The following is a 144,179-nucleotide window of genomic DNA, read 5'->3' as shown; positions in this document are numbered from 1 at the left end:
AAACCTTGTAATTTCTGGGATAAACTTAGAAAGTTCCTATTATCATATAACATTTTTGTTTTAAATGGGCTAAATAACACAGGCATATGAACCTTAAGCACATAAATCCATTCCTTTAAAAAGTTGGAGAACATAATTCTAAGATATTGTGAAATGTGTTAAAAATAGCTTAATGCACTGAGATTGCAATCACACATGTTATCCTTTGCATAATGTAAGTACATGGCATCATATATAAAACAACCTCAGCTGAACAACAATTCATGACATATTACACGGTGTCATGATTTATTCAACAAAAATAAAGCCTAAATGGAGAAGCCATGTGTGAAAAACTAAGTACACCTTATGATTCAATAGCTTGTAGACCCATCTTTAGCAGCAATAACTTGAAGTAATTGTTTTCTGCATGACTTTATCAGTCTTTCACATTGTTGTGAAATAATTTTGGCCAACTCTTTTTTACAATATTGCTTAACCAATTTGTCTAAAAATTTATTTAAGCCAAAATATATATTCATGCGCATTCCAAAATATCAATAAACTTTGTTAAAATAGTATTGTATTGCAGACAGTAATTTGTTGAGAACAGGTTAGCTAAAAGAAATAAAAGCATATAATTTAATTTAAGTATGCGTTTGTACTGAGATTTGAACTTGTTTCCTGTGAATTCTGATGGATTTACATTTTTGCTTTTTTTACAGTCATATGTCATAGTAGGGAGGAACCAGTTTGATATATTGGCTTTTTGTATGTTTTCCGTGATTTTGCAAAATATTCCAGGAATGATCTGTCATTGCTAATTATTACTTTTTTAAGCTTTTCTAATTAAATTTGCAATGAATTCATATAGCTATTCAACTTTTTTTATAATATTGCTTGCCTGGCAATTCTATAATTTCCAATACATGTTAGCTACTGTTTCTTTAGTACTATTAACCTTTTAATTAAGCACAATCTGAAACAGTATTTTTATAATGCCTGAGATGGCTTGCTCCTCTGGCAAGTAATGGTTAAACAGCAATTTAATTAATTAATTTAAATAAAGATTAACTTTAAACAAAATATGAAATATGAAATTGTATTAAGATAATAAAAGAATTTTGTGGCCCATTCATTACAAACCTTATTTGGCTTAACCAGATAGAACAAAGTGGTCTTATAAAACAGTTCTGCAGGCTGCGACGTGGTTAAGAAATATATCCACAGAAACTACCTTTTGTCCTACTCGATGTCCCAATAGAGGCAATGTATATGTCCAGTAGCCATCAGTAAAGAAAATAATTGCCTCTAATGTTTATTTCTAAGTATACATACAAACCTTAACTTAGTTTATTTACGGTACAATAAGCGGAAGCAGGAAGAGTTGGTTACAATAGTCTTTACAATAATCTTTCCACTTTGCTTTTATTTTTCATGCTTTGTAGTTCTTTTTTTTCTTCTTTGCTTATGTCCTTCACAATCCGTTAAATTTGACGTATTATCCCTCACGTAAGAACACTGCAGTTATTGTTGCTCTTGTTAGAGCCCTTATCTATAGAACTCACTGTGACAAAACACATTTGTTTTTCAGAAAGACAGCTGTGGCTACACTATCAAGAGCGACTTAAACAGCACAAAGTGAACTGTTGGAAGGAAAAGTCCTGAACAGAAGAACATTCTGGACTCGCTGAAAGAACAGGGTGAAAAATCGGCACATAAACTAGACCTGTTCATAGAAAGCCTGTGATAAGCAAAGTAATTCCCAGCTCTGTTTTGTGACAGTGTGGCTACCAGCATCCATACCCTTTAGTGAAGTGGTGAGCAGAAATATTGTCTTGTTTTGCTGAATAAGAGACAGTTCCCAGTACCAAAAGAGTTTCAGAGACCACAAGACTTGGTGGATGAATAAAGCCCTGTCGCAAAGCTGTACCATGGATCTTTTATAGGGGGAAATGCCTGTCATGCATACCATGGGAAGCCCAGAATGTGGCTTGTCCCGTTCTGCTTTACAAACCCTCTCAAGAAGCCACTGCAAAAACATCAAACAGAAGATCTCCCAGTGGGAGGGGAGAAGCATCACTGGATCATGTGGAGACCTACTGAGCGAAAAGCCATTAAGAACCTTCAGTAATACATTTGCAAGGTCAACTGCAGAGGGATTGGACAACAGGAAACATGGATTAAATCATACTAAACATTTGGGTTTGGATTTTAGGGAAGAAACAAGGGGAGATCTATACGATGGTGAAAATAACAGGTTGGTCAATGAAGAGGCAGACAGCCCTTCTATTTATGACCAACAGTTTTCAGACGCAGAGATGGACCTTCCTCCTGGAAACTTTTACACTTCTGCAGGGATGTTTAAGAAAAGCAACTATATTTCAGAAGAAGATTTAACAGCAATGGTAATGGAATTTAAAAGGAAAAGGGGGAAAAACATTTCAAAAGAGAAGGAACTTAATTTGAGAGGCCTTGCAAATCAGATCACTGTTATGAAGAGCATGGAAAATATTTATTGTGATTCCGGTCATTTAAACGATGCTCCATCTATAAACCCAGTCCCTAAACCCCGAAGGACATTTCGCTATTCCACAGAGCATCGCCACGATGAGCGCAAGGACAATCACCATCATCGAAGGAGACGGTCCATAGACGAGAGTGATACAGAATCTTCTGATCCTTCGGCTCCTCCTTCTGAGCCTAAAAAGCCTGGAAACAGGAAATTAAGACCGAGATCAAAAAGGTCAGCAAACCAACTTTACAAATAGAATGTGTTTTCTGAATAACAATGCTGTGAAATGCAGAAATACCTATAAATATATTGTATGTAAGTAGTTTAAAAATAGTTCTTAGTAGGCATGTTTTAGCTCTCTATTCTAAAATATCCCATTATCCTTTTACTGCTGCTTCATTTGTCTAATTAGAAAAATGAAATTTGTGGCAAAGTTTAAATAGTAGTCTTATCACCATAGTAACCAAAAGATTAGCTCAAAGAGCACGAATGGAATAATGAGAAGCCTTCATTTCTTAAAAATTAAACCCATTTTTTTCCGATGTAATACAAAGTTCCATATGGACGAAAAGGGATATCTTTCTGTGTCTAAAAGAGTAGAGTTGGTATGATTGATAGGTCCTTTCAGGCTTTAAAAAAACTCACAAAGTACATTATACTTATTTGGGATTGTACTCGTGTTTACATTGCATGGATTATAGGTTGAATTACTAAAAATAATCTTTCCTCTCTAGGAAATCCTTTGAATTTGAAGACGTCCAGACTTACAGGCGTTTCCTACAAAATTCAAACCACCCTCAGATCTCTGAGGAATCTACAGACCATTCAAGGCCTGCTGTGTACCATACTGTGTCTGAGGAAAACATCTACGAGGATATTATGTGTAAGTTGTTAACTAAAATCCTCTATATTATAGAATCCGCTTGTGCATCCTACTTCTTATTTTTCCTTCTTTCGAGGACGTGAATGTTAATTTTAAATACAAAAGCTGAAAAAAATGGCCCATCCTTCTCCAGGGAAATATTTGTGGGTCAGTGATCCAGAGTTTACCTAGATTGGGAGTGGAAGAAAGATGGATAATGTGCAGAATGTGGCGGGGTAATTTAACATCCCAAAGAACAAACACTCCAGAGAACCACAGTGTTCTACAGAATTGTATTAAGATAATAAGGTTTTGTCATAGGCCATCCCCTGCTCCTTTTAACACAAAAACGTATCTGGCTTCCCGAAAGTCCGTATCATATGCCTTTTTGTCTTTTACTACATCTGGTATCAAAATATCCTGTTTTATTCCCAGATCCAGTCAAAGAACACCCTTATGAAGACATCAAAATCTCCCCCCTACCTTTGTGGAGGGCACCATCTATATGGAAGTTGCCACCTCCAAGATGTACTATCAAAGCCCCAAAGGTAAATAGTGATACATGCCCTGTATATACAGTAATAAAATATTCATATACGTATGTTTATCAAATGTATGCATGTATCAGGCGTCAAATGTAACTTTCTTATGTGTTTCTTTTAGATCCCATCTAAACCAAACTTTTTGAAAAGGCAAACACTGGAACTCAAAAGCACAAAATTATACCTTCACAAGAAGACACCAAAGGATTCCACCCTGCCAGTCACACTGATGGAATGGAAGATTTTCAGAAGTGGAGGAGATACAGCTAAGAAGAGAAAGAAGTTCCCTAGGGTATGCCAATGTTTTAGAGAGGTCACCGCTCCTACCTTCTCCTTCTTTTCAGAGAAAATAGGTGTGCTTTCTGGCCTCCAGTCCAAATGAAGCTGTATATGTTAAATCTTTCAAACCCGTTAAATTTAAAAACTTAGAACTTCCACTCAAAGGCTAGTGAGTTTGTAATCAGGCCTTAACTATAGTCCAGGTTTCAAATATCAGTTCAGTAAATTATTGAACATTTTTGTGTGTACAAAGAACGCACCATGAGCTTTTGGAACAGTGGATAGGAGGATAGACTATAGAGGTGTTTTAGCTTGTACTGTAAACAACCAGCATTGCTAAGTGCTAACTAAAGAACTGTTGATGTTTTAAATTATTATTATTATTTATTGTTTTATATAGCGCCATCAAATTCCATAGCGCTGTACAATGGACAGGACAGAACAAGTAGTATGTAACATAACAATTTGAGAGGGTTAGGTTTATCTTTAAGCTAAGCTTTATCTATATGAAATGTGGAACAGCATTTCATACAAAATTCTAAATACAAACATGATTCATATTTTCCTATCACTAGCCATAGATCATCGGAATGCTTTGGGGTAACCTCATTTTAATTATTTGGGGAGGGAAACCCATCGTGTGTTTTTGGTTCATACTGATGAAACCACCTACAAAAGCAAGGTAACAGGATGTAATTATATCAAACAAGCAAACCAAAAAAGGTCTTCCTTCCTCCAGAGCTCGTATTAGTCATGCATCTCTGTTTATGCACTACATATATTTCCAGTATGGAAAAGGGCTCTCTTGTGACCTCTGCTGGGAGCGAGTTAGTATTTTGTTGCTTACATGTGTGTGTATATATATATGTGTTTTCTTAAATTCAAAAAAAGATTTGATACTGGGTAATAGAAAATAAAAAAAATAACAGCAACAGATACCTGACTTATTAAAACAACTAAAATGTCATCTAGAATGTCCTGTTACCGTATGCATCTAATATATTTTACACTATGTTTTATTTTCATGAATGCTCAAGAAGAGCTTGACACCCTGCCCTTACCACTACATACTTGCAGATTATAAAGTTTTTAAATAACAAAGCTGTGTATGCAATATACTGTGTTTTATTAATTTTAGTTTCTAAGACCATTATGTTTTCTTTGCAGTTGGTGATGAAAATACAGGACATCTTTGAGGCTAAACGAGGGAAGAAGAGGGTTAAAGTTCAGACCTATGTGGGTCAATTCACGCCTTCCTCAAAAGGTACATGTAGTTTAGGTTAGCAGTGATGATCTCTTGGTTAGAAAACCAGCTAATCAGGCTGTCGGTTGTAGGGTATATAGTATAAATGTCTCCAATTTCAGCAAATTATATATTTACATAGTGTTAGAAAAAAGTGTCAGTTCATTGCAGATGCTACCCTGAATTTGGGATAAAAAAAGGTTAATGGGTCTTGCAAAAATCATGTTAAGAATAGGTTCTCCTACTTTCTCTATCTATAATCAAAATAGTGCATTATACCTATTTGTATATATGTTACTCCAATATTAATATTGTAATATAATACTCAAGGCAACATTCACCCTCATGTTTTTTTTTTAATTATTATTATTTAGGAGAAGCTAGTGAATCTGAAAGTGAAACAGAAGATCGCCAGAGAAGTAAGCAAACAATTTCAACTATATTGTGATATATTACAACATGTACTTCCCATTATGTGATGCACCAGAAAGTAAAGTGAATTTCCAGTGATCACATGGAGATGTATGATCGCCTTTTATACAACCCATGCTAACTAATGAGACGCCTCTGCCCAAACCTTCCCACCATGACTGGTAGTAGTCAACTGAGGATCTTATTTTTTTCATCTTTAAGTTCAAGTGATATCAAGACAATAGGTTATGAAATCTGGGAAACCTGGTTTTTCTGGGAGGGCCTGCTGAGTTATCATAGATGTAGAATATTAACATGTGCTCACCTGAAGGTTGGGTGGGTCCTTCCTAATCCTATGACGCCTATAACAACAAATGTTTCTCAATCCTTAAATTACAAGGAGAGCATGGCACCAGAATTTCTTTAACATCTTTGGGTTCTAAGCCTCCTGATCAAAGTCAGCGATGCAAGCAGTAGATCTAAAGCTAGCAGGAGACATCATTGAATTATGTATGCTGTGGTCCAGATGAATCCAAGGAGGAAACTTGAATTTGTTCTTCAGAGTATACCTACCTGTAGTTCACATTTACAAGAGTCTTTTGTGAATTGTAGAGATGTTTAACATATTGTGTTGCCTGTTTTAAAACACCAATTTTTTTATAATTTACCCCCTTAAGGACAATGGGTGGTCCCTAAACCCATTGAAAACAATGCATTTTGAGCCTGTACATTTATGGGCTTTGTCATTAAGGGGTTACTGTATATTATTAATGTTTTCTAGCTCTGTTATCTTAATCTACTACCCCGTAAATCCTTATTTTACTGCCTTGTGGTAAACAATAAGAATATTTAGTGTTAATCACCCACATCAAATGACAGTCTATGGAGGAAAGGATTTCATTGAACAAGCATGGCTTTATTACAATTGCCATAAACAGTCGGCTCGGTGTGGATTTTGAGCGGTCATCCAAAATATGATGTCTCTAGATAAATAAAACATGCTTTTCTCCAATCGTAAATAACATTACTTTACACAGTACTGTATGTGATGCTTAAAGAATAATAATAATAACAATGTATCCATGGTGCTTATGAGTTTATTAAGTAATACATTAGTTTATACTGTAAACCTAATAAGTTCCATTTTGTGCTCCTGTAGGACACAAGCGTTTGACTCACGTGCAGAGCTCATTAAAAAGGAACCCTCATTATCAGACCCTGGAGAGGGACCTCATTGAGTTCCAGGAACAGCAGCTGTTTGAGCTCTTTGTGGTAGTCTCTTTACAGAAAAAGCCATCAGGAGATGGTTACATTCCATATATAACCCAACAATATCCCAATAAGGTAACATTCCATCAAAGTTCTATGTAACCAAAACCTTATCTCTTCAATCTAAAGAAGCTGAGGCTTCCCGTGTACCATGTTTCTCCTACGTTTGTTAATGTAATGTCCAGTTCTCTTATAGCTCAATCTGCATTTATTATTATTATTGAATTCTGTAGAAAATTGTTAATGTTAATTGGCATTTTTTCTACCTAATGTAAATATAGGTACACATTTTTGGGGTTGTGTTCTAATAAGTGATGTATGTTTCTTCAGTGGAATGCATCATTTTTATTTATTTTCACTTATATGTTATAACAGAATGATCAGCCACTTAGGCAATCCAAAGACACAGAGGAAAGACTTAAAGTCATCCCACAATTTTGTTTCCCTGATTCCAAAGACTGGGCTCCCACCTCAGATTTGAAAAGGTAAATACTGAACAGGTTGTGACATGCGAGATGTTTCTTGTAACGTTCAATATACAAATCAGCCCCCCCCATTTGTCTTAGTTTTTTTTATAATTGTCAATATAATAAGCCATTTTGTATGTAGATATTTAGCATTAACAGATGTACACTGTGCTTTATATGATAATAAAGTAGATGCACAATAAATGACATTGTAGGGTATGTGCAGAAGTCATACAGGAGAACAGTAGGTAAGACTACATTAGGAAATAAGTCCCTGTCTCGTAGAGCTTACAGTCAAATTAATAGGAATCTATTAAAACTGTTTAAACATTCTTTTCTTTCAGTGAAACATTTTCTTTTGTCCTCACTGGAGAAGATGGAAGCAGATGGTTTGGCTATTGTAAAAAGCTTTTGGTGAGCACACATTTATTTTTTATAGCTTTGGTTACAAACAGTAATTTTACTTAATGAATGCATAACATCTCAAATATAGAGATAAAAAAACAGGCACAAAATAGAATTATTATATATGCCAAAAGTGATTATGTGTGTACTATTTGCCTGTGTATCCGCTTTTGTAAATAAATATCTTTCTTCATGCATAATCGTATAAGGTATAAGCACCGAATGAAATGTTGTGACTGTTGATACTGCAAAATCATTGCTTTTTTGGCAAGAAAGGGTGTTTAGGGTAAACATGAGAAGTTATTGATCCAAGTTCCTGATGCTTCTAGTTAATATAACCCTTACAGTTTGCTGTTACTTCAATGTAATAATTGTTATTTTTTTTCATTGTAGCCACAGGGCAAAGGGAAGCGGCTGCCTGAGGTCTATTGCATGGTTAGCCGATTAGGCTGTTTCAACCTCTTTTCTAAGGTAAGCTTATTCCAGTTACCATAACTATACCACAGATACTACTTCTGCAGCTTTTACTAAGACATTGCTGTTTTGTTTCTTTAAAAATAATATGGGAATTGTTTTAATTGAATAGTATTTTTTATTTTTATTTTTGTTTCAAGATATTGGATGAAGTAGAAAAAAGACGAGAGATGTCGCCAGCTCTGGTGTCTCCTTTCATGCGCAGTGTCATGGAGGCTCCCTTTCCGGCTCCCGGACGTACAATAACTGTGAAAAGTTTCCTGCCGGGTTCAGGAAATGAGGTATTTAAGCTGCAATTTTATAGTATTTTTGTAATATGTAATTACATTCATGTAATTATTACATGTACGTGAATGAAACAACGATGGGTAGATTTCAAGTAGATAGTTCAGATGTAAAACATAAGGTTCGGATCATAGACTATAATATTTTTGTGTATTTCTAATTAATCCTGTATTCTGACACATTTTTTTCTTTTCAGGTCATAGAGCTTTGCAGGCCCATGGACTCGCGTCTCGAGCATGTGGATTTTGACTGTTTGTTTAACTGCCTAAGTGTGTCTCATCTTATCAAGGTGTTTGCCTCACTGCTTCTTGAGAGACGAGTTATCTTTGTAGCTGATAATCTCAGGTGAGGTCAGGGGCAAGAAACCAGTGATCATGAGGAATCCCGATCCTCCCGCATGCAGAAAATTTGCAGAAAGTACAAAATGGCTCAATCTGTGAGATGTAATGAACGGAAACATAATCTTGTTCTTTCTCTCTCATTCTAGCACCTTATCAAAGTGTGCACATGCAGTGGTGGCCCTGCTCTACCCATTTACTTGGCAACACACCTACATTCCTGTCCTGCCAGCTTCCATGATTGATATTGTCTGCTCGCCCACTCCTTTCCTTATTGGCATACTCTCCTGCTCATTACCTCTGCTAAGCGACCTTCCCATCGAAGAGGTGAGTGCCCTTGTGACATTCTTATTTAGGACAGTTACCAAAGTGTAACTCTTGTCACCATCAGCCATGTAAGATTCCTGATAAGAGGACTTCTACCAGAACTCCAGGCTACTGGGAATTATTGTATGCCTTAGGATACACCAGAAAAGATAAACACATTTTAAATATGTACACTTTTTGCTGCTAAATTTGGCTTGTAAAAGAATCTTGTTTAAAGTGTAACTTTCATCAATAAATAACACAGCATCACTTTAATTTAAAATAAAATAGGACATAGGGATATAGGCTAGGATATAGGTCTTGAGGACCTGTGGGCATGTTAATCTGCACACATAGCCCAGTCAGCAGCCCAGTGTGTGACAACTTTGGCTAAATATAATTTTGTTTTTATATATATATGTATTACTGTATATGTTTATATTTTATTTGCAGTTAGTAACACATTTTGCTATACAAAGGTCCACTAAAAGATTCCTTCTGTAATACATTTTTGTAAATTGGCTATAATGAGATTATAGCTAATGAGTGAAATTCACAATTATAATAGATGTTTTAATTTAATGTTTAACATTTCATTTAATAAACGTTTAATTTAATTAACATTTAACAGAGAATGTGGCAATCTGTTAATGTGTCCCAAATTGATCTTCCTCCTCCAGGTACTAATAGTTGATCTCTGTGCAAACAAATTTCTTCAACAGGTGAGTCGCTTTTCTTCTCATCTCCTGATATCATTACAATTAAAAATGCATTAAACTACCTGCTTCCAGAAAAGTTAAATTAATACAGATCATTTCCGTATTAATGTAGAATATTTATAAATGGGCTAAAGGACTTAATATCACTAGTAATATGTCAGATATTTTGGTCATTTAAGCAGATAGGGCAGTGGCCGTCTTGGCAGCTGAAACACCAGGAAATCTTAGAAGGTTTCATTCAGAAGCAGGCACAGTGTTGGAACACAGAGCACGGTGTCTGACATGAGACCTTTTGCGGCTTGTGTCTAAATCAGATAACCCAAATAAACAATGAAGCTAACTACTGAGGAGGACATCCTCAACTGTTTTCTGTTCCCATGATATACAGAGTAATATGGGTGTGCTAGACTCAGTAGGTGTATCAAGTCTGGTCATTATGGAGAAATAGGTCAGTTGTTTCTGGTTTGGCTTTGCAGGATATATGTTCCTACCCTGTAATTATATCCCAGGCCTTTGTATATTGGCTAAAGATTTAACTCCCATTTGACAGCTCTATTTGGTACCCAGAGCATTCTGCCAGAATTTGGGTGTTGACCGTAACAATTTCTCACCATTCCAGTTTAATCCACCCTTATGTATAGCGCACAGAGCACGTATTCTGTGTTCCTCCGGGCATGACCATCCCATATGAGCATTGTTTTCTTGGCACCAGGTTCACGTGTAACAACTAAAAAATAAAATATATATTACACATATTCATCTGCAATTCAAGTTCAAGGGTTCTGTTCCACAAAATACTCTAGTATGCGAAGCAGGTCTACTTAGTTACTATTTCTTTCATCACATAAAACTTTTAAGAAGCTTCCTCAGATTGTATGGCATCAGTTTATCTATGTCTACTTTTGTAGAGCTAGGACTGGTATTTCTAAAGTTTTCATTAAGAAAACTGCTAACTGATAACATCCCATCCACAGCTATCAGATGAAGATGACATATTACCTCACAAGCTTCAAGCTGCATTAGTCCAGATCTTGGAGCAGAGAAATGACATCATATATCATGAACAGCATTTCACTGAAGGTAAGTAGGACCTATACATTTTAACAGGGTGGTATTTATATCCCATGTGATTCCACGCTCCGTTTCATGAAATAAAATAAAAATAAGTGTAGCTTGGGTAAAATGAAGTTGAAGGGTTGGCAAGAATGAGCTCCCTTGTAACGATGCTCTAGTCAAATGCCCAGAAAATTCTACTTCTGTGTTGTAATATGAGATTACAACCTATATGTGTACTATATGAACAGTACATAAATGCATAATAGCCTAAAGAAATAACCCAATTTTTTGACCACTCTTTGTTCCCACAGAAGATGTGACCTTGAACTCTCTGGTAACAGAAGCCTTTGTGTGGTTCTCTGTGGAGATTATGGGACACTACTCCTTACACATGTATGTGAATGAAAAGGGCGAAAGGGTCTTCCAGAGAGATCCCTTCCGAAAATCACACACTTCCCGGAGCATACGTCAGTTTCTTGATCTTTTTATGGAAACGCAGATGTTTGCTGGATTCACTCAGGATCGGGAGCTGCGGAAGAGCGGAGTTAAAGGTAGAGAGAATTGCATGTGGAGTTTGAAAACCAAACTACTATAAAGGATCAGTTCTTTATGTTGTACACACACAAGCATTAAAAATTACTCGTACTATCGATCTATTTTGACCTCTGCATAATTCATACGCTTAAACTTCACTTAAGGAAAATGTCAGAAGTATAAAAAAAAAATGTAGATTGCATCTGTGATTTACATGCTTCAAGCAGATTAATCTCATTGGGGTTTATTAACTAAAGTTGTAGTTTACACGAGAGTTTGTCTCAACTCACCAAAACTGGCCCTGCATAATGAATTAAAACAATAGTAAGTATGAGTTAATAATCCCACATTCAACTACACAGACATTTTTTTATGTGTATACTTTGATATGTCATTTTTGTATAATACTTATTTCCATTAAAAAATTCTCTTTTTAAATGCTGTTTTCCTTTGAATTTAACAGGTGTTTTTGAGGTGCGAGCCATTGAATATTTAAAGACCCTTCCTGAGACAGAGCCTAGCAGTGTCAATAAATTTTTAAAAGGCCTGAGTAAGTTCAATTCAATCATTTATGATTCTTTTTGTTTCCAACATCTTTCCTTAAACCAATATAAAAATGATCAGATTCACATTTTGATATATATATTCATAAACAGAAATAGTTATTTGTGATATGTCCATCAATGGTAAACAGTACTCAATCAAAATTACAGTTTGTAGTCTATTTAATTGTAATTGTAATTTTTGATGGGGTCTTTCTTTTGTTTTCTGTTCTGTTCTTTTTTTCTTTTAACTAATTTATATTCAGTATGTTAATGATGTAATTGTTGATAGTACTCGTTTAAACTTAAATGCCAAATGTTTTTCTTTAGCCGCAGATTAGAGACACTTAAATTATTGCAGTGTTAAAAAATTTATGTTTTCTTTTTTATTCCTAACACAAAATATAATTTCCACTGTCAGATGGATATATAACATTTATAAATGAGTAAAAAGTCCCTAAACCTCAATAGCAATAAATCTTCATTAGTAGATGACATCAACATGACTAATTTTATATATTCTAGTATTCTAAAAATCAGGTTATAAAGTATTTTGGTGTTTCCTCTTCCTGTTTAAACTTCTGGCATGCTTTTATTTTACTTACAGGTAGCAAAATGAAGTTTCTTCAGAAGAAATGAGCATGTGTATTGTTACACCATAACTAGAATATAGTGACTCCGAAAAATATGTCGGAGCTGAAATGTTGTCTAGAGTATCTGCAGAATCATCATAAGGTTCCTGCTTCTGGAGTAAATTTTCCTAGGTAATGCTGAAAATTCCTGGAGGAGATCTTTAACTTCCGTGGACCTTCGCTGGGATCAAGAGACAGAGAGAAACATGCATTTTCTTGTTTGTTCCCAGATTGCAAGACACGGAAATATTTACTTCTAGTACAATTACGGGATAGATTTTCTCTAAACAAGTGGATTATTATTTTGTATCACTGTAATGGATAAAGCATGAAGTTACGCAAACATGGAGTATAAAGGAGAAACATGAAATCATTACAGGGATTTCCCTAATGTTTCCAAATGTTTTATATTTAGTAGCCTCTACCTTTGCAATTTCACCTGTGGCTACAGAAGATGTATTATGGCAACCCTGTCTGTATAGACTCACTGTGAAATTGGGAAGCGCAAACGTGTTGATCCGGACACTGACATCGCTCCTTCAGATCCTAATAAAGTACCCTGTGACTTTTAAACCAACAGAAGATGTGAAGCCACATTTACAGACATGCTGCTTAGAAATCTTAGAAATTATTGAGAGATGCACAGTTGAAGGTGGTCTTACGTCTCACGTTGCCACTTTTACTATTGGTCTCGCTGACTGTTGTGACACTTTTATTAACTTTTATAGACTGTGACAGTGCATAGGCTACAATCTACGGTTTCACTGGAGGCCATGGTACAAGGTGGTTCTAATCTCTGAAAACAGCACAACCATATACTTGCCACAATTCAATCAGTATTTTTGAGCCACAAAGATGGATCATCGTTAAAGCACTTGCTCAACTAAACACAGCTGTCTTCTTAACCTGCTTTCTTTTCTTTTTACAAACTGTCACTTTTTAGCTGTATGCAATAGTTAAATTTTGTTGATGCTATATAATTTACTCTGTAGCGTCTGTTGTAACGAGATATTGTTTGGACTCAATATAGTCCATATAGAAATGTATCTAAGACGACAAAGGTTTGAACTGCCAGAATCTGACTCTATTCACATAGTTAGGATTTGGAGATCCAGACCGGAGGTTATTTGCCAAAACACTGAACTGTAGCAGTAAATGGTGTGATTTGATTAAATTAGAAAGTTTTGTTCACTGCTATTTTGGCTATAGGTCACTTACCTGATTATACAGCATCATTATAATTTTAAATGAATATCTTAATGTAAACATAGAAACACACTTTAGTATATGGAGAAGTACTGTTTTTATTTGTTTTTACGTGATATTCTTTAAGTATGTTGCAGTAGGAAGAAGTTGATTTGTAAGTGTGATGCAAAAGTTGTAGATGCTTCTAAAGTTAAACCTTTTAAAGTTGGAGGTGCATTTTATTTCAAATTTGCTAATAGAATGCAGCTGAAGTCATGTTGCTTTATAGGATTATTATCGGCCACTAACTCCAAATCTGCTGGCTCTATGACAAACCTAATTCAGATGTGTGGTTAGACTAAAAAGTATGATGTTTTCATGTGTGTATGATTTCTTCGACTGGAAAGAAACTCTCTTCCGCTTTGGTCCAATGCTTGGTGCGTATTATACTCTAACAAAAAATAATTTGTACTTACATTTTTCATATTGCTTTGTGTCTCTTGCACATATAAGTGAGAGTTTACATTATTATATGGGACATTTTACAGTAATTACGTTACATGTATTTATATAGCGCCAGTAGATTCCATAGCGCTGTTAGGTTAGGGGACATTAAAATATTTTACAAAGACAATCTAAAATTGACAGTAACATTAACACCTGTTAAGACATATGGGTACAGAATGAGAAGAAGGCCTTGGTCTTGTAAGCTTATAATTTAGATCTCTTACCAAAGGGATTCTGATGGGAGATATTAAAAGCAACTACAGTTTTTTTTTTTTTTTTATTGTTAGCCAGTGAGGAAGGTTAATGCTTGTTGAAGGTGCAAAGTCTATAGATACATTAGTCATATTTGTGCATAGTTTACAAAAGTTGAGTAGGAATAAGATGTAAAAGTGAATAAAAAAATTTACATTTGGTACAATTAGGTTGAGTCTACAGAAAAATAAGTTATATGCATAGCATGGTCTACAGGTCTAGTTGGCATTCAGTAAAATAAGCAGATATACATTCTACAGATTTTATATTTATCTTAATGTAAAATCCATATGGAGGTGGAAGATTTTTCAACTTTAATATTTTGCATTTAATTGGGAATAAAAATAATGTTATTATGCATAATGATGTTGTGTCAATGATGTTGAAGTCCCTAGGTTTTGTAAAAATGAAGGTCGGACTAATAGAGGATGCTGATGAAATGAATGTGTCCCTTTTAAGGACAATCTTTTTGTTTTTAGGTCAGTAACAGAAAGATGCTTGGGTGTGGCTGACTCCTAGCCCCTAAAATCAAATACATTGCATTGCTTATAACAAAGTGAGCTTAATTTCTTATTTCTCAATGATCATTCGCTTCCGGTGCATAGTATTTAACTTGTTCTAGTTCCTGCCATTCAGTTGAATCTGAATGCTTTAAGTAGGAGCGTATAAAATTTTATGTTGGCATTGGACTACCGCTCCCGTTGTTCTGAACCAGCCACTACTACTTACAAATACTTGGGCACAACGTACACTTTGGCAAGTGTATTAATTTAGCTTTATAATAGATCAATATGTTGTCAGGGAGTATGTTGGTTCTCTGAAGCCTGTTGACTCATATTGAGTTTATATGTATATAAATCCAAATGTTTTATTTCTTTTTATTTAAATGTTATCTTTTGTAATACTCTGTCAACCCACTCCAATGTTGTCACTATTCTCCCTGCATAATAAAGCGTTACATAAAATACCTTGGCTATGTTGGAAAATTTTATTGGATGTGGAAAATCAAATCTGTGTAGGACGTGTTTTCTAGATTTGATGGAGCGACCTGTACCCTGACTGGGTACACCGACCAAATCAGACTGGGTACACCCAACAAATCGGACTGCCTTCGTTCCAAGACTTTGCGGGGCACGGGAAATGGTGATCCAACTGGTTGGTAACAGAAGATAAACAGTCCTCTACAGCCCTAGTTCTGTGACACTAGATTTTAGATTCACTTTTACATACCTTATTTATTTGCATAGTGCATTTTTTTCTTTTTCCTCTTCACATTGGTTTATATACATGTACTGCTCTGAAAAAAATTCTGAAAACATGAACTTGCCTGCAAGGCTATTCATAAGAAACTCTGGATTGTATGATCCTCAAACTGAACACAGATTGAAACCTCAGACTTTGTCTTTTGGGTGAAACCAAGGGGCTGCAAAAATCAAAATCATCACAGCTGACCAAGAGAAAGCCAAAAGACTATTTAACCAATATTTCGCTACCTAATTGTAAATTCAATATTACATTAAGAGCGCACAGAAAATTAATAAAACATTATATATATATATATCTCCCAAGTAGGACGTGGGGTAGAATGACCAGATAGAAAAATTCTAACTTGAAAAATACACTCCTCCCAAATGTGGCCTTTTAGCCCCCAAACAACCCGACAAACCCAATGCATGTGTGGTATTACTGTACTCTGGGTATGTTGCTGGGGTGTTGTTTGACAGTGAAATATACCAGGAGTTGTACATTTATACCTGAAGTACAATATGTGTTTAAACACATTACAATAGTAGCATTTGAAATACTCTGTGTAGTCTAGTTTTCAAACATGCATGGTGTGATAGGGTAAATTGAATTAGCCATCATCAAAGATGTCCCAAATAAGACATAGGGGCAGAAGGCGTCAAAGTTACAATTTAAAAAACTGAATTCCGCATGTCCCAAATGTGACCTTTTAGCAAACCAATGCATGCGTGGTGTCGCTGTCACTGAGATGTTGCTGAACACATATTGAGGTGTTGTTTTGAAGTGACAAGGAGGAGCAGGATGACATGCTGATGCACACACTGTGAGACAGGGGTCACAAGCCTGGCGGACTGAGAAGCAGAGAATGGAGAGAGTATCTTGAATGCTGTAGGTGCCTGCTGAACTCTGACATCCTGCTGCCTTGTAAAAAGAGTTAATAAACTATAATTTGAAATACCCTGGGGTGTCCAGTTTTCAAACATATATGGTTTGATGGGGTATGTTGAATTGACTGGCTTCAAAGATGTCCCAAATAAGACATGGGGACAGGATTACCACATTTTGGAAAAAAAGGTTTTGAAATTGCAAAATGCTATTTGTACTTTTTGTGCTATAACTTGCAAAAACAAATAAAAAAATAAAACAGTGGGCATTTCTAAACTCAGGACAAAATGGGGGTTGTAATCCACAAAGCCATCAGCCTATTTCTAAAAAATATATATTTTATACACTGGTCAAAATAATAAAGGGAACACTTAAACAACACAATGTAACTCGAAGTCAGTCACACTTCTGTGAAATCACACTGTCCACTCAGGAAGCAACACCGATGGACAATCAGTTTCACATGCTGTTGTGCAAATGGAACAGACAACAGGTGGAAATTGTAGGCAATTAGCAAGACACCCCCAATAAAGGAGTGGTTCTGCAGATGGTGACCACAGACCACTTCTCAGTTCCTATGCTTCCTGGCTGATGGTTTGGTCACATTTTAATGCTGGCGGTAGCATGAGACGGAGTCTACAACACACACAAGTGGCTCAGGAAGCGCAGCTCATCCAGGATGGCACATCAATGCGAGCTGTGGCAAGAAGGTTTGCTGTGTCTGTCAGCGTAGTATCCAGAGCATGGAGGCGCTACCAGGAGACAGGCCAGTACATCAGGAGATGTGGAGGAGGCCATAGGAGGGCAACAACCCAGCAGCAGGACCGCTACCTCCGTCTTTGTGCAAGGAGCACTGCCAGAGCCCTGCAAAATGACCTCCAGCAGGCCACAAATGTGCATGTGTCCACTCAAACGGTCAGAAACAAACTCTATGAGGGCCCGACGTCCACAGGTGGGGGTTGTGCTTACAGCCCAACACCGTGCAGGGCGTTTAGCATTTGCCAGAGAACACCAGGATTGGCATATTCGCCACTGGCACCCTGTGCTCTTCACAGATGAAAGCAGGTTCACACTGAGCACATGTGACAGACGTGACAGAGTCTGGAGATGCCGTGGAGAACGTTCTGCTGCCTGCAACATCCTCCGGTATGACCGGTTTGGCGGTGGGTCAGTAATGGTGTGGGGTGGCATTTCTTTGGGGGGGCCGCACAGCCCTCCATGTGCTTGCTAGAGGTAGCCTGACTGCCATTAGGTACTGAGATGAGATCCTCAGACCCCTTGTGAGACCATATGCTGGTGCGGTTGGCCCTGGGTTCCTCCTAATGCAAGACAATGCTAGACCTCATGTGGCTGGGGTGTGTCAGCAGTTCCTGCAAGAGGATGGTATTGATGCTATGGACTGGCCCACCCATTCCCCAGACCTGAATCCGATTGAGCACATCTGGGACATCATGTCTCGCTCCATCCACCAACACCACGTTGCACCACAGACTGTCCAGGAGTTGGCGGATGCTTTAGTCCAGGTCTGGGAGGACATCCCTCAGGAGACCATCCGCAACCTCATCAGGAGCATGCCCAGGTGTTGTAGGGAGGTCATACGGGCATGTGGAGGCCACACACACTACTGAGCCTCATTGTGACTTGTTTTAAGGACATTACATCAAAGTTGGATCAGCCTGTAGTGTGGTTTTCCATTTTGATTTTGAGTGTGACTCCATATCCAGACCTCCATGGGTTGATAAATTTGATTTCCATTGAGAATTTTTGTGTGATTTTGTTGTCAGCACATTCAACTATGTAAAGACGAAAGTATGTCATACGATTAGTTCATTCATTCAGATCTAGGATGTGTAATCTTAGTGTTCCCTTTATTATATTGAGCAGTGTATATATATAAAATGTCAGTGTGTTTTTTTTTTTTTTGTTTTTTTTTCCTCATTTCTGTTTTATGCTTTATTTTATTTGTAGGCGGGCGGGCTGTGCCTTAATGGCTCATCTGCAGAACAGCACGGATCAGACAGTTTTTCACTGTGCCAGCCAGCTGATCTGAGTTAAATCCTCACTCATTAATTTATACGTTATGCAGGGCCTGTTTAGCCCCTCCTGCTGGAGAAACCTGGGAGCTCCAGCTCTTCATAACGAATAGGTAAGTGAGGCTGTTTAAAAAAAAAAAAAACCTCTAGCAAACTCTCCCTTAAAGGAATAAACTCTCTTATGCAGCACGTAACACAGAAATAAACGCAACGAAAACCGCACACCGGCATCTCAAAGCCAAATGTTCAGTTACAACTTTATTTGGTGAAACAATAGCTTTGTTTATATGTTTATTTGCTCTTCCAGCTAACTCGACTATAAATACTTGTATGGTTATTAACAAAAATAACCACTTGCAGTCCGTTTTCTGTGTTCTTAAAATTGTGCTTTTCACAGAATCCATAGTAAAAATGAAACGGAATATCCTAAGCTATTACTAATGCCTTATGAAATAAGAACCAATCAAAACAGCGCCCCCGCCAAGGCACCAATCACGGCGGCGAAACTAACCCGGAAGTTAGTGAAAACATTAATTGGGTCAATCAGAAGTCGCTGCGGCTGACGTCACGCCAGAAACCGAGTGCGCGTGTCTGTGGAGTTTTGCTTGAATCCAAGATGGCGGGTACCAGTCTGGTGGCTGGGGATGTGGTGGTAGATGCATTGCCGTACTTTGATCAGGGGTATGATGCCCAGGGAGTGCGGGAAGCGGTAAGTCCGCGGACCGTGTTACACGCTGGTTGTGTTACGTGAGTTGCATATGGGTTTATAGAGGAGAACAAGCATCACGTGGAATATAATTACCTTCCTCATTGGAATATTTGCCCCTCTGGCTTTTACACTAAGATTATATATCTTTATTTTATATAAAGTGCTATTCATAGATATAGCAGGTTCTGTTGACGTTACTGCTAAGGCTGGTGCGTTTATTTAAATACAGAAAGCATATATAATGCTACAGTTGCATGCATAATCTGTATGATGCTTTATACATTTTTAACCAGATGTGCAATGATAGGCTAGAAGGGAATTACCGGTGCCTGTACGCACTTCCATTATGATACTACCCCTTAAATACTGTGGGGGAGGGGGGGACATAAAAAGATGTGCAACTTTTTTTTGGTGTGATTGGCGCAGTGTTAGTCCCCCTTTTTGTTATCTCGTTTGTGGCTTTTGAACTTGTTTACGTTTTAGGCAGCCGCTTTGGTGGAAGAAGAAACCAGACGGTACCGTCCTACCAAAAATTACCTGAGTTATCTACCGACACCAGATTACTCTGCGTTTGAGGTTAGTGAAAAATAATTATGGCGCGATCCAGAAACACGCACTTGGTTTGGTTTTGTTTTTTTTATGGCAACATCCTTTAGTCCATAAACACAGAACAAAATTATAAAACATTATATGCATTTATTTTGATGACAATGTAGCAAAGGTTAGCAGTTATAACATCGTTTTCCGGGATCTATCCTGGATGAGGTCTCTGTGCCGTAGCTACGTGTCGGCTATGTTCAGACATACCGTCATGATTGATACTTGCTGTCACAAATGCCTGTAGAGGGGCAACTGCCTGCTGGTTGTCGCAATGACAACAAGGGGACATGGGGTTAATATGTATTTTTCAGAACGTTAAAAAAAAACAAAAAAAAAACTTACCAGAACTTTATATAACTTGGTAATACATTTTATATTTGGTGGAATTATAATTATTTTTTTCTCCTTTTTTGTCTGTAGACAGAGATAATGAGAAATGAGTTTGAAAGACTGTCCGCACGACAGCCAATTGAGCTTCTTAGCATGAAAAGGTACGTCAAAGTTGTTAATTACCGTATTGGCTCGGATATAGGCCGCTTTAAAAAAGCACCAAAAAAAACATGCTGACACTCTGTCTCCCCCCCCCCCGAGATATGCTGCTACTGTCCATCTCCCCCCCCCCCCGAGATATGCTGCCACTCTGCCCCCCCCCCCCCAGAGCAGACTGCCGGGTGTCTTGCGGGGCTGGCGGGGGACATCTACGCAATAAGTTGTCCCCCGCCGGCCCCGCAAGACACCCGGGAGTCTGCTCTGGTAAGTCTTGGGGACAGAGGTCTTGGGGGTGCGGATGGTCACGATGCGCTTAGACAACCTCCCTTGCCGTGGAAAGTGCTGGCAGGGGAGGCTGTCTGAGCGTATCGGAGAGTAGGATGCAGGTCCCCTGCACCGCTGTGGGGGATCTGTATCCTAACCCCGCTGCCTGCCCGGCGTCGGGCGCTAGACCCCGAATATAGGCCGCACCCCCACTTTAAAGACTTAAAGTGGGGGAGAAAAGTGCGGCCTATATTCGAGCCAATACGGTATAATTATTTATTGCCTTATATATAGTGCCATCATATTCCAAAGCACTGTACAATAGGTAAACAGGACATAAGTAGTATATAATAAAATAATTTGATAGAACCAAGAGGTAAGCATAAATAAGGATTATTTTTTTTTTCATCTAGAAGAATGTTTGCAGAACAATTTCATCTGAAAAAATTAAATAAGTAAATAAAAATCTCACGGTGAACATGAAAGCCTAGCTTTTTCCACAACAGTGTTTTGGTAATGTAGTGGCATTATTACATTATTAAAACACTTTAGTTTCAGAAAATTGCCTTTGGGCATTTTCTGGTTTCATGGTTGCGTTATGAATTGTACTGTATTTTCATTGTGAGGGATTGCCAAGGAGTTAGGAAGATGCAGTATGGTTTTTATTCATTTAAAAGTGTTTGTTTTTTTTTCTCATAATTTATTAATATTGGATAAAGACTAAGTTGTTAATGTCTACCAGTTCAAGGCAATTTATATCCAATTTATTTCTGTTGATATGTTCATCGCTATAAAATAATTTAAGGTGACGATGGCAGATTTACTAGTGAATAAAAATTTCTTCTAGCATAAAAGTACTGAATGCAGTGCGCTATGAAAGGGCCTGCATTTCAAATCTGGGGTTATGTCAGGTTCGAGAGATGTTATTGTAAAGAGCTGAAATTGCAAGAAAACCCAACAACTCATCAGGAGGATTAAAGGAAAACTTTTTATAATTTTTACATTCCACCTCTATTGAACCCATCCTTTTCTAAATAGGATAACTAAGAACCTATATGGCACAAAAATGCCAAGTAGTATATATAAAATAAAGTAACTTGTCAAGCCTTCTCTGCAATGCTGTCTCTAGTATGGGGTTGTTAATGGGACCATGGAAATAGGTAGCACACATCCCATCGCTAAATACCGTAATACGGTAATATTAATCTCTTGTATGCGGAAAGAGTGTTAATAAAATCATCATTATGCTGGATCAGACGGGTATAACATACAAAGAGTGACCTAAAAATGATCATCCTACTGGTTCCATCTTCTGCTGGCTCCATTCTCAGTGAGAATGAAAATACGTTTTACATCATTAAACTGATCTGCATCGGTGTTCTGGCCTTGACTCTTTTCAAACCTACTTCTTAAATCCTCATCCATGTATCTCTGACACAAATCTCTAGACCAGAGCTTTAAGAAACCAGCAGACTTCATATCTAAAGTGGGCTTGATGTATGTGTCCGTATAAAGTGGAAATTCTAAAGGCAAGGTTAGAGAGATCATCTCTAGATGCTATACTAAGATGACACATTTTACCCTTTCTCACTGGTTAATGGACCTGTTTGCTGTAAAATGATATCATTGTTTTAGGTTAGTACCTTTCAAAAGACTTGTGCAGTAAGGTTAATATTATTAATCCAAATATATTTTTTGAGGAAATGGCTTATAATGGCTAGTTTTTGTTTGACTCGAATTTGTATTCCTTGTGTGAATCTGTCTCCATTTGATTTTAATTTTAATACAGTAGTTTCTGTGAAATATGCAGAACATCAAAATATTTAATTCTGTACGTGTCTTGCCCCCACAAGATATGAGTTGCCTGCCCCTTCTGCTGGGCAGAGGAACGACATCACCGCATGGCAGGAGTGTGTCAACAACTCCATGGCACAACTAGAGCACCAGGCAGTTCGTATTGAGAACCTTGAGATCATGTCTCAGCATGGCTGCAACGCATGGAAAGTTTATAACGAGTAAGTTCAGCACACCAAGTTAAGACTCCGTCTGTACACATGGGTTCCTGCGCTGTGCCTTCAGACAAGGGGTAGAAGCAGTTTAGCCGTCTCTACCTGGCTCGCACTTCTATTCCCTAACCCAGTTAAGGCATGCGTTGGGCTACAGCCCAGTCGGCAATTTTTGCTTTCCTATACCGTGCTCTTTTTCTCTACTATATGCATTGAACCTATTGGAATATGTGCTTTGTTTTAGAAACCTGGTGCATATGATTGAATCTGCCCAAAAAGATCTCCAAAAGTTAAGGTAAGCTAAATGGTTACATTTTTTACATATTCTCCTAAATAATTGGAATTTCGGTTGGGTAAAGAATGCATTTTAAAGAACTTACTAAGTGGTTTAATGTGCAGTCATCATTGGTTAACCAGTTTGGGACAGTGGGCTATCCATTTATAATGTTTCCTTAATCAAATTACCTTATAGTTTCTGTTAACAGCATTAATCAATGTCTAAACCAGGGACGTAACTAAGGTTGCTTACGTTAACCTACACTCACTCATACTCATTCGTATGTATACAAGCAAACACTCACTAGCTCATCCCTTCCTCTTGTATCCCCTTCCCTTACCTGCAGCTTTCTCTCTGAGTTTCACATACTATGAGAGCAGCCTCGCTTTTACCCCAGGGTCACGTCGAGTTTTCTGCCTCCCTGTTCCAGTCCAAAATTGTTCACAAAGGGCCATGGTGGTTACGCCCCTGGTTATAGCATCCAGAGATAAGATAATATGGGTGATTTTGAGTTCTAAAATCTCTTCTGCATTCAAGAATTATTGGCTGCATTGCAGGAAACGCATTCAAGACTTGAATTGGCAAAGGAAAAACTCCCAACTTTTATCTGGTGCAAAACTGAGAGAGATGGAGTCAACGTGAGTGACTTTTTTTTTCTTGTTTATACTCTTTATTGTAGTCATACTATTTATTAATTATGTTTCGGTCAGTAAAGCAAATGGTATGTCCTTAAGCTCACAAAAGTTCTGTATTTATAAAAAAAAAAAAAAAGCTATTACAGCAACTATAATACTAATACTATAATAACTATTAAAAACATGTCATAGTTACTATAAATTTATATCATGTGCAGATTTCATTTTAGAATCTTAGTCTGTCTAATTTTAAGGATTTACAACTAACCAGTTACCACCTAGTGCAGTTATTGGATACAGGTTACAAGGCCCTGTTATTTAAGAAAGCAATGCCCTGCAAATTCATTACTAGCCAAGAAGAATCAGGTTGGTTCTGTTGAGTTCTGGCAACTATGCTCTGTGTGAAATTGTTGGTTCAGTTTTGCCAATAATGTTTAAGCTCCCAATGAGGATTCTGGAATATCTACGTATCCTCTTAACTTCCCAAGTATGTCCATACAGTAAATCTACTGAGATAACAATGTACTTATTCTTTAATTCTAGGTGGGTATCCCTTGTAAGTAAGAACTATGAGATAGAGCGTGCAATTGTGCAGTTGGAGAATGAAATCCATCAGCTCAAGCAGAGGGACGGAGAGAACAAAGAAAATATTCAAGATTATTCACAATGATTCCCAGGACTGTTTCTGGAGTGTCTAGCACAACCGATCCAATTTGTACTTTGTCATTAGGTCATAATCTGCAGCAGAAAACATGCTCTTATAGCGCAGTCGACAGCTGGGTGAACTTTTCCTTTAACCTATTTTATGTCACCCATGCTATTTCTGTTTTCAGACTTTTGCAGTGAATAATTAAATGGAGAGCCGTAAACGTCTTTTGATACGAGCCAAAAGGGGGCCTTTGTAATATACATCTGTAATGTTGATTACACCTTGTTAGTACAAATAGTACTTAATGAGCTGAAATTTTGTTTTAATTAAAACTTTTCAAGAGTTTTGTTAGATTTCAATTTATGTGAATAAATGTCATTTGTTTTTTTTGCAAATGTACTCTTAAATTAGCTTGGACATAGTTAGCTAGTGTGAATAGATGCTGGATACTTTTATTTTCGTTTCAAATCCTGCATTTTAAAATTCTATACATTAAATAAATCTATGAATACCACTAACAAAACTTATGGTGGGTAAAGGTGATGGGAAAACCCTTCCACTTAAAATTAAGGGGGTAGTAGAAGTATTATTAAACACTCATCTACAGACACCAGACAAGCCAGAAGGCTTGTTTTTCTCTCATGGTGCTGCCACAACCACAAGGGATTCTGGGTAGGCGCATGCAAAGAAGGTCAACAATGATCACCTTTTGCCTCTATATCCACTTTAACCCCTTGATGACAATTGCCAGTCCGGGCACGTCACGGAAAATCAAGTCGTTAACGACAATTGACGTGCCAGGACCGGCACGTCTTTAAACGGGTGGAGAAAGCGATCTACTTTCTGCACCCAAACGGCGCTGCTGTAATGCCTCGACCTCGAGGCATTCAGCAACGCCTTGATCGGCACTAGGGGCCATCTCTGGCCCCTCCCCGGGGCGTCAACATCCCCGTTTTAAAAGCGTTTAGGAGGCGATCAACGATGACCTCTATACCAAACCAGCTATACCAAACACTTATCTCTGGATGGACTGTGACCGCTCCGGAGAGCGGTCACAGCTGCCGGTGATCTTCACCATCAGCAAGATGGCGGCGGCCCGGGAAAAAAAACAGACGAAAAAGTTCGCTAGAGGGTCTCCAGACCCTCTAGAGAACTCTGGCTCCACTTGCAGGTTGAATACAGGTACTGCATTCAACCATGCAAGTCAATGGAGCCCAGCTTTCTAATCACAGTGTGATTAGTAAAAATAAATTATAAAATAAAATTTATAATTAGAAAAAAATTGTAAAAAAACTGTAAAATGTTAAAATTTCCCTTCAAGTTGAAAAAAAATGTTAATTTTTTTTAAAAAAGGCAAAAAAATAAAATATATATATAAAAAATATATTTTTGTGAGCAAGTCCTAAAATTAGCATATTATCTTAAAACAATTCTCGCATGGAAAGAGTTAAAATACTGGCATATTAAAAAAAAATGTATGATCTGATGGGGTAAATTGAATTGGCCGGGTTCAACAATGTCCCAAATAACACGGGGGGAAGGATGGCAACACAGCGGCATAAACCAGGAGCTGTAAATTCACACAAAGTAGGTGTGTGGGGGAAAAATACACACAAAAAAATACTACTGAAAACTTTGAAAAAATCTGGTGGTAAAATGTGTGCATGCAAAGAGTTAAAATACCAGCATTTAAAATACCCTGGGGTGTCTAGTTTTCAAAAATATATGGTTTTGTTGGGCACACTGAAATGGCCCGGCTCAAAGATGTACCAAATAGGGCATGGGCAGTGGATCCCCAAATGCCAAAGTTCAACATTGAAAAATGCGCATGCCCCAAATGTGGCCCTTTTGCCCCCAAACAACGAGGCAAAATCATTCATGTGAGGTATCGCTGTACTCAGGAGATGTTGCTAAACACATATTGAGGTGTTTTATGATTGTGACATATACCAGAACCTGTTTATTCATACCTGAAGTAAAATGTGTGTGAAAAAACAAATGCAAAAAAAATTACTACCATAAAGTTTGACAAAGGCTGATGGTAGAATTAGTGCTTGGAAAGGGTTAAACTACTAGCATTTGGAATACCCTGGGCTGTCTAGTTTTCAAAAATATATGATTTGATGGGGTAAATTCCGTGGGCCGGCTTCAAAGATACCCGAAATGGCACATGGGGGGAAGAATTACCAGATTTGGAAAAAATGGCTTTGAAATAGCAAAACGCTACCTGTACTTGTGCCCCATAATGTGTAGAAAAAAGCAAAAAAACATAAAAACACTGGGTATTTCTAAACTCAGGACAAATAGTAGAATCTATTAAGCAGGTTTTTTTATTACCTTTTATAGATGAGTAAAAGATTAGAAACAGTAATTTTTTTCTACATTTTTTACCATATTTTATACTTTTTTTAGTAGTAAATAATAAGATACAATCAAAACAAAGTCATCTAAAGAAAGCCATTCTTGTCCTGAAAAAACAATATCTAATGTGTGTGGGTTCAGTAAACGGGAAAGAAGAAAATTACAGCTAAACACGAGCAGCGCAGAAATGTTAAAATGGCCATTGTCACGAAGGGTACAAAAAGTAAAATCAGCCTTTGTCACGAAGGGGGTTAAATAAATCTATGTAACTGTGTTTACACAAGAAGTCCCTGAAAAATCCCTGAAACAAAATATATAGTACTGTAGAAACAGGCAGGTGTGGAAAGTACTGTAAAGTTTTAGAGTAAACACGTTAATAGTACATGTCTATAATTTAACAAAACGCAAAGCGAAACAGAAGAATTGATGCTGTTTTGAAGGCAAAGGGTGGTCACGCCAAATATTGATTTGATTTTAGACAATATCCGAGGGATTATAGTACCTGTGACCAGCCTGCAGGGTGCATCAGCAGAGTCTGGAAACTATTTTTAAGATATTTGTTTCTGCCAGTGTCAGCACTCAATAGAAGTTTGGGCATTCTCCATTATTTAAGTGTAATAGGTGCTGATAAAATCTGTCAGCCCAGTCTGCTGATAAATGAGACTCCAGGCTCCAGATTTTATAATCTCGTATATAGGGAAACATCCCCACTGGTGCAAAGACGATAGGACATATTTGTACATCCTCATGTCACCAACACATAACCATCGGGTCGTAATATTACATCCTATAGTTATGGTTAAATAATAACCAACCATCATATCTGCTTAGGGCAATGTTTACAAAAACCACTGACTCCACATTTTAGGTGGCCAGGACAGAAACACTTTCGCATTATTCAAGCTGAAAAAAGAAGTCTGCAGTGTGTTCCCAAATGTATCCCATGATTCATTTAGTCTTATGTAACAGTTAAATGTGCTACTGTACAAAGAGATATTTTGAAGGGGGGGAGCAGAGGGGGTCATTGCCGCCGTACATAATATCCTGCCCCTCATGTGCCTCCCCAACTGAAATGGTTGGCATTTTAGTTTATTTATACCTGACGCAAGGGAGCACTGATCTATCAACAAGCGCTCCCTTGCGGTGCCTATCTACATCAGCATGCAATGTTTTTATGATGCGTGGCTGGTACAAGGATGCAGTGTGACTTTCCAGCTTTTTTTTTTACTCTGTCCAAAGTCACCAGCCACATATAAGAGACTCTGTGCACTTTGCCTACGCGGGAAAGTTAGTTGAGGATAGGCAGTTGGCCTCAGTAGAGCATCATTGTAGAGTCGGTGGAAGGCAGCCAGCCAAGCAGGTGAGCAGAGAGCGGTAAATAATTAGTGGAGGGAAGCTGAGCCTGAGCAGCAGTATGGTGTGCCCTCTCTTCTGTTCAATGTTAATAAAAATGTCTTTTACATATACATGCCGCGTGTTATTGACAGGGGAGATGAGATTTATTTTGTTGTTTATTTAATACACACACAAAGTCACAATAGCATTATTTCCCATCCACATCAATAGTCTAGAGTAAAGACTAGATGACTTGGAGAGTTAAAAAATGGAGATGAGATTTATGAGCGATGAGAGTGCCCTTCATCCATTGTTTTTAAAACTCTCCATGTCATTCATTCACATTAGCATTATGCTAAGAGACAGCTTGCCAGTGCCATCTCTGTCCCCAAACAGCTTGCCTGTGCCACCACTTCAAAGAGATTGGTAGATATTATATTGTTAAAATGTCTACAGCAGATAGACTTGGTTGCTGATAATAAGTCAGAATTTTGTTAATTTATAAATGTTTTGCAAATATTTGTGTGTTTGTGTATATGCACATATACATATGCATATATAAATATATATATATATATATATATACATACATATAATACAGTGTTTTTTAACTGCCTCCCTACTTTTGTCCCTGCCCCCTCCCCCCCATATGCTTCCTTAATATGATTGCTGGAGATGCCACTGAGTTTGTGCCTTTAGGCCCCCCCCCATAAAATCAGCCAAGCAGCACATAAGGAAAAGGTAATGCATGAGTGAAAATACATAGAAGCTGAATTAAAGTGGTTTGTGTATAGGGGGACTTGGCAAGACATTTGCATGATTGGTACGGATATATACGAGCAGTGTTCCCTCTAAGCTGTGCGCTTGTGCGCGCGCACTTAGCTTTTTTAGAGAGCGCACATGTAAAAAAATTGTGCGCACAACAGTTTTTCCCCAAAAAAGAAAAAAATTATAATTTTTTTTAACCTATATGCGGCGCAGATATTGTGCGCACAAACTTTTTGCTCTGTGAAACTTTTTACACAAGAGAAATTTTCTGAGCACGCCAACTAAGAAAAATTAGATGGAACATTGTATACGAGCCCCCCCCCCGAACCATATGCTCTTTAGAATAATGGATGATTTCACACGTGTCTAATCTACTTCAACCTAGAGAGTTTTTCCTACTATGAAACATCAAGTGCTCTGTTGCTGCTTAAAAAATTAGAATAATCACTTTTTTAAAATCTTTTTTTAATACACCTGGCTAGTTTTCTGGTTGTGATCAACTATCCTTGATCTATGCTTAATTTCCTGAATTTGGGATTTCATTTGCGTTTACTAACAATTTGACTGTAGACTGTATATGCTTATTCTTTCAATAATTATCAAACAATTCTTTGCAGGTCGCAGAGGGTTAGCATATAATAATGCTGCTTTATGTGTAGATATGGCAGTTAATTGTTGCCCTATGCCTTTTTTCCTCTGCCCCCTGCCTTTTTGAAGGAGATAATGCTATGTTATTCCTACCAAGACCTATAATTTTATCCCTCAACTTATTATAGCTTCAGTGCTCTCTGAAAGTGATCTCCACTGGGATATTAAATCCATCACTTAAAAACAATAATTCAGCAATTGCTAGCTCTGGATATCATATGTTAAATAAGCAGGTCCTTCTGGAATTAAAGGAAAATTATGTACAAAAACAAAATGACGAACAATTATCTTTATGAAATATGTAATTTCTGTAGAAGCTATTATACTCCATGCAATTCTGTGGTATTTTTTCCAGTCCAACCCCAAAATTAGCTTGAAAATAGAGAAATTGACGATTTTGAAAGCCTTAGATAGCATGGAATTATAGCCTCAGTAATAATAACAGGCGATGGCAGCTACGTAGGATTGGAATAAAGCACATGATAACAACAATTCCCCTGCCCATAAATCCACTTATGTATCACCAATTATCCCATAGCACATAATCAATACATCACTGAGTTAGATATATGAAATAGTGAAATGTGTACTGCACGCTATTCTCAATAATCAACTTATCTTGGGGAAAACAAGTTTGTGTCAAAACCTCTGAACATAAAATGGCTGTTTTTTTCAAAATAGCTGCTCCTACTTGTAATCCTTATGAGTTCTATTCATCATGCATCTCATAGAAGTATGGATGAATGGAGCAACTTTGGGTATAACTTATCAGCAAGTCGAGGGAATAAGAAACAGTATCTATTTTTTATTCATGGAGTGACCTCATATATATTAACAAGTTTGCTCATAACTTAACTTAACCAATTTAAATAGTAAAAATAATATATTAATACATATTCTATACAATTCCAAATCCCAAAAACAAAAAATGCTACATATGCCTCTTTATTTTTTTCATGCTTGCGTTGCAGAGTATGTACCACCCTGTAAATGTGCTCTTTTCTTGTGGTGACCTCAGTGTTTTTAGGATACCAAGTACCGTATTTTCCAGCGTATAAGACGACTGGGCGTATAAGACGACCCCCAACTTTTCCAGTTAAAATATAGAGTTTAGGCTATACTCGCCGTATAAGACTACCCAGTATACAACAACCAGCCGATCACGGCAAGCGATGTACCTTACCGGTGATTGGCTGGTTGTTGTATACAAAGCCTGCTTGGATTGAGTGGGTCAGCTCTCCCTAACATATGCCTGTCCACACACACACGCATATACACATACACTGCCCTTACACACACCTGTCCATACACATACACTGCCCATACACAGACATATACATACATACACACACTGCCCTTACACACATATATATATATATCTACACATACTAACATACGCCTGTCCATACATACACATTTATACACTGCCCTCACCACACACCCCTGCTTTTACACACACACATATATATATTAGGGCTGCAACTAACGATTATTTTAATAATCGATTAGTTGGCCGATTATTTTTTCGATTAATCGATTAATCGGATAAAAAAATGCAATTTTTTTAAAAATTTAAAATAATGTAATAAAAAATGTACAATTTACACTTTCATCTCTTTATTGTAATGGCCTCTCTCTCTCTATTCACCTTCTTATTTTACTGACATAATAAAAGCTACAAGAACCCAAACACAGTGTTTCTCAAACTAGGTTTTAATACAAAGTTATTAGTAAATATGAATTCATATGTTAACTATTTTTCATATTTAATAAAAACTATGAGAAAAAAGCCTTGTTTATATTTTCTTTTATTTACCAAACTGCCCCCAGTTATGCACATCTGACCCCCAGCTTGCCACTCTTCCCCCCTTATATGCCTTATACCTCCTTTATGCCAGAGATTCCACTGTGCCCCCGATATGCCTTATACTCCTTATATGCCAGTGATATGCAACTGAGCCCCCTGATATGCCTAATATCAATATGCCTTATACCCCCTAAATGCCACTGTGCCCCCTGATATGCCTCATAACTTCCAGTATGCCATTAGCCCCCATTTATGCCTTATACCTCCCTATATGCCACTGTGCACCCTGATATGCCACTCTGCCCCCCCATAAATGCCCTGCACCACCCTGAAATTCATTATACTCCCTGATTCACCACTCTGCCTCCCCCAGATATGCCACTCTGAAATTCATTATACCCCCCATACACCACTCTACCTCCCCCTATACACCACTCTAACTCCCCCAGATATACCATTCTGCCTCCCTGAAATTCATTACACCCCCATACACCACTCTGCTACCCTGAAATTCATTATACCCCCCATACAACACTATAACTCACCCATATACCACTCTGCCTCCTCCCCCATCCCATACTCCACTCTGTCTCCTCCCCCTCCCATACACCACTCTGCCTCCTCCCCCTCCCATACACCACTCTGGCTCCTCTCCCCTCCCATACACCATTCTGCCTCCTCCCCCCTCCCATACACCACTCTGCCTCCTCCCCCTCCCATACACCACTCTGCCTCCACCCCCTCCCATACACCACTCTGCCTCCCCCCCCTCCCATACTCCACTCTGCCTCCTCCCCCCTCCTATACTCCACTCTGCCTCCTCCTACTCTGCCTCCTGTCAGCAACGGAGGTTCACAAGACACCAGGGAGCCGGGTAGAGAGGCAGAGTGGCGTATGGGAGGGGGAGGAGCCAGAGTTGTGTATGGGAGGGTGGCTCCCATACACCCCTCTGATTCCTCCCCCCTCCCATACCCCGCTCTGCCTCTCTCCCGACTCCCTGGTATTTTGTGAACCTCCGTTGCTGACAGGCACTTTCACTGCAGCTTCATAGAAGCCTCAGCGTAAGTAAAGGGCAGTAACGGAGGCTGTCTGTGCGATGCAGACCCCCACCGGCTGACAGAGAGGATGATCCTCTGCAGGAGACCTCAATTCTCTGTCAGCCGGTGGGGGTCTGCACGATGCGCACGGACAGCCTCCGTTACTGCCCTATACTTAGTCTGAGGCTTCTATGAAGCTGCAGTGAAAGTGCCTGTCAGCAACGGAGGTTCACAAAATACCAGGGAGTCGGGAGAGAGGCAGAGCGGTGTATGGGAGGGGGAGGAGTCAGAGGGGTGTATAGAAGTGGAGGGGAGAGGCGGAAGTTGTCTGTGCGCATCGCACGGACACCCACCGGCCGACAGTGAGGGGAATCCTCCAGGTCCCCTGCAGCGTTGCGGGGGATCTGGATTCTAGTGTTATAATCTGATCTCTGTTTGAGGTCGGATTATATAAGGAGAGGAGTTTTTCAGAGCATTTGCTCTGAAAAAAACCTCTTTTTATAATCGATAAAAATCTATTCGACTAATCGATAATGAAAATCGTTGACAACGATTTTAGTTATCGATTATTATTGATTTTATCAATTAGTTGTTTCAGCCCTAATATATATATATATATATATATATATATATATATACACACCAGCTTACAAACACACAAATGCCTACACTGCTCTTACACACACCTGACCATACACATACACTGACCTTACACACACATATATATACACATACACTGCACTTACACCCCTTTCTCCCCATCTCTTACCTTTCTCATATTCTATCTTCCATCCAGTTGTGGGAGCGTGAGGTCTGTCATTTCAGACCTCTGCTTTACTGGTCCCTCATCACTACGCGCCAGCAATTGATGCTGAGCGCCGGGATATGATGCCATCCCCGTGCTCGGCATCAATAGCCGGCACGTAGTTATTTGGGAGCACGGAAGCCGAGGTCTGAAGTGCCAGACCTCGAGCTCCCTAATGTTGGGCTAGTTAGAGGGAGGTCTTGATCTCCCCAACCAGCCCTGCTCATTGGGCGCCCGCTGATCAGGGCTAGTTGGGGAGATCACTATCTTGCACCTACCTCGGGCACGGCCCTGAAGACCGGCCCAGGGGAGGCAGCTTCTCTGCTCACCCCTCCCCTAGAGATACGCTACAGTTTTAGGGGCTTCGTGGGGAATCGTGATTCTCCAGTCCGGCTCGGTTATTTTGAGCACCCGGCATATAAGATGACCCCCAACTTTTGAGAAGGTTTTCATGGGTTAAAAAGTCGTCTTATATGCCGGAAAATACGGTAAGTGGAATTTGGCATGGCCATTATAATCAGTTTTATGCTTCTGTGGGCCAGTAGTAGCGTTGCCACATTGGCCATTTTTCCATGCAGCATGTAGGATGTATAAAGTCAAAGCACTCAGTTATACACCCCACACAATACAGAGGAGCACTCCATGTGCTGGTCAGCAAGCAGGGGCGGACTGAAACCATCCAGGGTCCCGAATAACAAAAAGTCATGGGCCCCCTGTGGTGATTCCCCTCCCTTAGCCACATCCTATCATTACGACAGCTCTTCTTGGTTAAGCCCCTCCTTTGTGGTTACACCCCCTTATATCTATTTTTCAGTATTTGTAGTAATAAAAAGATAACTTTTAAAAAGTCTCCCTTTTTTTCTTGGAGCACAGATTCATAATGTTTTACAGACTTAAAAGTCACTATACTTTTTCTTTCTTTCTATATTATACATTTTCTGTGCATAAACTTTGACTATAGTGTGGTTTAACTATGTAAGAGAGCGCAAATTGTGATTTAAAACAACATAACAAAAGTGCTAAAAATCCTTTAATACTTGTGAAAAAGGAAAAAAAGACTTGGCCCTAAAGGAGATACGTTATGTATAGGTGTAATAACCGGTGTCGGGACTGAGAGGTTATTGTAGTCCATTATTACTATTTGTCCCTGGTGATGTCCATACCTGGGAACTTTCTAGCTCCAGTTACTGGAGCCCCCCTTGCGGGATGTGGTTAGGAGGTCCCGCTGAGGTCGTTGGGTGGTCTCGCTGACATCAGTGGGCGGTCCTGCTGATGTTAGGGGAAACACGCTATTGTTGAAGAGGAAGGGGGCGGGGAGTATAGTGTCCCACAATGCCACTCGTGTGACCTGGAGTGTCCTGGGTAGTGACCTGGAGAAGTGGCATTTCACCCAGAGTCTCCAGGCGAAACCCGGAAAGTTCCCAGGTATGGTAATGTCCTGTAAAGTCCCCTTAAGCCTAAAGGAAAATTATATTTCTGAGCCAACATGGTCTTTTTTTTCATAGCATGCCATTAAAATTATTAAGTATAATGTGTGTTATGAACATAAGCCCCATACAATTTGTTAAATAACCTTAAATAATACGTTCCTAAGACTGAAATGTAGATTGCTCTGTTTCATTTTATCCCAGACAAAACAAGACTATTTCTGTTCATTTATACTTGATATATATTTTTAATTAATATTTAACAATAATTGTTCTCATGTCCTTACATTTCATTGCAAAAACAGGGTAGCTTAAAAAAAATTGTTGTCTCATTTTCCTGCTCCCTATTGCTCTCTCTCTACTTAAACTAGGAATCTTCCTGCAAATGTGTTATAGTGCTCCTATTGGAATTAATGAGAACTGCACTCTTGGGGAGATCAGGCTGTAAGAAGAACTCCCTGCAGCTCTGCAGTAGTGCAGGATGTAAATGTACATCCTGTGACCTGAAGTAACAGTCTTTCATGATGTAATATTACATTTTGCATCCCCAATAGAAGTTTCACATCCAATAGATTGTCCACTTGCAAGTACGGCCATTTTTCTTTATGTATCTGTCTCAAACCCTATGCTGTGTAAAACACTGGGTAAATTCTTGATGCTTAGATAAATAAATATAATTTTAATAATACAACATCATTGACAAATGGTTGGACCTACATTTATTTGATCTGTTGTGCCACTGGGTCTCACACAGCCATATCTAGTAAGATGTCAAATATACTCCTATGTCATGTGGATGCTAAGATAAAGGTCTGTCCAATATCTTTTACTTACAGACTTCCCTCCCAATGTTTTATCTTATCTTTCTGCTTCCTTTCACCCATCTGTCCAAATTCAGATCATGTGTATGTGAGATAATCTATTAGCACTGCATGGCCCAGTAAACTTGGCAGGCGACCCTAACACTAATCACTTTAGGTTTTGATGCAATTACCATGTGACTGGATCTATGTGATCTTTAATTATGATTCTATGTGCCCTTAGTAAGTACTGCTGTGGTGCTTTATGCATGTTCAACAGTTAAAATACTAGAAGCACATGGAAATACAAATTTGACAATGGCTTGTGTAAAATTTCCAGGGCTGAATTAAGAATGAGGCAAAATTTGCTTCAGGGCCACTGGTGACAAGGGCTACTTACTTTGTCAGGATCCCTTGTCCAGCAGCCTGTAGCCACAGAAGAAGAGATACTCTTTGCAGACCGGGCTTGGATCCATGTGTATTGAGATCAGTCTGCTTGCATGAATGTATGTATTCATGTGGGTTTGTCATGTTTTACATGATGGTACCCCAAACTCTTTGGGGTACACATGTTCCCGTGATATGATTCCTGGAGAAGCAACTGACTAGGGCTTTCCAGTCTCTGGCTGAATTGCACTATGAATACCTTACTTTAAAATGTTCTATCAAACAGTTATCAAACTGAGCAATTTTTTTTTTCTCAAAATCCAATGTTTATTTATGTTTATTTGATTTTTCAGTTTTGTAATAGGGGAAAATGGGTTCAGAAGGGAAGAAGGAAGGGAGGGGGGAAAGCAAAAATAGGGGAATCAGCACACTAAAGCCAAGATGACACGGAAATAAGTCACAGTACACCATAGGTAAGTACGCAATACATGGAAATGCAAGGGTGTACAGGCATAAATGCACTTGATAACACAAATGGTACATCGACAACACGGATCAGCATAAGGCATGGAAGCATGAAACAACGTATAAATGCCCCAAACGGAAAAACAACCGAGGCACCTACGAAGAGTGATCACCCACATACATAAGCCAGTGAAACCAGGTAGCAGTGTAGGCGTCCCTTTGCTTTATAGAGGTAGCCGAGAGGTCCTCGATCACCCTGATTTCCTCTATCTCAGATATCCATGCCTGCAATGTCAGAGCAAACTGAGCAATTTAATATGTATTATAAGGTGTCCCTTGTGCCAGTGCTCCCCCAGCAACCCCCCGCTCTTAATCCACCCTTGATCCTTTCAAGTATATAGGATGTAGCTACACATGGCAAGCCCTACCTCCCTAATGCATCCGCACCTACTCCTACCTCTCATGAGGAGCAAGAGAGAGAAAGCCCTGGAGGACCAGTCCAGGGAAGTTCCCAGAAATGACCATAAGACCAACATTTCCCTGTTCCCCTTTCTTCTATGGACTTTTCTAGGAGTTCAGTGGGGTTTCAGTATATCACAGTGCTCTGCAGTACTAAAAGCCACAATACTATGTGCAAAAAAAGCAGAAAGTTAATTTATAAATGAAATGTTACATTGCTCTTCATCTATAAGCCTTACCCAATGCATCAAAAATGTCTCAGTAACATACCGAGCTAGAATAAAAGCATTCCTGTGGCCGTATAAAATACCGGGGGGGAATATGCTGGATATACACTAACTGGTCACCTTATCAGGTACACCTGTTCAATTGCTTGTTAACACAAATAGCTAATCAGCCAATCACATGGCAGCATTTAGGCATCAGAATGGGAAAGAAAGGGGATTTAAGAGACTTTGAACGTGGCATGGTTGTTGGTATCAGATGGGCTAGTCTGAGTATTTTGAAAACTGCTGATCTGGGATTTTCACTCACAACCATCTCTAGGGTTTACAGAGAATGGTCTGAAAAAGAGAAATATCAAGTGAGCGGCAGTTGTGTGGACGAAAAATGCCTTGGTGATGTCAGAGGTCAGAGGAGAATGGGCGGACTGGTTCAAGATGACAGAAAGGCAACAGTAACTCAAACAACCACTCGTTACAACCAAGGTATGCAGAATACCATCTCTGAACATACAACACGTCAAACCTTGAAGCAGATGGGCAGTCACCAACAACTGCGTGATCCCATCATGTCCATATGGACCAAAATCTCTGAGGAATGTTTCCAGCAGCTTGTAGAAAGTATGCCACAAAGAATGAAGGCAGTTCTGAAGGCAAAAGAGGGGTCCAACCCGGTACTAGCAAGGTGGCCAGTGAGTCTTGTTTTCAGTATAGTCACAACCAAATCAGCACAGTTGCGGAATATGCTGTATAATTATCAAAACTGTGTGTGGTGCAAATGGCAGCACAGAATTTTGCAAAAAACGGCATTCATCATGGACAGGATCCATGTATTAACAAGATCAGAATGTTACTATCTAGCACAATAGGTATTTCCCATGAAGATTTTGTTCATAGTTACCAAAAATACTTCTAGTATGCATGCACTTTTGATTTAACTGTATTAGTATCGCACACACTTTGGTGCACAGTATAATTTGTGAATAAAACAATAAAACAGTTAAACAATACCATGCAAAATGATTAATTTTAAAATCGATTTATCTAATCTGAAAATGTTCTGAATTATTGCCCACTGATAATATAAATAGTTCCTCTATTTGAAAAAGGAGCAGTAGACAAATGGTTAAAAATTAATCAACTAAAATTCACTTGATACTTCAATAAATGTGTGTTAGCTGGATTTATTGGTAGAGATATAGGGCAGCTAGCTAGGATATGCAGCCTAAAAATCCAATGAAATATATAAAGCCACCCAAAACTTATTTCATGCATCTGTAGCTCAGTGGAAGATTAAAGGATTTGCTGCCTGAATCTTCAAAGGGTATGGAGAATGTGAGACATTTACTAGTGAAGTATGGATGATCTCCAGAATATCAAGGAACCTGTGGTCCTGAGTCTAGAACAGACTACTAATCATGTAGAAATGTAGTTAGAATTTTCCAAATCTATACTGTCCACCTCCTGTTCTCAAGGCCAAAAGCAAGATCACATTTTCAGGAAATAACTTAACATATGTATAGCCCCGAGTACAGCAGTGTAGTATTTTAAAAAAGTACTTATTTCCCCTCTTGCGTATGTTATATTCTACTTATTCAGCACTGATCATTTAATGTGACAGAACGTGTTTTATTTTGCAAACTGCTATTTGTGCTCATTGAAAATAACACAAATTTAAGGCTACAATTAAAGCTGAAATGGGGATTTTTGACAAAGCTCTTTTAACATTCATGATTTGATTGGTTAAATGTCATGGGTGTTGATTTTTTCATACCTCCCAAATGTCCTGCTTTCAGCAGGATATTCATTTTTTTTCCTGTCCTGCTGTGCAGCCCCCACTGTTCCACTACTGCAGACAGTGGGGATCATTTGGCTGTTTAGGGAGATCCTCTGATCTCCACTAACTTGCTCCCGGCTGTAAAACTGATAGAAATCTTTGCTGTTGCAGCAAAAACCTCAATCAGAACTTTCATGTGGCTACCTTGTGACTAGCAGGTCACTGGGCTATGATGTCCTGGCGTTTAGGTTCACTACATCACTTGGGTGCTCCTGCCCTTTGTAAAGAATTTTGGACTGACCCAGAGAGGCAGGAACACAGCGGGGTCACCTAATATAATGGTACACAACCCTGTGATAAAACCAAGGCTGTTTGCACATTGTGTGAGCAGCCAGAAAGAAAACTTCAGATGGTGAGGTAAGAGGGTAAGAGAAGATAGAGTGAGATGGTAAGGTAGTGAGTGAGGACGTGTGTGTTAGCATGAATGTGTATGTATGTGTGAGCATGAATGTGTACGAGAATGAATGTGTATATGGGAGTGATTGTGAGCATGTGTAAATGTGCACATGAATGTGTAAGTGTGTGTTACCATGAATTTGTATGTGTAATTGTGTGTGTAGGGAGTGTGTGTAAGCATTAGTGTGTAAATGTGTGTGCTAAGTATATGTTAGTATATACAGTATGTGTGTTATAGTGTGTGTATGTATGTGAGTATAAGATTGTGTATACATATGTGTACTAGTGCGTGAGTTACTGGTGGGGGGGCACAAGGGTTTGATGGGGCCACTTGACTTAATCTGCCCCCGGGCTAGAAAGTGCCCAGCCCTTCGTTCCAGTTTTGCTATTGACTTGAAAAAGTTAGCGTGTTACCCCAGGAGTCATGTAGCTTTGATGCCTACAATTTGACTACCGGTGCCTATTCTTTGTCCTCTCCTGGGGGCTGGCCAGTGGCAGTTCACAAGCCAAGAGCCTAACCAGTTTCTGGCTCAGTGTGTGTCGCAAGAAAGAAGAGAGTCTGGTTTTCACTGGTTTCTCCTAAGCGTGGCTACCTTCAACTAATGCAGGCTGGCCCTACATTCACAGCTGATTAGCGTCACCTTCCATTAAGCCCAGAAAAGAGAGGGCTCCAGGTAGTCTATAGGATAATACATCATAAAATGTAAAAATATACATATTTTTTTATTTTGTCCACCAGAAGGAAGTCACTGTACTCTTGTTCCCATAAAGTGAAATAAATAGTTAGCACAAGCAAATGTGGGAAGCAAAGTGTAACCCGATTAAAATATAATAAAGAAACTCCAAACCCTGTCAAGCCGAAACATACTCCCTGCAGCAAAGATATTAAAAATAGTCCCCTGGGTATCATGAATATATTATAAATGAATTTGAAATCTGCACAGCAGGGAAAGGGAGAACATTGTGGAATATTACTACTGATTATGATATGAAATGTTCCATAAAATTAAGTTAATTATACATAGGAAATCATATATATAGCAAACTTCCATAATGGCAAAATTAAGCTGTTTTCTTATAGTATGCTTTAGTATGCTAAGCAAATACAGATACATGTATATTTTCCTCTGAGGGGTTAATCATTAAAAAAACAGCGTAAAGTTTGCAAAGCCCAGATTCTGTGCACAAAATTATGATGGAACCAACATTTTACATGATTAAAGAATTATTTCAGGGAAAGGTTTGGGAATTCAAAAATATTAGGAATGGTGTTTCCATGGTCCATTCAGTTGCAAAAGACTAAAAGAGGAACTCCCATCATACCTCTAAATCCTTTGTGTGACATAATCCCATAAATATTAAAGACATATATATCAAAGAGGCACATCTGGACCATTTTATAATTTGTGAACTTCTGGCTTCAAAAGTGTTCTGCTGTAGTATTTCTTTTTGAGGATCTAACATAGATGGTGCCAACATAGATGGTGCCACAGGGAGACTATTTGTGCATGCTGCATACTTATTTCAATGAAAGCTGTATTAGTTTACTGAGAATCTACCATAGGACTGCACCCCTCAGAAAATGTGTTTAATTTATGTCAAAACATTGAGTGGATGGGCTACTGGCCACATTGCCCCAGCTATCTCCTTAACTTAGTACACTCACCTCACTATATGAATACATTGCTGTAGCCAAATTAGAGGGGAACAGACTTAATTTGAGCATATCTGAAATTTTGCTACAGTATTCTGCTCACTATAGATACAAATATACTATTTTTACTTGTCTGCCCCCCATATTGCTACAATACTGTGATCACAGACATCTGGGTCTATCCTCTATTTTGCTGTAATGCTCCCTTCATTATGGGAATAAGAAACGATAGCGAAATGGATGATAGACACACTATTGTCGTGTATCTGTCCTCAATTTTGCTCTTCTTACTATGGGAGTAAAGTACTTTAGCAAAGTGGATGATATACACACAATACTGTTGCATATCAGTACTCCATTGTTGTACCATATTGGACTCACTATGGGAGTAGGGCAAAGGAGAGGTATACTATTGTCACATGCCAGCCCTCCATTTGTACCTCCTCTTTTGTTGCATTAAGAAATTAGCCTTTGTCAAACTTGGATAAAAACAGATCTTGTAAAAGTAGCTGACAATTTAGATGGAAAGTAAACAGACCTATATCCAGGTGGAATATATTATTGGGTCTTCCAAACACAGTGGTAGGCTGGAATTCCAGAATAGACTTGTTGAGCTCAGAAATCACTGTGGTCCACTAAACATCTGGAATTCCAGCCTACCACTGTGTTTGGAATAGCCAAAGCAGTCAGATGGGAAAATGCGTCTGCCATCCACTTTTCTTGGGGGGTTGTGGAACTTACCTGGAAAGGATATGGAACGAACAGCAAATCTGAAGGTCTTGATTTCCATGAGTTTCCACAGGGTGAAAAAAATTGGGTGTAAAACGAAAGTACTCACATATTTGTCTAATTATTTAACAAATTACATGTCAAAAGAAAGCAACCTGGATGGAGAGACCAGACTTTGATTTAGACATTTCTGTCAATTGGTGTAATCTCAGGAGGATTGAGTGCCTCCTTTCAGCGGTTAAGGCTGCATTAGCATAACTCCATTACTACATTAGTACTTTGAACCCATCCTTGCAATACATTAAAATCAAAAGTGTCTTTTTTAAGCTTGACGTGGGACAAATGACATCTAGTAGTTTACTAGTAGTATACTAGTCTAGTATACTTTAGGTCTTTCACTACCCCTAGATTAATTTTTAGCCGGCATAATAATCACTCCCATTGCATATCATTGATAGAACTTCACTACAAAATAATCTATCGCTGGCACTATGTTCCCTCTAAGCTAAATAAAATAAATAGTAAAAATTCTGATCTTTGTTGGTGATGCCTTAAAGAAAAATGTAGCTATTTTCATATTTGGTGGGAATGTAGAAAACTAGATTCAATGAAAATAATCCTGACAAATTTACTTAACTAAGTATTTTCTTTGGATATAGAAATAACACCAACTCTGTTTTTGTCTTCCTATTAAAAACAAACTATCTCAGAAATTACTAATTCAAATCTTAATGGTGGTAAAAATCACAATATCCAGAAACTTGGAAATAACAATATCAATTCCATGGTCAGAAGTAATAAATCAAATTAAATATCAATATAAAATGGAATTTTGCTTTTTTGCTTCCACTAGCCAAATAAAGACCTACTACTGTATTTGGCAACCCTGGATAAAATACTTAAGCCAAAGTATAGACAGCTTCCCCTTACCTTAATCAGGCCCGGACTGGGACAAAAAATAGGCCCAGGCATTTAAGACTGAGCAGCCCATTTTTATTTATTTATTTATTGTTAAAGCCCACCCTTCATGTACCATCTTTCCCTTTCCCCAAATCACTTAAACATTCATGATAAACAGAAACACTTGCTCACTCATTCACACAAATCATTAACACATTCATTAATGCAGTCTCACAAATCATTCAAGAAATTCGTCCACACATGAATTCATTCATTCTCATACGCATTCACACAATTCATCCACACATTTTTTCATTCATTCTTGTACGCATTCACACTGCCCCCTCTGCCCATCCCCTTCTTATCTGCCCCTTATCACTATGTACCCCCTTCCCCATTTCTCAATATGTACTCAATATCTATCCCCTCTACCCCTTTCTATCTAACCCCTCTCCCCCTTCTCACTGCACCCCCCTCCCTTACCCTACTTACCTTGTTCCCGGAGTAAGCAGCAACTGCGACCGGGTCCGCCACTCTAGGGCGCCGGGCAGCCCCCACCAGGGCCATCCTTAGGGGTCTGCGGCCGCACAGGGCTTAAATTAAAACATCTGGGTTTTTTTGTTGTTTTTTTTAAACTTTATTTAACATCCTCCATGTTAAATAAAGTTAAACAAACTTTATTTAACATGAAGGATGTTAAATAAAGTAAACAAAAAAACCCCCCCGATGTTTTAAATTAAGCCCTGTGCGGCCGCGCACCCCTAAGGCCGGCCCTGGTGGGGGCTGCCCGGCCCCCTAGAGTGGCGGACCCGGTCGCAGTTGCTGCGGGTTTAAGGGGCAGGTGCCCCTTATGTCCTGTGTTAATGCGGCCGCATAGGCCCAGTCAGTCCAGTCCTGACTGAGCCTATTTTAAGGTAGGGGCCTGGAGCTGCAGCTCCATCAGCCCCTACGTCAATCCGGCCCTGGGCCGCCCGGCCCACCGGGAAAATGCCCAGTGTGCCCGATGGCCAGTCCGGGCCTGACCTTAATCCACCAAACGGGAAGGTCCTCTGGGCATGTTCAGTTGATTTTGCACTTAATAAAATATCTAGAAAAGGGCTAATAGTACTAACAAATATTGAAGATCATAAATACATTTCTAAATTCCGAAACTTTTACAATGTCTGTTGAATTTTCCTTTGTTTTATTTATTTATGCATTTACATATATTTATTTAATTATTTAGTAACTTACATAATTTTTATTCATTCATTCCTTTTTTTCTTCTTTTGAATTCTGAAAATGTTACAGGGCTTCTTGAATGTTCTTTTGTATTATATATTTATGTATATTTATTTATTTACTTATATATTATCCTTTTCCCCCTACCTAATAATGACCTTTTTTCTGTACATTACCCCCCCAAAAAGTGGAAAGTCAAGGTCAGGTAAACCAATTGCCAGAAGAATTGTTCACCTTGAAATGCCTCACAGCTTCTGGTACACTGTAATTTGGATGGACGAGACCAAAATAGAGCTTTATGGTCACAACCATAAGCGCTATGTTTGGAGAGGGGTCAACAAGGCCTATAGCGAAAAGAATACCATCCCCACTGTGAAGCATGGTGGTGGCTCACTGGAAGGGTCCCGGTTCGCATCACCTACCAGGACGCCGGCTCGTCTGTGACAGCATGTCCCGTGTCGCGTCCGGCGCCCCCTCCACTCTTGACAAGCCGTATGCCTCCTCCTCTACTCACGGCACGCCGTCTACTAGACGCGCACGCCCTCTGGCATAACTTTATGCGTTTCCCCGATGGGCGGGCAATTCAAAAACTGAGCACTGAGACTCATTCAGTGCTCAGTTATTGTGCTGTGTGGACCTTTGTGCCTTGCTCCTTTATTCTTAAGATTCACCCTTTGTGTACCAGACCCGGCTATTCCTGAGATTGACCCTTTGTGTACCAGACCCAGCTATTCCTGAGATTGACCCTTTGTGTACCAGACCTGGCTAGTCCTGAGATTGACCCTTTGTGTTCCAGACCCGGCTATTCCTGAGATTGACCCTTTGTGTACTAGATCTGGCTTCAGTACTTCTGTCTGCTACCTGCTTTCCGGTCTCCACCTGTATTTACCTGGCACTCTTCCTAGGGCTTCCTACACTCACTGACGTTTTTCGGGTGTCCTCTAAAGCTCTAAAGGCACAGGGAATCTTGTGGTAATTGATGGCAAGATAAATGCAGCATGTTATCAGAAAATACTGGCAGACAATTTGCATTCTTCCACACGAAAGCTGTTCATGGAACGCTCTTGGAATTTCCAGCATGACAATGACCCTAAGCACAATGCCAAGTTGTGGTTACAGCAGAAAAAGGTGAAGGTTCTGGAGTGGCCAACACAGTCTCCTGACCATAATATCATCAAGCTACTCTGGGAAGATCTCAAACGTGCGGTACATTCAAGAAAACCAAATACTTTGCATGACCTGGAGGCATTTTGCCAAGACAAATGGACAGCTATACCACCTGCAAGAATTTGGGTCCTCATAGAGAACTATTACAAAAGACTGCACACTGTCATTGATGCTAAAGGGGGCAATACTTTAAGAAATAAGGGTATGCAAGCTTTTGAACAGGGGCCATTTTTAATAAAAGAAATGTGTTTTTCCTGCTCACTCATGGTGTCTTTAAAAATGATACATATATTACCAAAGAGTATGCAAACTTTTGATCACAACTGTATTATACCACAACAATAGGTTCTCAAGATAGAATCTTTTTGCAAAACAATAATCTATAAAATATTTATATGATATGTGCAGTACAACATACAAAACAGAAAAATTATCTTCAAAACATGTAAAAATATATTATGACACTTAAAACATGGGTATCAGTAATCAGGTATAAATTACTGGCTTGTGGATATAATACACAATGATGCATCAAGTGAAACATAGCATATTAGATAATCATCCCATATTCATTAAAATGATATCACCTTAGATAAACAGCAAGTGTTCCCGCGGGTTATGTCTGCAGAGATGCGGGTGAAAATAAAAGGTAGAAGATGAAGAAGATGCAGAAGTGTTCGGCAGAAGGGGAAGCGGTCAGCAGAGAAGGTAGGGAAACATTCAGAGAGTGAGTGAGAGTGAATGTGGGCACCAGGCAATGATTTTGGTTCCTGAATTAAAAATGCCCCTGAATTAGCGGCCCAACCGGATGGGCAGGGAACGAAATTTGTGGCCTGAAAATGAATGTGCCAAAAATTAACCCAGAATGTGTCAGAATAGTTTTGGCCCATTGACACATGTCTGGTGTAAACCCTCAAAATTTTTTGGTGGAATTGTTCAGACATTCTGGCACCAAAATATTTTTCTTCAACAGATTTGATCATTAAACAAACTTATTCTCCTTGAAAATAATTGGGTATTTCTTAGAATTTTCTTAACTCCCTAGGATATAATTGGGTATACTATACCATATTAGTCTTATTCAAAATTGATTGGAAAAACGAAGATTATAACTTGCTTTTAAAATATAATACCTTCTTAATTATTCATTAATTTCAGATGTGTAGTTGATAACAAGTCTCCCAAATTAACATTCCACATTTGCTGAGATAAGCACTGGCTCTACTTAAATTCCTGGGCCATACATTTAATTGAGACATACTTAATGAGGCTTCTAGTTTTAACAAGACTTAATTGTTTTGTGTTATGTATATTATGCTAAAATATAATGTATGTATTTTCTGGACTGAAATATCTGACAATAATCACACACGCTAGCACACACTTGCACTCTCATACTAACCCATATGCCCTTTCAGACACACACACAGTACACATTCATGCTTACACACTTAAACATACACATTCATAATCACACACAAACGCACATTCATGCTAACACACACATACATATTCATGCTAACACATACATACTCACACACAAAGACACATTAATGCTAACACACACTTAGACATACACATTCATGCTCACACACAAACCCTTACAAAGGCACAGTCATGCTCATATACGTATACATACACTCTACCTCTAACATACACACATGCTCCCTCCCTCCTTAGACACTCACTGCCAGGAATATATATACTTTTATATAAGGTAAATGTGGTGTGGCCAGTGGTGTATTTATCTTCTGTGCTGCTCCACCAGCCGTCCCTCTATGCTACTATCCATACTGCTGACTGCCAGCATATCCTTTTAACCCCATAAGGACATTTGATTACTTTTGCAACATGGAACAATTTTATTATGTATTCTATTTAGGATTCTTTGCCACCACCAGTGACCAAATTACTGTTTGTTATGTCGGTAAATTTATATTCTAAAAATATATTCTGTTATGTCAACAAACAGCATAACCCTTAAATTGGAAATATATTGAATGCATTTTTATGATATAAGACACTACACTAAAAATATCAATTCAAAGACTTTATTTTACTTCGTTACACATTCTTGATATTATTTAGTAGAGCATTAAGCTGGAGACTAAGGACTACCTACAGTCCCCTATTTATACATTATACTATTTTCCTAACATTTTATGGAATCCCTATTTTGGAAATCTAAAAAAAGAACTAATAAGCTTCAAAATTTTAGTATTTTATCATCATTGAAATATACATTAGTTCTCTTTGATCCAAAAATAGAACAAGTGATGATTATACCCCTGCAGTCACCATCTGTTGTAAGATGGCAGGGATAGGGTCAGACAGTCCTGGATTTATGTCTTCAGTCTCATGAAGCTTTCTCAAGGGAAATCAAAGATTCTGTGATGTGGACAGTGGAGGATTGTCTAGCCGTCTTCTGCATTTAAGTAGCATGCTACAGCTGTGAAAATGAGAGGTGAAAGGACCTGACCGTGATAGCGCCAGCAGAAGCAGGGATCAAAAAAGAAAAAAAGCACAAGGGACTTTAGGAAAGAAAAATGAAAAGAAATCAGCAGGGATTGGGGTCGGCTGACAGATGACAGACAAAATGAAAGGCAAGCAGTCATTTTATGAAACTGAGAAATCTTTGGAGAATGCTTTGCATTTAAAGGTTCATATAATTGACAGGCCAGGGATATGGTCAAGCTCTGATACCAAAGTGACTGCCTTTTCTGTATTCTGCAAGTGCAACGGCTTTGCCTGATAAAATGTTTGAACTCATGTCAAGAATGACAAACCAAGCTCCACATATATGTTCGCTTACTAAACATAAAATTTAAAAACTCGGTGTTTAAAACAGCAAAAAATCAGGCATTAATTCGGCTTATAATAGTAGCTTACAGTAGTAGGGAAAACATGCATCTGTTATGACTTGTGAATCAGTATATATCTGCTCTTATTAGTTCAGGGATTGCAAGCCCCACATTTTATGTGTCTAAACACTGTCAGCTTTGTGTCACTGAAGGTGAGCGGGAGCAGAGTCAGATCCTGGAGATATGGGGCTATATGTGGGGGCTAGGGGTCGGTACTGCCCTACCTGTGATTCAGGTCTATCCTGTAATAGCCATACCTGGGAGCTCTGCTTCTCCGGTTCTCCAGGTCAAGACCCGAATCCTCTGGGTCGAAGGGACTTGACACGCCCCACTCCCCGCCCATTTTTCGTTTAAAAGGGGGTGTTTCCCGCTGCCGTCAATGAGGCCGCTCCAATGTCAGTGGGACCGCCCCTGATGTCAGTGGGAACTCCCATCAACGTCACGGGACCGCCCGCTGACGTCAGTCGGCAGTCCTGGCCACGTCCCGCAAGGGAAGTCTCCGGGTAACCGGAGACCAGAAGTTCCCTGGTATGGTAATCGCGCAGTCCTCAATAAATGTTTCTGATCCCTGGGCTGGTCAGGGGAGATCAGAGCAAAAGAAAGTCTTTTTACCCTAGCTGGAAAGGTAAAGAGTGGCATATTGGGGGGTACAAGGCATATTTAATAAAAACTATGATTGAGAAAAATGCATTTTTTGTTTTTATTTGCCAACCTGCCCCCCAGTTATGCACATCTGCCCCCAGGCTTGCCACTCTGCCCCCCCAGATATGCCTTATACCCCCTTTTATGCCACTCTGCCTCCCTGATATGCCACTCTGCCTCCCAGATAACCCTTATACCACCCCAATTTTCCACTCTTCCCCCAGATATGCCTTGTACCCCCCAATATGCCACTCTGCCCCCAGATATGCCTTATGCTCCTCTATATGCCACTCTGCCTCCCAGGTAAGCCTTATACCCCCTTTATGCCACTATACCCCACCAGATATGCCTTATAACCGCCTATTTGTCTCTCTGCCTCCCTGATATGCCACTCTGCCCCAGAAATGACCTTATACCCCCGAAATGCCGCTCTGCCACCCAGATATGCCTTATAACCCTCCATATGCCACTCTGCCCTCCCCAGACTTACGGGATGCTCTGTACCCCACCAAATGTTGCTTCCTTCAGCGCCAGACAGAACCAGCGTTGTAGAGAAAAGGAAGGAACGTCGCTGCACCATAGCTGTGTTGGCACTGTGGCTAGCCGAAGCTTAGCCACACAGTGTGGTTATTGTCCTGAAAAGGACAATAAAGGATCATAGCAGCCCACCCCAAGCATCAGACAACACTCATGTTAAGATAAAAACAGGACTCAGTTTATTTGGAAACACAGGGGCATTTAAACAGTACAAGGGGTAATTTACATACAATAGACACAACAAGCCACACAACGTTCTCTATCAGGTCCTCCTTTGCACACGGCTCAGTATTTGCACTCAGCCCACCTCAGCCCAGTAGGGGGTCACTATTGTGGTCTGTGGGGACGATGGTAACCACGGCCGGTTCTCTGACTTCTGGCCGAAACCTGCTGTTTATCAGATCCAGGTACATATACTGGTCATAGACGTCTCTGTCCTGTAAGTCCTGACCCTAAGGAGAGTAAAACACCCATAAACCCCTTCCCAAAATGCAGGAACCCCAAATCAGTCCAAGCTCCACAGTCTTTAGAGTCTCTTGTACTTTGGGAAACGTGGCACTCAGTACCAGGGCCCGTAGTCTGTAGGAAGGAGGTTGGCACTCTGTCCCCTCCAGGAGCCTATGGCACGGATGCTTCTGTGACACCAATGCATCCCCAAACTTGTCCCTTCTGCGGGGCTTTTATGACAGAGCACCGGAAGTCATGCTACGCCGGTGGTCTTGGAAGACTTGTGGCCAATAAGTCATACCTCTAATGTGGAAACAAGGTCAAGCAATCAACTATTCACAAAAACATAAAAACTGGGATGCAGAGAAATGGCAGCAGGTTCTCTGGACTGATGAGTAAAAATTTATAATATATGGCTATAGCAGGAGGACTGGAGAGACATAGAAGAATGAGTGTTTGCAGGCAACAGTGGAGCATGGTGGAGACTCCTTGTACGTTTGGGGCTGTATTTCTGCTAATGAAGTTTGGTATATGGTCAGAATTAATGGTCTCCTCAATGCTGAGAAGTACAGGCGGATACCTATTCATCATGCAATCAGGGATGCATCTGATTGGCCCCAAATGTATTCTGTAGCATGCCAATGACCCCAAACATAGAGCCAAAGTCATTAAGAACTATCTTCAGAGTAAAGAAGAACTCCTTCCTGGAAGTGATGGTATGGCCCTACAGAGCTCTGACCTCAACATAATCAAGCCTATCTGGGATTACATGGAGGGAAGCAAATGAGGCTCCCTTTATCTACAAAAGAATGGTTGTTTGTGTACAAGATGGTTGGAGCAACCTACCTGCCAAGTTCCTTAATATATTGTGTGTGTGTGAACCTACAAGTATTGATTTAATTTTTAAAAAATGTTCACTCACTTTGCATTTTGTTAAATGATAAAAATATATTTGTAACATGTCTATATTTCAAAGCATTCTTACTTACTTACTTATAGAATTGTTTAACCTGCCTAAAACTTTTGTATAGACACAGTACTGTATATATAGCGATATTTGATTATAGATTATATTGATGCTAAGATCCTAACCATATATGCCAAGTTGTTATTACATTGCTAGGTGACTGGACAGGTATGATAGCTGGATATCCTAACCCTAGCCCTAGATCCCCCACAAAGGTGTCACCTGACATGTTAAGGATATGGATGTCTCTATATATACTTAATTAAAAAGACAATTGTATAGTGCATTTTCTAAACAAAGATGTCCACATGTCCTATGTTGTGAAAGATTTTTTATGTCCTAGTACATCTCCCTTATTATTACTTATTGTTTTATATTGCGCCATCATAATTGGCAACGCTGTACAATGGCATTCTGTACATGTTAACTAAGCACCTGATCTCTTCCTGATTGACTGCTTAATGAATGTGTTGGTCAGTCTGTGTGGCTTAAGGGGGCAAGCTGTAGGCTGTAAAATCATACCTGGGAACTTTCCGGGTTTGACCAGGGAGATTGCCGGGTGTGCGCTGCTCCTCTGGTTCTACGGGTCAAGACCTGAATCCTCCGGGTCGCGGGAGCGGGGTCTTAACACGCCCCTCTCCCCGCCCATTTTCCCTTAAATGGGGGTGTTTCCCACTGCCAGAGTGTCAGAGTGCAGTCCTGGCTGTGTCCCGCAAGGGTAAAATACATCTGGCTAGGTTAACCCTTCCAATGCCAAACCCCTGCATTAGCCCAACACCGGCTCTTCATAACAATAACATTATGACCATTGACAGGTGAAGTAACACTGATAATCTTGTTATCGTGGCACCTGTCAGTGGTGGGATATATTAGGCAGCAAGTGAACATTTTGTCCTCAAATTTGATGTGTTAGAATCAGGGAAAATGGGCAAGCGTAAGAATACGAGCGACTTTGACAAGAGTGCGGGGTAAAGGCCCATGTGGTCAAATTCAACAGACAAAATACTGTAGCTCAAAGTGAATGCTAGTTCTGATAGAAAGGTGTCAGAACACACGGTGCGTCGCAGTTTGTTGTGTATGGGGATGTGTAGCCGCAGACCAGTCAGGGTGCCCATGCTGACCCTTGTACACTGCAGAAAGTGCCTACAATGAGCACCTGAGCATAAGAACTGGACCACAGAGCAATGGAAGAAGGTGGCCTGGTCTGATGAATCATCTTATACATCACGTGGATGGCTGGCTGCGTGTGCATCGCTTACCAGGAGAACACATGGCACCAGGGGGCATCCATGCAGACCCCACCTGCCAATTTAAAGGACTTACAGGATCTGCTGCTAACGTCTTGGTGCCTGACACCACAGCAACTCTTCAGATGTCTAATGTCCATGGCTTGACGGGTCAGGGCTGTTTTGGTGCCAAAAGGGGGACCTACACAATCTTAGACAGTTGGTCATAATCTTATGACTGGTCGGTGTATGTGCCTTAATCACTTTTCATCTTGGCTATTGTGACCCTCTCTTATCTGGATACGTTATTTCCTGAATTCCACACTTGAGGAATTTCATTTTGCATACATCTGCCATGTTATCCTTTCATATCCATCACTGATCCAATACCATGTCTCTCTGCCATGCTGTATATTGTAACGGGTTCACTAAGAGAGCTGTAGTAACTCCCAGAGATCACCCACATGTATCCTCCTGTTGTCCCCGGAATCACTTCCAGCACCAGCCAGCATGCGCACCTTGGAACCCTCCTATGTGTACCCAATAAGTAGACACAACTACCTTGAACTGAGTACAGCAGGAATGAACAGTTTATTGATGTAAAACATAGACTCATATAGCCACAGAACTTAATTAACATAAATTAACATTGATAAACAGGTACATGTAAACAACCCAACCTTTAATCCCCTTTAGCTACTGAATCTCCCCCTGGTAGCAATCCTGTTATGGGATTAGTTTACACAATAGAGTTCCTGCTTGTTTGGCAGCCAGGCTGGAGCCATCTCTGAGTACCTTGGGGCCCTGTATGACAGGTCATTCTGTCACATATATTAATTATTATTTCCCAAGAATAAAATTTTAAATCCTCACACTAAGATACAAAAGTGTAGTTTTGCCAAATCTGCACAATACCATATATAGGAAGAACAAAATGGGCTAGACTTAACACTTCTTAAGATAGATAAATATATAGATAGATAGAGAGATAGATCGGTCGATGGAAAATAGGAAGCATTTCATATCAAATTAAACTTTCAAGATAACTTAGTTTATTACTAATTTGTATAAACATGACATACAATGCCATTTTGTTCTTGTCATTTTCACCTTTAATGAGAGCCTAAAAGATTTACCGGGGCAGGTAACCACTAATTTATTAACTGCATATTCCATCACTGATTCATATATGCCAGAGACTGGGATCATCAGACACCAATTCTCCATATGTTTTTTGACTTAATATTTTTTTGTAATCTCAGCTATTCTGTTACCACATTCTAAAGCTTTCATTTGCACACCAAAGATCCACAAAAACACATTACCTCATTCTTCGGTTCATATTTCCAACATATAATGCCGCTTTTGTTGCCTCTAATGTGAAATGATAAAATACCCTCCCTTCCAAACCTTTTTTTTCCTCTCAAAAAAAGTATTTTGCAAGAATATCGGCTCATGTCCTGCCAAAGCAGGCATAAAGTGTCTCAAATTATCAGCATTAGGTGTTTGTTATGCATGTTGGTAATCAAGGCATCTTGCTTGCAACATGCAAGAATATTAGCCAGTAGTCATTGTGCATGCTGGATTATGTGCCAAAATTTCACCCATGTTATGCCAAACCAGGCATAATTTGTCTCAAACTATTATCAGCACTAGATGGGTATTATGCTTGCAGGTTACAATTATCTCACAATTATTATATAGGACGTCAGTGGGCATTTTATTTCAATTATTTTCAGTGCACAGGTTTTCCTAGTTGTTTTCAAAAAATTATACGCTTGCTTCCTTTTTATTTTTATTTTGTTTTACTTATTGTCACTTGCTACAGCCACACACAAAGACAGATGAAGAGACATACTATACAGGATTAACTTTAGAAATTTGTAGATTAGATTTGTGGCCTGTAAGTTATTTTTGCATGTATGCTCCCTCAATTCTGTACCAGATGTATCTAGAACATAGAAACACTTTGAATTTGGCATATTACCATCTGATAACGTCTCTCTTTTATTAATGATCCCCACGGGGGGCAAAATGAGCTGGTGTGGGCCTTCACTGGGCTAGGCCTGATGGTATTTCTTGAGTTTTAGGGGGTGGAGCTAGGGGAGGTTATTTAGTGTCATTAGGTTAGGTGCCATTTTGTGTGTCAGCCTACCTTGTGTAGTTTGTCCCACCCTCCTTCCCTATTGTCTGTGGTGTTGGGTGGGCAGTCCTGGGGGTGAATGCTCTGGTGGAGAGTATTTGGTGGTATTTCGGTTAGAGGTTCCTGGCTGGTTGTGCTTGGAACCTCGGGTCAGGGGTTGGGCATCCGAGTATGTCCTCCCCTGTGTTGGTGGTACCTGGATAGCCTGGTAAGCTTAGGGGTGTTTTTGGTTTTGTTATTTATTCGTGCTAATTATTTATGTTATTTATTTGTGTTCAGTTTTTGGTAGTTATTGCCCTGTCAACGCACCTAGTTTTGGTTTCAGTTTGCGTGGCAATGGCTTGGTTAAATAAATAAATTGGCCGTGGCCTTTTTAATCCCACTCTTGACGTTGTGTCAATTATTGCGTAGTTAAATTGGTTGGGGATCCGGCCCGTTCATTGAGGGGACATCAGTCATGTCAGAAGCAAAGGCTTGTCTGTACATTACATTACATTACATTTATTTATAAAGAGCCGGCCGATTACGCAGTGCTGTTACATTCATTAGAGCAATTTATAAACACATACAATAACACATACAATAACAAACTGGTGCAAAGGAGAAGAGGGCCCTGCTCTTGCAAGTTTACAATCTAGTCGGTGTTTGAGGGGAGTGAGACAATAGGACAGGACTGCTGGGATGGGGATGAGTTTATCTGGTTGCGATGATGTGTTGAAGCTGTTTGTTCAGATGACTTTGATTAGGATGATGGTTGGGAGCACTGTAAAGGAATGTTGTATGCTTCCCTGAACAGGTGGGTTTTCAGAGAGGTTTTGAAAGTCACGTACGAGGCAGAAAGTCTGACGGAACGTGGAAGGGAATTCCACAGGAGGGGAGCGGCGCAGGTGAAATCCTGAATACGGGAGTGGGAAGAGGTAACAACAGTAGAAGAAAGCCGCAGGAGCGAAGAGGGCGGGTAGGGGTGTACTTGGATAGGAGGATAGAGATGTAAGGGGGTCTGTAAGGTAAGAGTCTGTAGCCTCTCATGAATTTAAAAGGGAGCAGTGGTGGCTGGCTGTTTCATAGGCTTTTCTTTTCAAATATTCCAGATAGCGTCTGTTTAAAACATTCCCAACCACTGCAGATGTTGTGTTTAATCTAGCCAAAATCCCAGCCCTCAGGCATTTAATTCCAAGTCATGTTGGGGCTATGTATAAAACTTCGTACCAAATCTTATAAATTAGAGCCTGGTACAACCATGTCTTTGTATATAAATTCCCTCTTGTCACACCAGCCTACAACGTGTTTGGAATGTTACATTTTATTCAACAACAATTCAGAATTTTCCCTATAGGGGTCATATATTTTATAAAAACCTCCACAATTAGAATGTCTAAAGCAGCAGATATTGCACCTATCTGAATATATGTATGAGGTTGTGGTCTGGTGGGGGATTCGCCAGCCGGTGTTAAGTGTGTCAAGCACACTGTCAGGAACCGCAAACCAGATGGAAACAGAAATGCAGTGCAATCACCTTTATTTATATACAAAAAATAATAAATAAGTGCAGAGAAATAATGTCCATATAACGTAGTCAAAAGTCCAAGCCAGGAGTTGAGAGCCAAATCAAGTCCAACAAGCCGAGGTCAGGATACCAGAGGCCAAACGGAGTCAGTGATGTAAACAGGATTCAGGATCCGGAAAGGAAATCAGCCAAGCCAGGAGTCATACACAGGAAACTGCAGGAACAATGGAGAATGCACTTGGCATCAACAGAGGACCAACATTTTGGGTCTCCCTCTTTCAGAGTCATGTCCGTGATGGGCTTCACTATAGAGGAAAAGTTTTTAATAAAATTCCTATAGTAGTTGGCGAAGCCCAGTAAACGCTGAATGGAACGCAACCCTAGTGGACGTGGCCATTCCAACACTGCGGACAACTTTTGTGGCAAACCCTTCCTCTGAAATCACATATCCCAAAAAGGTTACTTGCTTCCTGTGGAATTCACATTTTTCCAGTTTGCAATATAACACGTTCTCCCTGAGTTTCTGTAAGACTCTAGCAACATCTGAGTAATGAGTCTTAAGAGAAGGAGAATGAATCAGGATATCGTCCAAATACACCACCACGGACTGTTGCAAAAAATCTTGTATCATTAATCAGTTCCTGGAAAATTGTCGGGGCATTGCATAGCCCAAAGGCCGTTTTCCACTCGTGACCCTCCTTAATCCTAACGAGATTCTAGACCCCTTGTAAATCCAACTTGGTAAAGACCGTAGCTCCTCTGAGGTGGTCAAATAGTTTGGTGATTAATGGAATGGGGTACGCATTCTTCACCATAAGATGGTTACGTTTTTTCTTCACAAAGAAGAAACCAGCAACCCGCAGGAGAAGTGGTTCTGGGGATGAGGAAAGTCCACCCAAGGTCTGTCCCCGGCAGGACCCTAGGCCCTGCTTGCCGCAATATACGCATAGCCCTTCCCTCCTCCGATAGGCCCTCTCCTCGACCGAGAGACGGGTGAACCCTATCTGCATTGGTTCACCCTCAGAAGAGACTAGACCAGGAGGCATGGGGGAGAGAGAGGCATGGGTGGGCAACAAAGGTTTGACGCAACCGGACCAGGATGCCTCTGCAGGCACTCCCGAACAGAGGGTCTCTGTTGGAGCCTAGTGTTAATCAATATGGTGTAGTACACTAGCCCCTCGAGGGTAGCGGGTAAGTCCCTGGTGGCAATCTTGTCCTTGACATGGTCTGCCAAACCATGGGAGCGCCTCATTGTTCCATCCCACCTCTGCTGCTACGGAACGAAATTTGTATTCGGCCACAGATCTGGTACCCTGTCGGATAGACATTAACTGAATAGCAGCAGAGGTGGACGAGTTGGCAAATCGAAGATCTGCTTGAAGGAGGCTACAAACTTGGCATAGTTGTTAACTATGGGTTTAATGGTCTCCTATATCGGATTGGCCCGAGACAGAGCTTTGTCGGAAAGCAAGGATATAATGAATCGACCTTGCTCCTGTCACTGTGAAAAGCCTGTGGAACCATCTCCAGAAAAATACCAACCTGGATCGCCCCCATAGCGCTGAGGAAGCGGGGCAGATCCAGATAGACTACAGATGGCTAGTGTTCCGAGTACAACAGGTTTCTCTGAGGGTACTGAAACAGGCTCTGCGAGGAGTATTGGCTGGACATCCAAATGAGCCGAACGGTTCAGGAGGGTCTACATGTCCATAGCCAATTGTTAAATTCTCTGATCCTGTATATCCATCCTAGAAAAAATATTCTGGCCAGGTGGAGCACCTGCACCATCGGAATTCATGGCCATTATGTTTTGTCAGGAATCACCTTTATTTATGTACAAAAAATAATAAAGTGCAGAGAAATAATGTCCATATAATGTAGTCAAAAGTCCAAGTTATGTTAAGATCAACCCACGGTTGTATATCTTTTTTTTTTCATCATCTTCATCAGAGTCTTTTACAGTCAATTTTACAGTCATCTATAGGCAGTGTGAAGCGCGTCAAGCACACCTTCTCTATTTAGCGTGGTGACAGAGATATTTTCACTTTAACTTTAATGTTGAGCGTTAATTTGCATATGGCTGTGACTAAATCACAAAACACTGAACATAAAAACTGCTGAATGCTAAACAAAAAACTTTATTTTTAGAGGTTTGCTTTTTATAGGTGTATGTCTGGTGACCTAACTGTATGCATCTGGTGTTACAGATTTTATACCAGCAAATAGCTATTTGGCATACAGGTAGGATCTTCAAAATCTTCTAGTAAAGTATGTGATTTTGAGTGATTCTAAATACAACGTGGAGCTGATTTGAAACTATTGGGGTCATCGAAAAGGACCATATATTTTTGGTTTACATTTATAGTACTTTTTACCTTGAAAGAACATTTTGTACCAGATATTCAGGTTCCTGTGATGCACATCCTTAGTAAATATTTTTTCAATTTCACCATTCTCACCAGCAGCCTCCATCAAGTCACCAACAACTTTACGCTGCTACGGGAAAACAACTCATCATTAAATGATGCGGCAACCCCTCTAAAAAAAAATAGATATGTGGCATTGTATGTAACAAATTATTGTAAAGCTCCATAAAACCAAACATTGTTAGGTATTTGCAACAATAAATTGATGGCATTTTGTAAAATCTGTTTAACAAAACCTTTTTCCGGAATTAGATGGACCAGCTAAAATACATGAAAATGGGCGCCGACACCTTGTATTGGTTCTAATTATTCAGTAACCAAATGGTAATGAGGTAAAGTCTTTGGATAACAGTCTCTTTTACATATTTCACAATATGCTTCTGTTCTTCATGGTCATGATGTAAGGGTAATCAAGTACAGGTCTTTCTAACTGTCAAAGTGAATAAGCTGTACATTGCTGGCTAATTCAGGCTAATCACTACAAACTCTGTAATGTGAGTGTCGTCAGGAATTCAGTAGTCAGTTCAGATGCAGATCACAGACGCCCTCTTTGCTGACAAATATAATCATTAGACAGATACCTCTCTTTCAGGCCATCTAAAACCTTATGCAACTTGAATAATGCATAAGATGTATAATAAATATATTTGCTTGACAAAGTTTGACAACCCTTGGTGTATATGTAGCTGAGTATAGCTGTTTCCTCATTTATGAAGACACCATTTATGCAGGTAAAGATACAGTACTAAAAGCTCAGGCACAAGACTGGTGCTCTGCAAATTTGACATTTGGCCAAAAGTATCTCACAAAGAATATATAAGTAATTTAGCAATTTCAAAGATATTTTCCTATCCTGTAGCCCAATGCACACTGTGTTTAAACAATGGACCAAGAGCGTAACTAGAAACCACAGGGCCCTGGTGCGAAAATTGCCCCGGGGCCCCCAACTTCACCAAGCAACATGTCCCACAGTGCCACCTTTGCCTTAAACAGCTTGTGAGTGCCTTTTCCCCAAGCAGCTTACCAGTTCCATCCTAACCCCCGAACAGCCTGTTTGTGCCATATTTACCTCAGCTTGTCAGTGCCCCAAACAGCTTATCTGTGCCATCTTAGCCCCAAAAAGCTGTTCTGTGCATGAATTGCCCTCGGTTTTACTGCGGGGTCATGTGACGTAACGTAACCCTGATACATTCCTGTCTCACCGTGCCGGTTCAGAATAGTTTAGAAAAGGCCCTTCTGACCTCGACCAGTGCAGTCCAGGTTGGAAGGGCCCTTTCTCAAAAAAATATTTTTATCGTTATGAAACAGGGCAGATAAAGCTCTGGGAGATTTACCTTTATTTTAGCAATTCCAATGTACTGATCAATTGACTTAACCTATTTGGTATTTTCTTGTTTTTTCGTATATGAGTACAGACTCATAAAATCGAGGCAAATGAGGCAACCATGGTAAAAGCAACCCTAGAATTCAAATGCTGGTGGTATAAAATCAAGCAATGCATTGTTGTACAAAACATAGTTATCAATAGTCTTTTCACTGCCTTGTAAAGAGTGCTCATTGTGTGAAACATACAGTAGCCACTGTATGGATAGTGTACAAAAACACTTCTGATGTTTATGGTAATTATTGCTCAACTGTTCTGTGGCAAAAATGTTAATTTGTACATGGCCATGCACACAGTCCGTTTGAATCATAGGCGTTCTCATGATTTCTTACAAGGGGCCAAAATATCCTCTCAACTTTTTGCTTCTCCCACCCTTACCGCACCACCATTGCCTTTGTTAGCTCAGGAAAGGGGTTTTCTGGTGGGAGGCAAATGTAAGTTACTCATTAATAGGAACAATTATATGACCAAGTAGTAGCTAACAGACCATCGTGAACCTGTGCAACATGAAACATTTAGTTTACAATAGCTGGGGTGGTAAAGACTAGCCATACTCCACAGTCTACAATTCTTCTGGTGTTCATATCATGGAAGCTGCAGTTCAACCCCAGTCTATAACTACAATCTCCTTTCACTTTATCTCTCCCATTTGTCCACGTTTCTCCTCCTTCTCATTTTGTTGTTTATCATAATACTCTAATTATACTAATTATCTTATCATTATGATATCATAAAGGGGTCTATTGATTGTGAAATCATAATGATATCATTGTCTTATCATTATGACATCATAAAGGGGTGTTTTGATTGTGACATCATATTACTTTAATTGTATTATTATGACATCATAAAGGGATGTTCTAATTGTGACAATATAATGCTTTAATTGTCTTATTATTATGAGATCATAAAGCGGTGTTTTGATTGTGACATCATAATACTATCATTGTCTTATTATGACATCGCAAAGGGTTGTTTTGATTGCGACATTATAATACTTTAGTAAAAAATAACAACACAGTGCTCTACCCTGTTATCCAGCTGCAGTGTGAACCTGTTTAACCACCACTTACACCTTCAGAACAAACAACAAAAGTTATTATCATTACTACATTTTTATTAATAGAGTGCCAACAGATTTAGTAGCACTGTTACAACCTGGGAAAAGAGAGCAATTCCAATAACATTAAAAATTCACAATATATGATATACTGGATCAGAAGAAGAATGTATCAGATATTTCCTTTTCAAATCTGTTAAAATCCACAAAATTCATTTACACTAATGTTCACATATTTCTGCGGTATAGTTTTCTTCTGCTGATTTCCTTTCCTGGTTATTTAATATATTGTATTTTCAGTACTTTATGAAATTCCTAAAATTTTGTGGTATCATTTGTCTCTATTCTTCCCATTCCTTTCTCAGATATGTAATATGTTGTTCTATATAAATAATTCTAAGCTCCCTCCCATATACTTTCTGTACATGGAAATTTAGTGTTCATATTAAAGCCCATATTTGTAACGAACTACAATCATCTATAAATCCATCAAGGTCACACAAAGGGCATTGCTAGCAGTCACCTTGCAATTAATAGGCACTGGGGTATGCTAACTAACCAGGGATAATAGCAGGTGTGTGAGTGTTCACAGGTGCACTCTTGCTCTTCATTACTAGGATCAAGTTCTTAATCCCTGCTGCTGAGCTGATGAAATGTTATTTCTTCCTGAATTACAATTATTTTGCTTATTCTATTGTGTTGTCAGAGTAATTTTAGTAGTCATGATGACCATAAAACATAGTCTAAAAGACAGCTGGTGTCAGTAAGAGTGCCTGGAAATACATACATTAACCACAAGGCTTTGCTGCTGTATTTTGGCCCCAAAACACAAATTTTAAATGGTGTTTTTAAGAATGGAGTATCTTGCAATAATTCTATATTGGCTGTGCAAAATACAGCAGCTGATGGTTTTTGCCATAATCACAGATTAGTAACTAGATAGATTTTCAGGTAGATTGGATATGGATTCAATATTTCAGTGCAAGGGTGATTTGTTCAAAGAAACAAAAAATAGCTTTTGGTAGGATTCCACAGGCCTTAAAGAAAAAGTTCTATGGATTTGTTTTCTCATTGACCATTAAATACAGTGCTGTATAGAATAAACTATGTAAGCATTGGTCTTACCTAATTTTTTTCCAATAAACTCCCTTTGTTTGCAGTCCTGGGGGCTGCCATTTTTTGACAAATATGTCATATTTTTAACTTTAACTTGCCAAACATCACACTGAGCAGATTCCTATCAATTAGAGGAGGGCAGGCACATTATGGCCTGGGGGTAAATACAACTACACACATACAAACACTTACACATACACACTTGTTTTAAAACACACATGCATACCGTACAGTTACGGTAATTATGGCACAGATACTGTATCTGTATGTTCAAGTAATATAAGTTATGGTGGGGAAAAAAGTGTGATGGAAAACCCCCCTACTCAGAATTAAGAAACATTTTTTGTTCGTTTTTTGGCCCATTCATTTTCTGACAACAAATTTAGTTCCCTGCCGCTTCGGTTCAGATGAAAATTCGGGGGGCATTTTTAATTAAGAAACAAAAAATGGCGATCCTTCCAGTGACAACCACTCCCCTGATCCTCCAATCTGGGGTTAGTACCTGAAAAGGAGATCTGGAAATTTCGTGTCATTCACCACCTGTCCTTCCCTAACGGCAAGACAATGTCAGGTTTTATACAGATCGTTCAACTGGGCGATTCACTGGCTGTGCATGTTTGGTAGTGGGTGCTTATGGCTAAAACTGATGTGGAGTCTGCCTTCCGTTTGCTCCCCATCAATCCCTCATGCTTCCACTTGTTGGAATGTAGGTGGGGGGGTGATTTTTATGTATTTTATGGGTTGCTTGGTCTTATGTTCTTCAGCTCATTCCTGGAGTTGTTCAGGATGAGGTGGGCTTTGGGTCTGCCATTTACTTTTTGGACGACTTTCTCTGCTTGGGTTGGCTAATGTAATGTATCTAGGTAAGCATGCCCGTTGGGTTTTATGCAGACTTCATTTTCTGATGATATAGATTACAAAAGGCTCCTGGGGGAGTGACCTACTCAATGACTGTACTGTTTCATTGGTGTTGCAGAAATGAAATATCTCCTGTATTGTATTCTCACAACTACTTAGAGGTGGGGTTAGATAGGATTCTTGAAATATATATATATATATATTAATTAAAAAAATAATACTAATTTATGCTAAGAGCTGCAGCAGGTAAGGTTCCTCTTTAACAAAATATTTTTTGTCTAAGATAAAATTAAACATTTTGGGTAGTCAGTTTTAATGATTTTATTTCTTCCTGGATCAACAAATACAAGAACTGAGAAAAAAAATGATGGACTTTTTGTTACTAAATGAATGTGTATTATAGTATATTATTGTGTATACTGTCCAACTAAATATAATTCTATTCTATAAAAAGAAAGGGAAAAGCAAATCATCTTGAAAAGTATAGACAAGTTAGGAAAATAGGAACAACTGACTAACAAATGAAGAGTCTCTCTTTTATGGGAGACAGAATGTGGGTTTTCAGAATATAGAGGAACCATGAACAAAATGAAAGAACCGTATAAGAGGAACATGAGTTATGGAATTGAGTTAAAGTGGAAGTTATTTTTTAAATGTATTAGTACTTTGACGTGAGGGAGAATGAACCAGTTTCTGTTAAAAAGTTTACATGTATGATGAGCACAGATTTTGAAGGTATTCCATTTTTTTTTCTAGTTTCCTGGAATGGTTGAATGTTTCATCCTGCATTTTTGAGAGTTGTTATAAGTATATATTGTGCAATGTTTCAATGTATAATGAGCTAATAGAGATTTTACAAAAATCCACTATTAGTGTTCAGGTGGGTTACACAAAATATCGAAGTTCCTTTGCAAACTGTTTTGAGTTTCCCACTCCCTCTGCTGAGGACCTATATCGGCTATCTTTGGTTATCATGACTGATTACATTGTATTACAGTAAAACCCAAAGGGCTTTTTTATACATTGATAATTAATAATTTCATTATTATTATAATTTCAGTACATTAATATTAACATATTCAAATATTATTTTTTTAAACTATTGACAAATTGAGCATCAGAAGATCCTTTTGCGGACAAAAAGGGCCCTTCGTCCATAGGAGTCTAATACTAGTCTATCCTCCATCACAGGGGCTGCGGTGCCCCATATCATTCTCCTTTTAGTAGGAAACTCAACTGGAGTTTATTAAAACAGGATAGAGGACTAGATTCAGAAATATATTTAAAAGAGTTTATTTTGTTACGTGTACACACACAATAAATGCATGTGTATTTTATTGTGTTTCTTACTACAAAATAACAGTTCCACAAAAATCCTGCAATTTACATAAGATTGGTTTATAAAAATAAATATAACTAATAAAATTAATCATTTTAATTTTTGCAATTAATTTCTTTTAAAACGTCACTGAAACTAATGCTTTATGCAGAGACTCTTTTCAAATCTATGGTTGGATGCATCTAACTGCACCTGGAGAGAGGATGACATTGATTTGACATTACAAAGGGGCCTGTGCTGATCTGTCAACTATATATCTATATGTATATATATACAGTGGGGCAAAAAAGTATTTAGTCAGCCACCAATTGTGCAAGTTCTCCCACTTGAGATGAGAGAGGCCTGTAATTTTCACCATAGGTAAACTTCAACTATGAGAGACAGAATGGGGGAAAGAATACAGGAAATCACATTGTAGGATTTCTAATGAATTCATTGGTAAATTCCTCAGTAAAATAAGTATTTGGTCACCTACAAACAAGCAAGTAACATCTTCTTTAAGAGTCTCCTCCGTCCTCCACTCGTTACCTGTATTAATGGCACCTGTTGGAACTTGTTATCAGTATAAAAGACACCTGTCCACAACCTCAAACAGTCACACTCCAAACCCCACTATGGCCAAGACCAAAGAGCTCTCGAAGGACACCAGAAACAAAATTGTAGACCTGCACCAGGCTGGGAAGACTGAATCTGCAATAGGCAAGCAGCTTGGTGTGAAGAAATCAACTGTGGGAGCAATTATTCAGAAATGGAAGACATACAGGACCACTGATAATCTCCCTCGATCTGGGTCTCCACGCAAGATCTCACCCTGTGGCGTCAAAATGATCACAAGAACGGTGAGCAAAAATCCCAGAACCACACGGGGGGACCTAGTGAATGACCTGCAGAGAGCTGGGACCAAAGTAACAAAGGCTACCATCAGTAACACACTACGCCGCCAGGGACTCAAATCATGCAGTGCCGGACGAGTCCCCCTGCTTAAGCCAGTACCTGTCCGGGCCTGTCTGAAGTTTGCTAGAGAGCATTTGGATGATCCAGAAGAGGACTGGGCGAATGTCATATGGTCAGATGAAACCAAGGTAGAACTTTTTGGTAGAAACTAAACTCGTCGTGTTTGGAGGAGAAAGAATGCTGAGTTGCATCCAAAGAACACCATACCTACAGTGAAGCATGGGGGTGGAAACATCATGCTTTGGGGCTGTTTTTCTGCAAAGGGACCAGGACAACTGATCCGTGTAAAGGAAAGAATGAATGGGGCCATGTATCGTGAGATTTTGAGTGAAAACCTCCTTCCATCAGCAAGGGCATTGAAGATGAAACGTGGCTGGGTCTTTCAGCATGACAATGATCCCAAACACACCGCCCGGGCAACGAAGGAGTGGCTTCGTAAGGTCCTGGAGTGGTCTAGATCTCAGATCTCAACCCCATAGAAAACCTTTGGCGGGAGTTTAAAGTCCGTGTTGCCTAGCGACAGCCCCAAAACATCACTGCTCTAGAGGAGATCTGCATGGAGGAATGGTCCAAAATACCAGAAACAGTGTGTGAAAACCTTGTGAAGACTTACAGAAAACGTTTGACCTCTGTCATTGCCAACAAAGGGTATATAACGAAGTATTGATATGAACTTTTGTTATTGACCAAATACTTATTTTCCACCATAATTTGCAAATTAATTCTTTAAAAATCAGACAATGTGATTTATGGACTTTGTTGTCTCATTCTGTCTCTCATAGTTGAAGTGTACCTATGGTGAAAATTACAGGCCTCTCTCATCTTTGTAAGTGGGAGAACTTGCACAATTGGTGGCTGACTAAATTATTTTTTGCCCCACAAATTGTTTCAAAGTTTTGGGTCACTTAAAAATGTCCTTGTTTTTGACAGAAAATTAAGTTAAGTGACCCCAAACTTTTGAATGGTAGGGTGAGTATACTCAAGTACAGTATAATTACTTGAAATACGCAAAGGTCTGGAAGGGAGCCAGAGACAGTCCTATAAGTAGGTAGGATTGGTCTCAGAAGTGTGTGGGGTGTTGTGGCGCCTTACCAGAATAACCATCATGCAACACAAGTGTCGGGAGGGGGCATGCAGGAGCTGCAATGTAGGTCTGTGTTGCAACTATTTTTTCCCACTTCCCTGGGCCAGACAGGGGAGATTAGAGGATCTTTCCATCCAGCCTGGGTTCCACCACCACAAGCCAACATGGGCTAGTGGGGCAGCTACCCAAAACAGGGGCACACTGTCTGAAAATTAAGACTGTTTGTCAGGACTCGGGTGATCAGGTCAGATAGGAGCCCATGCTTAAGGGGAGACCACAAGCAGAAATCCAGGTAATGCAGTGTATTTTATGTATATAACAGGACCAGCGAATAAGGGTAATACAGTCTAAGCAAGAAATCGGATGTATGGCAAAATAAAATACCGGTAATAAGTCTTTTGGCAGGGAGCCCGCTTGGAAGGGCATGAAAGGCACACAGCCCGCTTGGAAGGGTACAAAAGGCACACAGCCCGCTTGGAAGGACACAAAGCAGGGAATCCACTTGATCAGGACACAAAGCAGGGAACCAGGAACGGTACAGGTGCAGAGCCACAGCAGAAAGGTCCATAGACTTCAATACAAAGGCCCTGAGTGAAGGGCAGGTTCATCAAGGCAGGGTAATCCAGATAACAAGGCCCAGCTGGATGTATGGACTAGGGCTCAACCCAGGTAACAAGGCACACCTGATCCTAGTAATTGAGTTCTGAGTGCTCCAGAGGGCAGAGGGTGGCCACTAGTGGTAGCAGATTTAAATGCCACAGGTATGAAAAAGCCATGGTTCAGGCAGCGAAAAAGTGGTTCCTGACACTGTTCTACAAAAACCATGACTGTTAAAAGGTATGATCATTAGTATTCCTGACAGTTGACTTATTCCCTTAATTAATTACCCTCCAACTCCCCTGTTTTTGTTCAGGACAGTCCTGATATTTTTATGGCACTGTACCACTGAGCTGCCCCCGTCACCTTTTAGCGGGCAGTGGGGCTTAAGGGCCAGTTACGGAGATTCCCTGATATGTCCTGATTAGCCAAGGGAGCATGAACATTGATGGAAGTCTGTGCTATTGCTTTTCATTTTAACAAAAGACTTTAACCCCTTAACGACCTTTGCCGGTTCAGGACTGTCATGGAAAAACGGTCGCTTAACGACCTTTGACGGTCCTGAACCGTAAAAAAATTAAATAACCTTAGAAAGTGATCAACGATCACTTTCTTCGCTTAAACGGCGTTACTGTAATGCCTCGATGTCGAGGCATTCGGCAAGGCCGAGATCGGCATCGGGGGCCATGTCTGGCCCCTCCCTGGGGCGTCAACGGGTGGACGCCCGTTTTAAAAATCGTTGATCGCCTCCTAAACTTAAATGGTGTCGCTGGAATGCCTCGATCAGGAGGCATCCAGTGACACCAAACACTTACCCTGGGGTGTCTAGTTGAAATACCCTGGGGTGTCTAGTTTTTAAAAATATATGGTTTGAATGGGTTAAATTGAGCTAACCGGCTTCAAAGATGTTCCAAAGAGGAGATGGAGGCAGACTGACCAGATTTTTTAAAAAAGGTTTGGAAATCATAAAACGCTGCTTGTACTTATTGCCCTATAACTTACAAAAAACAGCAAAAAAACATAAAAACATTGGGTATTTCTAAACTCAGGACAAGTAGTAGAATCTATTTAGCTAGTTTTTTTACTTGCTTTTTTAGGTGAGTAAAAGATTTTTCAAATAAAAGTCATGAAATGTGTTTTTTTTTTCAATTTTTCACCATGTTTTTCTTATTTTTTTTATAGTAAATAAGATGATAATAATGGTATCTGAAGAAAGCCCATCTTGTCCTGAAAAAAACAATATATAACTTATGTGGGTACACTAAATGGGTGAGGAGAAAATTACAGCTGAACACAAGCACCACAAAAGTATTAAAACAGCCTCGGTCCCACAGGGTACAAAAAGAAAAAACGAGCCCGGTCCTTAAGGGGTTAATATTTTAAAGTCTATTTATAGACAAGTGTATAATTTTTTTCTTAAGGTTTTAGGTTAGATGTATTGATGTACTTAAATGTCACAAATAAGTGGCATGGTAATGGGAGGTGAAAATAGAGTAGGAGTGCTGGTTACCAACAGGAGAAGTGGCATCCCAGGATTGGCATTGGGCGGCTACAATCCCATTCCCCATTGAATAACACAGAGAAGGCAATCACTTCTCTGATTGCTCCCCTTTCTCAGCAAAGAGGAGGTGATTCTTCCATGAGCCACCTTATGCCTACCCTGGGGGTGTTCACTTATCTGCCACTCCTTATTGTTGGAAATGCTTCTCTTTGTTGTTTTATCACTAGGCCATTGTTCTGCACTGTATAAAGATCCAATTTTTTCCCAATAAATTAGTACTTGTTTAGCTACATTCAAATATGAGTAGTCTACAGTGACAGTTGTGTCAAGTCCCTGAAAAGTAATTATATTATCTTCTCCACTACTTACCAGAATATGTCTGCTTACACCCCTTGAAAGTTGGTGGTTCTGCCTGGGTGCTTTATCGGATTGTTGCCAAAGGATGTAAAAAGGACATGAGCAACAACAGTCAGGTATCCCCATTAAGGACCCCTAGTCTCTGTGACATTGAGTAGCAACTTTAAACATTCCCCTGTTGTTCTTTGTGCAAACTTCTTATAAACAGCCATCATGAGGTTACAACAGCATGACAAAAAGATAAAGCCCTATTTTCTAGCCAGGTACTATGTAAATAAAATGTGCAAGATGCTAAACGTACAACATTACAAGGCGACAGACCTTATTGGTTTCTTGCTGTCACTTTGAAGTTTAATGCATGCACACATTTTGCCTACTCTGAATATCTGTGAGATCTCTCAAATAATCTTATCTAGTTTACAAATAGCCAGAGAGCTAATCTCGTTGTTTCTTTCTTTGTTTTTATCTGCAAACCAAAAACATTGACCTTACCGAACCTTTGTTTTACTGTCTCTGTCTCAAAAGAAGATGTCTAGCCTTAATTCAGGGCCAACTATAATATTGATTGGACCCTGGGCAATCATGCTCCCTAAACACCAACAACATAAACAGATACACATAGAACGCAAAAACATAAACATGTAAACATTAAGTGAATGTAAACACAAACAAATGGTTAGCAAACAAGGTTCTATAACAGGACCTACTTGCCACCTATTGCCTCTTTTAGTCTCTGTCTCATGTTACAAGCATGCTAATATATCAATAACTTTCAGCAGCAAAGTGCAAATCAATTATTTTTCACGTGTAAAACAAATAGCTAAATTGGCTAGTGATAACACAAAAATAAATATTCATAAATAAAGTAGAACAATTCACAACATAACAATCAAATAAACAATATTCAACCTTACAATCTGTAGAATCTAATATCAAACAGTAATGTGTGGTGAGATGAGTATCACAAACCTCCACTGTAATACAACTCACAGAAACATGCAGTGGGCATGAGTATCACAGAGATCCACACCAATACAGCTTGCAGTAATGTGTGGTGTGATGAGAATCACAGAGCTCCACACCAATACAACTCGCAGTATTGTGTGGTGTGATGAGTATGATAGAGCTCCGCACCAATACAACTCGCAGTAATGTGTGGTGTGATGAGTATCACAGAGGTCCACACAAATACAACTCGCAGCTTTGTGCGGTTGTATATGGATGTGTATGTTTTAGTATTTGTGTGTGTTAGTAAATGTGTAAGTATGTGGAGATGTAAGCATGTGTGTGTAAAAATGTGTGCCAGTGCATATGTGAGTTACTGGAGGAGAGGCAACGGAAAGATGGCGGTAACAAATATAATAATGAATAAGAGGAGGGATAAGGAGAAACAAGAAATATAATGAAATAGAGGAGAGATGGAGACAAAAGAGAGAGCTAAAGAGGAGAGAGATAATGAGAGATGAGGGAAAAGGAAAGAGATAGATAGAGATAATGAGGAGGAGGGATAATGAGAAGGGGGAGAGATAATGAGATGTTGGGGAGATAGGGGTAAAAGGTATAAAGTGAAATAGGATGAGAGATAAAGATAAATGGAAGAGATGAGATGAAAGCAAAAGAGGAGATATAATGAGAAAGAGGGGATCAAACAAAAGGAGATAATAGAGAAAAGGCAGAGGTAGGGAGAATAAGGGGAGAGAAAACAAGGGAGAGTGATAAAGAGGAGGAGAGATAATGAGAAACCGGAGGGAAGATATACCAAAAGGGGAGAAAAGAGAGAGATAAAGAGGAATGGGAGAGAAAAACGATTGGAGATGAAGAGAATAGTTGGAAGATTTAGAGAATAAAGAGAGAAAAACAGAAAGGGAAGAGATAAACAGAAATTTGATAGAAAGATTTGATTAAAAGAAAGAGGAGGAGAGCAAAGATAAAGAGAAATGGAAGAAATAATGAGAGATTATGAGATAGGGGAGAAATGATGGGAAAGAGGAAAGAATGTATTTGTGTTGTGAAAATGTTTGTATGTTAAAGCAAGCGTGTGCATGCAAGGGCAAGTGTAAGGCAAGATGTTTATGTGTAAGGGCAAGTGTGAATGTGCATGTGTTTATGGACAGGCATTTGTAACAGTATATATGTGCATTTTGACAGTCTATCCATCACTGTTTTGGGCCTAAAGGATATAGAATGAATAAAGGGTGCGCTTGAGCCAGGCTGAGCGGAGCCCTAAGAGAAGACCTGAGACTCAGAGAGGGACCACTGTGGGTACAATCTGGCTGCAGGCTTAATCCTGTGGGGGAAATTTGGCTGCTCTGGCAAGTCCTTATATATATAAGTCTTCTGGCTATTAAACCATCTCCTTAGTCAACAATTCTAACATCTCAATCAGAGTTGAGAATTCCACATTCTACTGATCAGATCATATTTGTTGCCTAGGTGTTACCAACAACTCCCCTTCAACCTTCATATGAAGTTACTCACCAAACCCTGCCCCTTCATCTGAGAAACATTTCTCAAATTTGTCTTTTCGTCCTATATGGGGCAATCAAAATACAAATCCATTCCTGCCTTTGACCACCCCAATCCATCCCGAGCATCTGAACTAATTTTCCTTGCAATATAACGAAAATAAAATATAAGTTGTGTAGCACAAATGGAAATGGTAAACTTAATATTGGGTTTGTACAGCTCTATATACCGTATTTACTCGATTATAAGACAAAGTTTTTTCAGAGCAAATGCTCTGAAAAATAAACCTTGTCTTATAATCAAGGTCGTCTTATAATCAGACCTCAAATAGCGGTCTGACTTTGAGACTAAGATCCAGAAGCCCCCCCCCGAAGTGCCGGTAGCAGCGGAGGTTGTCTACTCGCATTGCGCATACCTTCCCAGGCTCCCAGAGTAGAATTCATGGGGGGGGTATAAGACATCTGGGGGCAGATGTGCATAACTGGGGGGCAGGTTGGCAAATAAAAGGAAATAAAAACAAAAAAAAATTCTCAATCATAGCTTTTATTAAATATGAAAAAATAGTTTACATGAATTAATATTTACTAGTAAAACTTTTTCCCTATAGGGTCGTCTTATATTCAGGCTTTTTCTTTTTTCCCCTAAATTAATATTCAGATTTTGGGGGGCCGTCTTATAATTGATCGGGTTTGTCAGGCAGTGACTACATTTAGCAGGTTATTATACACCAGAGTTAGATAATAGTGACCCTGTGACCCTACTGTAAGTGCTAAGAAGCCTCCCATCGCTATATAAATAAATGTAATATAACCCTAGCCTTTAGAATATTTACATAAAGGAGTAATAACTTTGTAAGCAAACATTTTTCAATCAATGAAAAGCTGGTCTTGTTCATCCCGCATTAAAAAATGACAGGTTCCGTACGTGTCATAATTACATACAACAGCGCATGCGCACAGGTACAGGTCAAGTTCGTCAGCACGCGTCGAGCGTCGCGCATGAGTACTGAGAGCTTTCCAGTGCGCATGCACTCTCTACACTGTCTGTTACGTACTGCTCGACGTCACCCCGCCGTGGCCGTTACGGTCGAGGAAGGGGTAGAGAGAGGGGCGGTATAGATTGCGGCGGCGTACTGTACGTGCGCTGGTGGCGTCGCGAAGCGGTCAGTTCAGGGGTTCAAAGAGGAAAACATGGCGGATAACAAAGGAGGCGGTGGCGGGGAGACGGAGGCATCGGTGACTAGTAACAACAACAATAATGGCGCCGGGGAAAATGGGAGTCCTGCAGAAACCGAGGCCCAAGCGATGGAGGAGGCGGAGACGGGTGAGAAGGCCCCTGCGGCCGCCGTACCTGTAGCGGCACCGGCAGAAGAGAGTCCAGCTCCTTCGTCTTCAGCGGCCTCCTCGTCAGCTCCCGGACCCACTTCGTCCTCCTCGTCTGCTGTGGTGAATCTACTTGATACATGTGCGGTTTGCAAACAGAGCCTGCAGAGCCGGGACTCGGAGCCCAAGCTGTTGCCCTGTCTGCACTCCTTCTGCCGCCGCTGTCTGCCTGAGCCGGAGAGACAGCTCAGTGTCCCGCTCCCCGGGGCCAGCAACGGAGACATTCAGCAAGGTAATAGCGGGCTGCCCGTCCGGACCACATGGGGCATGAGGCGTGATGTGAGCACGGGAACGGTAGCAGGATGCGGGCTGCTCTACCTTGGCTTATGAGACCTGCTGCTGGTGGACAGCTAAGAGTATTGCTTAACAAAGTTTTATTATATATGTGATATATATGTGATTGTTTTGTGTATGGTCAGTGCCCATGTTCTCTTGTTTGGGGATGATGGGGTTTGTTTACACAATCAGCGATGCGAAGTTTCTGGCGAAGGTTAGCAAACTGGTCTTCTGTTTTGACGCACAAGTTGCGAAGGTATTTACGAGGCTTGCGTGTGTTGGAGCTGGGATGCTCTGTACAGAGATGAATGGTACATGGTCCGCTGCATAGGCTTATGCCTTTCATACCGTATTATGAATGGTGTTTTATGTAGGGACTGATAGATTTGAGATCTGCTTTGTACCGTTTCCATCTCCCATGTGACTTATGTATTGATTTATAGAGTGCTGTCATAATCCATAGCCCTGTACGACGACTTGAAATAACTTGGTTATCGTACTTAGGATTGGTCATACCTGTGGAATGTGTGTTTAATGTTCTTGCATTAATTGGTACTTTAGCAGCTCGCCCTTTTACAAGATAACCTATAGTTTTTTGACTATGGTATGTGACATACTATTCGCCATTAAAATAAATCCGGGTCGTTGCGTATAAGGGCCCTTTGAGCACTTGTTGGAGGATAAATTTTGTATAGTAAATGAAATCCGGGATGTGAGTATTTTTGGAGCATCATTCTATATATCGGTGGTGTTCCAAAATGATATGGTGGCTTGTACCTCGATACAGTGTATATGTGTGTGTGTGTATATATATATATATATATATATTGATGGCACTATATAAAACAAATTCTATTGCGTTGTACAGTAGGTGGACAGGACATAACAAGTAGTATGTAACAGAACAATTAGGTTTTGTTTTTTTGTCTAATACGTACCTTAATTAAACTTCTTCTATGCTGTACTGATTCTTTAGTTGGGCTGATTTATTTTAATATTTTTTTTTCATTGTAATGCAACGTTGTTTCTGTCAGTAACCGAAACGTGGATCATTGTTTTTTTTTTTTGTTTTTTTTTTTTGCTTTGGCTGCTGATTAAAGTAGGTGGCATTTTTAGTTAAAAATGTATTTCAACACCATTACTCCCCCCCCCCCGATTGTCCTTTTATCAAGTCACATAATTTGAAACAATTGAGCCTATAGTCTAGATACTTGATGCTATATCATTATATACGGATTGCTACAGTGAGGGTTTATTTGCATTCCTTCAGCCATTTCGTCTTATTTTTTCTTTTTCAATCCTTGCATAGCAATTCATTCATGTAAAAGCACTGTTACATCCTTTTTATTGTCTCTCACTAGACATGTTTGAGAACCCAAAAATATATATAGTTTATATATAGGTTATACTTTGAGAAATCCAAAGAAACATTCCATTGGTTCCTGTCCTAGTATTTGTCCGTCTTATCCCGTTCCATGGGTGGCGTTATCCTCCAAGACGAAATCTGTTTCATTTTTTACCTTAGTGGGCAACTTTTCGCATGTGATGTTATCTGTAGCAACAATTGGCCGATTTAACCACAGAAAGTACTAATGGTTTAAGTGAGTGATTTCTTTTTCTCATGACTGCTCTTTTACTGCCATTTTAAGAAACGCGCTGTGTATAAATCTTAACATCTGAAATTAACATTTATATTGGGTGTGAGAGCACAACCCCAAATGTGAGTGCGTTCATTGGATTGCTGAACTAACTAAAAATACTGATATTGGGGACACCAGCTATGAAAATGTCACTGCCTACAGACTTTGTAGTGACGGGTAGTGTCTGCATGTCCTATGTATTTTTCCTCTGTGGGAAAGATGATGGTGAAGGACTACTTCACTACTCCCCTGCATAGCACAAATGGAATTGGTATACTTAATTCCAATAAGCAACCAATTTGACTTATTGGATCAGCACGGCCGTATATATTCAAATTGATCAAATTTGCCAAATGATTACATTTAGCTAGCTTTTATATACCAAATAGAAAATCAGGGAAAAGTTCTACAGTATCTAAAAGTGAAGTTTGTTTTTACCAAACTACTCTACAAGCTGCCTTGATTTTGATGTCTTCTTGGATATTTTTAATTTGGTGATGGTGAGCTGCTGTTACCTTAAACTTGCCTGTCGTCGCTTTTCCGAAAGATTACTTTTGGCAGTGCAGTACCTTTTTTATACCTGTGTAATGGTGCTTGCACATTATAAAGCATCAAAATCTAAATGTAGCACCCTTTAGGCGTGTGCATTTGGATTTGTATGAACTTAATTTTGCATTTGTGCAAATCTTTGGAAACAAGGAGGGAGTCCCAACAAATCAACCTCCTCTTAGTATCCATTGTCTGTTTTGACTCCATTACCACATACTCTTGATATTCTCCTTAAGCACTTAGAACTTGCCCCACGTTTTCTTGGATGTCATCCAGGAAAGTCAATATACTCTCATACTTTTGTTACGTTTTATGTCATCCAACGGTCCAAGGCTATGAAAATTGTCTTTATTGTTTAACCTTTTGATTTTTTTCTTAAAAAAACAAAACACATATATGAAACAATTGCAAACACAGGTTTATCGAAAAAATAAAAATATTGGCACCCTTTTAGTCAATATTTTGTGCTGCCTCCCTTTGCCAACAAAGGAGCTCTCTGTCATCTACTATAATGCATGATGATGTTTAGGGCTGCAACTAACGATTATTTTCATAATCGATTAGTTGGCCGATTTATTTTTTCGATTAAACGATTAATCGGATAAAAAAATGAATGTACATTATTAAATTATTTTAAATAAATGAAAAAACAAATTATGTTAAATACAAACAGCAGAATAAAAAAAAACTTTGATAAAATGCAATTTATGCACATTTGAGCCCAGGCTTCCCACGCTGCCTCCCACATATGCCACGCTGCTCTACCCCCACATATGCCACGCTGCTCTACCCCCACATATGCCACGCTGCTCTACCCCCACATATGCCACGCTGCTCTACCCCCACATATGCCACGCTGCTCTACCCCCACATATGCCACGCTGCTCTACCCCCACATATGCCACGCTGCTCTACCCCCACATATGCCACGCTGCTCTACCCCCACATATGCCACGCCGCTCTACCCCCACATATGCCACTGTGCCTGATATGCCTTATACCCCCTGATACACCACTCCATCCTCCCCAGACATGCCACGCTGCCCTCCAACATATGCCTTATATACCGTATATGCCTTATACCCCCAGATATGTCACTCCATCCTCCCCAGGTATGCCGTATACCCCCCCCCAGATACCTCATAGTCCCCTCATAGAGTCACAGACCTGTTCACAGCACACTGACACCATACTTTTATAAATAAGTACTGGGTTAATCTTCACTGCCCCCAGGATTTAGATTCCCCTTAGTTTGCCCCCCTTTATCTCTAACTGCGCCTTAAGTTAACTTTATTAAATTAAATTAACCCTCAGTCCTCATCATTAAATTAACCCTAAACACCCCATTAACCATAACTACCCCTAAATTAACTCTAAATACCCCATCAAACACAACTACCCTAAATTAACCCTAAACACCCCATTAACCACAGCATCCCCTAAATTAACCCTAAAGACCCCTTAAACACAACATCCCCTAAATTAACCCTAAACACCCCATTAACCACAGCTGCCCCTAAATTAACCCTAAACACCCCATTAACCATAGCTGCCCCTAAATTAACCCTAAACACCCCATTAACCATAGCTGCCCCTAAACATCCCATTAACCATAACTGCCCCTAAATTAACCCCCACCTCCCCTAACTTTCAGCAGCCCAAATATTAATTTTATACTTAGTTAGATGAGTGTCACAGCCATGTGGTTCTGGCCTTCTGGGAGAAGGAAGGGGGCGGGGCCAGTTGTCACGGTGATTACAGGGAGGGACTGGTAAGTAGGAGCTGCTGCTGTGAGTCACGGGAACGGATTATATAATGAGGGGTATTTTTCAGAGCGTTTGCTCTGAAAAAACCCTCATTTTATAATCGATAAAAATCGATTCAACTAATCGTTAATGAAATTCGTTGGCAACGATTTTCATTATCTATTATTATCGATTTTATCGATTAGTTGTTGCAGCCCTAATGATGTTTGAGAACATAAGACCATTCAGATTCTACCCAGGTCCTTTAAATTTTGAGGTCAACAATGGTGGCTCTCCTCTTCAGCTCACACCACATTTTTTATAGGGGTCAGGGGACTGGGATGGCCATGTCAGGACCTTGATTTTCTGGTCAGTAAACCATTTTTTGATGTATGTTTTGGATCATTGTCCTGCTGGAAGATCCAACCATGGCCCATTTTAAGCTTTCTGGTGAAGGCAGTCATGTGTTCATTTGAAATATGTTGATATTTGATAAGTCCCTGATGCCAAACAAAATGTCCAGGTCGTCTGGCAGAAAAACAGCCCCAAAACATTAAAGAGCCACCGCCATATTTAACCATGGACATGAGGTACCTTTCCATATGGCTACCTCTCTGTGTGTGCCAAACCCACTTCAGGTGTTAATTGACAAAAAGCTCTATTTTGGTTTATATGACTATAGGACCCAGTCCTACTTGAAGTTCCAGTAGTGTCTGGCAAACAGAAGACGGTTGAGTCTGTTTCTGAATGAGAGTCGAGACTTTACATTTCATTTATTTATAAAGCGCCGGCATATTCTGCAACGCTGTTAGTTAGTAGAACAATTTATAAACGCATACAATAACTGGTGCAAAGGAGAAGGGGGATCTGCTCTTGCGAGCTTACAATGTAGTAGGTGGTTGAGGGGGAAGTGAGACAATAGGAGAGGACTGCTTGGATGGGGATGAGTTGATCTGGTTCCGATGATGTGTTGAATCAGATGGTTTGATTATGATGATGGTTGGGAGAACTGGGAAGGAATGTTGTACGCTTCCCTGAACAAGTGGGTTTTCAGAGAGGTTTTGAAAGTTGTTGAGGGCTCTATGGGCCAGGGTCTGAAGTTTAAATTTGATTCTGAAGGGTACGGGGAGCCAATAAAGTGGCATAGTGGAGCGGCGGCAGAGAAAAATGTAATCTAGCTGCAGTGTTGAGGATGGATTGAAGCGGGGAGACCGGTTAGTAGGGAGTTGCAATAATCTAGGCGGGATATCACAAGGGAGTGGATTAGTAATTTAGTGGTTTCTTGTGTGAGGAAAGGGCGGATTCGGGAGATGTTTTTCAGGTGCAGGCTTTCTTCTTGAAACCATTTCAAACCACTTGTGGTGATGAAGCAGTGTCTGTAGTTTTGGAAATTTTCTGATCCCAAGACGCAACTAACTAATGCAATTCTACAGCTGTGATCCTTGGAGATTTATTGGCCTCTCGAATCAACCTCTTCACAATGTGTTACGATAATATAGACATACTCTTTCAGGTTGATTCATAATATTTCCCTGATGGTGGAAATTGGCATTTTCAGTGCATTAACTATTTTCTTAGAGACGCTTCCCATTTTGTGAAGTTCAACAACCATTTGCTGCATATCACATCTATATTCTTTGGTCTTACCATTGTGATGAATGACTAAGGGAATTTGGCCAATGTGTTACCTAATATTTATACCCCTGTGAAACAGAAAATCATAGTTCAGCAATTTCCTGTCCCTAGTTACCCAGGTCAATGGGGCTTCAAATTATTTTTCGTCATAAATTCATGGGGTTGCCAATAATTGTGCCGCACATCTTTCACGCTTATTTATTTTTCACAAACCCATGTTTTTGCAATTGTTAAAAAACCATGAGAGCAGTGGTTTGTTTTTTTTGAAGAGAAGATGAAAAGATTAACCAATAGACATTTTCCAAAGCCGCCTTTGCTCATATTACCAAGGGTGCCAATATTTATGGACTATATAGGGACTTTCATGTTTATACCAAAACAACAAAATAATCACAAAGCAAAAAAGGCCTATGTCATAGACATTGAAAGTGTGTGTTGTCATTGTAGTCATTGTTTACGCACAGGAGCATCATGTAAACCTCTCCCTCACAGTCAGCAAGAGGAGGCATGGAGGAAGAGAGTGATTTTTGCTGGTCCTCTTTCACAGAACTGTAGTCCACACTTTTGCTTCATGCGTCTTTAATGTAGGCTGTGGGAAAACAGGTGTCCAAGGGCCTGGTACATCCCAGTGCTGCAATACATGCAAATTCTTTGTCAACTGTTCACAACGATTTTGTAGAGCCATTCCTTGTGGCGACCAACTTTGCTGGGAATTTCCCACCCGTATGCCACTCACAGTGCCTAAGTGATCGTGGAAACTACAGGTGCAATGGCAACGAGACATATTTCTCTGGTTGAGTAGATATTTGTCTGTGTAGCAACTATTTGTTCCTTTAATATAAACAAAGTGGACACGTGTAATATTGTCATGGCTCATCCTTCTTCAGAAACCTTGGCTTATGTAAGCAATGTGTGCAACACCTTTTAAAATAAAATATATAATATATAGAAATATAGTTCCTGTGGCTTCTGTCCTCCTTATCCTTAAATTTAATCTGTAGTCCTTGTCATCTTTGAGAGTGCAATGTCTCCCAGCACATTGTTCATCTATCATTTCCTCCATCTTTGATTCAACGGCACCTGTCCTCCCCATGAATGCACAGCTCCTGCTTGATTTTTGCGTTGTTGAGGTCTCTCAGGAGCCCCTTCATGACTCCCACCTCGATTCTCAATCCAGCGTCTTCTGATACATCTGTGCTTCCACCGCAAGGTGTAAAATTCAAAATGAGAGGTCATGATCAGCCCCCTCCCCCCATACCCGTTGTTATTGCCGCTTTTCACTGCCTAACACCGGAAGTACTTCAACTACGCATCCTTCCCCATCGCCGGTCAGGCTCTGCCACTGGAATCTTACCTCATTATTATTGTTTTTATATAGCGCCACCATATTCCATAAGACATTACAATGGGTAAACAGAACATAACAATTTGACCTACAGAAATGTATTGGACCAGTCAGTCAAACATCCTTAATACAAATTGAAACAAGAGGGGCAACACAATTTAACCCCTGGAAGTCAATGCAAAATCCAATAACGTTCCTAAAAAGGAAGTTCAACGTGTTACAAGGTTACCCAGCACTCAATATTGTAACTAAGCAAGGTGTGATTCCTGAGCCGTCTGTCTACCCATTGCACTAGTGCTGTTGTTGTATGGTCTTCCTTACTCCGAACGATCAGTTAAAATAAAATGGTGGTGTTTGAAATTTAGTCCCGTAGTATACTGCTGGATGTGTCTATCCATTAGTGTGGTTCCGCCAGTGAGTTTGGACGCCTTCCTAAGCGCTGAAGTGCTGCTGCGTGAAGTAAATCCAGTAAGCAGCAAAAAAGTAGACTGGCGCATTTGCATTTTACAATTTCATCCGAATAAAAAATGAAAGAAAGCAACATTGGACGACAGAAAAAGCGAATGTGCCCAATATGAAAATCTTCATTTGTTCGTCGCCACGGCTGCTGTTTTAGAAGAATTTCGCCATTTTAAATAACTAGTGGTTTAAATCTTTTCTTTACGCCTTTAAACTCTAATAAGATCAGAGCTGCTGTAAAACTGAGCTACTCTACTATTCACATGTACAGAACAAATTACCATAAAGCAGCAGCAGCCAGGGAATATTTGTTTGTATAATTGTGTTCAACAGAAAAAAATATTCCTGCACGTATCTATGATAAATTAATAAAAACAAGTGCTTTAGGTGAAACGTGTGCAATTTTTATGGAGGTGGGAAGTAGAGGACTGCACTGGGCTGCGGGACCCACCCAAAAACTTGCGGGCGGTTTTTCGCGTGTTGTGGGCGAACAGACAATGTACCTGCGGGTCCCGGTAATCCCATGCACGCCAGCAAGGCTGCCTTCAGGTTTCTTCCTCGCAGTGTCTCTTTAGTTCTACCCAGGAACCCCTCAGAGTCAGGTGAAATTATATCGATTCATGTGACTCCTCTTGTTCCGCCCAGGAACCCATCAAAGAGACGCTGTGAGGGAGAAACGCAAAGGCAGCCTTGCAGGAGTGAGCGGGAAATCTGCAGTTCAGTTAAGGGGGTGGGCGGGATTGGACACAAATGTGGCGGGAGAGGAACACACACATTGCGGGAGCCGGCGGTAATGGTCACAAAATCAGCGTGTGAAGTGGGTGCAAAGGCAAGTCCTTTTATTTCAATATGGGTGCAGTGGAAATTTGTGTGGGTCCACTTTGCACCCACATACATTTCCACTGCACTCATATTGAACTAAAATGTCTTGTCATTGCACCCACTTATTGTTACTTGACCATCTTTGGTCACAGCTACATTGTTTTGGCAAATTTGAAAAGGTTGAGGAGAAGACAATGTAAAATCACCACATGAAACTAAATGACTTCGTTCTGCCACAAACATTTGCTTTGATTAAATTATCCATTACTTTAAAAATCAAGCACAGGTTGAGTTTCTGTTATGAATATGATTTTCCAAAATGTGATTTACGTTATAGACAGCAGAATTGCCTAGGATCACAACAACACAACAACGTTGCTATATACAAGCTTTTGACCTACTGGTGAATAGTTGTCCTAGAAATCCTAGCCTGAGGCGATAACAGCTAGTTACCAGTTCTTGTGTTATTGGTGTTCCTTAGTTACCTATAGGCAGAGGCACATTTTCTTTTATTCATATAGGTATAGGATGAAATATTGTTCTCTAGGTTACACCTTTCAACCGAAAAAACTACTAGTAGTTTTACAACTAATACGGTTGCTATTGACATAGCAACCTATCAAGATTATAGTAAAAAATACCTTAAGACAGGGCTTGACAAATTTGTTTTGAATCTACGAGCCAGCTAAAAAAGTTAGGAGCCATGATTTTTATTTAAACTAAAAAAGTTAATGATGTCCCAAGGGAACCCCCCTCCCTTAAATATATGTCCACTTTCCTCAAACCCTTATCTATTTTATTTTAAATAAAATTTTTGCTTTTTTCCCCGCTCTCCTCCGACATGACGATCCTCTCCCCGTCATGAGGAACTCTTCTGCTTACAGAGATGAGGAAACCCGAAGTATGTCGGATAAGAGATAATCGCCGATAACGGATCTGTCTTCTCACCTGTGTCCGCTCTTGTTTATGCTTCTCCCCACGGACCTCGAGTGCTTCCTGTTCCTTGTTCAGGCTTCCCTAGAGCACTTCTGGTCTGGATAAGGGATACTCTACCTGTATCTCCAAAACAGTTTCAGTGGTTGGAAAAATCAAAATCACGAGTTTATAGTTTTTTTTAATAAATAAATATATAATATAATCCTCTGTTATTCAAATCAGATTAACCCTAAGGAGCTCCGCTGAATTTGGTGAAGCATTTGTTCTCATTGATTAGATACCGTAACCTGTTTGTCACCACCACTTACACTGTTTTGAGAAATGGCAAAACCTGGCAAGTTACCAACATTTTTCTACAGTTCAGTGTTAATTTAAAGCTCTTTGTGATGAAGATAAACATGCTGTACAGTTGCTTCAACTCTGCATCTTAGAAAAACCCCAAATGTTGTCTTCTGTGGTCCATCTATATCTCTGAATGCCCTACAAGAAGCCTCAGATGTCAGACTGCCTCCTTTCAAGTATGCATTCTTAGGATTGCGTAGTTTACGCTTGAGGGTAAAAGATGTTGCTTTTCTAATATGCCCTTGAATATACAACGGTAGTATCCGGTATTCTGCAGTGTAACCAGAAAGAATTAGATTTTCCTGGTTTCTTCTGAATTTGCCTAAAATAAAAGGTAACAGGTGAAATAGCTGGCTTGGATTTTCTAAGGTGTGATGGTAATAGATACTAAAGACCTGTGTTATTTGCAGTATGTTTCTAAAATCTTTTAAGGAGGCCTGCCACTCACCTTGATTTTTATTGCAATGCTATGCATCCGTTACGCTTTGAAAGTTTGATCTGAAATCTTTCTTAGTGGCAACGGGCCTTTGTCTTGAAAAGTAGTAGACTTCGCTATCTCAAGAAAAACAGCTCCCTTATTTATGGCTCACGTATTGCTGACTACTTTTCTGTTTCTTACAACTCGTGTATTACTTTGATTTCAGTCTTTCAATTTAGTAATTTAAAAGAACCTTAAGTCATTTTAAGGTGACATATTGCCTCATGAAATTACATGTTAGAACAGCTCAGTAGGATGCTTGCTGGAAATAATAGGTTACAGAAAAGTCAAAAGGCAGCATCATGGAACTGACTCCAAACAAATCGGTCCAGTAGCAGGGTTCTCTTTTTGGACAATGGTGATCCTTTGTGGCTACCTTTTGTGGGTTGCTGATTGAACTACTCATCTACTAAGGTTGATTTTTTTAAAGTTACAGATAACATTGTCTGATGTGGTCATTTGCTACTGGAAACCTAATACATTAATAATTAAGTATCATTTTTTTTTTATGATTACATTTTTCGACATGCCAAGTTGCCATGGCGGCTAGAAACCACTTCCTGGCACCTAGTGGTGCAGCACTAAAAAGAAAGATGTGTTCTTATGCTGTATCTCCCTAATAAACATATTTTAACTGCAGACCAGGGGTAAGTAAAAAATAAATTGGCTCCTAACTTTTTTGGCTGGGCGCCTAGTTCCAAGCCATATTTGGTGACCCCTGTGTTATACTTTCATGCCGAAAAAGAGGGCTTCTCAAAACGCTTACGGGGATAATCGACCGTCCTCTGACAGCCCCGCTAAAGCAGTACACGAGTTATTGCACAATTAGTACTTTCCAAAACAATAAAAAAATCTCTTGCTGATAGCTGCAGCGTCCCCTGCTTGAAGTAGCCAATCAGTGTCATGAAAGCTCTCCCATTACAATCAACAAGAGTGACTTCTGAACAGACCTGAGTCTACAATTTTCACCCAGCCAGTGCTGGAGCTGAGCTGATTTAGCTGGTGGGCAAATGCATATGGGTAGGATTCTGCAGAAGGGGCATCCAACTGACCACTTGTATGCGGTCAATACCAATACGCTTGAGTTACATTTTAGTTGTATATGTTTTTTATAAATAAACTTCCTCTTGTTTCTTGAGGCTCAAGTGCTTTGTAATAATGCATTTTCTGATTTAAGAGTTAGTAGTTGCTTCGCTGAAGTACCTTCATGTGGCCAATACCACTGCTTTTTACATTCTTCGCTATGTCTTTTCAATTGAGGTATGAATATTTAGTGTCTTCAAAGAAGGGTTACCTATAAACAAATGCCTCATTCATTCTGCTCAGTCTGGATTATTGTTTTAGAATGCTTTATTGATCTGGAATGTGTTTGGTCATTCATTCTAACTATAGCCCTTAACTACAAGATTGTCATGGTCAAGTGGCAGAAAAATAGGCATGGAACACAAGAGGCTTACAGATTTTTATACACAGTCTACTTATGACAGTAGCATAGATTGGTTATGCTGTATCGCAACTACATAAACATTTTTGTATGGGCTATTCATACTGTCGACTCACTGCTAATGTGAGTATTTTTTCTTTTGGCTCATAGTGCATTATATGAACATTTTAAGTTATATCTGCAATTTTACACAGCAGCTATAATTGGCAGCTTTATAGATTGATGATCATACTGCTGCGAAAATGATGCAAAAGAAACCCGCATGTTTAATATAACATTTTTATATACACTGATCAGCTATAACATGATGACCACTGACAGGTGAAGTGAATAGCACTTATAATCATGCCACCTGTCAGTGGGTGGGATGTATTAGGCATCAAGTGAGCATTTCATCCTCAAAGTTGATGTGTTAGAAGCGGGAAAAATGGGCAAGTGTAAGGATCTGAGCGACTTTGACAAGTGCCAAATTGTGATGACTGGGTCAGAGCATCTCCAAAACTGCAGCTCTTTTGGGACCGATCTGCAGTGGTCCAAGGAAGGGAAAGTGGTGAACCAGCAATAGAGCCATAGGTGGCTAAGGCTCACTGGTGCACGTGGGGGGCGAAGGCTGGCTTTTGTGGTCAAATCCAACAGGCGAGTTACTGTAGCTCAAATTGCTGAAAAAGTTAATGCTAGTTTTGATAGAACGGTTCCGAACACAGTGCATCGCAGTTTGTTGCGTTTTCACTGCCCAAAGAGCCTACAATGGGCACGTAAGCATAAAAACTGGACCATAGAGCAATGGAAGATGGTGGCCTTATCTAAGGAATTACCTTTCCTTTTACATCTTGTGGATGGCCGTGTGTGTGCGCGCGTCGCTTACCTGACAGCAGGATGCATCCATGGAGGCCCCACCAACTTCGTGGACTTAAAGGATCTGCTGCTAACCTCTTAGTGCCAGATACCACACCACACCTTCAGAAGTCTAGTGGAGTCCATGCCTCAACTGGTCAGGGCTGTTTTTAAGGCAAAAGGGGGACCTACACAATATTAAGCAGGTAGCCATTATGTTATGGCTGATCTGTGTATAGTTGTTGGGCGTGTTTAGTCTTACTGTTTACCCTGCTCACTAAAACTGCTGAGTAAACCCTAAATACTGCAGCGAGGTGAAACATTTTCCCAACGTATTTATGAAGAGGCCAACCGCAGCTAATTTCTGTATGTGCTAAATTGGAGAAATGTCAACTGGCTGTTTTTTTATTGCAAAGGTTATAGTAACAAGGGGGGGGGGCTAGTGGGATGTCACTGCCACCTTCCTCTCAGCAATAGCCGTTTACAAGATGTGTAGCCTCTCTGGTTCTCTGAACGAAAGTACTCCTGGGGGGGGGGAGTTCTCACAAAGAACCGTACCACCAGTCACAACACACCCACCGGGATGGGAGAGAGTACTCTTTATGCGGACGGGGTCATAGCTTATATGGCCATTTTACCAGGTCAGAGAAATTGACAAACACAGGAGAGGATTAACACATTTAACGCATAACACAATAGCAAGGGATGCTCCAGACTAATCTCATCACGCATACAGCAATGGCAAAAACACAAGAGAGGTGAAGGGATTAGGGAAGTAACACTGAAATGTAGGCTAGACTGTGAGTTGTTCTTCATACACATAGAAATTCAAAGGAAGTGAAAACAACAAGATATTACAATGTAACTCTCTAAAGCAATGTAAAATTGTAGTCTCAAGAATTTTTTCATCAATTAGGGGTCCAGCATCAGTTGCAATTACATTCCAGCTACAGCCCACTTACACCCAAATTAACAATTTTGCTACTTAAAATATTTTGTGCCCTCTTATGAGATATTACCTATTTTTGTGGGGGCTGTAATCGATATTGCAGAAGGTTTTGTGAATGGGTCCTCGGATCTAATAATTGAGGGATGACCCTGATGGGTTCCTCTCTACATAGTAAATTCTAACAATCCTCTAAAAAGATCTGGCATCTGATTACAGCCTCTCTGGAGACATAACCTATTCACTTCCTGAGTCATAAATGTTTTAAAAGTGCCCGAAAAGGCTAAAGCTCACCTTTAATTTATTCTTCCCCATACAGTGTCGGTGATAAAAATCAAACAAGGGTTCTCTGAAAGCTCGTCTGTATCACAATGAAAATGTATTTTACCGATTTATTTTAACAGGTTCTAACTTGTCAATCAGTCATATGCCTTTTTTGCCCAGGGGCTCTGAAAGTTTTCCAGCTTGTTTCAGACCCTGGCCTCTTTTAGAGGAAAGATATCCTGGAAAAGGCAGTAATGAAGCTTTGCTTCGCCATCCCGCAACTCTGTTATAATAAAGAAAATGGTAACATTTTGGCTTCAGATTCTTCTGAATGGGTTTTGAAGCAAATGGAACAGAGCTTTTTCTTTTTTCCTTTCTGTTTTTACATCTTTGAGTTCTCTTTGAGAACTCTTTATATGTTGTTTTCACACTTTTAATATTAATGATTGTGAATGTTCATGCAGGTAATCGTGTAGTCTATGAAATGCAGCCATAGTGGAGGAACTATAGCTAACATTTTAAAGCTTCTTGTTGCATAGGACATTGGATCCATGAAATCTGAAAATGACATATGGACGTTATCATGGGTAATTCTACATTAGTATGCTGTAATTAGATGTTGAATGTTCACTGCCTGGCATAGATGTCATTTGCAAAGTTATGTAGTAGTTTCCTTCAAACTACAAATGGCTCGAAGCAGAGCAAAAGGGCGTAGATGACCTTTATGGCTTCTTTATCTGGGAAAGCACAGCAGCTTTTAATTCTTTGCTGCCCTGCATGACACATTTTCATAAGTCTCCTGGTTAACGTAACCAGCTGGCCACCCAAGCAAGGAGTCGACATAAAAACATAGAACGGTCACATGAGGCTGGCTGGTAGCAAAATATAGAAAAACTTCTGTGTGGATAGTGTTTTAATGAATGATAAGCAAACAGTCTGTTACATTTGAATTTTTATTTTTAAACCTTTAGTGATATGGTTTTGAGGATAAGGATGGACCAGCCTTGAATAGTTTGGATGATTAGTAAGATACAGGGTCCTAAATAAATAAGTCTCAAAAACACATCTAGAAAATTAAGTGTGCTTGCATGAGTCAGGTTTCCTACGACGATTTGTGGAAATGAACCATTGGGTAACTAATTCATCAAAAACTAATGGGAGGAACGTTCTAGAAATAAATACAAACATGTCTGCAAGGTTAAGGATCCATAAGCAATTTCACAGGAAGATTTGTGGAGATGGAGCATGAATACACAAGTGTGAGGAGTAAGTTTGTATAAGGTAACATGTCAGGTTTGTAGCAACAGATGAGCTTTATTTTAGCACGTGTCAGCATCTGCTTTATATATCAATTTGTTCTTCTGTATCATTAAGTTGAGTATTTTTTCTTTGAGAAATAAACTCGGACATCTATGTAGGCATTGCTTGTAGTGATGTCATATTAAGAAGCCAGCCCTCATTCACAAATAACGCTGTGCTAATTGCTGTATAGCGTTGTTGATAAAGGTCTTAAATCGCTATATAGCGGGACTTCACCGGAATGGAGCCGTGCTGGTGCTGTAGCTGACCGAAATCTAGCTCATACACAATAAGTGATTATAGCAGCCCACCCCAAGCATCAGACAGAACCAATGTTGAGGTGAAAACAAGAAACACTTTATTATGAAAACACGCAGCCTTACATACGCTATCACATACTCTATCAGATAAGGATATAATCCCATCACCAAACAATACTCTGCTGCACAGACAGCCTGGCGCCACGATCGGCCACCAACCACAGCAATGCCCGTTTAACCCTAACTTGTCGTTTTCTGGATGATCCCAAGGGAGCAGCAACTATCCCAGGGTATCGATGGAGAACCAGGGGTCCCTAGGTGATTAGGTCCAAAAAAAACGACTTGATACTTGCTCCACACCCTGAGAGGTAGCAGTTTGAAGGTTCCCCAGGACAGTCCACAAAGCAACCATAGCGGTGGCTGCTAAACCCCGCTCAACAAATGGTGCTTAATAACCAGGGTTCCCAAGGGGGCCCCTTCTCACAACCACCCCTTTTCTGAGCACTACCACGTGTTGTAAGGTTGTGCAAAATAGTGCTCTGGTGGGTCCAGGGGCATCCAAGATATTTAGGGTTAAAAAGTCCAGCAGACACTCCTGCTTTGTAGTTCCAGAGAATTATGGCTAAGACCCAGTCAGATACAGGTCAAGGGTGTGATTACACTTCTGGGAACAACCAAAACAGGTAAACACAGCTGAAGTCCTCTGCAGCCCTAGTTCCGTGACATACGCTAACGTACATTCACAACACAAGACAGTAACGGACATATGCTAACATCTTATGCTCACAAACACTAAAACCTATCACACTCTAACACTACATGCTGACACTCATACACATGCGTACACACACACACACACACACTGGCTAACACTATGCACACATACACACTGGATCTGGCCCTACAATACAGTAGACCTACTGACTCTCACGCTATACATTACATACACACTAGCTCTATACACACACACACACACACACACACACACTGACTCTAGCACTATACAGATACACGCTGACTCTAGCACTATACATGTATACACTGTGACACTATAGTATATCCTCATTCAAATACACTACTCCCACTCAATCAGGCACCCTGTGCTTTCCCTGGGGGGGGGGGCAGTGAGGCATGTGCCGTGCATTACATGACCCCATTGGGAGCCTAACACCCCCACAGTAAAGCACAGGATGTCGGATTCATGATGGCAACTCTGCAAAACCCTGGGTGCCAGGAAGTGGTTTCTAGTCGTCATAGAGACCTGGTGCCCGGAGTTTGTCAAGCCCTGCTCTATATGTCGGTGAAAGTGTTTTATAATCTCACTATGTATTTAACTGCTTTCTTTCTGATGTATGTCTTGTATTTTAATGGCCAACTTTCTGGCCTTTCTGTTCTTGATAAGTGTGTCCGGTGGGTATGGAAAAAATATTATTCTGAACTCTATCGATGGCCTGACAATTTTGTATTTAGAACACCGGCCAACTGATTCACACCTTGGTGTGAGCTGACATATTGAATGCATGTTAATTGAATGCTATGCCAAAACCATTTACTTATCTATTTTCAGTGTTCCAGAGCTTCTCTGGCAAAATTGTGTTCATTCCCTATGATCCCATAGCCTAGCCAAAGAGGAGATGATTTTTTTTTTTCTAGTAAGAAAGGGGAAAAAAAAACAAAAACATTGATATGCTCCGTAAAAGTGTAAGAAATAGGACTTTCTATCGCAAGTTGAAAACACCCATACCTGTTTTTTTGCTCATTTAATTCAGCAGTCATAGTGGATGATTAAGTTAGACATTTCAAATGACTTACTAGGAAAGTACTGATACAATCACCCATTGCGCAATGAGTGTGTTTGATCGCATCTTTAACCCCTTGATGACAATTGCCGGTCCGGGCACGTCACCGAAAATCGTGACGATTATGACAATTGACGTGCCAGGACCGGCACGTCTTTAAACGGGTGAAAAAATCGATCCGTGATCGATTTTTTCACTCAAACGGTGTTGCTCTAATGCCTCGACATCGAGGCATTGAGCAACACCAAAAAAAACATTCCCGGCCCCCCCCGATCGCTCCTAGGAGCAAATAAAAAAACATGTTTGAAAGACTGCACGTCTTTCAAACATGGCGGCGCCCGCCGCCGAAAAACGGGTTTAGGAAGCGATCGCGAGTCGCTTCCTTTGCTTAGCTGGTGTTGCTAAGATGCCTCAGTATCGAGGCATCTTTGCAACACCTGTTTAGCAAAGGAAGCGACTCGCGATCGCTTCCTAAATGCTCAACTTACCTTCCCGGTGCCGGCGTCTTCGAAACACATGCGGTGTTTCAAGATGGCGGCGCCCATCAAGCCGGGGGCGGAGCCTGCTGTCATCATCGGGGGGGGGGTGTTGCTGGATGTCATGGACATCCAGTGAATAACACCCCTAGTGGTCAGATCACTCATAAGAGTGATCATGATCTGATAAATCAAAGGCAATGTTTTCTAAACATTGCCTTTGATCAGTATTGGATCTGCCTCCCTCCTTCACTTGCTTCTAGTGAGGGAGAGAGACAGATCAGTGTGTTTTTAGGTATTCTCAATAATATATATTATTATTGATCCAAAGGCTCTTATAAGAGCCACCCATTTAATATTAACCCCTTCATTGCCATTGATCACTGCATAAACAGTGATCTTGCATAGTGGCAATTGTTTTTGGGGTTCTTTTTTTTTACATTTTTTTTTACTTTTTATTTTTTTTTGTACTTTTTTTTAGGGTTTTTTTAATTTTTTTTATTAGAGCCATTAACCCTTTCCTTCCCTACTATTTTTGCTGCAATTGTTGCCATGCAGCGGTATACGGCTGAGGAGGCATGTTCCAAATTTGGCCCTTTTGCCCCCAAACAATCTGACAAACCCATGCATGTGGGGTATCAATGTACTCAGGAGATGTTGCTGAACACATATCGTGTTGTGTGACAGTGACATATACCAGGAGCTGTAATTTTACACCTGAAGTACAAAGTATGTTTAAAAAACAGCAAAAACAATTACTATCACAAACTTTGACAAGGGTTGGTGGTAGGATTAGTGCATGGAAAGGGTTAAACTATCAGCATCTAAAATACCCTGGGGTGTCTAGTTTTCAAAAATATATGGTTTGGTGGGGTAAATTTAATTTGCTGGCTTCAAAGATGCCCCAAATACCACATGGAGACAGAATTACCAGATTCAGAGAAAAATGGTTTTGAAATAGCAAAACGCTACTTGTACTTATTGCCCCATAACGTGTAGAAGAAAGCAAAAAAACATAAAAACATTGGGTATTTCTAAACTCGGGACAAATAGTAGAATCTATTTAGCAGGTTTTTTCAGTAGTTTTTTATGATGAATAAAAGATTTTTCAAATAAAAGTGAGAAATTTTTTTTTTTTTTCAATTTTTCGTCATATTTTATTATTTTTATTATAGAAAATTACATCATATATAAAAAATTATGGTGTCTGAAGAAAGCCATTGTCACGAAGGGTACAAAAAATAGAATCAGCCTTTGTCACGAAGGGGTTAAACTCGGTAGTGTGTTTGGCTAATGGAGTATTTTTTTGTAGGTTTTTGTCTTGTGTATACATTTGTTTGTTATGCCACTTGGTGACCAGGGTTGACACATTCCTTGACATTTTTAAAAGACATTGTTTCTTCGGGCCATCTCTCCTTAATTATTGTGGCTTGCAGATTTGTTTTATGATTCCGTACAGTGGTCTAACTTGATATTACTAAAATGATTTTTGATTTTAGGGCTGCAACAACTAATCGATAATGAAAATCGTTGCCAACGAATTTCATTATCGATTAGTTGAATCGATTTTTATCGATTATTAAATGAGGGTTTTTTCAGAGCAAACGCTCTGAAAAATACCCCTCATTATATAAACCGTTTCAGTGACTCACAGCAGCAGCTCCTACTTACCAGCCCCTCCCTGTAATCACTGTGACAACTGGCCCCGCCCCCTTCCTTCTCCCAGAAGGCCAGAACCACATGGCTGTGACACTCATCTAACTGTAAGTATAAAATTAATATTTGGGCTACTGAAAGTTAGGGGAGGTGGGGGTTAATTTAGGGGCAGTTATGGTTAATGGGGTGTTTAGGGTTCATTTAGGGGCAGTTATGGTTAATGGGGTGTTTAGGGTTCATTTAGGGACAGTTATGTTAATAGGGTGTTTAGGGTTAATTTAGGGGCAGCTATGGTTAATAGGGTGTTTAGGGTTAATTTAGGGGCAGCTATGGTTAATGGTGTGTTTAGGGTTAATTTAGGAGCAGCTGTGGTTAATGGGGTGTTTGGGGTTAATTTGAGGCAGTTTTGGTTAATGGTATGTTTAGGGTTAATTTAGGGGCAGTTATGGTTAATGGGGTGTTTAGGGTTAATTTAATGATGAGGACTGAGGGTTAATTTTATTAATTTATTAAAGTTAACTTAAGGTGCAGTTAGAGGTAAAGGGGGGCAAACTAAGGGTAATCTAAATCCTGGGGGCAGTGAAGATTAACCCAGTACTTATTTATAAAAGTATGGTCTGTGACTCTATGAGGGGACTATGAGATATCAGGGGGGTATAAGGCATATCTGGGGAGGACGGAGTGACATATCTGGGGGTATAAGGCATATAGGGTATATAAGGCATATGTGGGGAGGACAGAGTGGTGTATCAGGGTGTATAAGGCAGATCTGGGGCCACAGTGGCATATCTGGGGGTAGAGTGGAGTGGCATATGTGGGGAGGGCAGTGTGGCATGTCTGGGAGGCAGTGTGGCATGTCTGGGGAGGATGGAGTGGTATGTCTGGGGAGGATGGAGTGGTGTATCGGGGTATAAGGTGTATCAGGCACAGTGGCATATGTGGGAGGCAGCGTGGAGTGGCATATGTGGGAGGCAGCGTGGAGTGGCATATGTGGGAGGCAGCGTGGAGTGGCATATGTGGGAGGCAGCGTGGAGTGGCATATGTGGGAGGCAGCGTGGAGTGGCATATGTGGGAGGCAGCGTGGAGTGGCATATGTGGGAGGCAGCGTGGAGTGGCATATGTGGGAGGCAGCGTGGAGTGGCATATGTGGGAGGCAGCGTGGAGTGGCATATGTGGGAGGCGGAGTGGCATATGTGGGAGGCAGCGTGGAGTGGCATATGTGGGGGGCAGCGTGGAGTGGCATATGTGGGGGGCAGCGTGGAGTGGCATATGTGGGGGGCAGCGTGGAGTGGCATATGTGGGGGGCAGCGTGGAGTGGCATATGTGGGGGGCAGCGTGGAGTGGCATATGTGGGGGGCAGCGTGGAGTGGCATATGTGGGAGGCAGCGTGGAGTGGCATATGTGGGAGGCAGCGTGGAGTGGCATATGTGGGAGGCAGCGTGGCGTGGCATATGTGGGAGGCAGCGTGGCAAGCCTGGGCTCAAACGTGCATAAATTGGGGGGGGGCTGGTTGCGAAATAAAGGCAAGAAATGCATTTTATCAAAGTTTTTTTATTATGCTGTTTGTATTTAATATAATTTGTTTATTACATTATTTTAAATAAATGAAAAATTTACATTCATTTTTTTATCCGATTAATCGAAAAAATAATCTGCCAACTAATCGATTATGAAAATAATCGTTAGTTGCAGCCCTATTTGATTTGTTTGCCTATTTAAAATGCATATTCAGAATTTTAAGCAAACTGAAAAAGCTAATGAAAAATGATTTAATACTTATTATATAGGCCAAAATCATGTTTCATGTATGTATGTTGCATTTTGAGTTGGTATTGTGCCATATCACCTTTTTTGATACTCTGCGTAGACTTCAAAGAGTATCTAAAATAAACTTCACAGCGTGCTGGGTATTGGAGGTAGCTTGCAGTGGTGTGATGAATTTTTTTCAATATTAGATGTTTAATCACTTTGACAAAATGTAAGCATTCATAATTATAGAACAAAATAAAGTAGCCGATGTAAATACAATGGTTGTAGTGATCATGGGAGGCATTCTTGAAGTGTTTGTCAAGGTGGGATGCGGAGAAGGTATTGGACATCCGAACAAAATGCTGTAGCAAAAAAGGTATACTGGAATTCAGTAAAATAGTACCGAGGTTAACCAAATCGCTTGGGGGAAAAAATAAGACTACCCTGTTTTTTCATTAGTATCCTTAATATGTATACATTTTAGTAAACTTTACTAGGCATGAATTGCTCCGATTTTCGCCAGTATGTTAGATTGAATTTTACATAAACAATTGTCGATCATATCCGAATCTGTTATAATTCATCACTAGTGTTATCTGTGGTCTGGTTGTGGTAAAGTATATATACTTTAGGAAGAAGTTGATTTGTTAAAATTGTATAGATTTTTTTGGTTGATTTGGTGTCCTAAAATGGTGATCTCCTGATTCACTGGTGGAAGCGTGTTTCCCCTTCCACTGGTTGACTGCCCATGGTGACTCAGTGAGGATGTAGCTGCATAATGATTAATATCATCACTTATTTGTATTAAATACACAGCATTATTAACACATTTTGATCAATTGGACAATACAACCTCTACCTAGCCATTTTTTTTACTTGGTAGACAGTGCTTTATTATACAAATATGTTGGCACATACTGCTTAATATAATTCTTGGCTAGGCTGCAGTTTTACACACATTGCCTTATTACTAGATTCCCACCAATGCATTTGTTCCTTGTCGCGTTAAAAATTATTTTTCAAATAGTTTTTTTTGTTTAAATCACATTTTACATACATTTTGGCCGGCTGCAAATTTGTCATGTGTATGGTTCGTAGATTCTTTATCTTGATATAATCTGAGATAAACACATTGACTAATTGTCATACTCTCTTGTGGTTAATAATAAAATGGCTCAGTCCAAATCACCCAGACGGACATTCTGACTAATGCTGTCATATGGGGGAAAGTATTTCATTTACACTTCGCTGATTCTGACTGACTCATGGGGTTAACGGAGATTACCCATGGGATGTTATGACCGTGCTAGTTGCACGTATGCAGTATTGATATACACCAATCAGCCATAACATTGTGACCACCTGCCTAATGTTGAATAGGTCCCCCTTTTGCTGCCAAAACAGCCCTGACCCATCGAGGCATGGGATCATTTTACCTCTGAAGGTGTCCTGTGGTATCTGGCACCAAGATGTTAGCAGCAGATCCTTTAAATCCTGTGAGTTGTGAGGTTAATGGATGCATCCTGGTGCCATGTGCTCTCCAGGTAAGATAGCACCTGGCTATCCACATGATGTTAAATAAAAGATGATTCATCAGACCAGGCCACATTCTTCTATTGCTCCTTGGTCCAGTTCTTATGCTTACCTGTCCGTTGCAGGCGCTTTCAGCAGTGGACAGGGGTCCGGATGGGCACCCTGACTGGTCTGCAGCTACGGCGTCCTATACAAATTGCGATGCACTGTGTGTTCTGGCACCTTTCTACCAGAACCAGCATTAACTTTTTCAGCAATTCGAGCTACAGTAGCCATTTGCCATTAGTGAACCTTGGCCGCCCATGACCCTGTTGCAGGTTCACCGCTTTTCCTTCCTTGAACCACTTTTGATACTGGCCACTGTAGACCGGGAGCAGCCCACAAGAGCTGCAGTTTTGGAGATCCGTTTGCTTGCCAATTTTTCTTGCGTCTAACACATGAACTTTGAGGATGCAATATTCACTTGCTGCCTAATATAGCCCACCCACTCACAGGTGTCATGATTATCAGTTATATTCACACACTGTCAGTAGTCATAATGTTGTGGCTGATTGGTGTATGTATAATGTTAGTCAGACTGTTATTGTATGGTGTGCGCATGTGTTTGAGTGTAGTGTTAGCTTGTGTGAGCATAAGGTGTTGAGTGTTTATTGTATGACTTGAGTGTGTATGCCGGAATACAATAGAATTTGTATTAGTTTATGGTGACGGTGTGTGTGCGTCTGTTCCTGTATGATGTTAGATTGTGTGTATTGTTGTAAGGTGCTGGCTTACTTTGTGTGTTAGGGCTGCAACAACTAAAAGATAAAATCGATAATCGATAATGAAAATAGTTGCCAACGAATTTCATTATTGATTAGTTGAATCGATTTTTATCGATTATAAAATGAGGGTTTTTTTCAGAAAAAATACTCCTCATTATATAATCCGTTTCAGTGACTCACAGCAGCAGCTCCTACTTACCAGTCCCTCCCTGTAATCACTGTGACAACTGGCCCCGCCCCTTCCTCCTCCAGAACCACATGGCTGTGACACTCATCTAACTATATGTATTAGTAAGCATACTAGGAAGTATGTACACTATATGTATAAGTATAAAATTAATATTTGGGCTACTGAAAGTTAGGGGAGGTGGGGGTTAATTTAGGGGCAGTTATGGTTAATGGGGTGTTTAGGGTTAATTTAGGGGCAGTTATGGTTAATAGGGTGTTTAGGGTTAATTTAGGGGCTGTTGTGGTTGAATGGGGTCTTTAGGGTTAATTTAGGGGATGCTGTGGTTGATGGGGTCTTTAGGGTTAATTTAGGGGCAGTTATGGTTAATGGGGTGTTTAGGGTTAATTTAGGGTAGTTGTTTTGATGGGGTATTTGGCGTTAATTTAGGGGTAGTTATGGTTAATGGGGTGTTTAGGGTTAATTTTATGAGGACTGATGGTTAATTTAATAAAGTTAACTTAAGGTGCAGTTAGAGATAAAGGGGGGCAAACTGAGGGGAATCTTAATCCTGGGGGCAGTGAAGATTAACCCAGTACTTTTATAAATATGTGTCAGTGTGATTCGAACGGGTCTGTGACTCTGAGTGGACTATGAGATATCTGGGGGGTATAAGGTATATCTGGGGAGGACGGAGTGACGTATCTGGGGGTATAAGGCATATACAGTATATAAGGCATATGTGGGGAGGACGGAGTGGTGTATCGGGGTGTATAAGGCATATCTGGGGGTAGAGTGGAGTGTCATGTGGGGAGGGCAGTGTGCCATGTCTGGGAGGCAGTGTGGCATGTCTGGGGAGGATGGAGTGGTGTATCAGGGGGTATAAGGCATATCAGGCACAGTGGCATATGTGGGAGGCAGCGTGGCGTGGCATGTGGGAGGCAGCTTGGCATATGTGGGAGGCAGCGTGGCGTGGCATATGTGGGAGGCAGCTTGGCATATGTGGGAGGCAGCGTGGCGTGGCATATGTGGGAGGCAGCGTGGGAAGCCTGGGCTCAAATGTGCATAAATTGGGGGGCTGGTTGGGAAATAAAGACAAGAAATGCATTTTATCAAAGTTTTTTTTATTCTGCTGTTTGTATTTAACATCATTTGTTAAATTATTTTAAATAAATGAAAAATTTACATTAATTTTTTTTATCCAATTAATCGAAAAAATAATCGGCCAACTAATCGATTATGAAAATAATCGTTAGTTGCAGCCCTAGTGTTAGTATTTGGTGTCCTGCGTGTATGTGACCTCAGGGGAAACCTTAAGGTTAGTGCCATCTGGGAGATGGAGAGAAGGCGCAGGAGACTGCTTGACAGATGTGCTCTGCACAGTGTCACATGACCTGTGTATATAATAGCAAAGAACAGGCACAGTGATCTCCCTTCAAGGTACATTTAGGTTGCTTTCTTTGTTTACTAACGTACTAATGCATTTATCAACCTTATTTAATGAACATTGAATTAGATTTTTCTCCAATTATTTTTTAATTACATTTTATTAAATAAAACAACCAGCAGGGAAAAGGAAAGAACAATATTTATAATATAATAAGGTCAGAGATATCCAACCCCCTGAAACAATAAGCATAGTAGAGAAAATCCAATCCGTATTCTAACCTTTTTATAGGTGGTGTTTTTCGTCAATTATTTAATGCATTTATCAATTTATTTAACAATGAATTATTTATGAATTAACTTTATTTACCAGTAATTTGATGTATTGGTTTAAAGGCATATTAGATTATTTTCACTATTTTTTTACAGCTTTTTTTAGTAATTGGATTTTTTATTAGAATGTATTTGCCAAATATTTAATGTATGGATCAATTCTTTATTAAAAACTTTCTATTAAGTACATATTTTGTGTGATATCTTTGTATTTAGAATAATACATTTTTCTTTATATAAATATAATAATTAAGGGGAAATACAGCAGGCGGAGGGAAGATTAGACCGAAACGTAAAATATATGCATATATATAATTTTAGACCTATTCAGAGCCATAACAATGAGAACCCCCCCCCCTATTCTCTTGGCTACTTCTTCCTATCAGTCATTGATATTACCCTCCTACACGGTCCCTGCCACTTTACCTCATCAACGAGTGCCAACGAATCTAATAAATCCAAACACATTTTCATCACACTTGCTATTTTTCATTAGTGTAGCCTGTCTCCTAGATCCAAACCAAGGTTGTCAACCCCCTGCTCTAGTGTCAGAATGGCTTTGGGTGACATTTACTGATGGGATCCTTTTGATTCTCCATTTCTGCAGTGCCTTTGTTAGGCTTACCAGCTGTGATTTTGACTGTTTTACTGCTAGGTCATTTATCTGGCCTGGAGCATTGCCATCCCTTCCCCACTGCTGGCCTCTGAAAACTTACACAAATTACTCTCCGATCTTGGTTATTTTTGGTATGCATCAAATTCACATGTGATTTATCCAGTATCTTTGCATTTTGGATGGCAGTCCTGTTTTCTTGTGCAGCATTGTAATTCATACATGTATATGTGTAATCAGTGCCTAAACAGAAGTGTGTTTTTTTTTTTGTTTGTTTTTGTTTTTTTATGACTTTGGCCAGGCCGGCATGTAAAGAACTGTAGCTTTCTTTAGAAATTGCTTTCTATTTCTCCTGAGAATAGTAACTCATGTTTTTGCACTACATTGCTGCAGGTTATAAAAGATGTGCTTCTAATCAGTCGGATCTATGGAATATAAAGGGGATTGTTTATAAAGTCCAATTCTTGACCATAGCAATCAATGGATGAACCTGCTTATTGAGCTACTGAATCATTTGAACCACGATTTTCCCTTTTATGCTCTTTATTTTTAAAAAAAAAATCTCAGTTCTTCATTTTTTTGTTTTTTAATCAAACAGAAAAGGGGCTAAAATTTTTGGTTTTGCATCACTATCCAAAACACCGTTGTTAGAAAATATGTTCTCTAAATCCACAAGAAGTGGTCCAGCAATAGTATTCTAGGAATACATACATTGGACTTTGTTAAAAGCAAAGTGCTGTACCTTTTGAATTTCCGCTCCATCGATTGGATATAGGAAGCTGCCCTGTGAAATGGTGAGAGAACCTGCGTGAATTCAGGGTTGATTTGGTAAACTTGGCAAATAAAATGTCCTTTCTACCCTTTTATAGAATTTATATAACAAGTAGTATATAACATAAAAATTACCTACGGAAACTGGCGAGGAGGGCCCTGCTCAAACAAGCTTACACTTTTGTTAAGGATAGAAAATAGTTTTGCATATTTAAGTACGGCCTTTTTAGATCAATATTTAAAAACGCGTACAATGAGAGACTTGCTCTTTATTTATAGCAGCGTTTTATTACAGATGTCTGTGAAACCTGGAAAGCACTGCTAGGGATGTTTTCATTTGGACTTTACATGAGGTTCAAGATAAACCCAGCGAGGCCCATTGGAAGCAATTAAACTAATTTTATATATACGGTATATAAAAAGGAAAAACTATGTAGCAACGTGTATACTGTGACCTAATGAAAGGTCCAAGACCGTGGCTGTTTTTTTTTTATTTTCCACAACGGGGATTACCAAATATATCCAGCAGAGCGCATTGAGGGCAATTATTTTCAACATCTCCCAACAATCTCTTGGGAAATTTGGGATAAGGTTCAGAGAGGGCAATTAATAAAATGTTTGTTGGTTGCAGAATTTCACCAGGGTATTTGTATGTTCATCTCTAGCAACCTCTAACAACAAATGTAAAGCATTTAGTAGGTGATGGGGAGAGAAAAGCACTGGAGACCGTGGAATCATTAGACACGCATGCCCGAAAAGAAGATTTCCTGCTCTTATTACGATTTCCTAGCTTTTATGAGCTGCATCATCCACGACTTTTTTGCTTTTGGCTGGATCTGTAGTTCACCATTGGCTTGTACGTTCTTGAAACAAACAAGTTGAGTAGCCAGCACACAACGTCTTATTATAGTTTTTTTTATTTATATAGCGCCAAGAATGAACGCAGCGCTTCTTTACAATACGTACATTCAAAGGGTATGAGAAAACTAGAGCTGACAAGACTAGAGGAAGGCAAACCAATTAATTAGGTAAAGAAGGTCCTACTGGCAAGCTTACAATGTATATTTGAAGGGAATGGTCACCAGCGTAAGGCTGGCCACATCTCCTGCATAGTATTTAGCTGGTGCATGGTGACAGGAGTGATTGTGTCTGCAGAATCTCCCCCATGCATGTGCAAGGGGGCACTTTGAAAATTTAGGGACATTAATGTGTATATGGGGGTTAGGTTGATCCTTTATTTTTAATGGTGGCGCTGATCCAGTAGAAGCCATCCTAAGCAAAATTTGAAAAAAAAATTTTTTTACACTTTACAACTAAACACAAGTATTAAGTTATAGACCTTTAGGTGATTTCAGAAAAAAAAACTACTTGTTCTGAAAAAAGCAATGTAGGATTTGCTTGGGTACATTAAACATAGAAAATGGTGTTGAAATCTATCATGTATATTAAGTCCATTGCTGTAACTTTTCCCTTTTTGGTATGTATTTGCCAAGTATGTAATTAGTTTAGATTTAACTAAATCAGTTTAGTATTGAACATAGGTTTTTTTTCTTCCTAGTATGCTTACTTTAGCTACAGACCTGAAGGTTACCGTTGTAGGCCGTCATGTGATATTTTGCATTACTACTCCTTACTCATAGTCCTCCATAGACTTTCATGAGTAAATGGGTCCCCCTAGATAATTAAGACTGAACCATGCTGTTTACCACAACACAATATAAGTCAATGTTTGCTCGTGAAACCTATTTTCCTTTTGACCCATTGCAGGATTAATCACAACCATTTATGGCCGCACACATGTAAGGATGGGCAGTTGTTGGCGCGAGTCCATCCAAATGCCCTACTAATGTAGTAGTACATAGCACGTTTTACTAACTACTATCAACTATAACATTTTACTTAACATGCAGTGTTGGCCCATGCAGGACAACTCCTCCCTCTCCCCCCAAAAATATTTCAGATTCTAATTCATCTGTAACTCATGACCCCCTTAAGAATTGCTTTAATACTTTTAATTCCCATCAATGTATTGGATTACATGTCTAATCTTGGGTACTCTATATGAGGGGTGACCTATAAGCAGCACTATGTTACTGTTTCTTAGAGGATGGCTTAATTGGGTTTCCTTGCTTAGTACTCACGGTTTACCTCTCAAATATCTCAGAATTTGTTTTACGTGTAGCTTTTCTAGGCTATGACAAATACTTCCATGATTTCGATTTCCTTATTTGCTCACTTATAAGACCATCAAAAATTGAATATTAATAAAAAAAAAGTCTGAATATAAGACTACCCCATAAGAAAAAATTTTTTATTAGTAAATATTCACATGTAAACTCTTTTTTAATAGTGAATAAAAACTATGATTGAGAAAAATGCAATTTTTGTTTTTATTTCCTTTAATTTGCCAATCTGCCCCACGGTTTGATACTCTGCCCCCAAGATATGCCTTATACCCCCTATATGCCACTTTGCCCCCTGATATGCTTTATACCCCTTCTATATACCCCCAACTTACAGATGCATCCCTACACTTGTCCCCCGTGTGCCAGACTCCCTGGTGTCAAGTGGGGCAGCCTGTGGACGTCTGCGCGATAGGCTTATACAATCTTCGCTGCAAACCGGTACTTCCGCCATGCAGAAGCGTGTGCATCTCGCAGACGTTCACCGGCTTGCCAGAGAGGAGGATCCAGGTCCCCTGAGGCGCTGCGGGGGATCTGGATCTTAGTCTTGTAGTAAGACCTCCTATTTGAGGTCTGATTATTAGACAACCTCAAATTTATAACTAAGGGGTATTTTTGGTCTTATAATCGAGCAAACACGGCAGTTTAGTCCAAGAGACGCACAAGTAGAAAACAGACTTGTAGGCGTGTATCAGCAAAGGCTGTTTTTTTTTTCTTGTTACTTTTGTACACCAAATTATGATTGCATGTATAGTATATGTAATGATTTAGGTCTGTATCCTATTGTGCCTATTAAGTAATTATTGGCTAGGGATCAAGACACGTTTACGGTATTGGAATATTAACGCTCTCTATTGTACTTGGCACGGGCAAGTGATATGTCATTGTACACTAATTAAGTCCTCTTATAAACACAATTCAAGTGCTTTACCTAATCCAGAGTCCTCAAGATAGCATCTGTTTCATTTTCTCTCTGACTGTTTGCTTTCAATTTTAGCATTTATATGTAAACAAAAGCTAGAGAGCTCTCATGGGAGTGGAAAATGGCTATTAAAACTGTTTTAATCTGATGGATTGCAGGATTTAATGTAATTTACTACTAAGCGAGGCCTGGCACTCTATGAACTTGTATTAAATTTCATATATGCTTTTTTTTTAGACCTACTTAAAATAGGAAATGAAATGTCTGGAAAGATACAATGATATACATATACTGCCATCTAAAGCCCACCGTAAAGTCCAAGTTCTAGTGGGAAACTATAGCTGAAAATGAGTTTCTTCTTGGAACCACAGCTCCACCACAGATAACTTGTTGACCCTCCATGAAGCCTTTGACTTAATGGAATATCACAATTTACTGAACATATAATATATTAGTGTACCCGCAGGGCCCTGCTCTTGCGAGCTTACAATCTAGTCGGTGGTTGAGGGGGAAGTGAGACAATAGAGGACTACTTGGATGGGGATGAGTTGATCTGGTTCTGATGGTGTTGTAGCCGCTTTCTGCAGTGGTACCTGGTATGTCGTTTCCCTCCCGTTTAACTCCATTGTAACTCTTAAATGGCCACTTATAAGGAGGCCACTGGGGGAGAGGCCACAGCAGCTACATTTCCAAGCAAGCGTGTTTCCAAGTGAGGCCTAGGAATATATAGAGCTTCCTCACAAGGGGTCAGATAAGGTGATTGCATACAGGAGGCTGATGTCTCACACCTTGGCTAACAAATGCAATTAAGCTAGACTAGAGGGCACCAAATCTAACCCTTTGATAGCTGCAGGGTATGGAGACAGGCAGGATACAGGCATACCGGGTGGAAAACAGGGATAACAGCAGGAGATGAGGGGTTCAAATGAAATGTGGGATATTCATACCTGTAAGAGAAGGAAATATGGCGGACATTAGTGATTGCCAGAGGATGGATGAAAGCACGAAGACCAGGGATGGATGTCTGGATAGTCCAGTGTAACTCTTACACCTTGTGGGTCACAAACATAGGATTGCCAGAAATGGATGTTTCTATGATTGGGATTGATATTTTTAATGTATCGGTAATTGTTTTTGCTGTTATGTCCAAGTCAACCACTATTCCCGTCCTACATCTGATAAATACTAATTGAAACCACTAGTGTGTGCTGCAGAAATTGATGTTGATGTCGCCTTTCTACTAAGTGTGACGCGTTAAAAAAAATAAAAAAAGCAGCTTTTTCTTATCAAAAGGTGTAATAAAAACATTGTTTCTGGTCATAAGTATTTCACTGGCTGTCAGCGACAAAGGCCTTATGGTACGTTTTGTTATAGTGGTATAAATACCCACTAGCTAGTTATAGAACAACCCGCTAACTGTTGTGGACAATATGTAGAAGTTAGATCCACAGGCAGAAGCCTATCTTGAGCACAGCAGAATCTTTTCTGCATAAAATGCTGATATACAGTATATTGTCTCCCTTTATCATTAACAAGAGGAGAGTTGGTTATAATGTAACTGAACGTTTGCCAGATAAGTACAATTATAGAAATGTCACTTGCTGTAGTTCGTATACGTACCTGGGTAATACCGTATTTGCTCAATTATAAGACGACCCCTCCAAAATTTGAATATTTAGGAAAAAAGCATTTGCTTTGAAACAAAACCTAGTCTTATAATCTAGCAAATACGGTATTTTCCGGTGGGGAAAGAGAGAATGGGTGCATCATGTTGCATAGGGTAAAATTAACTACTTTTTTTTTTTTTTATTATACTGGGGATGGAGTCTTCTGGTAACTCCCCTTAAATACTTTTACTCAAATACCTGTTTAACCAATGAATTATATTTTATATAAGACTTTAGCAATGCAAACAACTGTGACAGTTCCCAAGGGGAACGGGCAGTCAGTCCAAACCACGTGCAACAAGTGCTGAGAGCAGAGATCACATTAAAGAAACCTAGAATTGTATTTTTAATGATTTTTGCATGCTGTTTTTTTTTTTTAATCTAAAGATATATTTATTAGGCCCCATTATCACGCTTTAATTTAGGATATGGCCATCTACTTGACAATTGTCCTTTGTTTGGTCATACTCCTATATGAGTTTTTGATGCCCTTGTTCATTTTGTTGGAATCACTTTCCATGTAACAGCAGATATTTTGATTGTCAGATAAATGTCTTAAAGCCTTCGAGTAATAAAAAGAACGTATACAGATGGAGTTTAATATCGTCGTCAGGGGTTCTCAGTAGATATTGGAAATGAAATTACACATGCCCACTTCATTACCTTGGATAAGCACAAAGATCGTATGATTGTCCCAGTGGGAGAATCCAAATGTATTTCAAGTGAGACCCGTTGCTGGGATCAGGAGGTCAGACGTTCTAGGTTAAATGTCACTGAAGAAGGAAAAAAAAACACCTTTATTAATAATGACCCGGCGAACCCTTATTTCATCGCAAGTTTTTTTTTGACAATATGGCAAATATTACCATCTTAAGAATTTTTTTTTGCACTACCTTGTTTTTCGAGTATTGCTTTCCTGGTTTTTTTTTTTCTTCCCTTGTTGATGTGAGCAATCATATGATCAGCTAGGAGAATGTAAGCGGCTCACGTCTAAGTTCCCAGAGTCACATGTAGTGCATGTTTTCAGAATAAGTAACTGACATGCCATCGCTGTGCACTCATCTCCCTTTTACTCATAGTGTGAGTTCTCGTCCTAGTTAAGTAAGCACTCCCTGAAAAATGCATACACACAACCCAATTATAAGAGCATATAAGGGATTTGAGGAAATGCTGACATATTACTGACATATTTTCAAATTAGTTTGAAGGTTAGTCAGTTTTATTGGTCAAATCCGTCCGACAATTTTTTGATGGTTGGTATTCTGAAAGCAGAATGTCTGGACCGACTCCACCAAAAACCACAAGACCGTATAACCAGAGTGCTTGCCTAATAGATTGAGCCAAGATTACAACTAGTACTCGTACACACGACATACGCTGATGTAGGGAAACCTTCCGTTACAACTACACCTCTCCAGAAGTTCTTCAAACCTATTTATGTGATCGTAAAAAAAAAAAATATTGGTGTCTATCCTCCTTTAAAATTAATCATCGCCAAGCTTTCTCTAAATGAAGCTTCCAGGCATTGGCTATTCTAGTGAGCAGGGACGCCATGTCTCCTAATGTCCTTTTGGCGCACATTTATTTTATTGATCTCTCGAGCTGACTGGCTCCCCACGATCTATTAGGTTATTAAAACTGTCTGCCTCGCTCGTTAATTGGATGTGATTTCCATTGGTAAGACTGGCAGAGAATGCATGTAGCCTGGATACCGCATATTAAACGAAACATAATCATAGTAAAGATTGTTATATTTCCATAATGTAATTATTTATATACAAAGTGTCCCAACCCCCCCAACAATCACTGATAGACTTCGCTTTCCGTGTAAATTTTACCTGTGCTTGTCACGAGTACGTATTTATGCTTTTTAGGTTGTATAGGTTTACTTTTGCATGTATAGCGTAATAAAATAATGTTACATTTCTAAAAGGCATATCTATTGTGTAATTGTACTCGTTGCACCCTTTAATTGCATTACTTTTAATTTGGACCTGCCGTCACGATATAAGATTAAACATTTCTACCAACCATTTCTGTAAAATATTAATCCATACGTTTTGCTAGTGAAATATGTCTTGTTTTTGTTCTGCTCATATACTATATCATGTTCCTTGGTTTCATTCACATCATGTGGCGTTAATGAAGACGCTTTATGGATCCCAGGCATGGATTTATGCGGTCCTTGAGTGCTTTGAGATCTAGGAAGATGCGAATCGGTGTGTTGCTCATAACATGCCTTTTAAACAACTCCTCTTTTCACGCATTGCGCATAAACAAGAGCTGTTTTTGATGTTTGCCTTTCTCTTTTGTATTGCAGTTGGGGTGATTAGGTGCCCGGTGTGCAGACAAGAGTGCAGACAGATTGATCTGGTGGATAATTATTTTGTGAAGGACACCTCGGAATTACCGAGCAGCAGTGATGAAAAGTCCGAGCAGGTATGACATTTTCTAACTGGCTTAAGCCTCCTGTACTGGCTGGAATTCAGCCATTTTTTTTTTATTTTTTTTTAAATTAACCAACATTTATGTGAAATAAGTTTTATTTTTACTATAATATGAGCTGTGTGACTACAATAGGGTGGCTCCATAACTGCCTATGTTTTAAGCTGCATAATATCTGCATTTTATTTGAACGCGTGGTATGATTGCAGTGATTCTGTCATCAGTGGGTCACTAAACTTCTAGAGCTAATCGACAATTTGAATGTTTGGGTTGATCCAAGAGAGAAAATATGTTCACTTCCTATTGTGTTAGTTGAAGAGAGAAACAATTCCGCTATTTATTTAAAAAAAAATAAAAAAAAAAATGTATGCGTTTCAGAGGGACATTTGTTAAATTGGTTTAAGGTTTTGGTGAGCTCATGACTGCATGTACTCATAGATCCATTGGCATAATTGATGAAATGCTTGCTTCTTTAGAGTTTAAACACACTATGTGGAGTTTTACCATTTAACATTGGTTTGGATAACATTTGTTTTGACCGGTTCTACAGTTGGATTAAGCATACGTGTTTTAGGTAAATACATAATTATAACAGTTGCTTGCATGTAAAATACCAAACCAAGGCCTAGGTTAAAATAACCTGAAACATTTGTATTTGTCTGATAAGCAGGCAGAGCAATTCAATAGCTCAAAAGTAATTTATACAGAAAATAATGGATAGGTTTCTTTACTGGAGAAGCAACGGGGAGAAATAGACTGGATAGACCAGGGGCGTCCAACGTGCAGCCTTCCAGCTGCTCCAGGACTACATACTCCTCAGCCAGCCCCTTAGCTGAAAGAGCATTATGGGAGATGTAGTCCTGCAGCATTCGAAGGGCCACACGCTGGACGCCCCTGGCATAGACCATCTCTATTTCACACATCCCTCTAACTTCACTAGTACGGTTGGCCATAGTCTGTCATCGGATCTGTCGATCACTGTTAGGTAGTCCAAGAGTTGAGTGTTGAAGCTGCAGCCAATACAAATCAATCTTCTTAACAGTGACTCTTATGTCAGCGGTTGGGGCAGTGGTTTGTAAAAATGCTTAAAAATATGACAGATCCTCTGTAAAGATATAAAGTGTTCCTTAAGTTGGAGACAAGCCATGTAATGTCATTTTGGGAACTCTTTGAGATCTCAGTAACCTGCAAGGAGTGTAAACAAGGGTCGGGCGCAGCTAGTAAATGGCCCAAAGCAGACAGGGAATTCAGTTTTAAGAGGCAGAGCCCGGTGGGGCAAAAACGCAGCAGTAATTCCTGGGTGTTTTTATGAGCAGGAAATCTCATTTGGAAATTTTTTTGTGTTTTTGGTAAACTGTGATGTTTAAGCAGTTAGTAGAATGTAAATTGCTTTGAGTAATTGTTGCTTATTATAAAGTATTATGTTTTTTATAAATTAGTTTTCTTTTTTAGGATTAGCTTTTTTTAAAGAAATGCATGTACAGATCCAAAACACATGGTGAAAATTTCTATGGTATGAGCATTAAACTACATTCACAACATGCATTTGTGATACCTTTATTGTATCCTTTTTTTTTTTTTTTTTTTGCGGTAATAAAGCATGTTGGCGTTTTTACTTTATCGAATGATTGAGAAATGTCAGTTTAATTAGAACGTTTCCAACTCTTATTTTTCACCAACCACCCAACTGCTATCAGACTGGTTGTTGATTTTTTTTTTTTCTATCAGACAATTCCATAAAAGAAAATCTAAATTTTAATGCATCTTTCGACAGTTAAAAGCTTTAAGTCATCAGTGTGTATATGATTCCTAAACCCCTTTTCTTTGAACTAGGTTTGTACAAGTTGTGAAGACAATGCGAGTGCAGTGGGGTTTTGTGTGGAATGTGGGGAGTGGCTCTGTAAAACCTGTATAGAAGCACACCAAAGGGTTAAATTCACCAAGGACCACATGATAACAAAGAAAGAAGATGTATCTTCAGGTAACGTATCAAATGTTAATGGTGGACAAAGTATAGTTGACCATATCAGCTTTGATGCAAGGTAAAATTGTAGCTCTGCACCATAAGAACAAAACAAACTATGTATAAAGAGATGGTCCGTTTTCTTATTTTCCCATTGTCAAAAAAAAAAAAAGACCGTGCTTTTAATATATAATGCCAAAATTATTGCATTAATGCCGTCTTCACCCACATCTACAAAGTTCAGTGACGTCGGGTGGCACCTTTATAACTGCTGAACGTAGAACAGTTAGAGCATCTCTAATCCATACTATTTTGTTGATTGAAAATGTAAACTTATTACAGAGCAATGACGCCAGCGTACTAATTGGTTCTGTGGGTGAGCCCAACATCACTATACCTCCTTGCTCAAGAGAAAAAACGATGTCTTAAAGACCTCATGGCATGTTAACAGGGAGGTTTTTGTCTTGGTTAAGTTCTTGTTCTAATGCTGAGGGCAGTTAAACCATTATTTCTGATATATAATTCTGTACATTTTTGAAACCGTACGACCCTCAGCAATTAGATTTAGAGGTTGTGGCCCACAGCTAGATAACGGGGATCTGACTTTACTGTTAAGTAAACCTGGGGTCTCGTTGGCATATAAAAAATTGTATGGATCTTAAATTTGTCTAATGGACTATGTATTAGATCTGTCCACTCTGATGAACTGGGCGGCTGTCCCTCTAGTCTACAGTGCTGGTTTTCCAAGACATCTTGAAATGTGTGTAAATGATTCCATCCCTACTTCCTCCCATCACATCTGTGCTGTTGATTGATCCTCTGCATGTAATCAAAGCAGCTGCAAAGTCTAAATAAATAAAGTTTGGTTAGAAATGATTGATCCATTTGGTTAAAATCCCAGGCCTTCCTAAAGGCTGCTCCCACAGGTCTGTCTAACCATATTTTGTTATGGGTAGGTTATCTAGCAATGTGTACTTGAAGCAGGACAGGAGTTTTGCCTGGGGCTCTCTTAGTTCCCATTTTCACAGTGAGATTTACCTACACTAAATCCACTATTTTCCACAGCTGAATGTCGCCTCTCATAGCCAGGCTTCAGACACTAAAGGGCAGCACTAGCCTGAGCTGACATCGCATGTACCATGATCAAGAACTACTTTCTCAAATAGAGGGTTATGTGTAGGTGGGCACTAGAAGTGAAAAAGGAAACCCAGAAGTAATCGAGTTCTTATTTAGGAAACTTTTCCCAGCAATGTTCCTTACAGCCATAGACTGGTAACTAAGAGATATAATTATGGTTGCAGTTCCCCTTTAAGTTCATGGTCCATGACCAGATTCAGCCCTACACAACAAAGCAGGAGCAGGAATAGGATGCCAGAGACTGGTGCGGTCCTGTCCTGGGTCCGACCCTGCTTAAAATTAGATAAACATCAGCATTGTGTTCCCTTGCAGTGGTCGTATCGGCAGCTGATGTAATTTCAGAACGTGTTCTCATGTTTCTAGATGACACGTCAAGTATTAAGTATTCTCTGCACTCAAAGCCTGTAATACTAGCGATTCATCAAATTAGATATTTATGTCTCACTTTATATTAAAATCAAAAACTATGATTAGATGTCTCCTGCCACTGAATGAGATCAATGCTATTTGATCTTTTTTTTTTTATTATTTGGTACTTGTATAACAGAAGAATGTAGTTGTAGTGGAAAAAATGGTGCGTTAAAGGTAAATCTCTGGCTTTTGCTGCATGAGATTCCAGGACTGTCTTTTGCCTTTGTGAGAAACTAGTGCTTTCAGAGTACAGTTGCTCATTGGATAGTACTCCCAGAAAGGTGAAGTTTACACACTAGAAAAAGAAAAGAATAATAGTTTTGTTTTTCACTTAGGTATAATTTTGATAACCCACTGTACATCCACTCCAATGAATGTGTACATAAGACTAGTTTCTTAAAGGGGAGCTCCTATAGGGATAGCTTTTTTGTTCATTTTGTTTCGATACACTTCCTTTATCTGAAGACGTGGAGGTTGTCATTTAGTTTGTGAAGTTTTAGGCGTTGCCAGAGAAGTCTGTTTCTCCATAGACTTCTGACATTAGACAGAGTGGGTGGTTAAGGTCAAGCAATTCATTTGTTTATCACGAGCAATAAGTATTATATGTAGTTCGTATAGTAGATTGGGCCAAGAGAACTAGAATGAATGGAATAGCCGGCATATGTAGCCAGGGCCGCCATCAGAAACCTTGGGGCCCTGTACAATGCTTGGGCCCCAATTTACCCTCTCATCAGCCTGCCCATTTCCATCCCACTGTCCCACCCAGTGTCCCACCTTAAAATGCCTCCATAAGCACGCCTTATGGGGACAGGGGCAAGCTTAGGGTTAGTGGCATATGGGTGCAGTATTTCTTTACGGGCCCACTATCACTAACTCACATACATATGGACACGTAAACTCGCTTTAACACCCGCTCACTCTACCACTGTACACTCACATAACACACATTCTTTCTCCTGTTCCTACTCTCCCCATGACAGACGTCACTAACCCTAGGCTCACCCCTGACACGCCAACATCATATGTGACATACTTTCACTGACTAACATTATTTTACTGTTACACGCACAAGCTACCACACCAGCTATATCTGGAGGGAGGCTGGTGCTAGGGGTCCACAGGGCCTGTCGGTATGTCTGGAGGGGAGCTGGTCCTCAGGAGGCCTTTTTCTCTGCGACCAGAGCAGTCGTGCCTGACCTCCTTGCCCTGTCAAGTGAGAGAGAGAGAACCCCACCCTGATGGCAACTCTCTGTATGCAGCTACCTGAAAACATACCCGAAAAGTAGAACTCTTTTATAGGAGAAATCATGATTTTGAAAAGGTTATTTTAATTTGGTGCTGGTAAATGGTGAGATCCCCTTGAAGAGTCGTTTGTTAAATGGTACAACCTTGTCTTCTTGCAGAAGCCGTGGGAGCGTCGGGTCAGCGTCCTGTGTTTTGTCCAGTTCACAAGCAAGAGCAGCTCAAACTCTTTTGTGAAACATGCGATAGACTGACGTGTCGCGACTGCCAGTTACTGGAGCACAAGGAACACAGGTAACTCCATCCAGGTCGTGAATTTGCTTTCTGTCTACCGATGCATTGGAGTGAGGAAATATGCCCAGCCATGCCGCTGAGGTTGTTTATCAAATGCTATGTAAAACATGCTCTGTAGCTTTCGATAAACAAAGCTGTATGAACCGGAATGCCTATTGACTTTACTGAGCACACAAAATACTTTTTGCCAGGCCGTGTAATGTGGTTAGCGCCTGTTTTTCCAAGTCTGAGCTGTTGGATACAAAAGTTATGTTTTGTGGTACAAGTATATCAACAGGCACTTTAAATATAGATGTTATTACTTGGTTCCTTTCTTATATTGCATTTATCTGTTGCATTTATATCTTGTCACTCGGTTTATGACATTAAAAATTAATGAAGCTACTGCTTTCTCTCACAAGTGCTTGTTAATCCTTACAGGCCAGTGGTCTGTAGGCACTTGGTAGCTTTGTGAAGAACATACTGGTATCCATACCACAAAGTACTGATACCCTAAAGGAACATGCCAATGTAACCTTAAAGAGACCATGCCAATTTAACCTTAAAGAGACCATGCCATTAAAACTGAAATGTTTGTGAAAACATATTCGCTTAATGGACACACATGCATTAGGGCTGTCAGTACCACTGGCAAAAAAAAGCCCCCCCCCCCCCAATTCTCCCCCTGGCTCAGGTTCTATTGGAACTACCCATGTGAAGTGGAGTGCAAGAGCTCAGCATAGTTATTTAAACGCTTGATCCATGGCAAAAGTATCCTGTTTTCTGCATTTAAGAAAGCATTTCTGTAAGTAATCACACTATGACTAGAAAGATGTAACCGATCTATGGACACAACTATTCTGCGTTTATACATTGCATCTATCTCTGTACCATGAACATTTTAATGCATTGCTGGGCATCCAACAAAGAGGGGACCCAGGGACTTTAAATAGAAACCTTTTACATTGTGAAAATCGACAGACGGCATGGTGGTGTCCTAGCGCTTCATGTTGGCGCTCCTTACGGGTTTGTAAACGGGGACCCCTGTTAGCAATAACAAATCAGATCATACATCATCTTACCAGCAATGTGAGCAACAGAATAGCATCTTACAATTGAACTATTAAGTGATTCAAGTGTTTTTCCTTGATGCAGTTGCCCGTCTTGACTACAGTATATTATGCAGATAATGAGATATTAATAGAACTCCATATCCCATCCACAGCCGGAAAGAGAAAATAACTAATCCCATGGATCAGTTAAAGGGAGAGCTCTGTTTGTGCACTAGGACAAGGATATTCTGTGTGGACTTCCGAACGTTCACTGCTATCAAGTGCAACTTAGTTATTTAAGCTATAGCTACAAACTAGACCACTTCGCTATAGTCTTTGAAACTGATCCTTCAGACTCCTAGTGCTCCAAACAGTTGAGGCAACTTACTGGTTTATGAAATTGTAGTTATTACTGCAATGCAACCCGTTATCTGGGTGAGGCTGATAATACCGTTAGAGGATGTTACTGACCGTTTGGATAACACAAGACCATTTATGAGCGCAATTGTCCCATGGCAGAATTGAATACTTAAATGCATTCTAGAATATAGAGAATAGTTCGAAAACGTACCTAGATTGTAAATTCCTGCGGGAACAAGGCCCTTCATTCCTCTTGTATCCGTATGTCAATTGCTCTATTGTATTTGTCTCCGTCTGTAACATTTTTATCTTTGTACAGCGCTGCGGAATAAATAAAGTATAATAATAATTTATTTCTCAATGAAGCTGGAAAACCATATTTTGTCAAGGAGTTAAAAAAAATTGTCAAAATACTCAATCACTAAATATTCGGTTAGAATTCATGCGCCCCAAGTACAATCTAAGCCATTTGATTGAAATGAGCTGTACATTTATTTTTTGTCTTCTCCAGCCGCATGTCTTGCTGTATGCAGCTTGGCTTCTTCATGTTTTGCACCCACAATACTGTTTTTTTAATGGTGCGGTCATGCCTGGCTTCCCCTCCCAGAATTTAATTCAGAAGACTATATTTGCAGCCTACTGACACAAAAGGGTTCAGTGAATGAGACCTTTAAGCCAAGACCACTTGTTCATGACTACAACATTCCAATATGGAAGAGAACTCAACCCTTACCGTACAATCTACATTTAATAAAGGATTGAAAATATGATATATTGTTTCGTTATTTGAACATTAATTTATATATTCTACAGAAAAAAAATCAAACCAGATGATTTGGGTCCGTAAAAACAATCAGCACAAATTGTGTTATTGAATATTTTGTGATTTTAAGTTACTATATGCCTAATTGTCTTTCAAAGCAAATATACCAGTTGAGTGTTATACATTAATTTCCATGTAGCCACTATAACAGAATGTGTCTGGTGTGGAACGGTTATAGAGGCAGATGTATTTTTTGACTAATAGGTTCTGCTGCCCTTTTCACAAATGATGTATGGTGTGTGTTTCTTGTGCCCGCAGTAATCTTTCAAACTTGGCAGCGCAACGGGTGCATTGTGGCAAGGGTTTTTAAGGAAGCCGGCCAGTATAGACAGCAGGCCTGAACTAAAGATCATCACTTTCAATCATTTCTGTTAAACCAAAGCACTTTTTTCAGTAACAATACGCTTTCTTAATCACAGTTTACCAGTGGAAATGCGGCACCAATATATGGTATTAGTAACACACATCTTTAATACTTACTCATATTAGTCAGCACATAATGTGTCCTGCATTTAATATGGGAGCCAATAAAAAAAAAATAAAAAAAATACACCACTACTTGCATCGTGTTTTCAGTATTATCAACTGTGCATAAATCAAAGAATTGTGGATTTGCTTTTAATCCTAAACTTGTAATTCACTTCATAGCAGTTCTGCGTCAATCTATAATTCAAAATATCTTCAGGGATTAGGATCCCTCCACATAAAATAATCATTCTTTATAAATATGGCTTTTATATATAAAATCACAATGTTTTAGGAATATGTAAAAAAAAAAAATTTTTTATTTATAACCCATTGGTTTTATGGCAATACTAAAATATTAACTTTTTTGTCAACAAACTTGAGTTTACCACCAAACGCTCGGGTTGCTTTATACTGGAGGGGTCTGCGCTACTTTCAAACCAATGTTTCTTATAAATGTGATATCGGTTCTATGGCACTGCTGGGTTCAGTCCAGGATCCAACTGCCTGTGGAAATGAACTGGGTGTGTGACCAAGCAAAACAGGACTTACAGGGTTCGGCAAACAAACCCCGTGACTTAAAAGGCAGCCGGCCTTAGGCAAACAAGCCGTGCGTCTCATGGATCCGCTACATATGGTACAAAATAACTATTACAGATGTGCGCTCACTTTGTTGTCTTTGTACAATAAAAGGGATGTTGGCCGACGCTCTGAAAGATGCTCAAGAATGCATGAAAGTATTTTGAAAACCATTTTTAGTGATGCGCAAAGCCTTGTTTTTAAAGGGTGCTCAAGGGTTAGTAGAGAAGCTTAGAAGTAAAAAGCTGTAACTGAAGTTCAAACCAAGGCTGAATTCTGGATCATTACAGTTTAGCTTCTAAATTGTAAAAAAGAAAAAATGGTTCTGCACTCAACTCCCAGGAAGCTGGGTGCTAGCAGGAAAAAAGGGACAGCATAAACCCGAACAAAAGGAATCCCAGCACTCCAAACAGCTTCCAGTCTCTAGGACACTTTATTAAAACAACGTTTCAGCCAAACAGGGCCTTTGTCAAGCTCAAAGGCCCTTTTTGGCCGAAACGTTGCTTTTGTTTGCTGTCGGTTAATAAAGTGCTGGGATTCCTTTTCTTTGTTTGTGTAGCTTCTAAATTGTGGCTGCCTCTGCCTGTTGAATGGATGGCTAATAATAATGCCAATAATATAGTACAAAATGTGCTGCTAGTGTTCATAGTAATAAAATATCATCATTTAAGTTGGGTTTTTTTTCCTTCACAAAGTTAACCGCTGTATATGTTTTCCAGGTACCAGTTTTTGGAGGAGGCGTTTCAGAATCAAAAAGGAGCTATTGAAAACTTACTTGCCAAGCTCTTGGAAAAGAAGAATTATGTAAATTTTGCTGCTACTCAGGTCCAAAACAGGTAGTTGTAATTCATTGTTTAGTTTTACCGTTGCATTCTGTTTGAAATTGTTAACCTTGCCCAATATACTTAATTTACCGGTATCATTAATATCAGAGCTTCAGGTAAATGCATTAAGAAAACCAAGTGTGTATTTTACATATAAATATGCGGAATTCTGGACACGGGATTTATGAGAACATGCCCCTGACAGTTCAGTAGATAAATGCATGAAACTTCCCTAAAACAGAGCCGGGAAGATAGGCTGCATTTATCGAGGATCTCTGTATAACAATGTGATGTCGGGTAGTAGTGCATTGATAGTTTTGGCTGTGTAAAAAATGCTATTATACTATATCTTGTAGCACCATAAAGAAAAATATTTAGCTTCTTACATTTTACTCTATTTTACTTTTCTTGCTGACCAGGAGCCCATTATTGTAAGTGATCTTGTCTAAATTAGCCGTCATCCCCCCCTGCTCACAAGCCATTGCGCTTTCTTCTTGTAGTAGATGATGTTCGGTCTTCTACCAATCAGCCTTCGCTGGTCTTATTGGAGACCAACTAGTACAACTAAATATAGTGAGTTTAAATGTTTGGCAGGGGATTAATGCCTGACATACAAATGTCAAAACTTTCAAGGACACGGCATAGGTGCAGGCAAATTTGTGTTTCCATTAGGATATAAATATGCTTAAAAAAATAAAATGGACGTGCATTAAACCTGATCTGTTGACTGCAATGGTGTGTGTGTGTGTCTATATACATATGTGTGTGTGTATATAATGTGTGCGTGTCTATATGTATATACAATACACACATACGCTCAGAATGCATAAATGAGTAACTTAATCTTATTATTTCTCTTGCTCTACAGGATAAAAGAAGTAAATGAAACTAATAAGAGAGTGGAACAGGAAATTAAAGTGGCTATTTTTACTTTAATAAATGAAATTAATAAGAAGGGCAAATCACTCCTTCAGCAATTGGAGGTAAGATAAATGTTTGCCTTTTTGACCTTTAGTTAATGTATTATTAATGTATCTTTTATGTAAGATAAATTAAAATGATTCCATGATACTGAAATATATTACTAATCAAATCTGGTATGGGCGATACAACCTGTATGCTTCTTGGCACAGTTGATCTATAGTTGGGTTTGACTTTCTTTGATTAGATGTAATCGCCAGGGTACAAAGACTGCCTGCAACATGGTGTGTTTAGATATTCAAATCGAACCTAACAAAAACAGGATTCCACCACTAGAGTACACTTATAGAATTCCTTATCCTCCCACTCAGGTTTTACATGCCGATAACTCATTATTCCTTCTGATGCCAGCCAAAATTTACAAAGCTACATATTATGTATATTTCATGGGGAGCAACAAGTGACAAAAGCATGTAAAAATGTACCTGTCATTCTCAGAATTACTTGCTTAGGTCACAGATGTCCCTATCCAGCACTGGGAGATCTAACAAGATCGGGTGTGAGAAATGTGGTTCATATGTTACATAAAAGAATTCTAGCATTTAAAAGATTAAATAAACGTTCCAAATGGACAGCCATGTTTGACCTTATAGATGAGTAACCCCACCACTTTAACATGCTTTGTTTCCCTTTAGAGTGTTACAAAAGAACGTCAAATGAAGCTTGTACAGCAACAGAACGACATCACGGGTCTGTCACGGCAGGTGAAGCATGTAATGAACTTCACAAACTGGGCTATTGCAAGTGGCAGCAGCACAGCGTTACTATACAGCAAACGCCTGGTATGTCTTGGTCTATTGATTACTACGGTGCTACTTTGCGTTCTCTGTTATGAGTAAGGACTTTAGTTGGAATGGATATAGCTGGATTTTCTAGCTTTAACCAATTTGTGCACATGGCAACTTAAAGGAGGAGGGCCGCCAAGTATTTTGCTGTATTTTTTTTTTCTTCGTATATATATATATATATATATATATATATATATATATGTATATATATATAATTTTTTTTTTATTTTTTTGCAAAATACAACATTTTTAGACAGCTATTAGTCTTTTGATGTTTTTCAAATGTGTAACACCCTGGCTCATTGTCAGACTTCCTTGGCCCTTCTTAGGGCCTAGCCTAATCAAGCTGAAACCAACTACCATAAAGAATCTACTCGGCCTGGCTCTTGAGCAAAGAAACTCATCCAAAATATCACTTGATTTACAACAAAGGTCTGCAGAAAATTTATTGGAGTAACATTGAATAAAACCATGTTTTTTGGCAATGCCAATGTACATTAATACATACAACACTGTATTTGATGCTCACGGGGAAAGAGATTTTTCCATGGGATGTCCCCTTCAGGGACAGGGAATTCATTAGATATTAGTTGTGTCCTATCCAGACAGGCCTCAACTTCCATGAGGTCATTTAAAAAAAAAAAAAAAATTACCGTAAAATGCTCTGAAATGCACTTCTAATCGGGGTCGTCTTCTAATCAGACCTCAAATAGAGGTCTGATTATGAGACTAAGATCCAGATCCCCCGCACCGCTGCAGGGGACCTGGATCCTCCTGTCTCCCCCCCCCCCCCTTAACACCCTCCCCCCACACACTTACCGGTGCTTCCTGCTGTATTGCCAGGGCAGCGTAGACAACGTCCGCTGCAGCCGGAAGGAGGTGCGGCTAGCAGCGTGGGTTGTCTGCGTCCGTCGCGGATACCTTCGCCGGTGCGGGGGAACTCTGATCTCTGACAGCCGAGGGAAGGTACGCGCGACGGACGCAGACAAACCCCCGCTGCCAACTTCACCTCCTTCCGGCTGCAGCGGAAGGAGACGTCAACCCGCTGCCCCGGCAATACAGCAGGAAATTGGAAGCACCGGTAAGTGTTTGCGTGTGTGTGTTAAATGGGGGCATAGGGCATTTCTGGAATGCCTTATACCCCTATATGCCACTCTGGCACTTAGGGGGTTAAAAGGCATATTATGGGGCAGAGTGGCATATAGGGAGGTATAAGGCATTTCAGGAGGCAGAGTGGCGTTAAGGGGGCATTTAATAGAGCACTATACAATGCCTCTTAACTCCCTTAATGCCACTCTGCCTCCTGGAATGCCTTATACCTCCCTATATGCCACTCTGCCCCATAATATGCATTTTAACCCCCTAAATGCCAGAATGGGATATAGGGGTATAAGGCATTTCTGGAGGCAGAGTGGCACATAGGGGGTCAAAAGGCAGGCATACCATGGGGCACAGTGGCATATAGAGGGTTAAAAGGCATATCATGGGCCACAGTGCCATATTGGTGTGGCAAGCCTGGGGGCAGATGTGCGTAACTGGGGGACAGGTTGGAAAATACAAGGAAATAAAAACAAAAAAAAATATTTTTCTCAATCATAGCTTTTATTTAAAAAAAAAGTTTACATGAATTAACATTTACTGGTAACTTTTTTCCTTTAGGGTCGTCTTATATTTAGGCTTTTTCTTTTTTTTCCTAAGTTAATATTCAGATTTTGGGGGGGGTCGTCTTATAATCAAGGTCGTCTTATAATCGAGCAAATACGGTCAATGAAATCAGTTGTAAAAAGTGACATTTTCCCTTTAAAACACAGCATTATGTGAGTTATTACCTGATTGTGCGCTCTTTTGTCAAGGTGATTTCTGGGAAAAGAGCCAGATGTGAATATTAATGAATAATTAAATGTTTATTGCTGCACATGTGTTTTCTTTTATCTGCATCCCGTTTCCACTAATTGAAGTACATTGAACAGATACTTTCATTCATGTGGAATTTATGAATGCCATTTGGTTTGTTTTTTCTTGCTTCTTAACTTTAGAAACAATCTTTATAGACGTCGACAACCATTTTAAGCAGAATTTTTTTTTTTTCATTAAAACTTTGGTGAAAGCTAAATTTGCAGCTTGTGAAAAAATGGCAACAGATGGTCTCAGAAAGATTATTCCTTCATCCTGTTACAAATGTAGATTTAAAACAGAAAAACCCCCCACAAAACTGAAATATATACTCTCTTGAAATAGTTTATTTCATTTTCCTTCATGTCAAGTTTAGTTTTTTTGATTATATTAAAATTCTTTCACAGGACCATTCATAGTAATAGTGCAGCTATTTGTATAAAATTTTATAAAGTATTGTAGATTAGATTGAGTGTATGTAAGGCAGTTTGGCAATACATGTGCAAGAAATGGGTGAATTTCATTACAATTTGATTTCGTTTGCTTGTTAAAATGTAGAAATATTCATAAGGAAAAACTTGTAATGCCCAGCTGCACAACACATATGCAAGAAAACCAGGATGGTGTTGGGTCTGTGGGATCTGTTGCCTATGCATGTCAAAAAATAGGAACAACACATGGCCCCATTTCACCTCTATATCCCCCCATATCGAGTACATATTATTAAAGACAGTCTCTGTGCTAAACCATTTCCATCCTATAGATTTTACTAGTATTTTTAAGCTTATGCACGGTGTTATATCTCACAAGCCAAACTTGAATTTAGACTGGTCACCTGTTAGGAGAATAAGTGGCTCCAGCATTACTATATTTGAACAGTTTTCCCAAGGCCTTAATCCAACCAAGAACATCTTCATTATCTTACATGGTACTGTAACTGTGTCATTGGCTGTTCAAACCTAGATATGTTAGGTTAACAAGCTTTTATTAACAATGCATAACCTCTAAGATACTCAGTAGACTGTGTTCTCGGTAAGGTTCAGGATACCACCACCCAGCTAACAGTTAAACAGAGTATGTAGAAGTACGGGTTCTCTTTGTTGAATATAAATAAATAAATTTGTTTAAAGAAACTGGCTTACGTTCTCATCTGCCAGGATCCTTTATAAACACATTCAGTCTTTCTTATCATTTAAAAATGAGGGTTTTATGAGTAACATATAGCATACATAAAATGATACTCTGGTAATAGCACATGCATAGCCATCCCTGCGTTTTATGATGCCGCATACCGGAAAATGAGTGGAAAATGAAAATGAGTGGCTCTGTCTTTCCCCAAATACTACTTTTTGCATCTCCAGTACACGTGTGATGAATTTTGCAGAATAAAATAAGCTGTATTTATTAAATATGCATTATACGTATCCTATGGCACCAGCCATCTTCTTGTCTCAGAATCTAAATGATTATTCCTCATTAAATTCTGGCCCCTATTAAGTTTTTTTTGTTTTGTTTTTTTTTTTTTAAAGCTTTTGTAATGGTGGGGGGAGGGTGAGAAGCGACATGTAATTAATCGGGTAATGCTACCTGTGCTACTTTATTAAATGTCTAATCTCTTAATTTAGTGATAATAGCCTTGTTTTTCTGTAGTACAAAAACATTTCACTATGCTTAGTTTTTGGGTAGAGCTGTTAACATCTCATTACTAAATATTGATTTTTACGCTGAGGTTATTGCTTTTGTCCTAAAAACAAAATGTTGGTTCTATAAAAATAAAGGTATCGCCACAGCCCACAGGTTGTAAAATCCTAAATGTTCTGAATCTGGCAGGTAAAACTTAAAAATAATAATAATAGTAATCCATCTTTTACCATATCCAGTGCTTGTTTATGGCCTTCATTAAGTCTAGTCACAAGACCTATGATCTGAATCAGTAATAAGCATTTAGTTCCCTAATTTTGTTCCAGTGTCAGGGTAATGTAAGTGCCCATCCTAATTTCATTTTATGTGGCTTGCATTGCCCTTAGAACCATAGGGATTAATCTTTGATCGTTTTCTAGCAAACTGGAAAAAACTATTTTTATTGCGGCTCTGACTGTGCTTGGAGTTATTGGACTTCTTAAATTTGAATTAGCTTAGAAAATTTTTGTGTTTTTTCCTTGGGCCATCTAGCACCTTTGTCACTTTAGAGAAAAGTATGGACAAAGCCCACAAGCCCTACAGAATAGTCTTCAACACACTTGATAATCTTGATTTAATGATATGTATTTTACGTATTATGTATTTTCTTTTTGTTTTACATGAAAAAGTATACGGCATTGTTTTAGAGTTTTTACTTGCTACTGAACACTAGCTTCTACCAGAGTTAATTCTTCCAAACTCCAGGACATGTGGGCTTTAGACAATAAACAAACATTTCACTATCATCAGTGATAAACAGCATTTCTGTAATTGAGGAACTATGTCTACAAGCACTCACCGTTCTCTTCTGGGGCTATATCAATTTATTTTGTAATTCCCTCTTATACTCTGACAACCAAGTTCTAAATATTATGTTAAAGTAGGGGGCTGGCTTTGATGCCCCTCGGAGGAAGGAAGCCTTACTTCACTTGTCTATAGTTCCCCAATGTGCCCGTTTCCTAGATATAAAGGTTTATTAGGTTTTGCTGTAGTGGCACGGATATAGGAGCTGTGAAACAAGAGAGTAATTGTTCCACGCTTGGTGGGCATGTCCAAAATGAACTCAACTTTGCACAGATGTTTACATTTTTGTCCAAGCTACTACAGCTGCCACATCAATTACCAGCGACGGCTTTCCTGAGAATGCTGCCAAGCACGATCCTCTGCCAAATCAATGGGCTGTATGCTATCGGCAAACGTTCCTATCTTTAGAAAGTGGAAATAAACCTGTTCCTCTTAAATAAGAGAAGTTATTAGACATCTTAATATACATGCAGTTTATGGAACTCCTAATCCGTTCAATTTGCCAACACTGAGGCACAATACAACTACAATGCCCCCATTGTAGCTACCTTCTACTCTTCTACTATGGCAGTTCCTCTAGAATATCTTTTCAAGTTGATATTATTTGGCATGATGCGAGTCCTGCAGGCTATTGCAGTTGTATAAATGTTTAATACCTTGTAGCTTTTCTGTTCCTATGTGTTCCATACAAATGAGATGGCATAACCCAGCCTTTGATGTAATACAGTTACATCCATAAAGGTATACTACTTGTTCTGGGATGAGGCTTTATTCTGTGAAGGCAGGAATTTTGTGTGCCCATTGCCATGATATCTTTATACTGCTTGAGGTCTGTGCCTGGTGGTTCTGAATAGCTTCTTCTCACAGCTGTAACATTTGGAATACATGATGTGCCAGCTGTATTTCGGTGCAGGTCAGTTTCCTCCCTTGGGAGAAGCTTAGAATATGTGGCCTGTGGAAGTCTGTTTCTCTGACACTACCAGAATTGCTCTTCAAGTGAGACGTGCTTTTCAACATCTACAAACCTTCTTTTGCCAGAGTTACGCATGATTAGTATCTTAATGAGAAGTTTTCAATAGATCACAAGAAACCTTGTTGGGATAAAAGTCCCTCCTCCTCCAATTGTTTTCCCTATTTTTATAGTTCTGCGTAATTTGTTAAATTTTTTTTGTACCCATTAATGCTTCTTACTAGTTAAAAGAAGCTGTGTAAACGGTTGGCACTATATAAATAAAAGATAATAATAATATACGGTATTGCATGTCTGACAATAGCCCTGGTGTTGAAACTATAATGAAAAGTGCTGCTCATTCTTGTACTTCTACCGTAATATATTTAACAGTTTCTTGTCCTTTCAGATTACTTTCCAGTTACGTCACATCTTAAAGGCAAGGTGTGATCCTGTCCCAGCTGCCAATGGAGCAATAAGATTTCATTGCGACCCAACCTTCTGGGCAAAGAATGTAGTTAATTTAGGTAAGTGTTCGGCATGGTCGCCCCCATGATGTTAGTGGTCTTAAACTGGATTTGTTGTGTATACTTTGGATCATTGGGAAACTATTATTGTAACTACAAAAATGTACTCTTGGAATAGTTTCAAGAACTGTGTTTTTACAACAATAATTTCAACATCTGCTTTGAGATTTCAACAATATCTGCCTTACAAGATGTGTTGATGTAGCCAGTTTTAAAACAATTGATCTGATATATAGCATATCCTTTAATTTTTAAATATCTTAATATTTATATATTCTATTTAAATATATTAGGTTTGAGATTTGAGTTTACAGATGAAAACTGCTTTTTTTTTCCCCTATTGAGAAAATTGAAAATGTATCTGGAATTTGGATGCCTTAGTGTTAGCATAATTTATAATTAACCACAAGTATTCTAAACTACTTAGAAACTATTTAGAATTATAAATGTATTTGTATTAAAATGCAAGTAGTGTTAACTAATATTTGTGCAAAGTTGTTGTAGACATAAAGGACAGAGAGGTTTCTCCACGCTAGTACTGAAGGCAGTAGAAACCACTCATCTGTAGCACATGGATGTTGATAAATTATCTCTGTTTATACTGTGGATTTTAACAGAGTAACCCCTTAGAGGCAAAATTTAAACATGAAATCCATAGCATTACATTTAACGCTATTTCAATTGGTTTTGATTTCAGCATGTAAATTTCTAATTTAACCTTATTTCAGTAATGCTTCTGCATTGTTTGCAAAATACCCCAATAGCACCATTGTCCTTAATTCTAGGTTTCCTGATTGTTACAAGCTTGTTCCATACTATTACTGGTTGGCAAACGCTTTCTTCATTTTTCTTCTTATATAAACCGAGTTGTACGGTGCACTGATATGCTTTTGTTTATTTTCCGTGTTGAGTTTACATTTTGTTCTTTTCAGGTAATCTCGTGGTAGAAAATAAGCCAACTACAGGTTATACTCCCAATGTAGTGGTTGGTCAGGTTCCTCAGGGCTCCAACCATGTAAACAAAGCTCCTGCACAAATTAACCTAGCACAACTCCGACTCCAGCATATGCAACAGCAAGTGTACGCTCAGAAACACCAGCAGCTCCAGCAAATGAGAATGGCTCAGCCACCTGGACAGCACCAGAGACCATCTGCCCCTCAAGTAATGCATCAGCAGGCAAGTACTATACAAAGATCTCAAGTTATTTTAGCAGGTGCTAAAACTGAGGCACACACCCTCAAAATAGAACAGGATCAACAAAATACATAGATAACAAAAAGTACCTTAGATAAGGGACCCTGTTGGAGACACAGATAGGGAAATTAAAGACCCCAACCCTTGACAAACCAAACTTTGAACGGATTAGGAGTTCCTAGGTAACTAACTTTTTTTTTTTTTAAACAAAATGGAAACTCTTACGGAGGAACATCATGAGCGTCATGGCCAATGAAATTAATTTTTGTTGTATCAAACATTTTAACTTTAGAGTGTTTTTTAAAATGTAATCCATATTTTCCATTTATTTTAAAAACTATTGCTAGCTTTTATAAAGCTGAGTTGATGCCAGTTAAAATAACTTTCTCTTTTGAGTGTTTTACGTAGTGGATGGCTCATTACCCGGACAGTTTCCCTTCCAAAGACTAAGCGAGTAAATGCATTACATTTATATTAAAAATAAGTAAAATAATTTGAGTGATATAAGCTGAGATTAGTGTGGGCTTCACTAACATGCATGTAATAGCTACGCAGGTTTTGCATATGCCTGCTGATTTAGGTACAGCTGTGACTACAGCTATTTTAGCGTTAGATCTCATCGCTGCAAAAGAGAAAAAAATGGCCCATTGGAATAAATCCACACACGGCGCAAAGCCAATTTTTTATTTTTGGGCCCACCATAAGCATACAGAAACATGAATGTTCGTTATTTTGTGAAAGCATTTGTGTGACGTGTCGTGCTTTCCTTGTGCTATAATAACATTACGTCATGTTTGTTGCAGCCACCACGGTTAATCAGCATGCAGGCAATGCAAAGGAATAATATAAACTGTGTGCCCTTCCAAGCTCATCAAATGAGGATGGCACAGAATGCTGCCCGTATGCCCAACGTCTCCCGTCACAATGGACCTCAGTACGCCATGATGCAGCCTCACCTCCAAAGACAAGTAAGCAGTCCCATATGCTATTTCTACCATTTATCAAGCCATATTCCACAAAGGAATGGCTGCTCCGTGAGTAAGTGAATAGTAACAGCAATAGCCCAATGCTCATCAACACCTAGCTTGTGTTACATCCAAAGGTTAATAGGTTAAGGTGCTTAATGAGGTCTTTTTGTTTGTTGTTTTTGTTGCTTTTCTTGAAATGGATTAAATGAGCCGGATATAAAGTGCCCTTGATTTAGATACTGTACCTGGAAATACATTACCTGGAGTACAGACTCGTAGATTTGCTGTTCAGAACAGTGGACAGTGTAGCACACGCTTATGAGTCGGTTGTTTTTGTGAAGTTCTAATGTTAAAATAATTAAATTTAATCTTTGGCTTAGAAACCTTTTCTAACATGCTCTGAGTGGTAGTGCTATGCACAAGCCAGTATCCTGCTAGTATATTTTAATGTTACTTATTTTAACACGGGCAAGGCTTTAAATGGACTTTATCTGTTTATTTTAATGATGGTTATATTAATGTAGAGGTTTCTGCCAAGCAAAAGTTTTAATTAAATCATTTTGAACGGAAATGAAAATATTAATGGTTTGGAGCACAAATTACTTATTCTTCTCTCCATTGTAAAATGCTATGCTGGACAATTGAAATCACCATGGCGTTATATTAGGTTAGCTATCGGTAATTAAGAGGTCTTGAAATGGGTGTAAAACATGTCTTCGTTACTCATGTAAAATATGTTTATAGAAAGTGGTAGAGGGGTTGGTTTTAACCTTTTGATTTCACGAGGTTCTGATGGTATCTTACACTGGCTGAGGAACAAGGCATTGGCGCTTTGATATTCCCTACAATATACTTATATATAGGTATATACATAGTACTAGGGCTGCAACAACTAATCGATAAAATCGATAATAATCGATAATGAAAATCGTTGCCAACGAATTTCATTATCGATTAGTTGAATCGATTTTTATCGATTATTAAATGAGGGTTTTTTCGGAGCAAACGCTCTGAAAAATACCCCTCATTATATAATCCGTTTCAGTGACTCACAGCAGCAGCTCCTACTTACCAGCCCCTCCCTGTAATCACTGTGACAACTGGCCCCGCCCCCTTCCTTCTCCCAGGAGGCCAGAACCACATGGCTGTGACACTCATCTAAGTATAAAATTAATATTTGGGCTACTGAAAGTTAGGGGAGGTGGGAGTTAATTTAGGGGCAGTTATGGTTAATGGGGTGTTTAGGGTTAATTTAGGGACAGTTATGGTTAATAGGGTGTTTAGGGTTAATTTAGGGGCAGCTATGGTTAATAGGGTGTTTAGGGTTAATTTAGGGGCAGCTATGGTTAATGGTGTGTTTAGGGTTAATTTAGGAGCAGCTGTGGTTAATGGGGTGTTTGGGGTTAATTTGAGGCCGTTTTGGTTAATGGTATGTTTAGGGTTAATTTAGGGGCAGTTATGGTTAATGGGGTGTTTAGGGTTAATTTAATGATGAGGACTGAGGGTTAATTTTATTAATTTATTAAAGTTAACTTAAGGTGCAGTTAGAGGTAAAGGGGGGCAAACTAAGGGGAATCTAAATCCTGGGGGCAGTGAAGATTAACCCAGTACTTATTTATAAAAGTATGGTCTGACTCTGAGGGGACTATGAGATATCTGGGGGGTATAAGGCATATCTGGGGAGGACGGAGTGACATATCTGGGGGTATAAGGCATATAGGGTATATAAGGCATATGTGGGGAGGGCAGTGTGGCATGTCTGGGGAGGACAGAGTGGTGTATCAGGGTGTATAAGGCAGATCTGGGGCCACAGTGGCATATCTGGGGGTAGAGTGGAGTGGCTTATCTGGGGGTAGAGTGGAGTGGCATATGTGGGGAGGGCAGTGTGGCATGTCTGGGAGGCAGTGTGGCATGTCTAGAGAGGATGGAGTGGTGTATCGGGGTATAAGGTGTATCAGGCACAGTGGCATATGTGGGAGGCAGCGTGGAGTGGCATATGTGGGAGGCAGCGTGGAGTGGCATATGTGGCAGGCAGCGTGGAGTGGCATATGTGGGAGGCAGCGTGGAGTGGCATATGTGGGAGGCAGCGTGGAGTGGCATATGTGGGAGGCAGCGTGGAGTGGCATATGTGGGAGGCAGCGTGGAGTGGCATATGTGAGAGGCAGCGTGGAGTGGCATATGTGGGGGGCAGCGTGGAGTGGCATATGTGGGAGGCAGCGTGGAGTGGCATATGTGGGAGGCAGCGTGGAGTGGCATATGTGGGAGGCAGCGTGGAGTGGCATATGTGGGAGGCAGCGTGGAGTGGCATATGTGGGAGGCAGCGTGGAGTGGCATATGTGGGGGGCAGCGTGGCAAGCCTGGGCTCAAACGTGCATAAATTGGGGGGGGGGCTGGTTGCGAAATAAAGGCAAGAAATGCATTTTATCAAAGTTTTTTTATGATGCTGTTTGTATTTAATATAATTTGTTTATTACATTATTTTAAATAAATGAAAAATTTACATTCATTTTTTTTATCCGATTAATCGATTAATAATCGGCCAACTAATCGATTATGAAAATAATCGTTAGTTGCAGCCCTACATAGTACATAGAAGTGTACATGTGTGTGTGTATATGTATATATATATGTATATGTGTATATATATATATATATATTACATATTTTATCCTGAAGGAAAGCATTGGTTTTGAATACAATTCCTTAAGCGCCCTATTTTAGAAACAAAGTTGACAGTGTTGACAGTTAAGTGGGGGATCCTTATGGAAAATGTGTGCTGCAGGGCTGCCCTGCATGATATGCATTATATATGCATCCTCGGTTGAAGGAACCATCTGGCCATGTTCCTTAATTGAAGCGTGTTTTCTAGCTTTTCATTTTCATCTTTGCAGCATGAATTGCCTTTTTTTTTCCTTATATTATTGCTGCTGTTATAGGATAGCTGTGGCACCATGTATGAACATTGAACATTCCTGTTACTGCAGATCTCGACAAAATTATGCCAGCCAACTGGAAAAGGCTTCTGGCATAGACAACTTTCACCTGTGCTACTATAAGAAATGTATTATGGATTGTTAGTGGCCATCTTATTTAGATTGGAAGCACTAATGTGCAGGTGCCTGTGGTCTATGTATGATATGTGTTAGGGGTTTGGGATCTGGAAAATCTGGAATTCCCTTCGTGCCCTGTGGGAAAGGGTGTAGGGCAAAGGGCATGACCCCAGAGTCAGTCTGTTCACTGCAAGCAACTCAGATGTTGTGATTATCTGGAATGTTGTGGTTTTAAGGTGTCCAAGATGCAATGCCAACTCTCCAGGGGTTCAATGGCTTGACCCTATGAATACCCAAGTTGCTTCTTTCTAGGGTTCTTGCTTGAGTTAACTTTAGTGAATCGTCTCTCTGTAAAAGCATTTTCAATTTTTGTTCCGAAAACCTAACTTTGCAAAGGTATTGATTTGTTAGCATGTACGTTTTTCCTCATATGTCCGATATAAGTGCTTATGTGGACCGGAGACTGTATTACAAGCGTTGGGTATGTTTGCATGCTTTCATAATGTTAACAAGCATATTACTGACTGTCCCCCTGTCTTCCAGCAGCATTCTAACCCTGGCCATGCTGGGCCTTTTCCAGTTGTTTCGATCCACAACAATACCATAAATCCGACCAGCCCTACCACAGCAACCATGGCAAATGCAAACAGAGGTCCAACCAGCCCATCAGTTACATCGATAGAACTAATTCCATCTGTAACAAACCCAGAGAACCTTCCCTCACTCCCTGACATCCCTCCCATCCAGGTCGGTACCAAAATACAAACAGCATGTGTTATTACATTCTTGAATTTCTTATTGCTTGACCCTTTCTGGTTTATTACGTGTGACTCTCTAGGTTTAGAAGAGTTTTAGAAAATGAATCCTTTAATAAGTCTTGGTTATTGGGCGCTAAATTATGAATGATTAAAAAGAAAACTGCCTGAAAGTGTATATTCCAATTTCATTTTTAGAAAACATTTAAAAAGTAAGTATTGCATAAAACTTTAAAATTTTCTCAATCTACTGGATGAATTTAATAAATCCTTATCCTAAAGCATTGTGGTAATGCGCCCAATACCCAGACCTTAATCTCTTGGTGGAATAATGCGGTATTAGCGTTATCATAGGAATGGAGGTAACAAGACATGATTAAAGTGTTCAGTCATCAGATGAAATAGGTTCTCCCATCTATTATAACACATCACTCTTTTGTCTTCACTCACTCTACTGTTTTCTCCTTAGAAGTGATCACATTTAAGGAAACATTTAAGTGGTTTGCCATATGGCTGGTTCAGAAAAATGTTTTGTGTCCCCACCCTTATGAAGTGTTTAAATTACTATGTACCTTAAGGTACACCCTTTGTGCAAACATGGAAGCCACACCTAGAGTTCTGTCTGTGCATGCACAGTGAGATATATAGAGATATAATGCTCTAAGGGGCTTCATAAGATAAAAGGTATTTTAATAGGATTAGCAGCTGCTTGTTGTTGTTTGTTATTTAAGAAAGCTCACGGATTTAACTGCATTATATATGTCTGTCCTTGCTCCTCTTCCGAGAGGAACCGTGAGTGTGCAGTGAAACCAAGAGAGCATCTCTTCTGCAAGCCCCCCTACACAAGAAATATCTGCCTTATATCGTATATTACATGGGTCATACACTTTTGAGTTTGTTCAATTCATAGAAACTTTAGTCTGCTAATCTCGTATGAGTCTCTTTCCTGCTGCAAACTCATAGATGGAGTAGTGCTATTGACCCAAGACATTGGAGAAGACTTTATTGTAATAAAAAAACATTCAGCTAACAGACTTAGACCTACATATAAGTGGCTGCATGTTAATATTTGATTTTTATATTTATTTATATATTTGGAGTCTACTGCATGCCAGCCATTACAGTCTTGCAGCTAATAATCAAAAGTTGATACCAACATTTAAGTTGTTACTTGTTCTGATATCACTAAAGCTTTTCTTCTCGAGAGTTTGTGTCTGAGGGGGCTTCCTATTGGCCACTGATTTTAACATCGGTGAAAAGATGTATAAACCTTAGCAATCAACCAGCTTGAGATAGCTGTGGTATAATAACATTTAATTTCCTATTAATTACCATGAATTCCATGTCTGATATGTTAGTGTTCCCAAGGAACTGTTTTGTTCTTTGAACTAGAATTAACTTCATTCTGTATTGTATAGCAGGTTTTTTTTGAAAGTATCAGGCACAGTTGTCTATGTTTTTTAATAGTTATTTTTAACATTGATCGATTCTTATTTAATCATGTATGTAACGTTTGAAGTCTGTTCATAAAAAAAATTATCTTACAAATGTATAAAGTCCATGAATTTACTGTTAACTAGCTATGTTTAGCTTTTGTCATCTGCCTAGATCGGTAGTTAAAGTACCGTCTGCTCACTTATTTTTATTTTCTTGTCTCTTAGCTGGAAGATGCTGGTTCTAGTAATTTAGACAATATTTTAAGTAGATACATTTCAGTTGGACATCAGCTCCCCCAACCAACAAGCACTATGAACCCTTCACCGGGACCTTCTTCTATGTCACCTGGGTCAACAGGTAGGTGGCATTGAAAAACAAAATGTTTTCTGATGGGGGAAATTGCATTTAAATTCTTTTCTTTTGTTTGTTATGCATTTGTTGTTGAATCCCTCACATGATATTGTTGACTTTAAAACAAGTAATTTATGGTAATGGTTAATATTTTTCTGGTAGTCATGACTACCTTGTTTCTTTCCACTGGGTCAGGGCATCTGTAAGTGCTGTAAATAAATGCAATTTTTTTTTTTTTTTTTGCAAAAGCTTATTTCTTTTCAATTGGGTTGTTTTGGGGTCACGTAATGTCGTGTGCAGCAGTTGTAGTGAAGAAGCTCCTCGCTGCTCTATGTAAAATGTGCCCAGTCATGCATATGTTTTTATTTTCCCTTATCAAGAGGACCTTCTCTCTTATTGCTGCCGCTTCAATTTAGTGCCAAATGTTTGTGTTGTTAACACGGTAGGGAGGTGACTGTACATAACTATGCAACTGTCCTAAAGGATGTTGGGACCTGAGTGTTGGTACTGTTTCTGAGGAGCAGCAGCAATTGGTCATTGCAATAATGTAACCAGGCTGTTTTAAAATAGTGAAGTTGATATTCTTTCCACGTGGAGGAAAGAATTTGCAATTTTAACATTTAAAAAAAAAACAAAACAAAAAATAAAACAGGGGGTATAATTTGGACCATTTGCCTCCACTGTCAAGCTTAACAGTTATACTTTGTGACATTTCTTTCTCCTTATTCTGTAGTAATATTTGAATTGTCCTACTTCTGTCTAAACCAGCACAGGCCACTGAATTAAGATCTCTTATGTACCTAACGCTAACCGACAGTGATATATTCTGTAATTTGCTAAAGGTCATTATACGGTAGGGTGCGAGAGGACAGGGTACTAGGAATAGTATTGAACTGGAGGGAAAGTAATTGGCCCTATTACAAAAATGGAAACCACCTGCTATATTTTTTTTTATTATTATTATAGTGCTTGTTAGGTTTGTGCACATAATAATTGGGTATAGTATGTTATTTTCCTTCTGGATCCCCTTTGAGTTTTGTTCAAGCTTATCTCCAAAGTCTCCTAGCTAAATCTCCAGCTGTATTTGGTGCATTACAAAAGCCAACCACAAATGGCATGAACTCCTTATTTTACAGAAGATCGTTTGCATGGCATCACAATGCTGAGCATTGCGATAAGTAGTGTAAAACATGAGGTCGTCTCTGTAGTACCTGTGGGACATCCAGGTTCAGTGTACCTAGGTAGGGGTTTTTCCATAAAGCCACCAAGAACATGGTCCTCTGTATATCGAGTAAAACAGGGCTTTTGTTTTTATAGCATTAGGCCAAAGAGGCTTGTGAATGCCTTTTAGCGCACCCGTTTTCATAGAGTAGCATAGTCACATAAGGTTTCAAGGTAGGCTACCCTCATTCATCCTGGCCTCTGAGGTTCTAAATGATCTTGTGACTGTACATAATAATCATAAACTTTGGGCAACTAGCATGTATCACTAAATACTTATGTACGGACTATATTCTATTTCCTCTGAGACCATATATGACAAAATCCATGTCAAGCAATGTACATCCGCTCTATACATAATCTTCTGTGTAAGTCCACATGGACACTAAAAAAACAACTGTCTTGTTTTGACTCTCAGGCATGGCCAACTCTCATACTCCTGTGAGGCCACCCAGTACGTCCAGCACAGGAAGCAGAGGAAGGTGGGTAATCTGTATAAATTTATAGTTATGTATTTCTGTTCATCTGGTAAAGTACTTCTACCCAATTGGATATTTTGTATACTTGTGTAACTACCTTACGTTGCCCAGTGTCTCTGCTATATAGGTCATTTGCAAAGTTTGAAAATGCTGTAAATAACAACTGTTTATATTAGCAAAATGGCTGTGAGTTATTCACCTTCATTGCAAAGATGGATAAATATGCAGTCCTTTCTTAAGAAATCAGTTTTTTGGCATTCTCCATAATACCTTCTTGTGTTAAATTGAACATGATATCCAACAGAAGAACATCACTTGTCCCTATGTGGATAGTCTCAATTGAAGATGTTAGGCTTCAGTATTTTGTAGAATATGGTACATATTTCTAATTCAAGTCAACTTGACAACGTCCAAGTGTCCAAACGCCATTGCTCTAATATTCTAAAGTACTCTAGTAAGGGGTTTATGGAAGCATGTGTGCAATGGATGTATCTGTCTTCAAAATATCAGGTTCTCCTAAGTATGTCTGTCCCCCTATATTCTCCTAACAGCTGTAAATTCTAGTTTATTGTATAGCCTAAGAAAGTCTTTAAACCTAAACACCATACTGTTTACAAACCATTGTTTTTAATAGTATTTTAATTTCTACAGTTGTGGTTCCAGTGGTAGAACAATCGAAAGAAATGCTGCCTTTAAGTCAGACCCGGTAAAAGTTAAACAAGAGCCTGGAACAGAGGAAGAAGTATGTAGTTTCTCAGGGACTGTAAAGCAAGAGAAAGCTGAAGATGGTCGACGAAGCGCTTGCATGGTAAATACATTTATACAAGAACCACAAGCAGCTATGGGAAATATGCCATTTTATCATTTTGACTCGCTGCGCTAGATTTGTTTTTTAGTGCTGTTGAGTAAAGCTGCACAAGTAGTTTCTCATTGTTAGTCAAGTAAGGGTGTTTAGTCAACAAAATGGAAGCCCTTTTTGCTACCGTTTTAAACCAGTAACTCCTAAATGATTCAGTGGACTAAATATACGTAAAGCAACTTAATGGGAAAGTCTCATCAGAAAAATTTAATAATTTCATTCATTTTGTATCAATGAGCATCCTTTATCTGCACACTTAAAGGTTTGCCATTGTTGTCAGTCATGTGATGTTTTCCTTAAACACCGCACCAATTCTTTACGGCAATGCTAATGAAATCTGTTCTGCCATAGACTTTTATTATGCAAGGTGCCTGTGTTTGGCTAGCGTGTTGGACTAAGATAACTAAGAACACATACGGCTAATGTGCAGTTATCCAAAAACATTATATTGTGCTAAAACTAGGAATGGTGTATTTTTTTAAAGGCTTTAATGCTATTTTTATCTAATACTAATATAACATTGTTTTATATAATATGTTATAATGTTATAATAAATAACATCAACTGACTTTGATATCATGTTAGTGGTATATTTCATGATATTAGATTAAGCAGTGGTTTCAGAACCTTAGCTGCTATTGTGAGAATGTTAACTGGTTGGTGGTAGTTGGTTAACTTACACTCCGTGTTGCCGTTACTAGCTGAGCAGCCCAGAGAGTAGTCTGACGCCGCCCCTCACCACCAACCTGCATCTCGAAAGTGACTTGGAAGCCCTGGCTAATATGGAGAACCACGTAAAAGCAGAGCCAAATAGCACAAACAGAAGCTGTGAGCAGTCGTCCCACACTAGCCTTGTGAATGGGAAGTCGCCTGCCAGGAGCTCCATGCATCGGTCACCAAGAGGAGGTGAAGGGACAAATAAAGAGGACGATCCAAATGAAGACTGGTGTGCCGTGTGCCAAAATGGAGGAGACCTCTTATGTTGTGAAAAGTGCCCTAAAGTCTTTCACCTCACTTGTCATGTACCAACGCTCCTTAGCTTTCCTAGGTAAGTGCGTTGATGAGAATGGCTTACGACTTTATTACGTTTATTATAACATCCAAATGTGCTACATGAGATGCTGTGCACTGATCAGAATCTTTGACTTCTCTATTATATGGCAGGACTTATTGTACTTGCATTTTAGTATTTTATATGCTATAAATTGTGAAGTAAATTACTATTTATTGAATTATATTGTCCAGTATATTGTCCATATTCTGTAGCGCTGCGCAATAGGTTAACGGAACATGACATTTAGTGTATCGTATAGTTTGAATTAAAGAACTCTCATTAGTTTAGCATTAAGAAATATTTATGTATATAAATATACATATATATATTTATTTTTTTTATTGCTAATTATTAGCATTGACCAACAAAACTTCCAGTTCGGGTCGTAGTCACACTGTTAACTAGTGCAATTTTTACAAACTGTAAAAATGTTTCACATTTTTATTTTTGTCTTCAGTGGTGAATGGATCTGCACGTTCTGTCGAGACTTGAACAAGCCCGAAGTTGAATACGATTGTGATAATTCTCAGCACAGTAAAAAAGGGAAAACTGTACAAGGGTTAAATCCTGTGGACCAAATGGTAAGTGCACAGTGATGCTGCATTTATTACTTCTGCTTTGCCCTCCTATTCCAATGTTTCATTTCTCTGAAATAGACTTGAGATTGTGAGGAAAAAATTTACCTTAAACAAGACCAAAAATAGTACTTCAAGCTTGGCTGTTGGCTAATTTACATCCACAACACCTCTGAACCTCAGCGAAAAAAGAGTAGTTTGATTTCTCATGTCTACAGTGTGAATGTAGAGCTTGTGAACCATTTTGTAGATCAAGCTACAGCATTTCCTATAGCCATCATAGGCTTATGAGAAAAAAGTTATTAAGGTTGAGCAGCCTGGCTATCATTCTATATTATCCTCATTTAAATTAACCTGTTTAATCATACTAGCAGAACTGAAAAATACTAGGAAAAAAACACACCTTTTTCCCAGTGAATCTCGCTGAGCATTTTAGCTGGATGGGCCAGAGTTTTGCTCTAAGCAGGAATGAACCCTGGACCTGTGGCTCAGGCCTGGGGTTGTCAAGACTGGTGAGGAGAAAGCTGGCGAGCTGGAACAAGTAGGCTTAGAGTACTCCTCCACCTTAGCTTTAAGCTGTTTGAGTTCTTCTGGTGTCTATCAAGTCCAGATCAGCTCTGTTATACCTTGAGAAGCTGAACCCGGAGTTTGTTCTCTTGAAATGTTTTTTTTTTTTTTTGTATTGTTATACATTAGGGAGATTATTAATGTTATGATTGATAGAAATGGGCGTGCAGATGGTCCCCAATACTTGTTAATTTCTATAAGCCCTCATTCAATAATTACCCGTGCATCAGATGCAGAACGAATTCAGGTGATTCAAGAAACTCTCACTATGATAGCATTGTCAGCTAGCCCACAAGCCGCTAGACTATGTGAGGTTTAACTATAGAATGCGTTTACAAACTATATGATTTTGAATGCCCATCGCAAGCAATTTTTGGTGTGAATGTTGAAAAGGACTCTTGCTGGTATCGGAATAGGATGTATAAGGTTCTGGTCTTGCTAAATTAGGATATAAAAAAAAATACACACGTACTTGCTTTTCAGTTACTATTTTTTTAAACTTTTCTTTTTTGTTAGGATTGGTTTATTTGCCAGTGCCTCTAATTTTTGTTTTCTTTGTTTAACCTGCTAAAGAAATGTGAACGACTTCTTCTTTATCTTTACTGCCATGAGCTGAGCATTGAATTTCAAGAACCAGTACCCATCTCGGTAAGTTGGTATATAAAAAAAAAAATTGATTCAGTGAGTTATAAGATTGGCGCCTTCTGTATCAACGAGGTTGAGTTTGATCGGCTTGCCTTTATAAAAAAATTTTTCAACCTAAATTTCCATGTTAGTATGTAATTTGTGCACAGGTAATCACACTGACTGGTGATCTAATTACGAGCAAAGCTTTTAGATTTCCTTTTCCTATATTTGTATCCTATATATTTGTCTGCTTGGCTCTACAAAAGTGCGATTTGTGACAGCAGCAGAGAACTTACTATTACATCTTCCATTCTCAATTGGTTTAAAACAAGTGAGAACCAGTGTGGTATAAAATCCATCCAATGTTAAACTGTAGATTAATGTGACAAGCGAGTTACTTTGTTGACCGCATGATATGCGCATTAGGCTATCGGACGGACTTGGTCAATAGCTTATAAGGCATGGCTGTAGACCTCTAGGACTGCAAACAGATTCAGAAATCCTTTGTATCGCAGATGAAAAATTAATTTAATACATTTTTTTTATTGAACGGTGCACCTTTTATCTTATTTCGCCAGTTTGTGCATATTAAACGGTTCTTTAAAACGAAAAAAATGTATATATCACATTAATGTGCTTTTTGTATCATGGAACAGGAAGCTTTTCCTTCCATAGTGACCATAGCTAGACGCTGGAGGGAAGCACGTTTCCTTGGAAGCTGCCTATGTATTGCTCAATGTTGGTGAAATGTTGTATTTTTTCAATAATGATAATTTCAACCACGAAAACCTTTAATAAAATGTGATTAAAAAGGTTTTGGTTTGAACATTTTTCTTCTTCTCGTGGTAACTACTGTAGTCGTACTGCAAAGTGGATCATTTCACAAGATCCTTTGAGAGCGTTACTTTCCAAAGCGGCAGAACCATAGCACAGCATTTGAACCCATATATTTATCTGACCTTTACATGGTTCCAATTAAGCCACAAGATAGTAGCTGCCTATTGACAGCCTGTCTTTGTACATATGCATTTTAGCGTTTGAGGGAAAGGGGTCTTGGCAGTAGACTACTGGGCCTCAGGGCATATGTTCACTGTGGCTCCATGTCTATAAACTTTTTATGGTTGTGAATATTGGCTTAATCCGTTCTTTCTCATTTTCTGTTCCTTTTCATGATCTTTTAAAATGTTTTCTTTTTTGTCTTCAGATACCAAACTACTATAAGATAATAAAGAAGCCGATGGATCTGTCTACAGTAAAAAAGAAGCTACAAAAGAAGCACTCACAACACTACCAGACGCCTGAAGACTTTGTGGCAGACGTCCGGCTCATTTTTAAGAACTGTGAAAGGTTCAATGAAGTATGTTGGCCTTTTTGATTTTTTTGGGCATAGATGAACGCAGTTAGCTTTTTGGGTGTTCAATGCATTGTATTGTCATACGAGTTGTGTTTTATGTTGTGGTTTTACACGCTTTAACTCTTATTGCTTCTGCCTTGTGTCAAGATTAACAACATAATTAACAACCTGGACTATGAATGCTATCTTACACCTATTTGCAAATGCTGTATTAAGCCTCTCCACAAAGAGCAGAAGCAAATGAGTTTCAAAATATGTTTTGTTAATCATATTGTAGTGAATGATTGCAATCCCCTAAACATACTTTCCTCAAAACAGTTAGAAGCCACAAATATGTATGTATACGCACACATACATGCATAACTAATGTACACACTTCTGAAAATACTTACCTTGTTTGATATCAGTACTTAATGGCCTTGCTCTGTGCTGCTTCCTTTAAATTCCTCCGTATTCTGGTTGATATGCGGATGGCTGTACTAGAAGTTGCACAAATCTTTTACTTTTTAGCAAAATATACAGATGGCAAATTGCACTAAAGACAATGTTCTAGGGTTTATTTACTAAAGGAAAAGTTGACAGGAGAGTTGTTCTGTCACCAACCCTTTGAATTTCTGTTGGCCCTGCGTGATAAGCATAGTTGTATCAGTGATAAGTCTCCTCATCCATTGAAATACAGAGGCATCTCAGACCTTTACCAGTGCCACTTATCATGAATGGTGGAGTGAGGTATATCAAACCACAACTCTCCAATTAATAAACCCTATAGTCTCTGTAGCCTGTTCATGCCTAATCCAAGTGTGTAAAGTTATTTTGTTATAATGGCTCTTGCCATTGAATATTTACTATATCACAATAGCCCAACGTTTGTGAATTGATTATACACATGACACATTTCATTCAGAATTAATGCAAGCATGGCCCTTCTGATATATTGTTAAAGTGATTGTTGGTTAGCACCAGTTCTTACATTGAGTGCTCTAGATTTTAATTATATTACCCTATCTTACAACAACAGTTGGCTAATATTTAATATCCTTTTTATTTTATCGTTACCTATGCATGGTAGATTTCCTGTGGCAATCCCCCACCCCACATATGAAGAAGTTGGGTACAAATGGTTGCTAGGGCTTGGTAATGTTAAGGGAGTGGGATAAATCCTCAGTTTATCAAAAAATGGGTCAGTTTTCTCCTTTAGTAATATTGAGATCTACTTTATAAATACTGGACTTTAAGCAGTCATCATAATTTAATCTAAAGAGTTGTTTTAAGAAAAAAATTAAGTCTTTATGTTCTGTTCTATACCTTGTCAATACAGGGAACAATTTTATTGTGTTATGCTGTTATCCAAAGAGATGGTGAGATCTATGCCAAATTCAGGAGCAAAGCAGAACACTAATGAGCCAGAAAATAATAATTCACGGGAATCCAGAGAACAGAGCACGAAAGGTTTAGACCTCAGTATTAAAATGTTAGGAACTGTGGTCATCCTGCTCTTTGTAAGCGTGCAGACCTGCCATTACCCCTTTCTGATGGCTAACTTAAATAGAGCATTCAGTGGAAGGATGACACCTTATCTGCCAGCTTCATTAATAAAATAAATCTAGCTTGTTTCGGTAACATACCATTAATCTTTTGTTGCTGGCAGTAACTCAAGTTTAGTGACCATTAGACAATAGACTGTGTTAAACATCAATATCGCTTAAAATTACTACATGAAGTAGCAGAATTTTTTTCCCCAATTTTTGACTCAAATACCACACGCATTGTGTGCTCCATTTCTCTTAGAAAAGAGTCCAGTTCTGTCCTGCTATAGCAAGACATTTATGACTCGCAACTGAATGTTAAACATGGAATTCTGGATCTAGTCCATTTTTGCTCCCCTTAGACGATTAGTGGAGTATTTCCACAGTTGACATTTGGACTGCTTACATGCTGTCTGTGTCATTCAGTTCTGCTGCACCATTCTAAAAATGTTATTGTTTGATTGTGGATAGATTATTAAAAATTTCATACAATCCGGTCATAACTATTTACTTTTGTTATGGCCTCGTTTTATCCTAGAACCCTACTTATAAAGCTTAGAAAATTGAATTTCACTTTTGTTTGACTCTGGTGTCCTTTTTAGATGATGAAAGTTGTTCAAGTTTATGCAGAAACACAAGAGATTAATCTGCAGGTAAGCTTCCCAAACCATGCTAAGTTGACAAAAGTCTATGCACAACCCAAGGTGAATCTTGTTTTTCTTTCTTCAACAGAATGACTCTGAAGTGGCCCAAGCAGGAAAGGCTGTTGGATTGTACTTTGAAAGTAAACTCCCAGAAATCTACCCTGACAGAACCTTCCAAGCATTGCCAGAATTTGAACCAGAGGAGGACGATGGCGAAATAACAGAGGATTCAGACGAGGATTTTGTACAGCCACGAAGGAAACGTCTAAAGTCAGATGAAAGACCAGTGCATATAAAGTGATCTGGAAGCACAGAACTTATAAATATTTTGTGTAGAAAAGAGGAAACTAGTTTGTGTTCCCGGGAATATTGTCACAACTACGCTGGCCATCTTCATGGAGAAGCTGGCAACTTTTAGACAGTATTAGACCAACAAATCTTTGTACAGAAAATATGAACGTTCTTTTAACGAAGTGGAGGACACTTACTGTCACTCTGTTTTTTTTTTTGGTGGTTTTTTTTTTATTATTTTTAGTCGTCATGGGCTTTTGGCCCTTGGAACAATCTACATGTGTTTTCTGTTGGGCTTTTGTGAATGTTATAGCCAATTTATTTTGGTTTGGTATCCTCAGCCATTCTTTGTACAGATATCTAAGTGGACTTGGTGGTTGTGTTGCTTGTTACTCAATTTCTTTCAAGAAGATTGGACCAGTACATGCGGTTTACTGTAACAAAATATTCTCTTCCCAGCGTCGGACTGCTTTGTAGCTTGAATGTGGAAAAATGGAAAGAAACATGGTACACGTTTGAGTGCTTTTGAATGAATTGAAATACCTTTTCAAAATCGCTCATTTGCTATTTTTTTTTTATTTTGGGATTTTATCGAGTGATTAGCTGAGTGGTTCATCCTTCAGGGTTCTGTTTATATATATATATATATATATATATATATATATATATATATATAATTATAATTTTGAGGGAAACAGTTTAACTTGATTACATGAACTTTTTTGTTATGTATATATGAGGAAGCTTCCTAGTGTCCGTAAAATCTTATTGCATTATTTCAGACAACAGACTGTCCACCTTTGCTGTTGTCTTGCATCCAAGATAAGGACAAAATAAATGAAAGTACTGGTTTAAATATTGTTGATTTTTTTCATCCTGTTTTATGCCAGTTATAAATTAATGTTATTAGTATATAAGAGGATCATGGAGTCTCTACCAGTCTTCCTTTCTTATTTGAATTTTTTTTGAAATGTTCAATTGTTTTGCTATGCTCACTGTGTCTTACTTGTACATAGTTCGTAACCTGCCAACAAGGTGGCTGCGTTTTCTGTACTGTTTTTACGCAAGTGTGTATTGTGGATGTTTGTTTTTTGTTGGGTATCTTATATTTAAAAGGACTGCGACCACTACCAGACTGTCTAATACCACTTTTATAATGAACTGTCTGCTAGAAGGAGCCTAGAAAATCCGTTCCTCATTCTACTGAAATTGCACTTACACCCTCCATTCCCATGCGTAATAATGTGTTCTTAGTTTTCCCATAATCCAGTGAGACATTTGAAGATTTGCTCAAATCCACACGTCATTTACAGATAGATATATATTTTTTAATCTTCATTTTCATATCAAAATACAGACATTTTAATCTAAGCAGTAATGTATTTGGTTCAATATTCACCTGTGTTCTGTATGACTTTACCATATTTAATAGTGATCTCTGTAATTACCAATAAGTTTGAAGGGAATCATTTGTTACAGTCGCTGCATGCTCTTTTCAATGCCCATTCTACCTATTTTACTTTTAAATAGTAAATGCCCAGTGAATGCCTTGTTTAAAGGTAAATAAACCTATGTTTTTATGTTGCTTTCAATTTAATATTTCTTGTGAGGTTGTGTCTGCGAACAAAAGACCGTGTGTGTGTGTGTATGTGTATGTGTATATATATTATATATATATAATATATATTATATATATATATATATATATATATATATATATATATACACACACACACATACACACCTTGTATGCAAGAAAGTGTTAGTAAGCATACAGTTTAGAGGAAAAGGTAAAAATGTGTGCACACAAAATCTTAACGGGTCAAATGTAAGCTGTTATTGGTACTTACTCCTTCTTTTATTGCTATGCCCTTTCTGAATGGATTGGTTTCTAGCACCAATAATAGCATTAGTCAATTATTGTTTTATTTTACAAACTTTAGAACTATAAAGTGAACTGTTGAACTATAAGATAGACGTTAATTTATCATGACTAACGTTGTTTGTTTTTCTTAACTGTTGATGTTAAAATACTGTTTTATGTAGCCATCCCATTAATTGACTTTATTAATCAGTAAAAATGATCACATTCTAAAACAGTACCTAACCATATGCAAAGCTTTAATGTCTCTTACAGGCAAGATCTAGAAATACCATTACATAAGTTATGGTGGGTAAAAGGTGATGGAAACCCTTCCACTTAAATTAAAGGGGTAGTAGAAGTATTATTAAACACTCATCTACAGACGCCAGACAAGCCAGAAGGCTTGTTTTTCCCTCAGAAATCTCATGGTGCTTCCACAGCCACAAGGGATTCTGGGTAGGTGCATGCAAATAAGGTTAACAATTATCACCTTTGCCTCTATATCCACTTTATACATGGATCCCTTGAAAGGCAAGATCTAGAGCATTGAGACATAACAAAATACTTGACAAAAACTATATCATGATCAGGTAAAGATCTTTTATTTCTTTAGATTTTTTTTCCTGTCAACATGTAGTTTTGTCCTGATAAAATAGTATGTACCATAATTTAGACTACCTGTGCTTACCTGCTCACTCCACAATCTGTCCTGGTGATATGGGACACAGACATGTATATGGTGCCTCTATCTACCTTGTGAGTGATCACATTGTCAATTATGTGCCTATATCTTTTTAATGGTACGACATTCAACCTAATTTGAAACTCAACATTACTGATATGTACTCGACCAGTACACCATTTCTTCCGATGTTCCTATTAAATCTTACCTCTCCCTCATTGCAAGCTGCCATACTAATAGTTTTTTTGTCACAAAGTTTTCGTTAGTATCTTTTTGAGGCTAAAGTGTAGAACGTGCCTTTCAATTAAAGAAAAAAAACGTGTTTTACTTAAATGTGAGTACCTGTTAAATATAATTAAAGACTCATATGAAAAATGTTTACTTATCCTAGAGACCGTCTTCTGTGGTATTTATGTTGATGGTTCTTTACAGCCAGATGTTTCTATTAGATGTTTTGTGATAAGCATTTTCTTTTAAAGTGCTAATGTAACATTCATATATATGTGCTTTGGTAAGCATAGTAATAGGTGTATTTCTAATATTTAGCATATGCATTCCCTGAAATATTGTATAGAGTATGAAATCATATAATTCTTAAGTACTTTGCTTAGGCATTGTATAGAACACCTAAAAAATTGGACTGATGTTCATAATATTGTATTAACACAAAAATAAATCATAGGTGCCATTGTACATAATGTTACTATGGAATGCACGTAGGAAGGTTGTTTCGGAGAATTCTTTTTAAATTTATCTAATTGCAATTTTGATTTCTGGGTATCTTGATTTTGTTTTATGTGGTCTTTTAAGGAACCCAGGGATGGATGTGGACCTTTATATGGCCAGTTGTAACCTGGGTAGGGTAGAGAAGATGACGGCGACAATACCTGGGATACTAGGTGGAACCTGGAGGCTTTGGCAGCTACTGAAATGTTGGTGCCCGCATTTAGTTGCTGTACCGGTTATAGCAACTTGCATGTAGGTTGTGTTTGGCGCTCTGCCTGCTTGATATGTAAAAAGACCCTACAGGATACCATTCGATCCCTTTGCTCATCATGCTTAAGGGCTGAAAATGCTTCATGGACAGTCCCAGTTTCTTTCTGTGAATGCTTGGCAATCTGCCCTGTTCCAAGAATGAGGCTTACAAAAAAGAATCCTATATGTGAAAACTTCTTATAAGGATCGTCTTACAGTTGAGGCTATTGCTAATTTCTCCAAACCCTTGGATTGGAAGCTGTGAAGGGCTCATCGCAAGGCAATTTCCTCTGTTAAGCCCTGTATTGCCACATTCTCTATCGCATGGTCAAAACATGTACAGTATCTCTAAAAACTGAGTACACCCCACATTTCCCCTCCCCGATCTCATGTGACTTGTTAGTCTTACAAGGTCTCGGGTGTGAATGAGGAGCAGGTATGTTAAATTTGGTGTTATCGCTCTCAGACTGGTCACTGGAACTTCAACATGGCACCTCATGGTAAAGAACTCTGAGGATCTGAAAAAAAGATGTACATAAAGATGGCCTAGGCTATAAAAAGATTGCCAAAACCCTGAAACTGAGCTGCAGCATGCTGGGCAAGACCATACAGCAGTTTACTGAAGACAAGTAGACTAAGGACATGGGCATGTTAGCCTGATTGCACTAGACTGAGCGAAGGAGAATTAAGTACTCTGAATGTGACCTATTTTTTTGTTTTGCCTACGTGTCAAGTGCTACTGTCCCAAGTTTTGGTGATTTATCTGAATTTTAAAACATTTGCTTGACATGGTGTGGTTTCAGAAGAGGACCTTTTAGTCGATCATAGTGATTTTGAGTTTTTTCAACCTTGCAATGGACTGTTTTCATCTTGGTGTTCTGCAAGATGGCTTTCTGCAATCAGAACATCTGTACCTGGCATTGGAAGCGTTTGACAATGATCTCTGACCATCTATGCTAGTCTGGGCATGTGCTCTGTCAATGTTAATACATGAAACACTTGGCAGCACATGGCATATGTTTCACCTTGGTATTGGAATCTTGATGGATACTTCCTTTGAGCTGTTGAAAAGAGGCACACAGCCATGAGACTTCTAACTTCTTCATGGTTATTTCCTGAGCTAGAAGTCAGTGAACCTCAGACTCAGAATTTATTTTTTATTTTTATCAGTCTACCTCCAGAATGACTGCCTAAAGTGACATTGTTTTCAAGTTTCATCGTATACACCTTGCTACATTGTCCCCAAAACCAGTGTCCGAAAAGAACCACTATACACTTCTTCTAAAACCCAAAAGTATGGCACTGTGAAGGGTAGACAAAAAGAGGAAAATGTGTCAACACCTAT

At 39.2% G+C, this 144,179-nt stretch overlaps 3 protein-coding genes across 3 annotated transcripts; all 3 read left to right on the top strand.

Moving 5' to 3' along the window:
* The first annotated feature begins 1,943 nt into the window (after window positions 1–1,943).
* Window positions 1,944–12,865, top strand: LOC149298334 (DENN domain-containing protein 2C-like). The gene is made up of 18 exons (XM_089487469.1): window positions 1,944–2,725; window positions 3,229–3,377; window positions 3,792–3,908; window positions 4,018–4,190; window positions 5,345–5,441; window positions 5,795–5,839; window positions 6,991–7,175; window positions 7,476–7,585; window positions 7,912–7,981; window positions 8,366–8,443; window positions 8,587–8,727; window positions 8,928–9,076; window positions 9,219–9,396; window positions 10,056–10,097; window positions 11,069–11,174; window positions 11,462–11,701; window positions 12,148–12,234; window positions 12,834–12,865. The coding sequence occupies exons 1-18, from the start codon at window positions 1,944–1,946 to the stop codon at window positions 12,863–12,865; spliced, it is 2,781 nt and encodes a 926-aa protein (XP_089343595.1).
* A 6,716-nt stretch (window positions 12,866–19,581) lies between these two features.
* LOC149298333 (pre-mRNA-splicing factor SPF27) lies at window positions 19,582–24,615 on the top strand. The gene is made up of 7 exons (XM_089487555.1): window positions 19,582–19,674; window positions 20,158–20,250; window positions 20,695–20,765; window positions 22,881–23,042; window positions 23,278–23,328; window positions 23,868–23,948; window positions 24,489–24,615. Exons 1-7 carry the CDS (start codon window positions 19,582–19,584, stop codon window positions 24,613–24,615), a joined length of 678 nt encoding a protein of 225 aa, XP_089343681.1.
* Window positions 24,616–71,680: 47,065 nt separating this feature from the next.
* Window positions 71,681–139,323, top strand: LOC149298332 (E3 ubiquitin-protein ligase TRIM33-like). The gene is made up of 20 exons (XM_089487533.1): window positions 71,681–72,104; window positions 105,485–105,603; window positions 107,443–107,590; window positions 110,524–110,656; window positions 114,634–114,750; window positions 115,607–115,721; window positions 116,355–116,501; window positions 122,243–122,360; window positions 123,293–123,537; window positions 124,359–124,523; window positions 128,120–128,320; window positions 129,990–130,122; window positions 131,756–131,819; window positions 132,468–132,624; window positions 133,377–133,723; window positions 134,187–134,310; window positions 135,445–135,519; window positions 136,703–136,855; window positions 138,981–139,031; window positions 139,111–139,323. Exons 1-20 carry the CDS (start codon window positions 71,681–71,683, stop codon window positions 139,321–139,323), a joined length of 3,249 nt encoding a protein of 1,082 aa, XP_089343659.1.
* Window positions 139,324–144,179: the final 4,856 nt, after the last annotated feature.

This window comes from Sceloporus occidentalis, unplaced genomic scaffold (genome assembly GCF_023333645.1).
Source record: "Sceloporus occidentalis isolate IW3139 unplaced genomic scaffold, rSceOcc1.0.p SCAF_33, whole genome shotgun sequence".
Classification (NCBI taxonomy): Eukaryota; Metazoa; Chordata; class Lepidosauria; order Squamata; family Phrynosomatidae; genus Sceloporus; species Sceloporus occidentalis.
This window is presented reverse-complemented; position numbering and strand designations above follow the sequence as displayed.

Bases quoted from the DNA above. Each gene is read 5' to 3' on its own strand.
- LOC149298334 (XM_089487469.1), top strand. From the start codon at position 1,944: ATGCATACCATGGGAAGCCCAGAATGTGGCTTGTCCCGTTCTGCTTTA. The intron at 4,191-5,344 runs GTATGCCAATGT...TTTTCTTTGCAG, and splicing joins AGAGAAAGAAGTTCCCTAGG to TTGGTGATGAAAATACAGGA. The intron at 7,586-7,911 runs GTAAATACTGAA...CTTTTCTTTCAG, and splicing joins CCCACCTCAGATTTGAAAAG to TGAAACATTTTCTTTTGTCC.
- LOC149298333 (XM_089487555.1), top strand. From the start codon at position 19,582: ATGGCGGGTACCAGTCTGGTGGCTGGGGATGTGGTGGTAGATGCATTG. The intron at 19,675-20,157 runs GTAAGTCCGCGG...TTTACGTTTTAG, and splicing joins CCCAGGGAGTGCGGGAAGCG to GCAGCCGCTTTGGTGGAAGA. The intron at 20,251-20,694 runs GTTAGTGAAAAA...TTTTGTCTGTAG, and splicing joins CAGATTACTCTGCGTTTGAG to ACAGAGATAATGAGAAATGA.
- LOC149298332 (XM_089487533.1), top strand. From the start codon at position 71,681: ATGGCGGATAACAAAGGAGGCGGTGGCGGGGAGACGGAGGCATCGGTG. The intron at 105,604-107,442 runs GTATGACATTTT...TCTTTGAACTAG, and splicing joins GTGATGAAAAGTCCGAGCAG to GTTTGTACAAGTTGTGAAGA. The intron at 132,625-133,376 runs GTAAATACATTT...TGCCGTTACTAG, and splicing joins GTCGACGAAGCGCTTGCATG to CTGAGCAGCCCAGAGAGTAG.